Here is a 137,648-nt window from a genome sequence, read left to right on the forward strand (position 1 = left end):
GGGCAGCCGCTGACCCCGCAGGTGGTGGGTGCAGGCACAGGCGGGGGCGCGCAGGGCGGCAGGGGCAGCGTGACCCCGGGCGGGAAGGACACGGTGATCCGGTCCGCGGCGTTGCAGTAGCGAATCATGGGGCACGGGGCCTGCTTGGCCTTGCGCTCCCGCAGCGTCTTCACCTTGGCCTTGTTGGTCTTGGTGAGGCGCTCAATGGTCTGGTTCTTGTTCTCCTCCGCCTTCTTGGCCGCCTGCAGGCGCCGCTTGCGGGCTCGCTCCTCCCGCTTCACCAGCATCTCCTCCGTCATCTCCTTCGCCTTGTAGCCCATGGGCAGCTCCAGGAGCGGCTGGCTCTGCTGCTTGTGCAGGAGGGCTTTCTGCAGGGGGGCACAGAGCACGAGGGATGGTCAGACCCAATGCACAGGCTGAGGGAGGAGCTCCAGTCCCGCCCCAGCAGGGGGGAGATCGGCTGGCTCTGGGGAGTGTGCGTGTGTCAGGGCCTCCCTGTGCAGTGAAGGCAGGGAGCCCGGCAGGACACAGGGGCTCTGAAGCCCCATGCATGGGAGAGTTTTGGGTACAGGGGATTCTGTGCTACCCCGGCTCCTCTCTGCACCAAGCAGGCCGCTGCAGCCACAACCCCTGCACATCGCAGCCACCGCCCTACGCACGTGGGCCGCAGGCACCAGCCACCATCAGCCTTCCTAGGCCACATGGGAGGGAGGGACTGACCCACCCCTGCAGGGCTCCCAGCCCCCCCTCACCTGTCTGGCCGTGAGCAGCGACTCATCCACCTCCTTCTTGAGCTCGCCGTTGTCGTCCAGCTCGCCCTTCTCCAGCGCATCCAGCCAGCGCTCCTCCTCCTCGTCCTCGCGGGCGGGGAAGCAGCTCTCTGAGTCCAGGTCCGGCAGGGGCGATGGGTCCAGGTTACTGTCTTCATCTGCGCAGCCCCGGCAGGGAGACAGTGTGTTACCACCTCTCTTGGCCCCCTGGAACTCCCAGTGGCTGGCCTGCTCCCAAGGGACTGTTCTCTCCAGGGGCGGACACCCCAACAGACCCCAACTAGGACCTGGCTCCACACTTCCTCTGTCTCTCGCTCCCACCAGGGGAAACCCAGAGCACGGCAGAGCTCAGCCCTGGCTCCCCGGGCAGCACGCACAGCCTCACCAGCCAAGCCGGAACAGAGTCAAGGGAACAGCCTCCGGCCTTCTAGAGCCAGGCAGTTGGGGCAGCCCAGCCCGGGGGAGAACATGGGGTCCCCCAAAGCTGATTACAGCTATTTTGTTACTGCCTATGGGAGGGAAACGAGAGCACTTAGAGCTTGGCCGCGTGAATGTGGGATCGCCTGATACCTCCCTGCCCCAGGGGCCTCACCCCAGCCATGCGGCTGCCCTGGGGGCCCCTCCCAACCCTTATTCAGGGGCTGGGCTTCCTTGACTGCTGTTTGGGAACGCTGCGGAGCGAGGATCTCCCCCTTTAGCACTCACCCAGCCAGGCCCGATACTGCTCAATGGGGACCCCCTCCATGGGCTCGTCCTCGTCGTCCACGACCATCAGAGGGGAAGGCGAGCGCGGCACCTCGGGGATCACCGTGAAGGTCGGCACGCTGGAGAGAAAGCCCACAAACCCTGCGCATTAGGGTGCAGCAAAGCTTGCACGTCCACAGAGCCGCACTAGGACCCGTGGGTGTGCGTCTTCCGGCCCAACACCAGCATGGCCACTGTACAGCTCCAGGGCAGGGGGCCCATTGGTCTATTCTGGGGAGTGGGAGGCAGGGTGGGAACACAGGGCGAGGGGGGCCTGCTGATCCGATAGGGCCTGGAGGGAGAGACCAGACTGGTCTGATCCAGGCATGGATCCTGGCCATGGCCTCGCCAGTACGGCGACTCCTATTTTGAAATATAAGTCTTGGCCCCGAGAACGTCGCACCTCCCTCCCAGCGCCCCCGTCACCCAGAGCAGACGCTGGGGCCCCCCTTACCTCTTGGTGCCCAGAATCTGCCCCCCCAGCTTGATTTTGAGCTTGAGCTGGGGCTTGGGGAGCAAGGGGCTGGACTCCAGGGTCTCGGAGGAGAAGCTGGCGCCCACGTTTTCATGGTGATGCCTCTTCTTGTGCTTCTTCTTGTGCTTCTTGTGCTTCTTCTTGTGGGAGCCGTGCCCGCTGGACTCGTCCTGGTCCCCTGGGGACACGCGCAGACGCTCACGTCACCTCGCTGCCCACGGGCGGCACAGGGGCACCGGGCCTGGGGCATTCCCGGGGGCCGGGCACCAGGCTGAAGGGACGAGCTGCCCTGATTCCCCAGGGGAGGGGATGAGACCCAACAGCCCCCCCAGCTCCTATGCCCCCTGTCCCGCTCCCACCCCGGCTCTGCTTAGCCGGGGGCTGGGGCCCCAGGGCTGGGGAGCAAGTGCAGGCCATATATAACCCCCAGGGCCCGCCCCCCCAGCGGCCCCCCACAGCTCCCACCGCCCCCCCACCGGGCCCGGGACCCTTCCCCCCAGCGGCCCCCGCCCCCCGGCAGCTCCCGCCCCCCACCAGGCCCCCTCCCCTTCCCTTCCCCCCACCGCCCCACCCGGCAGCCCCCGCCCCCCAGCGGGTCCGGGCCCCCGCCCCTTCCCCCCAGCAGCCCCCCGTCAGCTCCCGCCCCCCCCCGCGACCCCTCCCCTTCCCGCCCCCCCCGGCCGGTCCCAGCGGCCCGAGACGTCCCTGGGAGGGGGGGGACCCCGGGCCCCAGGTGTCGGCAGCGGCCGGGGGGGGGGAGGGGGGCTGGGGACCGCGCTCGCTCCTCACCCGCCTCGGCCCCCTCCATCCTGCCGCCGGGGGCGCCCCCCCTCCGCCACGCCTTGCTCATCGGGCCCAGGCTCAGCTACGGGCCGGCAGCCCGGGGAGGGCTATTCCGGACGGACCCGTTCTCCGCTTCCGCCCCGCACGGCGCTCAGTCGCCGAACATTCCCCCGTGCCCAGCGGCCATCTTTGTTCGGGGCGCAGTCCGCTCCTAAATGGCTCCCTCTAGAAACACGCCTCTGGGCACTTTGTGACCGGGCTAGATTAAAGGTCCTACAGCCCCCAACCCCAGCCAGGCTCTGAGCCACTGGCAGCCGGTACAGAATTCCCCCTTCCACCCTGTCCCAGCCAGCAGGAGCCTCCCCCATCCCTGGCTTGACCCATTCCCGCTGGGACGGGCAGAGCCTGCTTCCAACACAGCCTGCTGCTGGCGCTACTCCAGGGCATGTGGGTTTGGTGCAAGGGGGCTGGGGGGCTGCCTCCTGCACGTGGGGAGCCACCGAGCTGGTGAAAGGGAGAAGGAGAGTCTGGATTGTCAGCTGTTCGGGGCAGACACCATCTTTATTTGTTCTACATTTGTACAGGGCCTGGCGCAAGGGAGTCCTGCTCCGTGATGGGGCCCACACGCCACTGCAGTGCAAATAACAGGTAATGCTAAAAGGGCACTGGACTGGGACAAGGGATCAGGTGGGATCCCCACCCTGGGACTTAGGAGTTCAATTCCTGGCTCTGTCCAAGACTCCCTGTGTGACCTCGGCCAAGTCCCTTAGACTCACGGTGCCCCAGTCCCCGCCTGCGGAAGGAGGGTAGCCCTGGCCTGGCTCCATGGCGAGGCGCGTACCATGCTGATAGGGCCTGGGGAAGTGCTTACATAGAGAGAAGGGCAGCAGAAAGCACAAGTCTCCCACCCCGCAGGCAGAGGCCCTAGGAATAGGGTGAGCAAAGAAGATTGTAGTGGGGGAGGAGGGGCATGGAGGGCAGCCAGTGCAGTGAGCACTTTCACTGGGGGAGACCCCGGGCGAGGGCCAGCAGCTTCTCCAGCATTGGAAGGAGCGGGGGCAACGCAACTGGGGTCCACGCACAGAAGCGTCTGATTTCACTGCCTTAAGCAGCTAGTGACATGAGGGGAAGGATGGTCCAGGGATTTGGGCATTAGCCTGTGGGGCCTGGGGTCAAGTTCCTGCTCTGCCCCCAACTCCCTGTGACTTTGGTACGTCCCTTGGTCTCCCTGGGGCTCAGTTCCTACCTGTAAATGCAGGGACTAGCCCTGCCTGCGTGTGCGTGAGGATGGATTTGCTAAGCTGCCGGTAATGGGAATGAGGGGCATTCATTCACCCTGCCCGTGAACCCAGGGGCTCCCTTGGCCACACGCTGTCCCCACATCTGCTTGGTGCAGTGTTGTCGGAACGGAGCTGGGCAAAGGGACCCGGCATTTCTGTGGGTGTTGACACTTTGGCCTTCCTGGGGCAATGCGTCTGCACTGGGGACCCGCCCTCACGTGCAAGGGTCAGTCTCCTGCCCCTTTGCTGCAGACTTGCTGCTGATCATTGGTCCTTTCCCCAGGCCTTGTATTGCCTGATTACATCCATCCCAGAGGGTCCAAAGTCTCCCCACGCACCCTCCTAGCTCCCTCCCTCGCCTCCCATTCAACACAGGCAAAGTCCCCAGCGCTCCCTCGGTGTGTCCCATGTGTGACGCTGCCAGGCCAGATGCCAAGTCTTGCCCAGGCTGCAGGCGTTAGCTAAGAACTGGCAGTATCATAGCCGGAGCCCAGACCAGGTCACCCGTATGTTAATCTTGCTCCAACCAGGTGTTAGTCTTCTAAGGATGTTGTCAGGACTGAGATCCCCACTTTGAACTTTAGGGTACAAATGTAGGGGCCTGCATAAAAAACTTCTAAGCTTAATTACCAGCTTAGCTCTGGTTCGGCTGCCACCATTTTCAATGGATTCCCTCCCTGGGAAACCTTGAAAAACCTTCACCAAATCCCTGGTGAAAACAAATCCAATCCCTTGGATTTAAAACAAGGGGAAATTAACCATTCCCCTCCTTCCTTCCACCAACTCCTGGTGAATCAAGATCCAAAACCCCTTTGGATCTAAAACAAGGAAAAAATCAATCAGGTTCTTAAAAAGAAGGTTTTTAATTAAAGAAAAAGGTAAAAATCATCTCTGTAAAATCAGTATGGAAATCAACCTTACAGGGTAATCAAACTTAAAGAGCTCAGAGGACTCCCCTCTAGTCTCAGGTTCAAAGTACAGCAAACAAAGAGAAACACTCTAGTAAAAGGTACATTTACAAGTTGAGAAAAACAAAGGAAAACTAACACGCCTTGCCTGGCTATTTACTTACAAGTTTGAAATAGGAGAGGCTTGTTTAGAAAGATGTGGAGAACCTGGATTGATGTCTGGTCCCTCTCAGTCCCCGAGAACGAACACACTCCCAAACAAAGAACACAAACAAAAGACTTCCCCCCCCCAAGATTTGAAAGTATCTTGTCCCCTTATTGGTCCTTTAGGTCAGATGCCAGCCAGGTTACCTGAGCTTCTTAACCCTTTACAGGGAAAAGGATTTTGGAGTCTCTGGCCAGGAGGGATTTATAGTACTGTACACAGGACAGCTATTACCCTTCCCTTTATATTTATGACACGCCCCCCAAATCACAGATAGTGTTGGATGTTCGGTTCCACACTGGCTGTGATTTTTCCCTGGAGTTCTAGGAGAAAACAGAGTTAATAAGACACATGTACCTTTAGACATACTACTGATTATATAAAAACTAACAATATGTTTTATTCCAAAAACAATTGTTAACCAGTTAACTCTGGGAAACTTTCCCGGGAGAGTGCATCAGCCACTTTGTTAGAAGCTCCCGAAATGTGTTGTATTTCAAAATCAAAATCTTGGAGAGCTAAACTCCACCGAAGAAGTTTTTTGTTATTTCCCTTGGCGGTATGAAGCCACTGTAGCGCAGCATGGTCTGTTTGTAGTTGGAAACGCCGTCCCCAAACATATGGGCGTAGCTTTTCCAGCGCGTACACAATGGCATAGCATTCCTTTTCGCTGATTGACCAATGGCTTTCCCTCTCAGACAGTTTCTTACTGAGAAATACGACAGGATGGAATTCTTGATCCGGTCCTTCCTGCATTAAAACTGCTCCCACGCCTCGCTCGGACGCATCTGTGGTTACTTGGAACGGTTTGTCAAAGTCTGGGGCCCTTAGCACAGGGTCAGACATGAGTGTTGCCTTAAGCTGGTTAAAGGCCTTTTGACACTCATTAGTCCACTGAACTGCATTTGGCTGTTTCTTTTTGGTTAGGTCTGTCAGCGGGGCGGCGATTTGGCTGTAGTGGGGTACAAATCGCCTATAATATCCAGCCAAGCCTAAGAAGGATTGGACCTGTTTCTTAGACTTTGGAACCGGCCACTTTTGGATAGCATCCACTTTGGCCTGTATGGGATTTATAGTTCCTTGACCCACCTGGTGCCCCAGGTAAGTCACTCTGTTTTGGCCTATTTGACACTTTTTAGCCTTAACAGTTAGTCCTGCCTGCTGGATGCGCTCGAAAACTTTTTTCAGGTGCTCCATGTGCTCTGCCCATGAATCAGAAAAAATGGCCACATCATCGAGGTAGGCAACTGCAGACTCTCCCAATCCCGCTAGGAGACCATCTACAAGTCTTTGGAAGGTGGCGGGTGCATTTCGCAACCCGAAAGGGAGTACATTGAATTCATACACCCCTGCCTGGGTGACGAAGGCTGACCTTTCCTTAGCGGGTTCATCTAGTGGTACTTGCCAGTACCCCTTGGTTAAGTCTAAAGTAGAGATGAATTGGGCATGTCCCAATTTCTCCAATAGCTCATCTGTGCGTGGCATTGGATAGTTGTCAGGACGAGTTACAGCATTTAGCTTACGGTAGTCCACGCAAAAGCGTATTTCCCCATCTGGTTTGGGAACTAGAACCACTGGAGATGCCCATGCACTCTTAGAGGGGCGGATTATACCCATCTGTAGCATGTCCTGGATCTCCCTTTGTATAGCAGTTTTGGCATGAGGTGACTCCCGGTAGGGTGGGGTTCTAATAGGGTGAGCATTACCTGTGTCAATGGAGTGGTATGCCCGTTCGGTCCATCCTGGAGTGGCTGAGAAAATTGGTGCAAAGCTTGTGCACAGCTCCTTGATCTGCTGTCGCTGCAGACGTCCAAGGGTCATGGAGAGGTTCACCTCTTCCACGCCACCATCCTTTTTTCCTTCGTAGTAGACACCTTCAGGCCACTCCGCGTCATCTGTTTCCTGGGCTGTAAACTGGCAAACGTTTAATTCTCTGGAATAAAAGGGCTTAAGAGAATTAACATGGTATACCTTAGGCTTTATGTTGGAGGTGGGGGAGGCTATGAGATAGTTAACAGCTCCTAGGCGCTCCTGGACCGTGAATGGTCCTTCCCACGACGCTTCCATTTTATGGGCCTGGATTGCCTTTAAGACCATGACTTGGTCTCCTACTTTGAAGGACCGTTCTCTGGAATGTTTATCATACCAGGCCTTTTGCTCTTCCTGAGCATCCTTTAGGTTTTCTTTAGCAAGGGCCAAAGAATGTCGGAGGGTGTTTTGTAGGTTGCTTACAAAGTCTAGAATGTTTGTTCCTGGAGAAGGCGTAAACCCCTCCCATTGCTGCTTCACCAACTGTAATGGCCCCTTAACCTCACGGCCATACACAAGTTCAAATGGTGAAAACCCTAAACTGGGATGTGGTACAGCCCTGTAGGCAAAAAGCAACTGCTGCAACACTAGGTCCCAATCATTGGAGTGTTCATTTACAAATTTACGTATCATGGCCCCCAAAGTTCCATTAAACCTCTCCACCAGGCCATTGGTTTCATGGTGGTAAGGGGTGGCAACCAAGTGATTCACCCCATGAGCTTCCCACAGGTTTTCCATGGTACCTGCCAGGAAGTTAGTTCCCGAATCTGTAAGGATGTCGGAGGGCCAACCTACCCTGGCAAAAATGTCTGTTAATGCCTGGCACACACTTTTAGCCCTGGTGTTGCTTAAGGGTACTGCTTCCGGCCATCGGGTAGCAAAATCCATGAAAGTCAGTACGTACTGCTTTCCTCTGGGTGTCTTCTTTGGGAAAGGACCCAGAATATCCACAGCTACGCGCTGAAATGGGACCTCAATTATGGGTAGTGGCTGGAGAGGGGCTTTAACCTGGTCTTGGGGTTTTCCCACTCGTTGGCACACCTCACAAGACCGGACATAATTAGCAACGTCCTTGCCCATTCCCTCCCAGTGGAAGGACTTCCCCAACCGGTCTTTGGTTCTGTTCACCCCAGAATGGCCACTGGGATGATCATGGGCTAAGCTCAAGAGCTTTACCCGATACTTAGTGGGAACTACCAACTGCCTTTGAGGATGCCAGTCTTCCTGGTGCCCACCAGAAAGAGTCTCCTTGTATAAAAGTCCTTGTTCTACAACAAACCGGGATCGGTTAGAAGAGCTGAGAGGCGGTGGGGTGCTCCGCGCCGCCGCCCAAGCTTTCTGAAGGCTGTCATCTGCTTCCTGCTCGGCCTGGAACTGTTCCCTTGATGCTGGAGACATCAGTTCCTCCTTGGACTGTGGACTGGGGCTTGGTCCCTCTGGAAGCGATGCAGGTGCTGGGGCTGTTTCCATTGACTGTGAACCGCTGTCCGCTGGTGCACTATGTGGTAACTCAGGCTCTGGCTGAGCCTCTTGGGTAGGGTTATCCGCTGCTTCTGCCAGTTCAGGCTCGCTGGTGCCCTCTGGCATTGGAGTTGTAGACGGGTTTGCAAGCGCTGGACTCAGGGCTGGCAATGGTTCTGGTGCTGGTTGCGTTGCCAGTTCCGGTTCTGGGACTGGCTTTGGCTGGGTCTCTGGGATTGGATCCACTACGGCTGTTGCAGTCGTTGGCAGAGGATCCAGTTCCACCACCTTTGTCTGGGTCTCCGGTAACACAGACGGGGCCCTGGTGGATGGCTCAGGAACAGGAATGGGGGTGAAAGCTTGCTTAGCCTGGCTGCGGGTGACTATTCCCACCCTCTTGGCTACCTTCACATGGTTGGCCAAATCTTCCCCCAGCAGCATGGGAATGGGATAATTGTCATAGACTGCAAAAGTCCACATTCCTGACCAGCCCTTGTACTGGACATGCAACGTGGCTGTAGGCAAGGTTACAGATTGTGACACGAAGGGTTGAATTGTCACTGTAGCCTCTGGGTTGATGAGTTTGGGGTCCACTAGGGATTGGTGGATAGTTGACACTTGAGCCCCAGTGTCCCTCCAAGCGGTAACCTTCTTTCCGCCCACTCTCAAGGTTTCCCTTCGCTCCGAGGGTATGAGAGAGGCATCTGGGTTTGGGGATCTTTGGTGTGATTGGGGTGTAATGAACTGTAATCGGTTGGGGTTCTTGGGGCAGTGAGCCTTTATATGTCCCAGTTCATTACATTTAAAACATCGCCCTGCTAAGGTATCACCGGGACGATGTTGGTTGGTGGAGACTGGTGTGATGGGGTGAGAAGGCGTCTGGGGTTTCCCTTGGGATGTGGGTGGGGCCTTGGGTTGTCCCCGGTGGTAAGGTTTTGTTTCGGCTTGCCCCTTCTGATATTCGCACCAACTACTACTAGTTTTTTTCTTTTCTGCCACCTCCACCCATTGGGCTCCAATCTCCCCCGCCTCAGTTACAGTTTTGGGCTTCCTATCTAGGATGTACCTTTCTATTTCCTCAGGAACACCCTCTAAAAACTGCTCCATTTTTACTAGGGAAAGTAGATCTTCCAGAGATTGAACATTTGCTCCTGATACCCAGGCATCACAATTTTTGTCAATGTGGTAGGCATGACGGGTAAATGACACATCCGGTTTCCACTTTAGGGCTCTGAACCGCCGACGGGCATGCTCGGGTGTTAGCCCCATTCTGAGTCTGGCCTTGTTTTTAAAAAGTTCATAACTGTTCATGTGTTCCTTAGGCATTTCAGCCGCCACCTCTGCTAAGGGTCCACTGAGCTGCGGCCTCAGCTCTACCATGTACTGGTCTGCAGTGATGCTGTATCCAAGGCAGGCCCTTTCAAAATTTTCTAAGAAGGCCTCAGTATCATCGCCTGCCTTGTAGGTGGGGAATCTTCTGGGATGGGAAGTGGTACCTGGAGGGGGGTTGTTAGCATTGGCTGGTGCATCCTGCTTAGCCTTTGCTACTTCCAGTTCATGCTTCCTTTCTTTTTCTCTCTCCTCCATCTCTTTTTCTTTCAGCTCCATCTCTTTTTCTTTTATCTTCATCTCTTTTTCTTTCAGCTCCATCTCTCTCTTGTGGGCCTCCTCTTTGGCTTTTTCTTCTCTTTCTCTCTGCTCTGTCTCGAGTTTTGTTAATTGAAGCAGTCTCTGATGTTTTCTTTCATTTTCTTCTGCTTCTAGTTTGGCCAGTTCTATTTTGTTAGCTACTTCTTTGGTAGTCATTTTCCTGTTTTCTTGTGCTGGGTAACCCCCTTTGCAGTTGACAAACTGGGAAGCTCTCAGCTCTGGCTGCTGCAGAGTTAACAGTAACTTTCTAACTAGCTACTCCCGAGGATGTAAAAAGAAAAAAAAAAAAAAAACAATTCAGCTTGTAAATACCTTTTACCAGTCATTTGCTAATTGAACCCTTCTCTTAACAAAGGACCTGTAAAAAAAACTTAACACCTCTGCCTTCAGGCAAGGAGAGATAAGATATGCGTCTATCTACTTCCAGCTCGGCTTTCCAAGCAGCTAGAAGGAAAAAAAAATCTCACTGGCTTTTGGGTTTAAAATGATCCCACCGCTATTCACCATGTCAGGACTGAGATCCCCACTTTGAACTTTAGGGTACAAATGTAGGGGCCTGCATAAAAAACTTCTAAGCTTAATTACCAGCTTAGCTCTGGTTCGGCTGCCACCATTTTCAATGGATTCCCTCCCTGGGAAACCTTGAAAAACCTTCACCAAATCCCTGGTGAAAACAAATCCAATCCCTTGGATTTAAAACAAGGGGAAATTAACCATTCCCCTCCTTCCTTCCACCAACTCCTGGTGAATCAAGATCCAAAACCCCTTTGGATCTAAAACAAGGAAAAAATCAATCAGGTTCTTAAAAAGAAGGTTTTTAATTAAAGAAAAAGGTAAAAATCATCTCTGTAAAATCAGTATGGAAATCAACCTTACAGGGTAATCAAACTTAAAGAGCTCAGAGGACTCCCCTCTAGTCTCAGGTTCAAAGTACAGCAAACAAAGATAAACACTCTAGTAAAAGGTACATTTACAAGTTGAGAAAAACAAAGGAAAACTAACACGCCTTGCCTGGCTATTTACTTACAAGTTTGAAATAGGAGAGGCTTGTTTAGAAAGATGTGGAGAACCTGGATTGATGTCTGGTCCCTCTCAGTCCCCGAGAACGAACACACTCCCAAACAAAGAACACAAACAAAAGACTTCCCCCCCCCCAAGATTTGAAAGTATCTTGTCCCCTTATTGGTCCTTTAGGTCAGATGCCAGCCAGGTTACCTGAGCTTCTTAACCCTTTACAGGGAAAAGGATTTTGGAGTCTCTGGCCAGGAGGGATTTATAGTACTGTACACAGGACAGCTATTACCCTTCCCTTTATATTTATGACAGATGTATTTTGTGTTTAGACTAGGAAATGCTTGCATGTTGCTGCCTGCGTTCATCTCACTTTGATATCTGGGTTCCAGGCTATAAGAAAACATGTAAGTTTTACTTGATAACTTTGAAAATGTTTGCTCTGAATTTGTGAACTCAGGCGTGGGAATCGGTTCCCCTCCCCACCACCCATCCAGAAGGCCTATCAAAATCAGATGGGGCATCAAGGAATATCCCAATACAAAGGATTGGTTAATAGCCCTATCTCACCTGGGAAATGCTACCTGCAAGGAAGCTCCACCCTCCTCTGGACTTGGAAGCTGAATGAAGGAAATAAAACAAAGTCACAGGACAATTTCCCATCTCTCCTGGCTGGGTCAGAGACTCTCAACTGAGACCCCCAGGGTTTACCCCTGGGTCTGCCCTGAAAGATACTTCGAACTGACAAATCACTACCACTTGGTCACTCTTCGGATTTAGATGGTAACTCATTTGTGTGCAGATGGTTGCTGGCTTTACCCTGTAAATAACGCACTCATTCCTTTTTCCTAGTTAATAAACCTTGAGATGGTTTATTACAGGATTGGCTACTGGCATTGTCTTCAGTGTAAGATCTAGGCCAGGTACTGGCTGATCTGGGGTACGTGACTGGTCTCGAGACTGGAATGTGGTGTGAGTTTTGGTGTAAGTGACCGTTTATCACTGAGTCCATTTGTCTGGGTGGCAGGACAGACTGGAGAGTCTGAGGGGACTGTCTGCAAAAAGAACAGGAGGACTGTCTGTGACTCCAGGGTAAGATTGTTATAATGCTCCAGGAATTCACATTTCACAAGCTTGGTGACACACACCAGCCTGGGGTATCTGCAGAGGCAGATTAAGCTTTTGTGGGGCCCTGGGCCACAGCAAGTGGGGGCCCCTCCCCAACCCCTTCCTCCTGCAGATCCGCCCTGCTCCCCCCGCTCCTGCTAGGGAAATGGGGTTGGGGCCTGGGGACTTTCCCTCTTGCCCCAACACTGCTCCCTGGCAGGAGCGCCAGGCGGGCGGAGTGGGTCAGGGCACAGGGGTGCCCATTTTTCCAGGGCTCCCCAATTGTCTGGGGCCCCTGGGCACAGGCCCCATTGGCTAATCTGCCACTGGGTGACTGCCCTGTTTCTCACGGTCTGCCCTGAAGTCGGTACTCACAGTCGTGAGCCGCTCCAGACGGCGGGACACCACGCAGGGGCTTTGGGACAGGGAACCTGGTGCTTGCTGGGCACAGCCCCACCAGCTGGATAGCACTAGGCGTGTTCCCAGTATTGCAGAAATGCCCACACGTACAATTGTGTTCATTTACAGGTGCTGCTGCTCAGGGGATTTTCCCTCAAGGCACTGAGATCGGACCCATTAGCCTCCAGGCCAGCCTCTGCCCCCCCACCTGCCAGGAATTCCCAGCCCTTCACTCTGATGGTGAAGATCTCCCAAATTAGGCACAATTCATTAACGGTGTAGGTGATTAACCACTCCAACAAATACCCAAGGGAGGTTGGGGATTCTCCATCTTTGGATGGCTTCAAAGCCAGACCGAATACCTGTCGCAGATCCTACTGCACCCCCAGCCTGGCCACCCACTAGGACTGCTGTGAGAGGACTCCAGATCTCTGTGCTCTGGACCCCCTGGGGGTGTTAATGGCATCCCGCCACTGCCCCAGTCTCAGGGTCCCTTGGCACGTTCTCTGGCCGGGTGCAGACCCTCTGAGTATCGAAACCTGCTGTGGAGCACTTCCGGTGCAGCCCCGAGTCCGACCCTTCAGACTCCCCAGTACTTAAACACACACTTCTGGTCAGTATCACTCTCAGGGGCAAGCAGTAGTTGTGAAGCAGGCAACACACACTCACACTTTGCACCATCTAACACATTTATTCTCTTTTATACGTAATCGTGTAAAGCACAGGAGAGCACAGATCCTACAAAGCAATAAACACTCAATGCATGTCCCTGCCTCAGTTTCCTCACCACTCCAGGGCATTCTCTGGGCTAGGGCATGAGACCCTTGGGTTGTCCGGAATCACTGGGGCCAGCTGGGCTCAAGAAAAGGTGCATGCCTCTGCTGCCCCAGGAAGCTGCTACTGCTGGGTGATCTCTCCCTCCTGGACTGAAGAAAAGGCCTCCCGGCATGTTCCTGACTCCCCTTGGTCACCTGGTCTCTTTTGTTCTCACCTGGTAAGTTTCCACTGCTCCTCCCTTCCCCCCTCCCTCCAGAGGAATCAACTGAACTAGTTTTTCTAAGGATGCCGCTGCTTTTGGGAATAACCCTTGTGAGGTCTAAGTGCCGTATTCACCTTGTTTCCCTTTGTGTCTGTCTGGGGCGTCCACGCGTCAGGCCCTGCTAGCGGTGGTGGAGCCACACACCGACCTTACTCCTGAGTCCTGACCCGGCAGGTTTTCGTCATACAGCTTCACACCTTGTCCGTCCTTAGCCAGGCCCTCACCGGGCCCTTCCGGAAGGTGCTTCAGTGCGGCCCAAGTTCCTGGGCTCCCTGCGAGGGCAGCTGGGGGACATGCCACACAGGAGGCCCGACGGTCCCCGAATCGCTCCGAGCGGCTGTGTCAGGCTGAGTCACAGCGACTCATGAGCAAACGGAGATCACAGGGCGAGCGGGAGCATTTTTCAATCAAACCAGCCCATGAGTCAAGAGACGACACAGACAGACAGACGGACGGGGCAGCGCAAGGCAAGGCGGCCGGGCACTGCTCTCAGCTAAGGCCTGTCACATTTTGTATGAGCACCAGGGCAAAGGCGAGTTGAATGGGGGGACTCGGAGGACAGAGCGCCCCTCTCTCACCTCACTCCCTGTAGCACAGCCCACCCCCCAGCACTGTGCTTGGGAGGGGAGAGCCCCCTACTGGACCCCCCACTCCACCTTGCCTGAAGCCCCTTGGATTTCCCCTGGAAGTCGCCCATCCAGGCACTGACCCAGCCTAGCTGGGGAGATCTGAGACGCTCACAGCCCAAGGCAGCCTGGCTGCTGATACAGCTCCGAAGCGAGCTGCTGTCTGTGTAATGGTGCAGCCTCGGCCTGCCCTGCCCTGCCCCTGCTTGTATGCAGGGGGTTGTGAAATGCAGGGGGTGGGAGCGGAGCAGTGTGTGTGTTTTCTGCTCCTCCCACCCCAGGATGTTGGATTTTCCCCTCCAGGCTGGTATCACATGGGGCCTGTTCAGGGAGAGGTTTTTCCCCATGTGGGTTTCACTGCTTTGTGGAGTTGCTGTGTGGCCCCATCCTGGAGCCGTGGGCAGGAGGCAAAGGAAGGGAATAGTCCCTGAGGCCGGAATTTCTAAAGATGCCCTAATTCACCATGTTCCTTCCTGTCCCTGGCAGAGCTAAGCTCATGCCTGGGAGCCCTGGCATGGCTGATCCTGACAATTGCTGCCCTGGAGCATCCAATCTTCTTGGAACCCCATTAAGCTCTTTGTTTCAGAGAGAGCCTGTGGCAGTGAGTTCCACATGTTAATGGGTAATCTCTGTGAGCTGCTGCAACCAACCATCATTCAGGAAGCTGCCCCCAGCAGGGGCCTCCCAGGCTTCCGGAGGGCTCAATCCTCCCCAACCCTGCCCCACTGCCATGACTGTTTCTGTTGCAGTGGGTGCTCGGGCCAGGGTCAGGCCGTGTTGTGCAGGGGGCTGCACAGACCCAGAGGCACAGTCCCTGCCCCAGAGAGCTCGCAGTCGAACTAGGGTAAAGGCCAGAAATGGATGGAGCAAAGGATGGCCGGGCGGGGGGCCCAGCTGCTCCTCTCCATGCAGGTCGGGGAGAGCCTGCCCAGGCTGGTGTGCTGCTCCAGGCCCCTCAGCCCCCAGAGAGGGAGGAAGTGCAGGGAGCTCAGAGAAGCGCCACCACACTGCTGAGGTTGGGTCACTGCCCGAGGACAGATTAAAGGAGCTAAATCCGTCTGGCTTGGCACAGAGGGGACATGATAAGAGTCAGCAAATATGTGAAGGGTGTGGGTGGAAATAGGAATTGTGGTGTGTGCCTGTCACGTGTGCAAACACGGGGTGTGTGCAAAGCTCTTTGTGTGAGTGTGCGTGTGCACGCAAGGGTGTTACACGTGGATATGTCCAAGCATGCGTCTGCACACACACACGGGGCGTGTCTGGCACCGCAGGGAGGAGGAGTGTGATGGGGGCCCCTACCGAGCAGCTCCAGCCATTTCAGGAGGGGGGACAGGGGCACAGCATTGTGAAGCCTTGGGCAGAGCCAACCCAGGAATCAGCCAGCACCTTTGGGGTCACAGTGTCTGAGCCAATTCCATACACGAGTGTGCAGGGGGACAGTCACCAACAGACACGCGCTGGTGTACACACATGCATGGGCGTGTGCAGGCATCCATCTACGTGCATAGGCTCGCATGTACACACGGGCCCACATCCTGGCGTGCCACCCCGCACTCACATGGGCACACACCCAGGTACCCGCCCAGGTACCCCTGGCACACACATGTACATCCCCCTCACAATGACACACTCACCCCCCATGCACTCACATGGGCACACACCTAGGGACATGCCCATGTACATCCCCTCACGATGACACACTCACCACCACCCCGACACGCTCCCATGTGCTGTCTCACACTGTCCCATTGTTCCCTCTGCAGGCCTGGCAGTGCCACGGGGCTCCTGCCAACTCTCTGTACGGGCTCCTCGGTGCCTGCTGCTGCCTAGCTCCGCAGGCCCCCGCCCTAGGGGATCCTGACCCAGATCCCCACCCTAGGGAACCAGCACCCCGGGGCCAGCCCACACCAGCTAGCTTCATGATTCTCTCTGTGCCCGCCCAGGGAGGCCCTGGATGGTTCTGTATAAAAGTAGCGTGCTCCTTACTGCCCACGTGTGTGGGGCTGCAGCGCTGCCCGCCCCCGCCAGGTGCCGCCCGGGCCCGGTTCGGTTCGGGGCTGCAGCGCTGCCCGCCCCCGCCAGGTGCCGCCCGGGGGCGGAGTTTGACTCGAAGTTTGGAGACTCCCCTTGGGAATCGGGAGCGGGACTGGGACTGAGCGCGCAGGTCTGGACCGGGGTACGGGGGCAGCGAGCTCGGAACCGAACCCGTGGGGACCGGGCCGGGGTGATCGGAACCGGGACCGCAGGCTCCCCGCCCCGCCGGGTTGCAGCCCGGACCACTGCGGCTCCGATCCCCCGTAGACGTTTGGATCGGGCCGGTCCCGGCTGCGCCAGGATGTTCTGCCGGAACCACCGGAGCCGAGTGACGGTGGCGCGGGGCTCAGCCCTGGAGATGGAGATCCGGAGGGGCCACTTCAGGCTCAGCCTCCTCGGGGACACCCCCCAGGTAGGAACCCCCCGCCCCCTGCAGCGCCCCCGCCCCCGGCCAGCCCCGAACCCCTGCTGCCGCCAAACACCCCGCGGCGGCCGGGGCCCCCCGCTTCCCCCTGCGCCTCGCCCGTCTCCGGCTCCTCCTCCTCCGGGTCTCCGCTCTCACCTGCGTCCGGGGCCCGCCCCCTGCCCCAGGTGCTGCCCCGGCCTGGGCGGCTCCCTGGGCTGGGCAGTGTTGGGCCCGGGAACTTTGAGTGACTCTCTGTGGGCTTTTGGGGCTCCCCGAACAGATGTTGTTACGGCCCCACAGCCCCCTAACGGGAGCATTGGGGTCAGTACTGCCAGGGGAGAGTGCCCCCTATGGAGCCCCCTGCCCCACAGCCCCCTAATGGGAGCATTGGGGTCAGCACTGCCAGGGGAGAGTGCGCCCTATGGAGCCTCCTGCCCTACAGCCCCCTAATGGGAGCATTGGGGTCAGCACTGCCAAGGGAGAGCGCCCCCTATGGAGCCTCCTGCCCTACAGCCCCCTAATGGGAGCATTGGAGTCAGCACTGTCGGGGGAGAATGCCCCCTATGGAGCCCCCTGCCCCACAGCCCCCTAATGGGAGCATTGGGGTCAGCACTGCCAGGGGAGAGTGCCCCCTATGGAGCCTCCTGCCCTACAGCCCCCTAATGGGAGCATTGGGGTCAGCACTGCCAAGGGAGAGCGCCCCCCTATGGAGCTTCCCATCCTTGCAGCACAGTCCTTCCCTGTGCTGGGTTGCAGGGGTCAGCCAGGTCTGTAGAGCACCGCTTAAAGTGGGGGGATCGAATCCCCCCACCTGACCCTCCTCTTTCCATCCGAGGCAGCCCTGGCCCAGGAGCCCCTAGCCCACCCTCTCCAGGGCTGAGCGAGTAGCCTGGCGCCTGGGGTCACAGCGTGTGGCGAGACTGTGAGGAGATGGCCCCCCTGCTGGCCCCCCATCCCTCAGCGCCTTGCTGGAGCATTGGGGTCAGCACTGAGGGGAGAGCAGAGCGCCCCCTCCGGAGCCCCCACCCTGCAGCACCCGGGGACTTCCAGGCCTTCCACCCGCTGGCCAAGCCAGACCCTGCTGAGATCATGTTCAGGCAGCTGCCGGCCACGGGACTGGAAAACTGGGTTTCTCGCTGACTTCAAGGCCATTTAACTTGTTCTAACTGGGCAACAAGCCAGCAGGGGATTGGCAGAGGACTGCCCCCCGGCAAGGGGTGTCACTGGCCTGGGGTCCCCGCTGGGGGGCTGCTGTGGTGGCAGTGCCCCCTGTCCGCAGCCGGGGGGAGTGGAAGGAGGTGGCTGCCTGTAGGGCAGGGTGCTGCCATTGCCCCTTCTCAGACAGTGAGGGGTGAAGCTGAGCGGCTGTTTGAGGGCTGCTAGGAGGGAGAGGGTGGAACTGGGAGTCAGGACTCCTGGGTTTTCCTCCTGGCTGTGTGACCCTGGGCGAGCCCCTTCTCTCTGCTGGAGCCAGGCCAGGCCTCCCGTCTCTCCCTGGGACTTGTGGGATTTCAAACCCGCCTCCTCCCTGCCGGGCCTGGTCAGTGACTCTGGGGGTGGGTGGGGGGCCAGGGTTCTTGGGGGCAGCTGGGGATGGCCTCTGGCTGGTGGGGTTCCCGGCCTGTTGGTGTTACACGGGGCACTCAGCGTGCCCAGCACCGGGGGCAAGATCTAGGACTGAAACCTGGGCCCCAGTGGGGGGCCCAGGCCTGGCTCTGCATCCCCCCCCCCACCAGCTCCCTGCATGGCAGCACAGGGCACTGCCCCCTGGGGCATGGGGCTCGCCTGCCCCACCCAGCACAACTCTCGGGGAAGCCAGGCCTGGACTGGCTGTGGCTGGGGGCGGCTCAGAGCTGAGTCTTGCCTGCGAGTCATGCTGAGAAATCCACCCCCACATGGCAGGCTCTGGTCCCGCAGGGAGACTCTGGCAATGCCCCTAGCCCGGGTTCCTGCCCTGCATCGTCTCTCCAGCGCCGCTGGTGGGCCCGCAGATGAGGAGTTCGTGCCCACCCTGTGCCCGGCTGCAGCGCGTCCTCGTTCCCTCTGAGTGTCGGCCGGCCCTGTGGGGTGCAGGGTCATCGGCAGAAGCGTTACAGCTGGGGGGGAGCCCTCTGCCCTCCTCCTTCCCATCCCTCTTAGGGAAAGTATGTGCCCCAGGAAGTGCCTGTGGGACCCCCACCGGCTCCTCTAGCTCCCAGCTGGGCCGTGGGCACCGAGCATCTGACTGTCTGCTCCCCGCACGCCAGGGCACTGCCTGCCTCTCCTTGAGGAGGGTCCAGGGGTGGCCAGGCTCTGTGCGCGGCAGAAGTAACGGGAATAAAAGGAAACAAGAAGACTTTTTATCAATACATTAGAAGCAAGAGGAAGACCAAAGACAGGGTAGGCCCACTGCTTAGTGAAGAGGGAGAAACAGTAACAGGAAACTTGGAAATGGCAGAGATGCTTAATGACTTCTTTGTTTCGGTCTTCACCGAGAAGTCTGAAGGAATGCCTAACATAGTGAATGCTAATGGGAAGGGGGTAGGTTTAGCGGATAAAATAAAAAAAAGAACAAGTTAAACATCACTTAGAAAAGTTAGATGCCTGCAAGTCACCCGGGCCTGATGAAATGCATCCTAGAATACTCAAGGAGCTAATAGAGGAGGTATCTGAGCCTCTAGCTATTATCTTTGGAAAGTCATGGGAGACGGGAGAGATTCCAGAAGACTGGAAAAGGGCAAATATAGTGCCCATCTATAAAAAGGGAAATAAAAACAACCCAGGTAACTACAGACCAGTTAGTTTAACTTCTGTGCCAGGGAAGATAATGGAGCAAGTAATTAAGGAAATCGTCTGCCAACACTTGGAAGGTGGTAAGGTGATAGGGAATAGCCAGCATGGATTTGTGAAGAACAAATCATGTCAAACCAATCTGATAGCTTTCTTTGATAGGATAACGAGCCTTGTGGATAAGGGTGAAGCGGTGGATGTGGTATACCTAGACTTTAGTAAGGCATTTGATACGGTCTCGCATGATATTCTTATCGATAAACTAGGCAAATACAAATTAGATGGGGCTACTATAAGGTGGGTGCATAACTGGCTGGATAACCGTACTCAGAGAGTTGTTATTAATGGTTCCCAATCCTGCTGGAAAGGCGTAACGAGTGGGGTTCCGCAGGGGTCTGTTTTGGGACCGGCTCTGTTCAATATCTTCATCAACGACTTAGATATTGGCATAGAAAGTACGCTTATTAAGTTTGCGGATGATACCAAACTGGGAGGGATTGCAACTACTTTGGAGGACAGGGTCATAATTCAAAATGATCTGGACAAATTGGAGAAATGGTCTGAGTTAAACAGGATGAAGTTTAACAAAGACAAATGCAAAGTGCTCCACTTAGGAAGGAAAAATCAATTTCACACATACAGAATGGGAAAAGACTGTCTAGGAAGGAGTACGGCAGAAAGGGATCTAGGGGTTATAGTGGACCACAAGCTAAATATGAGTCAACAGTGTGATGCTGTTGCAAAAAAAGCAAACATGATTCTGGGATGCATTAACAGGTGTGTTGTGAGCAAGACACGAGAAGTCATTCTTCCGCTCTACTCTGCTCTGGTTAGGCCTCAGCTGGAGTATTGTGTCCAGTTCTGGGCGCCGCATTTTAAAAAAGATGTGGAGAAACTGGAAAGGGTCCAAAGAAGAGCAACAAGAATGATTAAAGGTCTTGAGAACATGACCTATGAAGGAAGGCTGAAAGAATTGGGTTTGTTTAGTTTGGAAAAGAGAAGACTGAGAGGGGACATGATAGCAGTTTTCAGGTATATAAAAGGGTGTCATAAGGAGGAGGGAGAGAACTTGTTCACCTTAGCCTCTAAGGATAGAACCAGAAACAATGGGTTTAAACTGCAGCAAGGGAGGTTTAGATTGGACATTAGGAAAAAGTTCCTAACTGTCAGGGTGGTTAAACACTGGAACAAATTGCCTAGGGAGGTTGTGGAATCTCCGTCTCTGGAGATATTTAAGAGTAGGTTAGATAAATGTCTATTAGGGATGGTCTAGGCAGTATTTGGTCCTGCCATGCGGGCAGGGGACTGGACTCGATGACCTCTCGAGGTCCCTTCCAGTCCTAGAATCTATGAATCTATGAAGGGGCTGCTTACAGGGCCCACTCGTCGCCCAGCCCCGTCGGTGCTCGGGGATGGGAGCAGCCGTCTGCCAGCACGGGCAGCGAGGCCTGGTCCACCCTTAAGATGCTGCAGCGCGTCAGTGTGGCGCTGCCTGTGCTGTGGGGAAGGAGGGGCTCTCCTGTGGGCGCAGTTAATCCACCACTGGCCAAATTCTTCCATCCACCCAGGAGACTCAGGCTGGCCGAATTACACTGCTTGGGGATTTCCCCACCCCTCAGTGATGGAGTTAAACCGACCTAATTTCTTACTGTAGACTAGGCACTGAGTCACCTGCCCACTCCCTGCTCCCCTTGCAGAAGGGGCAGGAGAGAGACTAGGGACTTGCTGCATCCCCTGGGCCATGGTGCTGGGTCCCCAGACAGTCTAGCATGTGCCCAGCCCTGTGTGTGGAAAGGGTTAACTCAAGCTCCTCCTCCAGGGGAGCTGTACCTGGCAGCAGGTGGAACAAAGGCCCGATTCTCTCCTGGAGCTGGGAATTCCCGCCCTACTGCCTAGGGCAAAGCTGGGACTGGCACTTCTGACGGCTAATGCACCCCCTGGGTGACTAGATGTCCTGATTTTCATAGAATATCAGGATTGGAAGTGACCTCAGGCAGTATCTAGTCCAACCCCCTGCTCAAAGCAGGACCAATCCCCAGACAGATTTTTTTTTTTTTTTTTTTTTGCCCCAGATTCCTAAATGGCCTCCACAAGGATTGAACTTGCAACCCGGGGTTTAGCAGGCTAATGCTCAAACCATTGAGCTATCCCTCCCCCTTATAGGGACAGTTCTGATTTTTGGGTCTTATTCTTATATAGGCTCCTATTACCCCCCCCCCATCCCCATTTTTCACATTTGCTGTCTGGTCATCCTCCCCCCCCCCCCCCCCCCAGTCCCCCAGCTGCAGCCTTGCTCTCACCTGACCCCAGCAGTCCCCTGCTAATGTCACTACCCTTGCCTTGTTCCCTGCCAGCCAACCCTGGCCTGCCCCCAGTACCAGGGGGTACTTGACCCTGCACCCACCCCCTAAAAACACTTGTAGTATTTCCACAAACCAGAAAACAGCCCAGCCCAACACTCCCGCTCAGCCCACCCCATTGAGAAGTCATTAAATGTCCACGGTCAATCAGACAAACTGTATTTTGGGGGTAACACTAAATCAGGCCCCCCTCATACGAATGGCTATGCTGGATCAGACCAATGGTCAATCTAGCCCAGTATCCTGTCTATCGACAGTGGCCAATGCCAGGTGCCCCAGAGGGAATGAACAGAACAGGGAATCATCAAGTGATCCATCCCCTGTCGCCCATTCCCAGCTTCTGGCAAACAGAGGCTTGGGACACCATCCCTGCCCATCCTGGCTAGTAGCCATTGATGGACCTATCCTCCATGAACTTATCTAGTTCTTTTTTGAACCCTGTTATAGTCTTGGCCTTCACAACATCCTCTGGCAAGGAGTTCCACAGGTTGACTGTGCGTTATGTGAAGAAATACTTCCTTTTGTTTGTTTTAAACCTGCTGCCTATTAATTTCATTTGGTGACCCCTAGTTCTTGTGTTCTGACAAGGAATAAATAACACTTCCTTATTTACTTTCTCCACACCAATCATGATTTTATAGACCTCTATCATATTCCCCCATAGCCATCTCTTTTCCAAGCTGAAAAGTCCAAGTCTTATTAATCTCTCCTCTAATTGTTCCATACCCTTAATCATTTTTGTTGCCCTTTTTTGAACCTTTTCCAATTCCAATATATCTTTTTTTGAGATGGGGTGACCAGATCTGCACACAGTATTCAAGGTGTGGGTGTCCCATGGCTTTATATAGAGGCAATATGATATTTTCTGTCTTATTATGGATCCCTTTCTTAATTATTCCCAACATTCTGTTCGCTTTTTTGACTGCCGCTGTATATTGAGTGGATGTTTTCAGAGAACTCTCCACAATGACGCTAAGATTTCTTTCTTGGGTGGTAACAGCTATTTTAGACCCCATCATGTTATATGTATAGTTGGGATTATGTTTCCAATGTGCATTACTTTGCATTTATCGACATTGAATTTCATCTGCCATTTCATTGCCCAGTCACCCAGTTCTGAGAGATCTTTTTGTAGCTCTTCGCAGTCTGCCTGGGTCTTAACTATCTTGAGTAATTTTGTATCCTCGTCAAATTTTGCCACCTCACTGTTTACTCCTTTTTCCAGATCATTTATGAATATGTTGCATAGGACTGGTCATAGTACAGACGACTGGGGGACACCACTATTTACCTCTCTCCTGTCTGAAAACTGACCATTTATACCTATCCTTTGTTTTCTATCTTTTATCCAGTTACCAATCCATGAGAGCACCTTCCCTCTTATCCCACGGCAGCTTACTTTGCTTAAGAGCCTTTGGTGAGGGACCTTGTCTTTCTGAAAATCTAAGTACACTATATTCACTGGATCCCCCTTGTCCACATGCTTGTTGACCCCCTCAAAGAATTCTAGTAGATTGGTGAGGCATGATTGCCCTTTACCAAAACCATGTTGACTCTTCCCCAACAAATTACGTTCATCTATGTGTCTGACAATTTTGTTCTTTACTATAGTTTCAACCAGTTTGCTGGGTACTGAAGTCAGGTTTACTGGCCTGTAATAGCCGGGATCACCTCTGGAGCCCTTTTAAAAATTGGCGTCATATTAGCTATCCAGTCATTTGGTACAGAAGCTGATTTAAATGATAAGTTACAGATGACAGTTAGTAGTTCTGCAATTTCACATTTGAGTTTCTTCAGAACTCTTGGGTGATACCATCTGGTCCTGATGACTTATTACTGTTTAGTTTATCAATTTGTTTCAGGACCTCCTCCAATGACACCTCAATTTGGGACAGTTCCTCAGATTTGTCACCTAAAAAGAATGGCTCAGGTGTGGGAATCTCCCTCACATCCTCAGCCGTGAAGACCGATGCAAAGAATTCATTTAGTTTCTCTGCAATGGCCTTATCTTCCTTGAGTGCTCCTTTAGCATCTCTATCTCGTCCAGTGGCCCCACTGATTGTTTAACAGGCTTCCTGCTTCTGATGTACTTTAAAAAAAATGTTGCTATTACTTTTGGAGTCTTTGGCTAGCTGTTCTTCAAATTCTTTTTTGGCCTTTGTAATTGTATTTTTACACTTCATTTGCCAAAGTTTATGCTCCTTTCTATTTTCCTCACTAGGATTTAACTTCCACTTTTTAAAGGATGCCTTCTTGCCTCTCACTGCTTCTTCTACTTTGTTGTTTAGCCACAGTGGCTCTTTTGGCGCTCTCTGTGTTTTTTTTTTTAATTTGGGGGGATACATTTATGTTGAGCCACTATTATGGTGTCTTTAAAAAGTTTCCATGCAGCTTGCAGGGATTTCACTTTTGGCGCTGTACCTTTTCATTTCTGTTTAACTAACTTCCTCATTTTTGTGTAGTTCCCCTTTCTGAAATTAAAAGCTACCGTGTTGGGCTGTGTGACGAACTGGGCCTGTTCTCACTGTGGTCTGTGAATGCTGACAGGGGAGTGTGCTGGGATAGTCTGCATTGTAGGATGGGATCTGCCCGAGGGCGCATACCTGAGTGTGTAACATGAGAACCCAGGAAGGGGTTGAAGGCGAGGCGACTCCTTAGCCCGGGAAACTGAACAAAGGCTGTGGGAGGGGTCGCTGAAAGCAGAGGGCTGGAGGGAGGCTGGAGAGATGGCTGGGAGGCAGAGATGGCTCTGATCCCCCAAAGGGGGGTGGGCTGGCATGCCCTGGGACCCCAAGCTGGACCTAACTGAGGGGGGCCCTGTTGTCTGTGCCTGCAAGACCTGTCTTGGACTGTATTCCTGTCATCCAAATAAACCTTCTGCTTTACTGGCTGGCTGAGAGTCATGGTGAATCGCAGGAAGCCGGGGGTGCAGGGCCCTGAGTCCCCCAATACTCCGCGACAACTGGTGGCAGAGGTGGGATCTACTGCACCCCGTGGACGGCGCTTCCTGCAGTAAGTGACTGGGGAGCAGTAAAACGAAGGGGGATTGACGGGGACCAGGCCGGCTGAAGAGTGGGAGAGAGACGGTTATTACCCCTGGGAGTGTGTGACCAGCGAGAAGGACTTTTGCAGTAACAGGGTCCCCTGGGGGGATCGCAGCGAGTGGTCCCAGGGGCGGCGGAGTCTGCAGCTTGACCCTGGCAGAGAGGCGGTGACCTCGAGAAGGGCTGGCACACTAGGGGTCCCCCTGGGAACTGTGGGGAGCTGTGAGCACACAGGCCGGTGAGTGGCCAGCAGGAAGATGTATGCCAAGCGGCTTAAGAGCGACCTGGTGGAGCTGTGCAAGCAGAGGCGGCTGCGCATTGGGAGGCTCACCAAAGAACAGCTCATTGCCCAGCTGGAGGCGGAAGATCGCGCGAATGAACTGATCCCTGTGTCTCCGGGAAGCAGCCTGGCAAATGCAGCGCAGGCACCAGTGTCTGTCCCAGCTGGGAGTGGTCAGACGGCTGCTGAGGGCTTCCCGAGACCCCTCCTTCCTATGCCTAGGGGAAGGGTGGGGAGGAGCCCAGCAAATACCGAGGGCGCCGTGACCCCCCCGGCCAGCAGGGGACCCTCCCGGCGAAGCTCACCGGCCAGCAGAGGATCCTCCCGGCGACGTTCGGCATCCGTGGAGCGGAATTGGCTGGAATGGGAGAAAGAGCTAAAACTGAGAGAGCTGGAGGATCGTGAACGACAGAGACAGCATGAACGGGAGGAGAAAGAGAGACAGAGACAGGAGAATGAGAGACAGCGTCAGCATGACCTGGAACTGGCGAGATTGAAGGGCAGCGAACCCCCGGCTGCGGTGAGTGAGGGGGGACCCAGGACTGCACGGAGCTTTGATAAGTGCATCATGGCCCCATACAAGGAGGGGGAGGACATGGATGACTTCCTGGAGGCCTTTGAGACGGCCTGCGAGCTGCACCGGGTTGATCCCGTGGACAGACTCCGGGTCCTTACCCCCTTACTGGACCCCAAAGCCGTGGCATTGTACCGCCAACTGGAAGAGGCAGAGAAAGGGGACTACGAACTATTCAAAAAGGCCCTGCTACGAGAGTTTGGGCTGACTCCTGAGATGTACCGGGAAAGGTTCCGGAGTCAGGATAAAACCCCTGAGATCTCATATCTACAACTAGCCGCCCGCATGGAAGGATACGCCAGCAAGTGGGCTGATGGGGCCCAGACGAAGGAGGACCTGGTCAAACTGCTGGTACTGGAGCAACTGTATGAGCGGTGCCCATCTGACCTGGGGCTGTGGTTGGTGGACAGAAAGCCAGAGAACCCGCGACAGGCAGGCCGGCTGGCCGATGAGTTCGTAAAGAGCCGGTCAGGAGATAAAAGGGAGGAGTCCCAAAGGAGCAATCCCACCACAACGCAGAGAGAGAGTCACCATGGGACCTCCCCGTGGGAAAATACAGAAAAACCCCATCAGAGGGGAACATCCGGCATCAGGACCATCCGACCCACTCAAGGGGACCCATGGGACATGGGCTGCTACCACTGTGGCCAAAAGGGCCACATACGGGCCCAGTGCCCCAGGCTCAGGGACAGACTGAGCAGGCCGAACCCACAGAGGGTTGACTGGGTAGAGACCCAGCCCGGTGAGAGGCAGCATTCCCAGGGAAGGGGGGCTGGCAGGGTACCACCTGCTAAGGAGGGAGGAGAGCCCCAGGCTAGCTTCTCTGGGGGGCCAGATGCTCCGGATTCAAAGTTCTCCGTTTACAGGGTTGGCGCGGGGCTGTCCCTGCGGAGCGAGTGCCTTGTTCCCCTGGAGGTGGATGGGAAGGAAGTTTATGGTTACTGGGACACGGGCGCAGAGGTGACACTGGCCTGGCCCGAGGTGGTGGCCCCAGATCGGGTGGTGCCCAACACCTTCCTGACCCTGACCGGGGTGGGCGGGACCCCTTCAAGGTTCCCGTAGCGAGGGTACACCTGAAATGGGGGGCCAAGGAGGGCCCCAAGGACGTGGGAGTGCACCACCATTTGCCCACTGAGGTGTTGATGGGGGGGACCTAGAGGACTGGCCCAGCAGCCCCCAGACCGCCTTAGTTGTGACCCGCGGTCAGAGCCGGCGAGGGGCACTGCGCCCTGGCCTTGGGGGGGGTGCCTTGCCTGAGGCGCGGGACCCTAACCTGGTGGGGAGGGAACGCCCAGGGACGCGGCTCAGGGAGGCTGCAGCTTCGGACCCAGCGGGCGAGAAAGAGCAGGTGGCCATCCCCGTCCCAGCTGCTGAGTTCCAGGCCGAGTTACAGAGAGATCCCTCCTTGCGGAAGATAAGGGACCTGGCCGACCTCAATGCGGTACAGACCATGGGACGAGGTGGCCGGAAAGGATTCCTGTGGGAGAAGGGGTTCCTGTACCGAGAATGGGCTCCCCCAGGGAAAATGGAGTCGGGGGGATCAGGAGGCAGCTGGTGGTACCCCAGAAGTATCGCCGCCAGCTGCTGGGCCGGGCCCATGACATTCCCCTCTCAGGGCACCAGGGAACCTGGCGTACCCAGCAGAGGCTGCTACGGAGCTTTTACTGGCCTGGGGTCTTTGTTACTGTCCGACAGTACTGCAGATCCTGTGACCCCTGTCAGAGGGGGAGGAAGGCCTGGGACAAGGGGAAAACAGCTTTAGGACCCTTGCCCAGCATAGAGGAGCCTTTTCGGAGGGTGGCCAAGGTAAAAAGGGCGGCTCTAAACCAAGAGAGCCCAAAGCACAGACCTCCAGACTGGAGCGCTGGGAGAAGACCACAGCCCAGTTGGAGCCCCAGAGGTATGGGGGTGGGAAAAGGGCGCAGGCCGCATAAACCTTCCCACATGCGAACTTCGAATGCCATCAAGCACCCCCAACCTAAGGGGGAGCGTGAAACTGGAGGGGCCTGGTGTAATTCTCACCAAGGAATGGGAGGGATGCGGGGGCATCCATGGGAACGGGGGTAGGTTCGAACTTCCCCGAGTCACTGGCTAAAGTGACCCTGCTCAGTTCGGTCTCGAAGGGGGGAGAGATGTGAGGAACTGGGCCTGTTCTCACTGTGGTCTGTGAATGCTGACAGGGGAGTGTGCTGGGATAGTCTGCATTGTAGGATGGGATCTGCCCGAGGGCGCATACCTGAGTGTGTAACATGAGAACCCAGGAAGGGGTTGAAGGCGAGGCGACTCCTTAGCCCGGGAAACTGAACAAAGGCTGTGGGAGGGGTCGCTGAAAGCAGAGGGCTGGAGGCAGGCTGGAGGGAGGCTGGAGAGATGGCTGGGAGGCAGAGATGGCTCTGACCCCCCAAAGGGGGGTGGGCTGGCATGCCCTGGGACCCCAAGCTGGACCTAACTGAGGGGGGCCCTGTTGTCTGTGCCTGCAAGACCTGTCTTGGACTGTATTCCTGTCATCCAAATAAACCTGCTTTACTGGCTGGCTGAGAGTCATGGTGAATCGCAGGAAGCCGGGGGTGCAGGGCCCTGAGTCCCCCAATACTCCGTGACAGGCTGCTGTGGTGGCTTTCCTGCCACAAGGATGTTAAATTTAATAATATTATGGTCACTATTACCAAGTGGTCTAGCCGTATGGGGGGAGGGACAGCTCAGTGGTTTGAGCATTGACCTGCTAAACCCAGGGTTGTGAGTTCAATCCTTGAGGGGGGTACTTAGGGATCTGGGGCAAAATCAGTACTTGGTCCTGCTAGTGAAGGCAGGGGGCTGGACTCAATGACCTTTCAAGGTCCCTTCCAGTTCTATGAAATAGGTATATCTCCATATATTAAATTATTATTATTATTATATTCATCTCTTGGACCAGATCCTGTGCTCCACTTAGGACTAAATATATATATCTCCTCAATATATGTTCCACTCTATATGCATCCGAAGAAGTGGGCTGTAGTCCACGAAAGCTTATGCTCTAATAAATTTGTTAGTCTCTAAGGTGCCACAAGTACTCCTGTTCTGTCCTCTTGTGGGTTCCAGGACTGGCTGCTCCAAGAAGCAATCATTTAAGGTGTCAAGAAACTTTATCTCTGCATCCCGTCCTGAGGTGAAATGTACCCAGTCAATATGGGGATAGTTGAAATCCCCCATTATTATTGATTTTTTTTTTTTATTTTAATAGCCTTTCTAAGCTCTCTGAGCATTTGACAGTCATTATCACCATCCTGGTTAGGTGGTATATATCCCTACTGCTATATTATTATTATTCGAGCATGGAATTACTATCCATAGAGATTCTATGGTACAGTTTGGTTCATTTAAGGTTTTTACTTCATTTGATTCTACGCTTTCTTTCTGGTATAGTGCCCCCCCCCCACACACACACACACCAGCACGACCTGTTCTGTCCTTTCAATATATTTTGTCCCCTGGTATTACTGTGTCCATTGATTATCCTCATTCCACCAAGTTGCTGTGATGCCCGTTATATCAATATCCTCACTTAATACAAGGCACTCTAGTTCACCCCTCTTATTATTTAGACTCCTAGCATTGGTATATAAGCACTTTAAAAACTTGTCACTTTTTAGCTGTCTGCCATGACATGATGTAATTGAACGGGACTTTCTTTCATTTTTCATGCATCCGACGAAGTGGGCATTCACCCACGAAAGCTTAGGCTCCAATACATCTGTTAGTCTTAAAGGTACCACAGGACTCTCTATTGCTTTTTACAGACCCAGACTAACACGGCTCCCCCTTTGATACTTTCATTTGACTGTTTCTCATCAGATTCTACCCGTATTTTATCATCTTCCCTCCTCTCCTCCTTACTAGGACATAGAGAATCTCCATTAATAGATCTTCCCCAAGGAATGTCTCTGTCTGAACCACGTGCTCCTCCGCACCGGTCGGCTTTCCCCCCAGCCCTTAACGTTAAAAAGACCGTAGAGCAGTTTTTAAACTAAGTGCCTGCAATCTGGTTCCATTTTGGTTTAGGTGGAGCCCATCCTTCCTGTATAGGCTCCCCCTTTCCAAAAGTTTCCCCAGTTCCTAATAAATCTAAACCCCTCCTCCCTACACCATTGTCTCATCCATGCATTGAGACCCTGCAGTTCTGCCTGTCTAACTGGCCCTGCGCGTGGAACTGGAAGCATTTAAGAGAATGCTACCATGGAGGTCCTGGACATCAATCTCTTACCTAGCAGCCTAAAATTGGCCTCTAGGACCTCTCTCCTATCCTTCCCTATGTCATTGGTACCTACATGTACCTCGATCGTATCCCTCTGCTCTTGTTGGATGTTCTCCTTCCCTGAGACTTTCATCCTCCTCAACAGCACAGAGGCTGTCAGACCGGGGGTGGGACCATTCTACGGTGTCCCAGAAAGTCTCATCTATGTACCTCTCTGTCTCCCTTAGCTTCCCGTTTAGCCACTCTGGTCTCCAAAGTCCGTACGTGGTCTCTGAGGGCCAGGAGCTCCTTGCACCACACGCACACATACGCCACCCGCCCACAGGGCAGGTAATCTGACATGCTGCATTGGGTGCAATAAACTGGGTAGCCCCCACTGTGTTGCTGGACTTCTGCCTGCATTCTCTTTTCACTCCTGCACCTCGTTCCTTTGTTTTGTTTGTAGCGGGGTGTTTTTGGCTTTTAAGTTTAAAGACCAGTAAGTTGTACCTCGCCCCCACCCCCCCGCCACGCTGCTCCTCTTAACTCCTTTGCAAAACTCCCCGTTAGCTGCTCCTGTTCGCTAGCCTGCGAGCGGCTCGGGGCCCTAAGCAATTGCTTAGTGTGCTTACGCCTAGTGCCACCGCTGCCCGTCGGCTTGGCCCAGGCCCGGCCCAGCCCAGCCCCACTGGCTGTGTGTGTTCATAGAATCGTAGGACTGGCAGGGACCTGGAGAGGTCACTAAATCCAGTCTCATAGACTCATAGACTTTAAGCTCAGAAGGGACCATTATGATCATCTGGTCTGACCCCCTGCATGCTGCAGGCCACAAAACCGTCCCTACCCCTTCCCTGGACTCTGCCGTTGAAGTCGCCAAATCCTGTGGCTTAGTGACTTCAATTGGCAGAGAACCCTCCTGCTAGAGATCCCTGCCCCATGCTGCGGAGGAAGGCGAAAAACCTCCAGAGGCTCAGCCAGTCTACCCTGGAGGAAAATTCCTTCCCGACCCCAAATATGGCGATCAGGAAAACCCCGAGCATGTAGGCAAGAGTCTCCAGCCTAACCCTTGTTAGCCATTATACTGTTTGCCTACCATTGTTTGGTATTCCTCAGCTAATATGTTTTACCATTAAACCATTCCCTCCATAAACTTGTCTAACTTAATCTTAAAACCAGACAGGTCCCTCGCCCCCACCGTTTCAGGGACAGACAGGTCCCCCTGCCCTTATGGCAGAACTAATTAGTTAGACCATGGGGGAGGGATAGCTCAGTGGTTTGAGCATTGGCCTGCTAAACCCAGGGTTGTGAGTTCAATCCGGGGGGGGCACTGGGGGATCTGGGGCAAAAATCAGTACTTGGTTCTGCTAGTGAAGGCAGGGGGCTGGACTCAGTGAACTTTCAAGGTCCCTTCTGGTTCTAGGAGATAGGATATCTCAAATTATTATTATTATTCCTGAGAGGTGTTTGTCCAACTATCTCTTAAAAAAAATCCCCAATGATGGAGATTCCACAACCTCCCTAGGCAATTTATTCCAGTGTTTAACGTCTCTGACAGTTAGGAACTTTTTCCTAATGTCCAACCTAAATCTCCCTTGCTGCAATTTAAGCCCATTGCTTCTTGTCCTATCCTCAGAGGCTAATTGGAACAATTTTTTATGTACTTGAAAACTGTTATGTCCCTTCTCAGTCTTCTCTTCTCCAGACTGAAAACACTGGGTTTGTTCAATCTTCCCTCCTTGGTCATGTTCTCTAGACCTTTCATCATTTTTCTCACTCTTCTCTGGACTCCAATTTGTCCACATCTTTCCTGAAATGTGGTACCCAGAACTGGACACAATATTCCACCATACTCCTAATCAGGGAAAACCCCAGGGGAGAGGGTCAGTCGGACAAAATCAAAAGGGCTGTGCAACCTTCCCTCCATGTTCTGCCGGTGCCCCCAATCCCGACCCGCAGCCCCCTGCTAGCCCAGCCCTGGCTCCAGGCTGTTGGAGTTACAGCTGGTAGAAAATGGTCCTTCCAAATGTTTCCCCACAGGGATAGCTTTTCCCCAAAATCAACTGACCAATCCCACCCCCATGCCCATGTGCAGACATTCACCCACCTGCAGCTGCTCACGCATTGTCATTTTCCCCCCCCCCCAACTAAAAAGTGTTTGTTGGTTGAAATTTCTCACTGGAGAATGGGTTGCCGGCCAGCTGTAGTGTGTGTGCATGGCAGGGCACACACACTACACAGCACATCCTACCTCGAGGCTGCCTGTCCCCAGGCTGACTCGCGCAGAGCCAGGACGTGCTGTGGCTTCCCTCCCTGCCTTAGTTGCCAGCTCTGCGCAGGGGCTCCAGGATCGAATCCCCATGGGGCGCTGGGACATGCCTGCTAGTCCCACCCATCCCATCCCCAGGCACCTGTCCAGGTGTCTCTCCCTGGCTCCACCTTGTAGAGGGGAGGGTGGGTTTGAACACCCCCTGGTGTGCAGATCAGCATCAGTGCAGGTGAGAGCTCTTATGGCCACCCCAGGAGCTGCGGGATGGGACAGGTTTGGGGGTCATGCCCGTGACAGCCTTACCACCTCGGAGCGCCCCTCGTGGCAACACCCAGCATTGCAGCCAGTTTGCCTTGAGAGTGCCATGGGGGCTGGGGGCTCTCACCCCTCCAGGCTACCCAACCTCCAGGTTCAATGGTGAGGACTGGAAACTCTTCACCTCCCTGGGCTCAGGCCCTAACCCCGAGTCCCATCCCAGGCTCTGCAGGCCTCTCTCCCTGGAGTCTCCGTTCCTGCCAGGCCGTGGACCCTCAGGGCATCTTCCCTGGAGTCCTTAGTCTGGTTCTCTCCAGGCTGGTCCTTATCCCTGGTTTACTGTCCAGGCCATTGGGGTGGGGGAGGAGGGGAAGTGTTCGGCCTTCTCACTGGCCTCCTTCACCTCTGCTGCCTTCAGGACCTGTGCCAGGGGCAGGGAGAGGAATCGGCAAACTTCTTCTGTAGCACTCCTATCTTCTCTCTTGCCAGTTCTTCCCTCCCCAGCTGTTCATCCAAACCCTTTGCTCAGGTCCACGGACTGATGCTCCCTTAAAGGGCTCCATCACCCCCATCCCCCGTTGCTATCCCCAGGGGCAGGGCTGGGGGGAGATGATGCCCCTCCCCCCAGGAGACCAGTGGGCCGTGTTGCGTGTCTGGGGACTGGCTGTGCCTAGGTGGGTCTGGCATGGACCCAGAAGGCCTGCAAAGGGAGGGGTTAGAGGGCAGTTGGCCACAGTGGATTTTAAGGTAACCTGACAGTGGCATGGGGGGGCTGCATGCCGCGTGGTAGCCCCAGAGCCGTATGCGGGGCCGATGGGCTGGGGATTCCTGATGCCCCCTGCTCAGGGCCATGGGGACTCCTGGCAGGCTGCCCAGGGCTGGGCACACTCGGTCTGAGGCACCAGGAACCTGGGGCTGGCACTCAGTGCTTGGCTCCAGAGTCTGGGTGGGGCTCTCACTCCCGGACCCGCCTGGGGCATCATCTGCCTCCTTGGTGACTGGAGGGGTAGGATGAGGGCCTGGGGCGGGCACAAAGCCCAGGCACGGTGGAGTGGCCTGGCATGACGGTTCCTGCCTGGAGGGAGCTCTCATATCCCTGCTGGTCCCTGGGAGGCGCCATCCCCTACCCCTGCCTGGTGGCTCTGGGTCGCGCCATGGGGGTGCCCTTGGCGTGCTTGGAACCCGCAGCCCCCACAGCGGGTGGCACCTGATGCAGCTGGGACCCTGTTGCAGGGAGTCTCTGACAACTGCCCTGGCTCTGGGGGCAATTGGGGGCGGGGGCTTTGGTCAAACAAGACCTGTCCCATTTGGAGCCTGGTTAGAGCTGGCAGCGCCTGAGTGTTTAGGGTGGGGTGGGGTGGGGGGACATGGACGCTGTCTGGATGCCAAACACTCAGCGCCGTGTGAGCGCTGAACGTTCCTGGCGGGTGGGGGGGTGCCTTGTGTGGGCACCACGTGTCTTAGGAGGAGAGAGGGCAGGCTGGGCACAGAGTGTCATCTCGGGGTGGGGGGGGGGCTTCTGGGCACTGAGCCTTTTCTGGGGCACGGGGGCCATCGGGGGCCGAGCATTATTGGGGGGAGGGTTGGGGGCTGTCTGGGCGTTAAGCATTGTCTTGGGGTTTGGGGGGCTGTCTGGGGGCTGAGCGTTATTGGGGGGGCTGTCTGGGCACCCTGTCACGGTGGGGTGGGGGGCAGCGTCTGGGCACCGATGCGGGGGCCGTTCCCCTCTGTCCCGCCCAGGGAAGCGACAGGGTGTGGGCTGGGCTTCGTGGGCAGGTTGTAGGACGGGACCCGTCTCCTGGCCGATGGGCTCCCGGCCTGGCCCTCTGTGCTAGCCCGGGCCGGGGCTGGGTTCGCAGCCCCCTGGCGAAGGCAGGGCCTGGAGGGGGGTGCCAGGGCCGGGCATGGGCCGGTGGCGCCTGAACGCTTTGTAGCGGGGGGGGCTGAAAGCCCGAGGTGAGGCCGGGCGCAAAGCCCTGGGAGCGGGGCCGGTACACTGGCAGCCAGGCCCCCGGGGGCGCTGCACCCCCTGCACCCTATGGGCACCGTGGGCTGGGCACAGACCCCGCCCCGGCCGGGGACTCTCCCGGCCGGGCGCCGGGTCCCCGGGGCTCTCCCCTCCGCTCTGCCACGCAGTGGCCGCGTGGCGCCGGGCCGGGCCGCCCTGCACCAGAAGGGGGAGCCCCGGGCCGGGCCGAGCCGGGAGCCCCCTGCAGGGCCCGGGCGGGAACCAGGGGCCCCGGGCGCCCAGCCGCTCCCTGCCCATCCCCGTGGGCTCCGGCCGCCCGCTGGGGCGGTGCCGCGGGCCAGGCAGGGGCTGCGCGCGGGACCCCGGGGCGCCCAGCGGGGCCGGGCCAGAGGCCGGGGTGAGGGGCAGCTCCCGTGGCTGGAGCCGGCGCGGCTCTGGCCCGGCCCCGCGGCCCGGCGTGGAGGGGCCGCCCCTGTAACCCGAGCCGGGCGGGGCGGGGCGGGAGGGAGCCGGGCAGGGGCCGCCCGGCCGGGGCGCGGGCAGCGGGGAACCGGCGCCGGGAGGAGGCGAAGGTAACGGGGCGGGTGGAGCCGTGCGGGGCACGGAGAGGGGGTGCGCGGGGTGCTGTGGGGCCGAGCCCTGCCCTGTGCGCGGGGCTGTGGGGCTGCCCTGCGCCCTCCCCCGGCACTGGCATGGAAGTGGGGGGGCGCTGCCCTGAGCCCTGCTCCCCCCTCGGGCACTGGGCTGCGAGTGGGGGGCGCTGCCCTGAGGCCCCCCCCGGGCACTGGGCTGCGAGTGGGGGGCACTGCCCTGGCCCCTGCCCCCTCCCGGGCACTGGGCTGCGAGTGGGGGGCGCTGCCCTGGCCCCTGCCCCCTCCCGGGCACTGGGCTGCGAGTGGGGGGCGCTGCCCCCGGCCCCTGCCCCCTCCCGGGCACTGGGCTGCGAGTGGGGGGCGCTGCCCTGGCCCCTGCCCCCTCCCGGGCACTGGGCTGCGAGTGGGGGGCGCTGCCCTGGCCCCTGCCCGCCCCCGGCACTGGGCTGCGAGTGGGGGGCGCTGCCCTGAGGCCCCCCCCGGCACTGGGCTGCGAGTGGGGGGCGCTGCCCTGCCCCCCCCCGCCACTGGGCTGCGATCGGAGGGCGCTGCCCTGGCCCCTGCCCCCCCGGCACTGGGTTGAGAGTGGGGGGCGCTGCCCTGACCCCTGCCCCCTCCCGGCTCTGGGCTGCGAGTTGGGGGCGCTGCCCTGGCCCCTGCCCCCTCCCGGGCACTGGGTTGAGAGTGGGGGGCGCTGCCCTGGCCCCTGCCCCCTCCCGGGCACTGGGTTGAGAGTGGGGGGCGCTGCCCTGACCCCTGCCCCCCCGGGCACTGGGTTGAGAGTGGGGGGCGCTGCCCTGACCCCTGCCCCCCCGGGCACTGGGTTGAGAGTGGGGGGCGCTGCCCTGGCCCCTGCCCCCTCCCGGGCACTGGGCTGCGAGTGGGGGGTGCTGCCCTGAGGGGCCCCTCCCGGGCACTGGGCTGCGAGTGGGGGGCGCTGCCCTGAGGGGCCCCTCCCGGGCACTGGGCTGCGAGTGGGGGGCGCTGCCCTGGCCCCTGCCCCCTCCCGGGCACTGGGCTGCGAGTGGGGGGCGCTGCCCTGGCCCCTGCCCCCTCCCGGGCACTGGGCTGCGAGTGGGGGGCGCTGCCCTGGCCCCTGCCCCCTCCCGGGCACTGGGCTGCGAGTGGGGGGCGCTGCCCTGGCCCCTGCCCCCTCCCGGGCACTGGGCTGCGAGTGGGGGGCGCTGCCCTGGCCCCTGCCCCCTCCCGGGCACTGGGCTGCGAGTGGGGGGCGCTGCCCTGGCCCCTGCCCCCTCCCGGGCACTGGGCTGCGAGTGGGGGGCGCTGCCCTGGCCCCTGCACACTGGCTGCTTGTTCTGTGGGAGGAAAATGCGCAGTACTGGGGCTGGGATGAATGGGCCTTTTCTCTTCACAGCTGGGTCCGTGGCTGGTGGCTGGGAATCCGCTGACGAGACAGCCGGGGGCAGGGGAATGCGAGGAGGCAGCGAGCCTGCCCCACGTACCCGCCTGCTCCGGGTGAGATCGGGGAGCCCCGTCCTGTGGCGCTCAGACAGAGCAGAGCAGAGCTCGGGGCACCGCTCACAGGCACCTTGCACCTGACCCTCCAGGCTGGGTGGCCATGGGCATTGGCTGTGGCCTGGCGAGCCGGCACCTGTGCAGGGGCACTGGGACTGCCAGGGACTGGGCCGGGCCGGGGGTGTAGCCGGTTCCATGGACATGGCGGCGAGGGACAGGTTTGCAGAGATGCAGGACAGGCTTCGGATCCTAGAGGACCTCAACATGCTGTACATCCGGCAGATAGCACTCAGCCTGCAGGTACGGCTCCCGCGGTGCCCCTGCCAGGCGTCCGGCAGGGCCCAGCCTGTGCTGGGGGCGGCTCCTGCATCCCACCCTGGCACTCACCATGGCAGGGCGCGGGGGGTGCCCGTCCTGGGATCCCTGTGGCCCGTCGGTGCCAAGACCACATGGTTACCCCCACGGGTGTCCAGGGAGCCAGGCTGGCTTTGCTGAGCTCCAGTCCATGTTGGGCCTTATTGCAGGGGACGAGCGCGGGCAGACCCTGGGGCTTTGGGGCTGTCGGGCATTGAAGGGGCTGCTGGGACTTTGAAGTGCTTGGGGTGCTTGGCTGGTGGTGGCGCTGCTGGGGGCAGCATCCCGCCCCCCATGGCTGCAGGCAGCTGGTGCCTCGGGCTGGCGCTGGAGCAGAATGGTTGTGCTGAGGGATCCCAGTGAGGTGATTAACACTGGTCTGAGAGCCCGGACTCCTGGGTTCTGACACCCCCGACTCCCGCCACCCAGTCAGCGTGCAGCATGCATCTCCCTGTGGGCGGGGGCCCTGAGCTCAGGAATGCATGTGGCATCCTGGCTGGGGTGGAGTAGGCTGGCATGGCTCCAGGGCGCTGCGTGGGCTCCTGCATGTATCGGGCTCCGTGGGGCAGCGCGTGCAGTCTGGCTCTGGGGCAGCCTGGCAGGGACTCGCGTCAGTGCCTGTGTGCAGGGCTGGCGGGGCGCTCGTGTGCGGATGGTGCCTTGGAGGGGGGCCCGGTGCAGGGGATGGGCCCAGACTCTGACAGCAAAGACCAGGCTGGCAGCGTGTGCCCCTGGGCGAAGCATGTGCCCGAATGCGTCTGCTCCCGTGGGGAGACCCAGTGACCTGGTTGGTGCTGGCGGGAGCAGTGCATGCTGGGAGCTGTAGTCTGGCCCTTGTTACTCTAGCCCCGGGGAGCGCACAGAGCCAAGGGGGATGGTACCCGGGTTGTGTCTGGGCATCCGTTAGTGGGGCAGCGGCACGGAGCATGCGGGCAGGTCGGGGGCTGGCCCTCGCCCTCCAGACTGCCCGGAACCTGCTGCAGGCTTTGCTCACCAGTTTCCTGCTCTCGGGCAAACCCAGCCCCGGGATCATTTTCTGTTCCTGGCTCTGGGCGGGGAGTGGGGGCTGGTGGGTTGGAGCTGGGAGCCAGGACTCCTGGGTTCTCTCCCTGGCTCTGGGCGAGGAGTGGGGGCTGGTGGGTTGGAGCTGGGAGCCAGGACTCAGGGTTCATTTTCCAGATCTGCCATGACTCACTGTCACCTGGGGCTCGTCCTTTCCCCTCTGTGCCCGTTGCTGGGTGGGGGATGCTGGCAGCCAGGGGCTGGCGCTGTGGGGACTCTGCTCTCTCCCCCTGCGGGCTGGGGGAGGGGGTCCTGGCTGCGGGCTCTCCAAGCTGCTTTTAATCAGGCGCTGTCTGCTCCTGATTTCCACGTCGGCGGTCGGTCGTTGTGGCTGTGCCTGCGAAGGGGGCGGCTGCCGTGGGCGTGTGTGAGCCAGTGGGGTGCCCGGGGATCCAGGAGAGCGGGGGGGGGGGGGCCGAGCGGTGCCTGGGCAGTGGGGGTGCAGAGGAGGGAGGAGACGTGAGCCGGGTGCACTCAGGAGCTGGGGGCCTGGGGGAGTCCCCGTTGCAGGACAAGGAGCTGGGCCCCCACTCTGCCTGCAGGGGGTGCACCGCCTGAGCGCCAAGTGCCCCTGCCCCAAAGGTGTCTCCCAGGGCTGAGTCGCTCCCGGCCAGGTGCTGCTCCCCCGCCCCGGGGCTGGGTCTCCCCCCTCCCCGGTGCAACAGAGTAGTGTAATGATTCCTGTGAGCCAGAGCCCCCTAATCCGAGACCCCTCCCCGTTAGCCTCTGCTTCCCCAGCCCCCTCGACATCCAGGCCCCTCTCCCCGGCTGTGCCGCTCTGCTCCTCCCAGCTCTGCAGGGAGCTCTGGGTATAGGCCCCTCCTGCCCTGCTCTTTGGCCTCCCCCCTCTGTGCACGCCTCCTCACCCGGTCCTGGGCTCTCCATCCGCTCTGCTCTTCCCTTCCTGGGGCGCTGGGGATCCCCAGGACAGGGGCGTAGAGTAGGGAGCCCCTCCCTGGCCAGCAGCCAGGGGCTGGGTGTTACCTCCTGTGTCCCTGCCTTTGGGGAGCCCCACGGTGCCCTTGGCCAGGCACTCACTCCAGGCCTGTGATTTGGTGTCCGTGTCCTGCCAAGGGAGGGGTCGGTTCTGAGTCAGGATCCAGACAGGGGAGATTTGAACCTGTGACCATCCAGCGCTGCAGGGGGATGGGGAGAGCCCCCTCTGCTGAGCTGAGCTGAGCTGTCCTGCTGGGGAGGGGGTGGAATTGGTGAGACTCTGGGCAGGGGGAAACCCAGTGTCTGTCCAGCTCTACCCGCCCCCCCGCGGGATTTACTGAGCAATCCTATTAGCAAATCGGCTGTTAATCACCTCTAGGTCCCAGGCAGCATGAGACCAAACACAACTGGCTTAGCCAGCGCCAAGGGGTGGGGACCATGCCCCCCATAGCTGGGGGAGACCCACCCCTGCCCTGCCCTCCAGTACCCCTCCCCACCGTCACCTGGCAATCCCTCCTGGAGTAGGGCCAGACTGTCCCGCCCGCCCTGCCCTGCCTCTCGGGGTGGGGGGGATCCGTTCCCCGGACACCCTGTGTTTGTCTTGGGGCCCCACCTCCAAGGCGAGCCCATCCGGTGGGTGCTCCCTGTGACCAGGGCGGGGGTGGGGAGTGCCTCCTGCCAGGGGTCCCTCTGCCCACGCCCCTTGGGGTGCCTCAGCCCCCCCATCACTTTCTCCCGAGCTGGGGGTGGGAGGCAGCTGCTCCCCCTCTTGGCTTCACCCTGGTGGCTGCAGCTGTGCCCCCCCCCACCTGGGAAAGGAGGCAGCTGTCCATCCCCCTCGCCAGTGCAGCTGTCTGCCCCCCCCATGCTATTTATAGCCAGCTGGTGATGTCACCGTTTCCTCCGTGCTCTCCATGGTGTGAATTGCTGGAGCTGCAGGCTCAGCCTTGGAGCTGCCAGGAAACAGCTCCTGCTGCTCCCCCTTCCCCTGCCGGCTCCCCGGCCCCCTCCCTCCCCTGCGCCCAGCGCCGGCTCCGCAGGGAGCTTGGCATCGCACTGCTCAGCTCTCCCTAGCCCTTCGTCAGCCGCCAGGCCAGCGCTGCACAGCTCCCGGAGCCGTGCGCAGGCTGGGGGCGATGGGCCGGGGCGCTAGCATGCTGGGGGCACGCGGCTAGGAGGGGGAGCCCGCAGGCGCTGGGAGCTCCCAGCATGGACATCTGCAGGATCGGCAAAGTGAGTGCCAGGGAGACCTGGGGGCGCCCGCGGAGACGCTGCAGGGCGGGAGCTGGGCTGATGGGCTCGGGGGGCAGGCTGAGGGGGATGAGAGAGCCAGACCAGGTTGGCGAGGGGATGGGGCAAGGCCAAGGAGACACGGGACACAGGCACAAACCCACCTACAGGCTCCATGGGGCGGGGGTGGGGGATGCTGCTCTGCCCCCAGTCACGCTGCAGGCCTGAAGGAGTTTCTGCCAGGCCCTGCCCCTGCCCCTGCCCCTGCCCCCGTGTGGAGGGCTCAGCACCTCAAGGGTGGGGAGCAGATCTGCCCTGGCTGGGGCTGGATCCCAGGGCCTGTTCCTGACGTGGGACCATCCCTGCATCTCCTCCAGGGGCCTGCTCAGCCTGTGCCCATCCCTGGCTGTCTGGGAATCACCCCTGGCTGGAGGCCGGGCACCTCGCTGGGCTGGGCCCTGGGCAGGGGCGGGGCTGGGCATCTCCCCAGGCCAGGGCTGGAGCAGGCACCTCCCCGGGCCCACCCCTGGCGTGTGGTGAGAGTTGGCACACCTAGCAACAGGGCGGTGCCCGCGGGCAGGGAGGGGGCCTGTCTTGCCTGCTGGCAGGCTGGGCTCCTTTCTCCTAGCATCTGGCGCGCTGCTGCTGTAAGTGAGGGCTCGGTGCCTGGAGTGCTGCATGGTGATGTGCACGTGTGTTTCACGGGCCTGTGCCCTGCCCCGGCCCCTCAGCTTGGCCAGCCTGAGGCGGGTGGGCGCGAGTCTCTTGTCCAGCAGGAGCAAATGAGGGGCAGCGTTGCCCTGCGGGGGATTGCAGCTGTGCCCTGTGCAGCAGGGAGGAGGCTCGTGCCAATGTGCAGCCCCCTCAGGGCAGGCACCAGGTCCGGGGGCGACAGGGCTCCAGGCTGGGGCAGATTTTCTCCTCCCTTCTTCGACAGAGATGGGGGGGACTTAAATCTAGGAGATTAAATTCCTCATCCCCCCCATCGAAAACTGTGAGAGTTTTCCCATGGCCTCCACTCTATCCAGCACTGCGCCCCATAGGGAAGCTGGGCGGTCACGGAAAGGTTTGATACTGGAAGTGCTCACACGGGTGCAGAGTGAACACCCTGGGGAGGGGAATGGGGCAGCTCGGGCAGACGTCGCTGCATCGTGCTGTGCTGGGCGTGTCTGGGCTGGTTTCTCAGGGCAGCGCACCCTCTGGGGAGCGATTGTGCAGCCGTTCTCTGCAGGCCTGGCTCATGGGGTGCACTGGGGGGCGTGTCCGTCTGGGGCTCCCCGGGGCGGGTCCTGTCCCGTCCCGTGAGATTGCAGGTGTGGGCAGGGTCTGGTTGCCTGCCTGGCACAGGGCAAGGTCTGGGCCATGTCGCTTCCAGGGACAAGCGGGCGTCTGCCAGGCCCCACCTGGGGCCGTAGGGCCATGGGGGCTGTGCAGGTGACTCCCCCATTGCCACGTCTGGGGGCTGGGCGGGGCACGTGCAGGAATATCAGCCCAGTGGGCTCTCCTAGTCTCGCCCCTGTGATGGGACCAATGCCCGGCCCCGCTCTGTGCGGCCGGGGCCCTGCCCCGCTGTAGTGCCCCCGGGGTCAGGTCATGAGGCGACCGCTGCTGCAGGCCTGCGCCCCCAGTTCGGGAAGGAGGTTGAGCCATTGGGGAGGGGTCAGAGAAGAGCCCCGGGAATGCCTGTAGGGTTAGACACCTGCCGGATAGAGAGAGACTCCGGGAGCTCAGTGGAGTTGGCGTCACGGAGAGCAGGCTCAGGTACCGATCTGTAGGTACCTGCCTGGGGACACATCTCAGCAGAGGAGGGTCGAACACGGTGCAATGGCTGGGAGTTGAAGCCAGACAAATTCAGCCTGGCAAGAAGGAGTCCATGTGCAATGAGCCCTTGTTCCTGTATCCCCAGGGGTCTGGGGGAGTCTCCATCCCAGGCCATTTCTCTGTCCAGACCGGCCGATTTTCTAAGCGCTCTGCTGCAAAGCTGAATGGGGGCAGGTCTCAGGCCTGGGCTGTCTGTGGGGTCAGACTGGTGAGCACGAGGGTCCCTCCTGGCCTTGGAAACTGTGTCACGGACTCACAGGTTGTGCCCACTCTTGGCCCCGTGCAGTCCGTGGGGGGAACCCCCTTCAGTGCGACAGCCCTTCTCGGGGGTCCATTCTCTCTCGGGGTCAGGCCCCTCCACCTCCTGGAGCCGCATCTCTCTGAGCCTTAGCACGTCTGTCTCTGCCGTGGGCCCCCTCAGGGAGTCCCCTCGCTCTGGACCCCCGGGGCCTCCACTCCCAGAGGGAATAATATCCCCCCGCCCCCCCCAACCCTGTTCTCTAGCCCGGAGCAACTCTCAGCCAGCGTAACACAGGAGGGTTTATTGAGAGTTGAACACAGCACAGGAAACTCTCAGGGCCTCAGGCCTGGCCTCCCTCAGCCCAGCACATCCCAGTTTCCCTGCATCCAGGTGGGCTCTGCCTGCTCCCCCTCTCCAGCCCAGAGCCCCCCTGCTCTCAGCTGGGCATCTGAGATCCCTGGCCCCAAGCCCCACCTCTGTCCATTGTCTTCTCTCCAGGGAAACAGGGTCATAAACCAGGTCGCCTGGGCCTTCTCTGGCCAGAACAGCCTGGTCAGGTCACTGGGGTCCTCTCTTTGCAGCCCATTGTCCTCCCACTGGCCAGAACCAGCTGGGCCTCCGGGTCGCCAGGTCACCAGTCGCTGGGGTCTCCATTCTCCAGGCCATTGGCTGGGGTCCCGAGTTCCCTCGCTGGTCCTCTGTAACCACAAACTCCCTCTCCCCTCCCTTGTTAAACCAGTAACACCCGGGGACACTGAGTCCCACCCGCTCTGCATGCAAACCATTGGAAAACCAAGAAAATCTCCCACTTTGTCACACTATGCCACCGGGTGCTGCTCAGCTCTGGCCCTGCCATGCGCCTAGGCCAGATCCCTACCAGGTAACGAGTCCCAGCGTCGCCCCCTTGGGCCGCTCCTCAGCCCGGCCCTGGGCTCAGCAGTCCTTGGGTTGGGTTTCTACCAGTGTTTTCCCCAGGAATTGAAATTTGGCGGGGGGAGATCAGGGCCAATGAGAGGTGAGACCGTGAGGGTGAAGGTCGGCTGTATGGCACCATAGTAAAAACTGAAATGTTTCATGACCATTTTAGTAGATTTAAGTCATGTTTTAAAATCATCACACAAATTAAAGTTGGCTACTCAAGCCTTCTAGGAAGCACTACGTCTACATCCTTCTTGGTTTCTTGTTATAATTTTGCACAACTCTGTTAATGAACTTCTTGAATGCAACGCGTTCATCTTCAGTGGCTTCTCGTGTGTCCGGTACTTCCATTCCTTCAATTGATATGCTCATTAGTTCAGTCACATGATCAGGCAGAAGGCGACTTCTTTCAGAACACAAACTTCTATTCAGTGATGAAAAAGAACGCTCAACTGTAGCTGTCATGACTGGGAGTAGCAAGAGATGAATTCTTACTTCTTTCATCCCAGGAAACAGAGCACAGAGATCGGGTCGAGCCACTAGTGATGATAAAAAAGAAGTTGAAGTCAAATCTTCATTCATTCGTCATATGATATTCCACTCTGTGTTCAAATTCTCTATTCTGTCCTGAGCACATGGCAGCCCCATTGCTGGAAGTGCCGCACTCCACTCAACTGTCGGTGTTTTATAGGACAGGGATCTGTAAAAGCTATGTAGAGGTTGAGTAGAATCTAGAAGTCGCTGTTGTAGATTTTTTAAGAATCAAGTCTGTGTACTTTTTCAGTTGTCTTAACAAACACTTCTTGTCCTCTTCACTTAAGGATTCAATATAAATGCCTTCATTAGTCAACTTTGGGACTGAAATCTTTGCTTCTTCCAGTACTTTTTCAATGAATAGCTCTCTGATCCAAATGTAGCTTCTATTGCTGGACAAAGATCTACTACTGTTGTAGCAGATGCCTGGATGGCCTTGTTTAATGACCCACATGGTTTCAATAGTAGACTTCATAGAATATCCAGGTTGGACGGGACCTCAGGAGGTCATCTAGTCCAACCCCCTGCTCAAAGCAGGACCAATCCCCAGACAGGTTTTTGCCCCAGATCCCTAAGTAGCCCCCTCAAGGATTGAGCTCACAACCCCGGGTTTAGCCGGCCAATGCTCACACCACTGAGCTATCCCTCCCCCCCTTACAAGAGAGAGAATGGCAATAGTCTTCTCTGAACGTAGTAGCAAAAGTAATCCGCCAGCCTCACTCCTTCGATCCGTCCCATCTTGGTAGATACTTTCCAAAGCCAGTACTAATGGCTAGAGTAATTTTAAGACAACAGCCAAGGATCACTCATGAGAAAGCCAGAGGGTTTTCCTAGGTTGGATTAATTTGAACTTCAGTCCCAGTGTATCTTCTATATTTTCCAAGATACTCAGTCTTTTTGGACTCTTGCTGAAAAAAGAATATAATGAAGACATTAAGTTTATAGCTTTTTTAATGTCTTTTGAAGAGTCTGCAGCTCGTACTAGCGCTAGTTGGAGTAGATGGCCTCTGCAGTGCGTATAGGAGAGATTAGGGTTACGCTTTTCTCTGAGCAAAGCTTGTACTCCACCATGTCTTCCAGAGAAGTTTGCAGCTCCATCAAATGCACAAGCAGCCATCTGTTTGGGGTCCAATTGACAAGCATTTAACTCTTCTAAGATGTGGGTTGTCACAGATGCAGCCGATGTGTCTTCTATAACTTGAACATCTAGAAATGCATCTACTGGACTACCACTGACATCAAGAAAATGTACACGTCTTAATACTTGATGCCCATTTGCATCGGTGCATTCATGTATGCGAATTTTTTGAATGTGGTGAGAGAGTTCTTCACTTTTTCAACTGTTGAGTCTTTCACTGTTGCACCACATGCTTCTAGCCAGTCAGTTGAGTTTCTTGCAGAAAGATATGTGTGTATATATATATCTCCTCAATATATGTTCCATTCTATATGCATCCGAAGAAGTGGGCTGTAGTCCACGAAAGCTTATGCTCTAATAAATTTGTTAGTCTCTAAGGTGCCACAAGTACTCCTGTTCTTCTTTTTGCAGAAAGATAGTGAGCATTTGCTGGTCTTGTTCGGAACCAGTGTTCAACTTCAAGATGAACAAGTGACAATGCACTTAACATTGGCCTCCAGTTTGTAGTGTGTGGTATCTCTTGCTTAAATGGAAAGTAGGATGCCACAGCCATGTTTGTTCACATGAACTGTGTTGTGTTTCCAGCATTCTTAACAGCCTCATTAACACTCACTGGTGTTGTCCTTGGTCAGTGGAGACTCGGAGTTCAGAGGTGCTTTCACATGAGTTCACCTCCCAGGTGGGGGGCAAGAAGGCACCTTGCTTGTTCCTCCAGCTGCTCACTGTTTGCTCTGGCCACTGTTGTTTGTTGTGCCACCGTTCACTCCATCGCTCTGTTGTCAATGGCCCTGCGCCATCACCTTCTGCTGCCACCTGCCACTGTGACCTCTGCGAGTTGGTCTCTTGAGGTTCCACCAGCTCTCAGTGATTTCAGCTGAGCTCTCAGGGGGGGAACCTCACCGCTAGTGCAGTCTGGGCCGTCTCTGCCACAGGAACACTGTCCCACAGCAGGACTAAGCACTTAGACCTGATTATCAGAGATTTCAGCTGTAACAAAACAAAAGACGATCTGTGGAGTCTAATCAGCTCTGTCTTTAAACAGTGGAGAGGGGCAGGTCCCCAGCCTCTCTCTTGATGCCCTCAATCAGCACAGGCTAAGTACAGTTCTACTGCCCTTTACTCATACTATAAGAACAACACTTCATTACCCCCCAGATGAATGTAAACACAATCTGGTCCTGAAGACTTTTCCCCCGGCCCCAGCCCATCACTAGCGGTCAGGGAGCGCTCATTTAGACTTCGCTTACAAATCATCGTTTGAAATGATCAGGTTGGCCAACATCACCGGAATGAATGCCCCGACATTGTCATCCAAACAGCAGCCGTAGAAGGAAGCGAGTCTGGGTTCAAACTTTTCAAATCTGTGACACTTCTTCAGATCCGCGTATTTTATCATACCCTGTATATCATAGAATCATAGATTATAGGACTGGAAGGGACCTCGAGAGGTCATCGAGTCCAGTCCCCTGCCCGCATGGCAGGACCAAATACTGTCTAGACCATCCCTGATAGACATTTATCTAACCTACTCTTAAATATCTCCAGAGACGGAGATTCCACAACCTCCCTAGGCAATTTGTTCCAGTGTTTAACCACCCTGACAGTTAGGAACTTTTTCCTAATGTCCAACCTAGACCTCCCTTGCTGCAGTTTAAACCCATTGTTTCTGGTTCTATCCTTAGAGGCTAAGGTGAACAAGTTCTCTCCCTCCTCCTCATGACACCCTTTTAGATACCTGAAAACTGCTATCATGTCCCCTCTCAGTCTTCTCTTCTCCAAACTAAACAAACCCAGTTCTTTCAGCCTTCCTTCATAGGTCATGTTCTCAAGACCTTTAATCATTCTTGTTGCTCTTCTTTGGACCCTTTCCAATTTCTCCACATCTTTTTTTAAAATGCGGCGCCCAGAACTGGACACAATACTCCAGCTGAGGCCTAACCAGAGCAGAGTAGAGCGGAAGAATGACTTCTAGTGTCTTGCTCACAACACACCTGTTAATGCATCCCAGAATCATGTTTGCTTTTTTTGCAACAGCATCACACTGTTGACTCATATTTAGCTTGTGGTCCACTATAACCCCTAGATCCCTTTCTGCCGTACTCCTTCCTAGACAGTCTTTTCCCATTCTGTATGTGTGAAATTGATTTTTCCTTCCCAAGTGGAGCACTTTGCATTTGTCTTTGTTAAACTTCATCCTGTTTAACTCAGACCATTTCTCCAATTTGTCCAGATCATTTTGAATTATGACCCTGTCCTCCAAAGTAGTTGCAATCCCTCCCAGTTTGGTATCATCCGCAAACTTAATAAGCGTACTTTCTATGCCAATATCTAAGTCGTTGATGAAGATATTGAACAGAGCCGGTCCCAAAACAGACCCCTGCGGAACCCCACTCGTCACGCCTTTCCAGCAGGATTGGGAACCATTAATAACAACTCTCTGAGTACGGTTATCCAGCCAGTTATGCACCCACCTTATAGTAGCCCCATCTAATTTGTATTTGCCTAGTTTATCGATAAGAATATCATGCGAGACCGTATCAAATGCCTTACTAAAGTCTAGGTATACCACATCCACCACTTCACCCTTATCCACAAGGCTCGTTATCCTATCAAAGAAAGCTATCAGATTGGTTTGACATGATTTGTTCTTCACAAATCCATGCTGGCTGTTCCCTATCACCTTACCACCTTCCAAGTGTTTGCAGATGATTTCCTTAATTACTTGCTCCATTATCTTCCCTGGCACAGAAGTTAAACTAACCGGTCTGTAGTTACCTGGGTTGTTTTTATTTCCCTTTTTATAGATGGGCACTATATTTGCCCTTTTCCAGTCTTCTGGAATCTCTCCCGTCTCCCATGACTTTCCAAAGATAATAGCTAGAGGCTCAGATACCTCCTCTATTAGCTCCTTGAGTATTCTAGGATGCATTTCATCAGGCCCGGGTGACTTGCAGGCATCTAACTTTTCTAAGTGATTTTTAACTTGTTCTTTTTTTATTTTATCCGCTAAACCTACCCCCTTCCCATTAGCATTCACTATGTGTTAGGCATTGCTTCAGACTTCTCGGTAAAGACCGAAACAAAGAAGTCATTAAGCATCTCTGCCATTTCCAAGTTTCCTGTTACTGTTTCTCCCTCTTCACTAAGCAGTGGGCCTACCCTGTCTTTGGTCTTCCTCTTGCTTCTAATGTATTGATAAAAAGTCTTCTTGTTTCCTTTTATTCCCGTAGCTAGTTTGAGCTCATTTTGTGCCTTTGCCTTTCTAATCTTGCCCCTGCATTCCTGTGTTGTTTGCCTATATTCATCCTTTGTAATCTGTCCTAGTTTCCATTTTTTATATGACTCCTTTTTATTTTTTAGATCGTGCAAGATCTCGTGGTTAAGCCAAGGTGGTCTTTTGCCACATTTTCTATCTTTCCTAACCAGCGGAATAGCTTGCTTTTGGGCCCTGAATAGTGTCCCTTTGAATATGCTTTTAAAGTGTGTATTAATGTTTCATTTTCAATTCAAATGTCCAAACAATCACTACATTGGCAACACTGCATGTAACTAGTTCACAAACTGGGGCTGGAGAAATTCAGGGGGGTGTGGGGAAATCCCTGGTTTCTACGCCCCCCTTATGCTGGGGGGGGCCCAGGCCCACCCCCTGCTCCGGGTTTGGCCCAGGCAGCCTGGGCTCAGCAACCAAGGCGCCGCTTCCCACCTCCCAGCCCTTGTGCTGGTTCCCAGGAGCCTGTATCTTCCCCCGGGACCTGCCAGCTCCGCCCTCGGACGCTGGGCCCTGCCCCTTCCCTGTGGCTGCCTTCAGGCTGCCTTCCCTGGGATCTCCCTGCCTCCTCTCCAATGGGAGTTTAGCTGCTACCTGGCCAGCGGGCCTGGGAGAAAGGGTGGATTCCTTCCTGACCCCAGGGCCCTCCCCTGGTGCCCTGGAGCCTGGGTGTGGATTCCCCCTTGCTCTGACATGGCTGCAGCTCCAGACCCTCTGTGCCCTCCCCACACCTGCCCCTGTGACTGCGGTGCCCTAGGCTGGCTCCCTGGGTGGCCAGGGACCTGTTGTGTGCCCGGGTGGCCTGGGGCTGGGCCTGTCGCTCAGCTCCTCATGGAGCAGCAGCTGGTGGGGGCCAGGGGGCACTGTACAGCTGTCTCTATGTGGGCAGGGTCTGTGCCCTCCTGAGTCCCCCAAGGCGCCCCGTTGTGCCAGCCATGCCCCTGTCTCCGTGCACAGCCCCTCCTTGAGCTGCTCTGCCACGGGGCACCTCTGGCTGACGTCCCACCCCAAGCCCCCCGCACACCCCACAGCAGGGCCTGGGCTTTGTCCTGGCCCTTCGGCGGGGTGACCCGTACCCCTCGGGGCTTGCAGCTCCCCAGGGCTGGGTGTCCCAGCCCCTCCCATGGGGGATACCACCCCAGCTGGGGGGTTCTGGGATTTAGCCCCAGGCACCCCCAGAATTCTCCCTATCCTTTGTGGGGCTGGCCCCCCAGGTGCTGCATGGCCCAGCTCTGCATGTTTACTCCCCTAAATGCTTCTCCCCAACCCCTTCCCCTCCCCATGGTGCCCATAGCTGCCCTACCCCTCCCTTGGCCACTCATGCCCCAAACCCCCGATGCCTACAGCCCTAGTGCCCCTGCCCCCAGTGCCCACTGACCCCATTAGCCCTGGCCCCGCCCCGGGGCCCACAGCCCCACTGGGCCCACCCCACAGTACTCCCAGGCTCCCTGGCCCTGCCCCACCTCTCCCGGTGCCCCCAGCCCCATTGGCTAGTGTCCCCAGCCCCACTGACCCCTCCCTACCTCCACTGGTGTCCCCAGCCCCACTGACCCCTCTCGTCTCCCCAGGACACGGACATCCAGAAGAAGATTGACCATGAACTCCGGATGCGCGAAGGTGCCTGCAAGCTGCTGGCAGCCTGCACACAGCGGGAGCAGGCCCTGGAGGCAACCAAGAGCCTTCTGGTCTGCAACAGCCGCATCATGGCCTACATGTCCGAGCTGCAGCGCATGAAGGAGGCGCAGGTGGCGCAGAGGACGGCCCGGCGGTGAGGACCCCGTGACCAGGCAGAGGGACCTGGGGCTGGGGGAGCTGGGATGCGGGAGTGGGGCAGACATGCAGCACCGGATGCTGGTCACAGCTCTGTGTTTCCCCTTCAGCCCCTCGGACGCTGGCCCCATGGACGATCGCTTACCCTGCAGGGGGAAGGTCTGCGTGTCAGGTAAGGGGGTGGGCTGTGCCCACAGCTGGGGGGCGGGGGCAGCAGGTCTGCAAGGAAGAGAGACCAAACTTCCTCATAGAGTGATTAGTGCCAGAGCTGGGGAGGTGCCGGGTCCCGGAGCTCCGCTGGGGGCCCCGACCTGGGACATCTGCTGGGGACCACTGGGCCTGTGGGACTGTGCAGTTCGAGGCTGCGGCTGAGCCCGGCGGTGAGGGCGTCCTGGTCCAATCTCGCCATGGCCGGCCGCCCGCTCTCTGCCCGCCCCACGGCCGCCCCCCGGCCCTGCAGACAGGCGCCCGCTCTCTGCCCGCCCCACGGCCCTGCAGACGGGCGCCCGCTCTCTGCCCGCCCCACGGCCCTGCAGACGGGTGCCCGCTCTCTGCCTGCCCCATGGCCGTGTCATAGAATCATAGAACCATAGAATCTCAGGGTTGGAAGAGACCTCAGGAGGTATCTAGTCCAACCCCCTGCTCAAAGCAGGACCAACCCAACTAAATCATTCCAGCCAGGGCTCTGTCAAGCCGGGCCTTAAAAACCTCTAAGGAAGGAGATTCCACCACCTCCCTAGGTAACGCATTCCAGTGCTTCACCACCCTCCTAGTGAAATAGTGTTTCCTAATATCCAACCTGGATGTCCCCCACTGCAACTTGAGACCATTGCTCCTTGTTCTGTCATCTGCCACCACTGAGAACAGCCGAGCTCCATCCTCTTTGGAACCCCCTTTCAGGTAGTTGAAAGCAGCTATCAAATCCCCCCTCATTCTTCTCTTCTGGAGACTAAACAATCCCAGTTCCCTCAGCCTCTCCTCATAAGTCATGTGCCCCAGCCCCCTAATCATTTTTGTTGCCCTCCGCTGGACTCTTTCCAATTTTTCCTCATCCTTCTTGTAGTGTGGGGACCAAAACTGGACACAGTACTCCAGATGAGGCCTCACCAATGTCGAATAGAGGGGAACGATCACGTCCCTCGATCTGCTGGCAATGGCCGTACTTATACAGCCCAAAATGCCGTTAGCCTTCTTGTTGACTCATATCCAGCTTCTCGTCCACTGTAACCCCTAGGTCCTTTTCTGCAGAACTGCTGCCTAGCCATTCGGTCCCTAGTCTGTAGCAGTGCATGGGATTCTTCCGTCCTAAGTGCTGGACTCTGCACTTGTCCTTGTTGAACCTCATCAGGTTTCTTTTGACCCAATCCTCTAATTTGTCTAGGTCCCTCTGTATCCTGTCCCTACCCTCCAGCGTATCTACCACTCCTCCCAGTTTAGTGTCATCTGCAAACTTTTAAAGATGGGCACTACATTAGCCTTTTTCCAGTCATCCGGGACCTCCCCCGATCGCCATGAGTTTTCAAAGATAATGGCCAATGGCTCTGCAATCACATCCACCAACTCCTTTAGCACCCTCGGATGCAGCGCATCCGGCCCCATGGACTTGTGCACGTCCAGTTTTTCTAAATAGTCCCGAATCACTTCTTTCTCCACACAGGGCTGGTCACCTTCTCCCCATGCTGTACTGCCCAGTGCAGCAATCTGGGAGCTGACCTTGTGCGTGAAGACAGAGGCAAAAAAATCATTGAGTACATTAGCTTTTTCCACATCCTCGGTCACTAGGTTGCCTCCCTCATTCAGTAAGGGGCCCACACTTTCCTTGATTTTCTTCTTGTTGCTAACATACCTGAAGAAACCCTTCTTGTTACTCTTAACATCTCTTGCTAGCTGCAACTCCAAGTGTGATTTGGCCTTCCTGATTTCACTCCTGCATGCCTGAGCAATATTTATATACTCCTCCCTGGTCATTTGTCCAATCTTCCACTTCTTGTAAGCTGCTTTTTTGCTTTTAAGATCAGCAAGGATTTCACTGTTAAGCCAAGCTGGTCGCCTGCCATATTTACTATTCTTTCTACACATTGGGATGGTTTTTTCCTGCAACCTCAATAAGGATTCTTTAAAATACAGCCAGCTCTCCTGGACCCCTTTGCCCTTCATGTTATTCTCCCAGGGGATCCTGCCCATCTGTTACCTGAGGGAGTCAAAGTCTGCTTTTCTGAAGTCCAGGGTCCGTATTCTGCTGCTCTCCTTTCTTCCTTGTGTCAGGATCCTGAACTCGACCATCTCATGGTCACTGCCTCCCAGGTTCCCATCCACTTTTGCTTCCCCTACTAATTCTTCCCTGTTTGTGAGCAGCAGGTCAAGAAAAGCTCTGCCCCTAGTTGGTTCCTCCAGCACTTGCACCAGGAAATTGTCCCCTACACTTTCCAAAAACGTCCCGGCCCTGCAGACCGGCGCCCGCGCTCTCTGCCTGCCCCGGCCCTGCAGACCGGCGCCTGCTCTCTGCCTGCCCCACGGCTGCGTCACGGCCCTGCAGACCAGTGCCTGCTCTCTGCCTGCCCCACGGCCCTGCAGACTGGTGCCCACTCTCTGCCTGCCCCACGGCTGTGTCCCAGCCCTGCAGACCGGCGCCCGCTCTCTGCCTGCCCCACGGCCCTGCAGACCGGCGCCCGCTCTCTGCCTGCCCCGGCCCTGCAGACCGGCGCCTGCTCTCTGCCTGCCCCATGGCTGCGTCCCGGCCCTGCAGACCAGTGCCTGCTCTCTGCCTGCCCCACGGCCCTGCAGACCGGCGCCCACTCTCTGCCTGCCCCACGGCCACGTCCCAGCCCTGCAGACCGGCGCCCACTCTCTGCCTGCCCCACGGCCACATCCCAGCCCTGCAGACCGGCGCCCGCTCTCTGCCTGCCCCACGGCCACGTCCCAGCCCTGCAGACCGGCGCCCACTCTCTGCCTGCCCCACGGCCCTGCAGACCGGCGCCCGCTCTCTGCCTGCCCCGGCCCTGCAGACCGGCGCCCGCTCTCTGCCTGCCCTCATCAGTTTGCTCATCCCTGCTCTAGGGTGCTTGCTCACCTTGGGTGCCAGCTTGCCTGGGAGACCGGGAGAGGGGCACCCAGCTACGGTGGGTTGCAATGTCAGTTCCAGCCCAGCTGGGAGAGCCGGGCAAGGTGACTTCCAAGCAGGCAGCATCTCTGGGGGGCGTTTAGCTTTGGTCTGGAGAGCAGCAGAGGACAGGGAAGGAGGAGGAAGCTGCTGAGAGTCAGGGGTGGGGGGAGCTGCCCCCTAGGTCAGCCTGGGGGTGGGGGTCACTCAGAGGCCCAGCGAATCTGTATTGTGATTCAGACCTGCCCTGTGCCCCCCAGCACCCACCCCATGCGCACTCTGTGCCTCTTCCCCCCCATTGGTTGCCGCCCCCAGCTGTCTGGCATCTCTCCTCCCTCCCCAGATCTCCGGATCCCCTTGATGTGGAAGGACACGGAGTATTTCAAAAACAAGGGAGGTGAGTGTGAGGGGTGGGGCTGGGCCCTGGCGGAGGGCTCGGCAGGGGGGTGGGGTTCTCTCTGACGCTGGCATGTTCCCTCCTGCCCAGACCTGCACCGCTGTGCCGTGTTCTGCCTGCTGCAGCTCGGCGTGGAGATCTATGACACCGAGATGGTGCTGGTGGACCGGACGCTCACCGACATCTGCTTCGAAAACGGGGTCCTCTTGTGAGTAACCGGCCCCAGGGCCTCCCTGTGCAGCTGCTACCCCTCCCCAGGGGGGATGGTCCCCCCCCCACCCCACATCTTACAGAGCACCCTGCTGGGAGGGGTCGGGATAGCCAGGAGCTCCCCCCCCACAGCCAGGGACCCTGCCCCACTCCCCACAGCGCCCCCTGCCGGGAGAGGTGGGACTGGAGTAAGTGGGAGCTCCCCCCCACCAGCGATCCTGCCCCACTCCCCACAGCGCCCCCTGCTGGGAGAGATGGGACTGGAGTAAGTGGGAGCTCCCCCCCACAGCCAGGGACCCTGCCCCACTCCCCACAGCGCCCCCTGCCGGGAGAGATGGGACTGGAGTAAGTGGGAGTTCCCCCCCACCAGCGATCCTGCCCCACTCCCCACAGCGCCCCCTGCCGGGAGAGGCCGGAGTGGACTGGCCTGGCGCTCCCCCGCGATAGCCGGGCTGTGATGGCTCTCTCCCCGGCAGCACGGAGGCGGGCCCGGACTTCGAGCTGAAGGTGGAGCTGTACAGCGCGGGGTTGGAGGAGGACTCTGCGCTCGGTAGCACCCCGAAGAAGCTGGCCAGCAAACTGAGCAGCTCGCTGGGACGCTCCTCCGGGAAGCGGCTGCGCGCGGCGTTGGACGGGGCCCCGGGGAGCCCCGTGAGTAATGGGGGGAGCAGCCCCCTCCTGCTGCCGGCCCCCAGCGTGGTGTGAGTACCCGTCGCCCTTGCATTGCTGTGCGCCCCGGGGCCCGCTGGACCCTAACTCTCTCTCCCCCCTTTCAGGGGCCCCAAGTACCACCTGCTGGCCCACACCGTGCTCTCCCTGGCCGAGGTTCAGGACAGCTTCCGCACCCACGACTTGGCCATCACCAGCAATGGTAAGGGGCAGGGATGGGGGGAGGAGCAGGGAGGCCGGGCATGGGGTTGGCAGGGCTGGTGATACCTGCAGAGAGTTCTGCTGTCCGCTTGGCCCCCGCTGCACCCAGAGACCCCTGCGTAACCCCGGTGACGCCCCGTCTCTCCCCCTCAGAGGAGAGTTCCTTCTGGCTGCCCCTGTATGGCAGCATGTGCTGTCGCCTGGCTGCCCAGCCCTACTGCATGGCCCAGCAGATGATGTGCGGCTTCTTGAAATTGCAGGTAAGTTTGCATCCCAGCTTGGAGAGGCTGTGCTGGGGAGGGCATGGGACACGGGGCCTCTCTTCACTGGGGGTGTCAAGCCTGATCTGGCTCCCAGGTGGGGACTGGGTGGCTTGGGGGGTGAGGAATGGGACATGGGGCCTTTCTTCGCTGGAGGCCGCCGGGCCTGATCTGGCTCCTGGCCGGGACGGGCTGGCTCAGAGAATGGGACACGGGGTCTCTCCCCTCTGAGTTCCCCATTCCAGCCTCATGTTACCCAGGGCCCTTGTGGATTGTCCCATCACTTGGATCTGTACGTCCAGCCTGGGGTCTGTTTCTCCCGGCTCTCCAGCCAGCCCAGCGGCCCTGGCTGGGGCTCACGCGGGATCGGCTGGTGCCTTGGAAGCTCGGCGTTTCTGAGGAGACCAGAGCTCGTTCCCGGCCCTGGGGGCCTGAGTTTGCTGGGTCTCAGCGCAGTCTCTGGTGCGAAGGTCTCCGGGGCCACGTGGGCAGTGACGGTGCAGGGAGCCAGCCCAGCGTGAGGCAGGCTGGGAGCCGGCAGGCTGGGCCCTGCCCACTGAGACGGGACGTGTGTGGGGGGTGAGCCCGTTTCCCCCTTGGGGGCGCGTCCCCTGCCCGGCAGTAACCCGGGCCTGGCCTGTCGGCTGCAGCAGCAGGTGGGCGAGCAGCAGAGCTGGGCGCGGCTGTTCTGCGTGCTGCGGGGCTCCAACCTCCTCTGCTACCGCCGGCCCCAGGACGCCGAGGCCCCGGTGGAGCCGGCGCTCACCATCGCCATCAACAAGGTGAGTGGAGGGGGCGGGGGCAGCAGGGCCGCTGGGCACTGAGGGTGGATCGGGGCAGGGCTGGTTCCTACAGCCTCTCTGCAGCCTGTCCCCGGTCCCAGCCCCTTCCTGCAGAGCCTGGCACCCTTGCTGGGGGGCTGGGTACAGTGCTGCCCTTCGGGGTCCCAGCCTCACTCCATGGCCTGGCGCCCGGCAACTGGGGGCTCCTGCCCTGGGCTGCTTCTTAGATGGCCGGGGTTGGATTCCCTGCTGGGCTGGGCTCAGTGGGGGAGCTGTCGGGCCTGGGGCTGGGCTGTGTTGGGGCGGGGGGAAGCTGGGGGCTGGGCTGAGGGGTCTCTGGGGGGGGAGGAAGGGGGCTGGGTTCTGGGCTGAGGGTCTCTGTGGGGGGAGGAAGGGGGCTGGGCTCCAGGCTGGGGGAGTCTCTGGGGGGGGGAGGGGGCTGGGCTCTGGGCTGAGGGTCTCTGTGGGGGGAGGAAGGGGGCTGGGCTCCGGGCTGAGGGTCTCTGTGGGGGGAGGAAGGGGGCTGGGCTCCGGGCTGAGGGGTCTCTGTGTGCGGAGGTGTCAGGGCTGGGGCTGGGCTGTGTTGGGGCGGGGGGAAGCTGGGGGCTGGGCTAAGGGTCTCTGTGGGGGGGGGGGAAGGGGGCTGGGCTCCGGGCTGAGGGTCTCTGTGGGGGGAGGAAGGGGGCTGGGCTCCGGGCTGAGGGGTCTCTGTGTGCGGAGGTGTCAGGGCTGGGGCTGGGCTGTGTTGGGACGGGGGGAAGCTGGGGGCTGGGCTAAGGGTCTCTGTGGGGGGGGAAGGGGGCTGGGCTCCGGGCTGAGGGTCTGTGCTGTGGCAGGAGACGCGGATCCGGGCCACGGAGAAGGACCCCAGGAATAAGTCGCAGAGCATGTCGGTGACCAACCGCTATGGGGGCGAGGAGGTGACGCACACGCTGCTGGCGGAGAGCCGGCTCGACACGCAGCGCTGGATGGAGGCCTTCTGGCAGCACTTCTACGACTTGAGTGAGGGCACAGCTAGAGCCTGGGGGGAGTGGGCTGGGGGGGCACAGCCTGAGGCCGGGGGGGCACAGGTAGAGGCTCGGGGGAGCGGGCTGGGGGGGCACAGCCTGAGGCCGGGGGGGCACAGCTGGAGCCTGGGGGGAGCGGGCTGGGGGGGCACAGCCTGAGGCCGGGGGGCACAGCTAGAGCCTGGGGGGAGCGGGCTGGGGGGGCATAGCCTGAGGCCAGGGGGTGCACAGCTGGAGCCTGGGGGGAGCGGGCTGGGGGGCACAGCCTGAGGCTGGGGGGGAGCTGGCTGGGGGGGGCACAGCCTGAGGCCGGGGGGGCACAGCTAGAGCCTGGGGGGAGCGGGCTGGGGGGCACAGCCTGAGGCTGGGGGGGCACTCCGGGCCTGGCAATAGGGCCCAGTGGGAGCCCAGGCCCACGGGGGGCAGAGCCAGGCCGACGCAGAGTGGGCTGGGGGCCCTGGGCAGCGCAGCGAGTGGGGCTAGGAGCTGTGCTCTGGACTCAAACACTGATCCTGTGCGCTCAGGCCATGCCATAGCCGGGGCGGGCAGCTGGGCCTGCCGGAGTGCCCGGGTGCAGCTCCCAGCGCGTCTGTGTGTGGCTAAAGGGCACCAGGGGGCTGCCCCAGAAGCCAGGGCAGAGGGGGGGATGAGGCACCAAGTGCAGCTGGTGTCAATACACAAAGCAGCCACATGGGGGCAGTGCACGTCCATCCTTCCCGGCTGGCATGTCCAGGGCACAGACGCCCCGGGCCTGGCCCCCCGGCTGCTTGGGGGGCTGTGGAGTGACCCTGCCCCTCCCCTCCCTGCAGGCCAGTGGAAGCAGTGCTGCGACGAGCTCATGAAGATCGAGGTGCCGTCCCCACGCAAGCCCCCAGCCCTGCTGGCCAAGCAGGGCTCCCTGTACCACGAGATGGGTAAGGGGCTCCCCCTGGTCCCTGTCCTGGGGATGGGCGCGGAGGGCCCAGCATTGGGGGCAGGCTGTCTCTGGCACGGGGGAGACTGGGTGTGGGCCTGGGCACAGGGTCTGTGCACTCTCAGTCTGTCTTGGCTTCCTGTCTGCAGGGCCCTTGCCCGCTCTCTGCTAACCCAGCTGCTGGGGGGGTGATTCCCCCCCACTCGCTGCCCCTGTCTGACTCACACCCCTGGGTGTATGTTTCTGTAACCACTCCCCTTTCTCTCCCCTCCTGGCGCTGCCCTCCCTCCCCTTCTTTTGCCTCTGTCCCTCCCCCGGCTGCCCCCGGGCACCAGCTCTGCCTGGCCCTGCGGTGCCGCCCGCGGCCTGCGAGGGGCTCCTGCTCCAGGATAACGCCGTCTCCGCTGAGATTCGGGCGCTTCTCTCCTCCTATTACAGTGACAGGTGATGTACGGGCGGGGGGCGCATGGAGCTGGCCTGGCACAGGCAGGCCCAGACCCCACCAGGGCCCTTGCTCCAAGTGGCCTTTATCTGCAGTACCCCCCCTCTGCAAACACAGGACCAAATTGGCCCCCCCACATGCCTGTCGCCCCAGGGACCCCCCCCAGTCTCCCGGGGCAGTGACCAGCCAGGGTCACGTCTAGGGAGCAGGGCAGGAGCGCTGTCGGGCGGGGGGGGCCTCTGGGCTACTGCAGCCCCAGCATCTCCCAGCAGGGGGTGCTGGGGGGGGGAGTGGGGCAGGAGCACTGGCTGTGGGGGGGGGCAGGAGCACTGGCTGTGGGGGGAGCTCTCCACTACTGCAGCCCCAGCATCTCCCAGCAGGGGGCACTGTGGGGGGGAGTGGGGCAGGAGCCCTGGCTGTGGGGGGAGCTCTTGGCTACTCCAGTCCAGGCCTTCCCCAGCTGGTGGCGCTGTGGGGAGCGGGGCAGGGGTGAGCTGGTGGTTCTGGGAGACGTTTCTCCTGACCCCCACCTCCTTGCCCCATAGCTATTGAACCTGTGGACGACATTGAGGCCGTGACGGACATCCTGGCGCGGCGGGTGACGGCCCTGGAGCTGCGGCCGGACCTGGGCTGCCCCCCATGGCTGTCTCTCTTCGAGGGGCCCCTGCTCAGCACCTCCCATGCCAGCATCACTTCTGACACCGCCAGCGCCAGCCCCTCTCGCTCACGCCAGTCGTGGGGCCGGCCCCGCACGCTCTCCCTGGACGCCAGGCTCAGCACACTCAAGGGGCGTGCTGGGAAGGGCCCCGCCACCGCCCTGCGCCCGCTGGCCGGCCCCCCCCACTCCAGCTCCTCCAGCAGCGGCAGCACCACCCCCGAATCGGAGCGCCAGGGCCGCCGCCCCACCCGCTCCCCCCTGGATCCCCGCAGCTGTCTGCAGTCCCAGGTCTGAGCAGCACGGGGCGCCGGCGCCTGCACCCTGACCAGGACAGGAGGTGACGGGAGAGATGCCCTGGGCAGGGGCCCCCTCATGGCCCAGCCAGCCCCACGGCCCCCCTGCTCAGGCAGCAGCCTTGGCTGGGTCGCGGTGTCAGTTCTCCGTCCTGAGCAGCGGCACCTCCCCACCCCGTCCTCCCGCTGAGCCCCCGGCGCGGGGACCTCGCTCATGCAGGGCCAAGGGACCCCACCGGGGCCTGGCTTGTGGGGAGAGCACAGCAGGGCCCGTGCCCCTTGTTCCCACCCGAGCTCCCTGGCATCCGCAGGGGAGGGCTGTTAGGAACAACCGTCCCTGCCCCCAGCCTGGGGCACGGGGTCCATTCGCTCCCCCAGCTGGGCTGAGCCCTGGGCCGAGGGGCTGAGCTCACCCCCTCCCCCAGGCTCCGCTGAGCAGAGCGGGAGCTGCCCCCGGCCCCAGCCAGACGCACGGGGCAGCCTGTGGGCTGGGGAGGGGGGGCTGAGCTGTCCTCAGCCTGGCTTCAGAGCAAAGGCTGAACGCGGGGGGGCTTCGGGACAAAAAACTGGAATGAGGTTGGCCCAAGTGACGGGGAGGGGCCTATGGATTCCCTAATTCCAGCTCTAACGGCTTCTTCTCACTAACCAGCCCCTGGAATTTGCTCCATGCCCCCCCCCTTGCAGCTGCAGCCCCCCTCCCCCCCCCCCAAACAGACCAGCTCCTCTGCAGAGGTGTGCATAGCCCCTCCCCCCATGGGGCTGGCTCGCTGGGGGAGGGAACCGAGGCTGGAGCCACCTCATTAATATGCATTAAAATGTATTTAATGTTCCCAGACTCTGATTTGGAGAATGGTGATGGGCGGGGGGCTGGAGTGGGGCAGGACCGGCCCTGCTGCGGGGACCAGATGTCCTGATTTTATAGGGACAGTCCCACTACTTGGGGCTTTGTCTTGCATAGGTGCTTATTACCCCCCACCCCCGTCCCGCTTTGTCACCCTTGCTGGCTGGTCCCCCTAGGCCCTGCCGGGCCGGGCCCAGCAGCCATCCCCCACCCCATGAGCTCGGGCCCTGCAAGCAGCTGTGATGTCACAAGCAGCGCGTGGCCCATGGGATCTGGTGCTGCTTGGAGCTGCCCTCCCTGGGTCTGGCGAGCTGGGGGAGGGACGCAGCTCAGCCCCCCATCATGGGGGAGCCCTTCCCCCAAGCAGGTCCGGGGGCTGGGCTACTCTCTGCTGTTGAGGGTGGGGCACTCAGCACCCCGCAGCCTCCAGCCACCAATCCGGGTACTGCCCTGGCGAGAATGGACGTGTGGGGGGGCTGCTGGGGGCTCAGGGGCAAGTGGTGTCCCCAGCAGGAGGGCTGGGCCATGCCCACTCTGCCCCCCGTGACTTGCTGATGAGCCAGCGTGGCTCAGTGACCTTGGGCCCCATGGTGGGGATGAGGCCAGGCACCCCAGCCCCACGGGCAGGGCGAGGGGCAGAGAAGCCAGACTCGCAGCCAGTTCCCACAGCTCCTTTATTAGGCCTTGGAGGCCACCGCCCAGGTTGCAGGGTAACATGGTGGGTTGGGGGCTCACCCAGCGAGCAGAGACCGGGGCGCTGGGGGTTCAGAGTGCAGGGGTTGGGCCCACAGGCACCTCCAGAGTGTGTGTGGGGGGAATTGCTGGTTCTTAGAAGGGCCCGGGGGGGGCAATCTGAGCAGCCCCCCGGTGAGTCGCAGTCATACAGCCGAGCCCACGCTGGGGTCCGGCAGCCCCTGCTGTCTATGCAGTGTGGGGGGAGGGGCCCTCGACGGCCTCCCCCCCCTCCAGTGCCGCCTGCTTGGTGCCGCCTTGCAGAGAGACCCAGGCTGTCCCCCCTGCGGAGAGACAAGCACCTCAGCTTACAGGAGTCACTGCTGGGGAGTCGCCCCCCTTCCCCCCCTCCCACCCCCCCGGTAGGGCATCCCGTCCAGGCCGCCCCTTCCCCCACCAACCCCGTTTCCAGGGAATCCCAGCCAGGGCAGCCCCATCCCCGCTCCCTGGGGGAGGCCCAAAGTGGGGGTGGCACAGGGCAGCCGCGGTACCTGCTGGGGGATCCCACGCCGCTTGCAGCTGGACCTTGGCACTGCCGCTCAGGGCGTCCTGCGGGACAAGAGGGGCACTGAGGGGGGGCAGGGTGCTCCCACTGGCCCCCCCTGGGGCAGATACTCTGGCCTCCAGGGCCTGAGCAGCCTGGGGCAGGTCGGGGGGGGGAGGCTGCAATGGGGCCACCTGCCCATGGGGGCCTGCAGAGGGAGCCTGAGCTGATGCCACATGGGAACTACCGCCATGGGCCTCAATCGGAGCCGGTTCTCCCCCCGCCCGATCCAGCCACTCCTCTGCCCTGGGGCAGATCAGAGCCAGTGCCCCCTAGAGGGGAAAGACCCTATGTCCCATTCCCCACCCCCCTCGGGCAGAGTGGAGTTGACTCCTCTTGGAGGGGATGGACCCCGTGTCCTGAACTTGCCAGCCCCTGACATTAAAGTTCCTTATAGGTTTTGGCTCCGTTACCTTCTCTCCTGGCTTCGGCTCCGGCTCCAGCTCCCTGAGCTCCGGCCACCTCCTGACCTCCTGCCCTGCTATGCCGTTGTGTCCTGACTCTGGGAGGAGCTCGGCCAGGCTGGCCTCTGGCGCCAGGAGGGGCCCGTGGGAGGGCTCCAGCGGTGCCTCTCCACCTACAGGGAGACGGGTGAGGGCTGAGCGCCTGGCACTCACTCTGCGGGATGCCAAACTGGCTGCTGGGCTCCATCAGGCACCACGCTCTGCCAGCCAGGCTGATGGCAATAATCCCGCCGCCTCTCCCCAGAGCAGAACGCCCCCGAGTGACAGCCCAGCCAAGCAGCATTGCATGGTCCCCTCCCTGGGGGTTTGCTGCTGGGGGGCCGTGCCGAGCAGTGGGGACAGAGCCCCCAAGGGGTTTCCTGCTGGGGGCTGTGCCGAGGGGGGGGACAGACCCGCTGGGAGGTTTCCTGCTGGGGGCTGTGATGGGGGGACAGACCTGCTGGGGGCCGTGCCAAGGGGGGGACAGACCCACTGGGAGGTTTCCTGCCGGGGGTTGGGTGGACAGACCCGCTGGGAGGTTTCCTGCTGGGGGCCCTACTGGGGGGGGCAGACCTGCTGGGAGGTTGTGCTGGAGGGTGGGGGGGGCAGACCCGCCAGCCCAGGTGACCCCAGTGCTGGCTCAGTCTGGCAGCTCCCTGTGTGTGCGACGGCACCGTTCTGCCCCGAACACCCACCTGCCATGGGGTCCTCGCCTGGCCTGGGGGCTGCAGCCGTGGAGGGGCCGGGATGCCAGGGCCACAGGGGCGCGGACTGAGGCAGAGGTTCCAGGGAGCAGGACCCTGCGCTGGAGAGAACTGGGCAGCTTTGAGCCGGCTCCCCCCCAGCCAGTGATGGGTTAGTGGGGTCAGCAAGGGCCCCAATCGGCACATCTGGGACACTGCCATGGGGCCCCTCAGAGGGCACCAGCTCTGCCAGCAGGGAGCTCTCAGAGGGGCCCTGGAGTGATCTGGGAGCCATGCAAGGGGCATCCTCCTCCGTCAGCAGAAATGTAGCTGGAGGCTGGCTCAGAGACACTGGAGCAGGGGGTAGAGAGAGAAGAGGTGAAGAGTCAGCTCGTGGGGGGCTGGCAGGGGGTGGAGACCCGGCTCTGGGAGGGGGTGGGGGGCTGGCAGGGGCTGGAGACCCGGCTCTGGGAGGGCTGGCAGGGGATGGAGACCCGGCTCTGGGTGGGCTGGCAGGGGGTGGAGACCCAGCTCTGGGAGGGCTGGCAGGGGATGGAGACCCGGCTCTGGGTGGGCTGGCAGGGGATGGAGATCTGGCTCTGGGAGGGGGTGGGGGGCTGGCAGGGGGTGGAGTCCCGGCTCTGGGAGGGGGTGGGGGGCTGGCAGGGGGTGGAGACCCAGCTCTGGGAGGGCTGGCAGGGGATGGAGATCTGGCTCTGGGAGGGGGTGGGGGGCTGGCAGGGGGTGGAGACCCAGCTTTGGGAGGGCTGACAGGGGATGGAGATCTGGCTCTGGGAGGGGGTGGGGGGCTGGCAGGGGGTGGAGACCCAGCTCTGGGAGGGCTGACAGGGGATGGAGATCTGGCTCTGGGAGGGGGTGGGGGGCTGGCAGGGGGTGGAGACCCAGCTCTGGCATGGTGAGCAGGGGCTGGAGACCTGGGTTCAGCCAGGCTGATGAGAGGCAGAGTCATGGTTCCATCTGGGCTGATGTGGAACAAATCTTTGGTCCTGGGATGAATAGCTGGGGGCAGGGGCCCTGTCCCGTGCGGGCTGGTGGGGGATGAGGGTTTGGCCCCGTGCAGGCTGGTGGGGGGCAGGGGTTTGGCCCCAGGCGGGCTGATGGGGGGCAGGGGCCCTGTCCGGCATGGGCTGGTGGGGGATGGGGGTTTGGCCCCAGGCGGACTGATGGGGGGCAGGGGCCCTGTCCCACGCGGGCTGGTGGGAGACAGGGGTTTGGCCCCGGGCAGGCTGGTGGGGGACAGGGGTGTGGGTCTGCGTGGACTGGTGGGAAGGGCAGTCCTGCTGGAGCTGGACTCAGAGGGGCGAGGGCTGGAGGGGGCCGGGAGGAAGTCCCCTGGCGAAGCGGGGGGCTCTGGCCGGCGGAAGATGTAGGCAGACTCCGTCAGGCTGCGCTGGTAACGCAGGTAGGGCCTGTGGGGTGCTCCTGGGGGGAAAGCACAGAGGACACTGTCAGTCAGTAGCTGCTTCCGCTGCCCCTCCCGCACCATCACCCACCACTGCCATGCAGCCACCTCTGGGGGCAACACGGCAGCTGCTTAACCCATAGGCCCCTAATAGCTCCCTCATGCCCCCAGCAAATGGCAGGCTCGGGTTGCAGGCGGCAGCACCAGCCTGATTGAGGGCTCCCAGCCAGGCAGCATTTTGGGACAGGAAGTGAAGCCGAATCCCGCGCCGGGGCTGACACTCACCTGGCCTGACCCCCAGGGGCGAGGGGGGCGACTGGGCACCCGAAGTGGAACTGGAGCGTTCCCGCTGCCTGAAGAACTCCCGGGGGTTCTGTGAGCGCTGGGAGACCAGCGTGGCCGCCTCCTGCAACGCACAGAGAGTGAGGGGGGCCCCGAGGGGCCGGGCAGGGGACTCTGCATCCCAGCCTGAGTGGAGAGGAGGCTAGGATGGGCCTGGCCCAGCAGGGGGCATCCTGGCCAGGCGGGGGGCAGGAGGCTAGGACAGGCCCGGATGGGCAGGGGGCAGGAGGCTAGGATGGGCCTGGCCCACCAGGGGGCATCCTGGCCGGGCGGGGGGCAGGAGGCTAGGACAGGCCCGGATGGGCGGGGGGCAGGAAGCTAGGATGGGCCTGGCCCAGCAGGGGGCATCCTGGCCAGGCGGGGGGGCAGGAGGCTAGGATGGGCCCAGCAGGGGGGCGTCCCAGCTGGGCGGGGGGCAGGAGGCTAGGACGGGCCCGGACGGGCGGGGGACAGGAGGCTAGGACGGGCCCAGCCCAGCAGGGGGCGTCCTGGCCGGGCAGGGGGGCAGTGGGTAGGAGGCTAGGGCCCGGCCCAGCAGGGGGCGTCCCGGCCGGGCGGGGGGCAGGAGGCTAGGACGGGCCCAGCCCAGCAGGGGGCAGGAGGCTAGGACGGGCCTGGCCCAGCAGAGGGCGTCCCGGCCGGGCGGGGGACAGGAGGCTAGGACGGGCCCGGCCCAGCGGGGGGCGTCCCGGCCGGGCGGGGGGCAGGAGGCTAGGACGGGCCCGGCCCAGCAGAGGGCGTCCCGGCCGGGCGGGGGGCAGGAGGCTAGGACGGGCCCGGCCCAGCAGGGGGTGCTCTCTCTAGGCTCCCCCCACTTACCACGGCCTTCTCGATGGACTCGCTGCGCCGGAACCGGTCCCGCATGGCCTCCTCGTGCTCCCGCTGCTGCTGCTCCTGGGCCGGGATGGAGGAGAGACCCTCAGAGAGCCGGGGCAGCTCGAAGGGGCTGGGCCCCCATGCCCTCTCCCCCCAAGCTCCTTGCCCGCTGCCTGCCTTGGTTCATGCTCCTTCCTGGGGGCCGGATCCCCCCGTCCTGCCGGCTCCCAGCCGCAAGACGCACTGTGCCACCTCCTGCGCCTCCGTACTCAGCCTGTGCCCACCCCGGCTCCGGCGCTGCCCCCAGCCCCTCTCAGCGTCTGCCTGGCAGCCCCCAGCCCTTCTGTGGGAGGAGGCTCCCCTGCTCGGCCCCAGCCCAGTGCTGGCTGCCGGCTCCCTGACGTAGGGGCAGGACGGGTGCTGCTTCCACTCACCCATCGGGCTTTCTCCTTCCTCCGCTCCTCGGCCTCCAGCCGGGCCTGCTCCTTCCTGCAGAGAGAGCCAGGGACCCCGGGTCAGCCTAGGAGCTCGTGAGCCCCGGCTGGGCCCAGGTGCAGGGCTCCCAGGCAGGTCTGTGGGAGGGGGTGGGGGCGCCAGGCCTGGCAGCCCCATGGCACAGGCTGGGGGACTCACCTCTGCTCCTCGATCAGCCTCTCTTTCTCCTTGAACTTGCGCTCTCGCTCAGCCGCCTCTCTCTTCTCCTCCTCCATGCGCTCACGTTCCCAGCGCTTGCGCTCCTCCAGCAGCCGCCGGCGCTCCTCCTCCTTCCGCTGCTCCTCTTCCCTCTGGGCACAGCACAGGGCGCTGGGGACCCCAAACAGCCTCCAGCACCGAGGCCAGGTGCAGAGCTCCCCCCAACACCCTGGCCTGGCCCAGCCCCCCTGCCCAGACACTGCCCCCCCTTCTGCGTTTCCAACCAGCCCTGCTCCCAAAGCAGGGGCCCGAGGCGTCTCCCCAAGGGCAGTACTGCGGGGACGCACCAGGGGGCAGCATATACAGCAGCTTCATGGGGCCACATTCCCCCAGAGAACCTGCCTGAGACCCCCCTTCACTGGAACCTTTGGGGGACTCAGGGGGGCAGGCAGGATCGGAGCCCAGAACCCCGCAGGGATCAGGCTGAGGCTGGGAACCCAGAGCCTGGCCCCGGGAGCAAGGAGCACAGATGGATTCCTCCAGAGGCTCTCGAACCGTGGTGGTGGTGGTGGTGGTCCGCGAGCGCCATTCAGGTGGTCCGCGGAGAGTTCCCTCTAAGGTGCGTGCCTGGGCGGCTGCACATGAGAGAATTAAGGGCCACCCACCACATGTAAGGTGAGGTGGTGGCCTTGGGGGGAAAGGGGGTAGCTGGTAGGGGGCAGTGGGGTGAGGTGGGGGAAATAGGAGGTAGGTAGGGGGAATTTGGGACGTGCAGGGCTGCGGCGGCCAGAGAAAGAACCCCCTCCTTCCCAGCCCAGTTCGGGGGGTGCCACGGCGGGGGAGAGAGGGAGAGACCCCCCCTCCTTCCCAGCCCAGCTCGGGGGTTGCCGAGACTACGGATATTAAGATATGAGTTGTGGGCTTTTATTTGCAGAACAAAAAAAGTTAATTATTATTAAGTTTTTTTTAATATAGCACTTTTATCCAAAGCGCTTTACAATAGTTAGCTAACGGTACAAACGACATTTGGAAAGATCATTAAATGACCCGCCAAGACCCTCAGCGATTTTCAAGTGATCCGTGAAAAACAAAGTTTGAGAACCACTGGACCACTCATTCAGCATTCCCGCAGCTCCTGATAAAACCTCCCCTGGCTGCTCCAGGGGCGCTGTGGGGAGCGGGGCAGGAGCCCTGGCTGTGGGGGGAGCGCCGGGCTAGTCCAGCAGGGGGCGCTGTGGGGAGCGGGGCAGGAGCCCTGGCTGTGGGGGATCGCCGGGCTAGTCCAGCAGGGGGCGCTTTGGGGAGCGGGGCAGGAGCCCTGGCTGTGGGGGGAGCGCCGGGCTAGTCCAGCAGGGGGCGCTGTGGGGAGTGGGGCAGGAGCCCTGGCTGTGGGGGGAGCGCCGGGCTAGTCCAGCAGGGGGCGCTGTGGGGAGTGGGGCAGGAGCCCTGGCTGTGGGGGGAGCGCCGGGCTAGTCCAGCAGGGGGTGCTGTGGGGAGCGGGGCAGGAGCCCTGGCTGTGGGGGGAGCGCCGGGCTAGTCCAGCAGGGGGCGCTGTGGGGAGCGGGGCAGGAGCCCTGGCTGTGGGGGCAGTTTCCGGCTGCAGAGGTGTGGGGCAGGGCCTGGGGTAGGGTCTCTTGGGACTGCGCTGTCTGCTCACCTCGGCCTGCGCCCAGAACGAATCCCGTTTGGTCCTGCGGATTTCCAGGGCGGGGTTCGTTTTCCTGTAGTTGGTGCCCTGCGGGGAGAGGCAAAAATGGGTCCAAGGGGGGCTCAGAGCAGCCCCCTCCCAGGGACATCTCCATCCCTGTGCTGGGCCATGGCAGCTCAGTGAGGGGGAGGGTCCCAGGGCCCTGCAGGTGGCGTCACCCCCCCACCTTGCCCCGGCCGGGTTCCCGTCTGCAGGGAGCAAGCGCCAACACAGCCCGGGGAAACCCCAACAGCCCCTCCCCGCATGCACCCCACAGCATCTGTCCGTCTGGCCCCAATCCCTGCACTTTCCCTCATCCCCTGCCCCCCGCTTGCCCCCCCACTCACCACCAGTTCCTCAGAGCCGCTGGCTGGTGCTCGCCTGGAGGCGCTGCCCCCTGCTGGCGCAAGCCGGGACAGCACGCGGTGCAGCCCCTCCTGCGTCACCTCCTCGGGGCGGCGGGCACTCAGCACCAGGCTGGCCTCCTGCACGAGGGAGGGGAGGACAGAGTCAGCCTCTGCTCACCCAAGCCTGGGATACGGGGAGCCCCCCAAGGGGAACCCAGCACACAGCCTGGGAGAGGGGAAGGCGGCTCTCCCGGCCCAGGCCCTGGATGCAGCCTGCTCCATGCCCAGCTCCGGCCCGTGCCCCCCAGCGGGGCGGGCCGCTGGCTGGCTGGTTTGCAGCCTGTCTCTGGCCGATTCCTGCCCATCCCCCCAGCCCTGGCTCCATTCCCGGCTATTTATAGGTTCTTGGGCTCCAGATGGTTGAGACCGTTTCCCCCTGGCTGCCGGGGCCAGGCCGTGCAGGGGGCTGGGTGCCTGGGCTGGGGGAGGATGGGACAGACAGGGCCACTCACTGGGGGGGGGGGGGGCACCCATGCACCCTGCTAAGGCTCCAGCGCTGGGAACGGGAGAGACACAAACAACAGATGGGGCGAAGGGGGTTGGAGAGGGGTCCCAGCTGCTCCCCCACCCCCTTCCTGCCCGGGGAAAGCCCCCCAGCTCGGGAGCCAGGCCAGGGCCAGGGGGATTCGCAGCGGAGGCTGGGAACGGCAGCGCTGGGAATGTGCTGAGCAAAGCGTCCAAAGGCCAGGGCTGCCCAGGGCAGGGAGTGAATCTGACGGAAACGAAGCCAAACACCAGGGACGTGGCTGGGAGAGTGGGGGGGGGGAGCAGCGGGACAGCCACACCCCGGAGCTGAAAGAGAAAGAGGCTGGACACACCCCACCCCCATAGCGCCCCCAACTGGGAGAGGCTGGAGCTGGAGTGGCCAGGAGGGCCCCCCCCCCCCAGCCAGCGCTCCTGCACCGCTCCCCACAGCGCTCCCTGCTGGGACAGGCTGGGACTGGAGTAGCCCAGAGCTCCCCCCAGCCAGCTCCTGCCCTGCCCCCCACAGCGCCCCTTTCAGACAGTCTCTGTGACCCCAGGCTCTCAATGCCCAAAGTTCCCTGTGGTGACCCCGCCAGGCAGCTCACCTTGAAGAAGGCCTTGATGGCAGGCAGATGCCCCGCACAGGTCTGTCTGTAGGACTCCGGCACCTTCTCCCCCACCTGGGCACCAAGCAGACATCAGCTTAGCCGGGCAGCCAGTGCCAGCGCAGGGCCCCAGACCAGGCCAGCTCACTCCACCCCCTGCCTCCATGGCTGGCTGCCGTGCGCTCCCCCTGCAGCCCCCGGAGAAGGGGCCCCCCAGGAGAGACCTGGCTCCCCCTCCTCTCTGTGGATACAGAATTTCACTGAGCTCGGCAGGCGGTCCCTGCATTCATCGCCAGGGCTGGGGCTCCCCTGCGGGGCGTTGTCTGTTCCCTTCCTCAGTTTCCCTCCATCCCCTCAGTTGTCCAAGCGCCCATTTTCCCCCTGTCCCCCTGCAGACCCGTACATCCCCTTGGTTGTCACTCGGTCCCCTTAATCTAGGCCCCAACTGAGCCCACCCCCGCTCTGAGCACCCTGCAGCGTGCGATTGTCTCCGGGGTGCTGCCTGGAGCCGGAGAGCTCAGGGTCTGTCTGGACCAAGAGGGATGCCCCCTGCTCCGGATGGCGGGGCCCTGCTGCCCAGAACCACAGCCCCTGGGACGGTATCGATTCGCTGGGGGGCTCCCCCAGGCAGGAGATTCGCCGCCCGACTCTGCTCAGACAGCCCCAGGGCTGGGGATGGGGGAACTGGCAGCCGGCCCCAATGAGCCAGAGCTCTCGGAACTGGGGAGTCAGGTGTCAGGGGCAAGAAAGCACCCCAATCTGCTGAGAGCCAAAGCTGCAGTAGGGGGAGCTCCCCGCACAGCCAGGGCTCCCGCCCCACTCCCCACAGCTGGGAGAGGCCGGGGCTGGAGTAGTGGAAGTGGGGGTGCTCAGTGCTTGCTGGCCCTCCAGGGGGGCTGCAGCTGCGTTGTGCAGAGCGGAGAACGGCCTGCGCCCCGGGCGGGGGCCATGTCAGGAACTCGAGTGCAGCCTGTGCCAAGGCACGTGGGGCACACGTAGCTCCCTGCACCTGGGGCTGCACACACGGGGGGTGGAGCTGCACACACCCAGAAGCCTGCAGGGGGGGTCCACAGCCCAGACGAACCCCCCCCCTCCCGTCGGATGCCAGGGGGCTGGGGGAGACAAGGAGCAGCTTACGGCCCCATATGTGACCCCCCTGCTGCCCCCGAACCCCTCCTGCTACCTGCCCATCCACTGAGTGCCCCCACCCTGCGCCCCCCCAACCCACGCCCCCCTCGCCCCGCCCCAGTGAGCGGGAACGAGAAGCAGTTGTGGCTGCTGGGCCATGCCAGCGAGTGAGTCAGCGGGTGGGGAGGCCCCACGGCACTTGGTGAGGAGCCTGGGACCAGGCCGCACCAGCCATCTGTGATCCCCAGACAGGCACCAGCCCCCCAACCAGGGACCCAGCCCCCCAACCAGCCCCGGAACCCCCAACTAGGGACCCAGCCCCCCAACCAGCCCCGGAACCCTGAACCAGGGACCCAGCCCCCCAACCAGGACCCAGCCCCCCAACCAGCCCCGGAACCCCCAACCAGGGACCCAGCCCCCCAAACCAGGGACCCTGCCCCCCAACCAGGACCCAGCCCCCCAACCAGCCCCGGAACCCCCAACCAGGGACCCAGCCCCCCAAACCAGGGACCCAGCCCCCCAACCAGCCCCGGAACCCCCAACTAGGGACCCAGCCCCCCAACCAGGGACCCAGCCCCCCAACCAGCCCCGGAACCCTGAACCAGGGACCCAGCCCCCCAACCAGCCCCAGCCCCCCAAACCAGGGACCCAGCCCCCCAACCAGCCCCAGAACCCCCAACCAGGGATCCAGAAAAATTCAGGTGGGTGCTCATGGCATTAAGGGCGCTATAAGCACCCCCAGTAAGTCTGACCCCCGGCAGAGGGCAAAGGGACCCTCCAGGCCCACCCTGCCTGCAGGTGCAGGGCTTGCCGCCTCGCCGCGACTCTCACCCAGTTGATGAGGATGATGCGGGGCTGCCCGGAGCTCGGGTCCTGGACGCGGCAGAGGCCGTACATGACGCTGCTACTGGAGAACTTCCCGGCCAGCTCGTCTACCCCGCCGGCTGCAATAAGACGGGGGGTTGGGGAGGGATCAGCAGGGCCCAGACACCCACAGTGCTCCAGGGGACACTGGGGCAGACCCCCACTGCTGGCTGCCCCCACTCCCTGTCTGGGGGAGGGGCACTGGGGCAGCTTCCCTACGCATCCTTACCCCCACCCCCCACACAGGGGGCAGCTCCTTAGCCTGCCCCATGGAGAGAGGCCAGGGTGGTAGGAGAGATCAGGGAACGGCAGCTGGGTTAGCTGCAGAGAGGTGCTGGGTGCGCTGTGCTGCAGGGAGCGGGTCATGGATCAGCAGGGGGCGCTCTCCCCGGCAGTCGGTGCTGCACTAGGGGGCACTGGGCCACAGGGAGCAGGGCGGGGGGCAGCAGGGGGCGCTCTCCCCGGCAGTCGGTGCTGCACTAGGGGGCACTGGGCTGCAGGGAACAGGGCGGGGGGCAGCAGGGGGCGCTCTCCCCGGCAGTCGGTGCTGCACTAGGGGGCGCTGTGCCGCAGGGAGCAGGGCGGGGGGCAGCAGGGGGCGCTCTCCCCGGCAGTCGATGCTGCACTAGGGGGCACTGGGCCGCAGGGAGCAAGGCGGGGGGCAGCAGGGGGCGCTCTCCCCGGCTGTTGATGCTGCACTAGGGAGCACTGTGCCACAGGGAGCAGGGCGGGGGGCAGCAGGGGGCGCTCTCCCCGGCAGTCGGTGCTGCACTAGGGGGCGCTGTGCCGCAGGGAGCAGGGCGGGGGGCAGCAGGGGGCGCTCTCCCCGGCAGTCGATGCTGCACTAGGGGGCACTGTACTGCAGGGAGCAGGGCGGGGGGCAGCAGGGGGCGCTCTCCCCGGCTGTTGATGCTGCACTAGGGAGCACTGTGCCACAGGGAGCAGGGCGGGGGGCAGCAGGGGGCGCTCTCCCCGGCAGTCGGTGCTGCCCTAGAGGGTGCTGTGCCGCAGGGAGCGGGCAGGGGCTCTCCCCTGGCAGTCAGGGCTGGCCCCATTTGGCCCCAGGGGGCACTGTGCTGAGGTGAGCTGTGACAGCGAGGCCGAGTTCTGTGATTATTGACGAATCTCTCCTGCGTCTGGGTGCAGTCCCGGCCTGGGGGCGCCGGCAGGTCTCTCCAGCCCCTCGACAGTCTCAGCGAGAGGCCGGCCCATGCTGCCGGGGGGCGTTAGAGCGCTGCCAGGGGACAGCTCCTTAGCTGTGGCAGCGGCTGTGGATTCCTGCGGGGCAGGCGGCTGGCAGAGGGGCTGTGGATCCAGCGCCCCGGCACCTCTTACCTCCCGAGTCCAGGAGTTTCAGCTCATTGTGCTTCCCATACGCAAAGATGGCCCTGGAGTGGGGCAGAAAGGGAGGTCAGATGGGGGGAGGGGGATATTGGGGCAACCAATCTTCTCCCCACCACCCCCAGCTCAAACACCTGTTCCCCCAGCCCAGCAACCCCCTCCACAGGCACCAGCCCCTTATACTGACAGCCCGAGCCCTGGGATTGGACCCAGAGTCTGGCAGGACAGGGACAGTGACCCCAGGCCCGTGACAGGCTCCCTTTAGGGCACTTCTGCAGAAAAGGACCTAGGGGTCACCGTGGACGAGAAGCTGGATATGAGTCAACAGTGTGCTCTTGTTGCCAAGAAGGCTAACGGCATTTTGGGCTGTATAAGTAGGAGCATTGCCAGCAGATCGAGGGACGTGATCGTTCCCCTCTATTCGACATTGGTGAGGCCTCATCTGGAATATTATGTCCAGTTTTGGGCCCCACACTACAAGAAGGATGTGGAAAAATTGGAAAGAGTCCAGCGGAGGGCAACAAAAATTATTAGGGGTCTGGAGCACATGACTTATGAGGAGAGGCTGAGGGAACTGGGATTGTTTAGTCTGCAGAAGAGAAGAGTGAGGGGGGATTTGATAGCAGCCTTCAACTACCTGAAGGGGGGTTCCAAAGAGGATGGAGCTCGGCTGTTCTCAGTGGTGGCAGATGACAGAACAAGGAGCAATGGTCTCAAGTTGCAGTGGGGGAGGTCCAGGTTGGTTATTAGAAAACACTATTTCACTAGGAGGGTGGTGAAGCACTGGAATGGTTACCTAGGGAGGTGGTGGAGTCTCCATCCTTAGCGGTTTTTAAGGTCAGGCTTGACAAAGCCCTGGCTGGGATGATTTACTTGGGGATTGGTCCTGCTTTGAGCAGGGGGTTGGACTAGATACCTCCTGAGGTCCCTTCCAACCCTGATATTCTGTGATTCTATGATCCAAGCCCGCTCCTTAGCCTCCTGCCATGCCCAAGGCCCTGGCTGTCAGCTGGTAACCCCACAGCACCCCCAGTCCAGCTCTGCCCTACAGGAGCTGCATGGGGCGTCTGTGTTCCATACAGCCAGGGTTCTGCCATGCAGTGGCACACGACCAGCGCCATGCAGGGGGGGTGTATGGGACGGGGCGGATCTGACACACAGCGGCACACGGCCAGCGCCACGCAGGGGGTGTATGGGACGGGGCGGATCTGACACGCAGCGGCACACGGCCAGCGCCACAAAGGGGGTGTATGGGACGGGGAGGATCTGACACGCAGCGGCACACGGCCAGCGCCACGCAGGGGGGTGTATGGGACGGGGCGGATCTGACACGCAGCGGCACACGACCAGCGCCACGCAGGGGGGTGTATGGGACGGGGCGGATCTGACACGCAGCGGCACACGACCAGCGCCACGCAGGGGGTGTATGGGACGGGGCGGATCTGACACGCAGCGGCACACGGCCAGCGCCACGCAGGGGGTGTATGGGACGGGGCGGATCTGACACGCAGCGGCACACGGCCAGCGCCACAAAGGGGGTGTATGGGACGGGGAGGATCTGACACGCAGCGGCACACGACCAGCGCCACGCAGGGGGTGTATGGGACGGGGCGGATCTGACACGCAGCGGCACACGACCAGCGCCACGCAGGGGGTGTATGGGACGGGGCGGATCTGACACGCAGCGGCACACGGCCAGCGCCACGCAGGGGGTGTATGGGACAGGGCGGATCTGACACGCAGCGGCACACGGCCAGCGCCACGCAGGGGGGGTGTATGGGACGGGGCGGATCTGACACGCAGCGGCACACGGCCAGCGCCACAAAGGGGGTGTATGGGACGGGGCGGATCTGACACGCAGCGGCACACGGCCAGCACCACGCAGGGGGTGTATGGGACGGGGCGGATCTGACACGCAGCGGCACACGGCCAGCGCCACGCAGGGGGTGTATGGGACGGGGCGGATCTGACACGCAGCGGCACACGGCCAGCGCCACGCAGGGGGTGTATGGGACGGGGCGGATCTGACACGCAGCGGCACACGGCCAGCGCCACGCAGGGGGTGTATGGGACGGGGCGGATCTGACACGCAGCGGCACACGGCCAGCGCCACGCAGGGGGTGTATGGGACGGGGCGGATCTGACACGCAGCGGCACACGGCCAGCGCCACGCAGGGGGTGTATGGGACGGGGCGGATCTGACACGCAGCGGCACACGGCCAGTGCCACGCAGGGGGTGTATGGGACGGGGCGGATCTGACACGCAGCGGCACACGGCCAGCGCCCCGCAGATCTATTGCAATACAAAGAGTCCGAAGGGGGCTCAGGCAGGGCTACACGCTCCCCTCCCATCTCCTGTCCAGGGCTCTGGGGCAGATCCATCTCCCTGCTGTCTCCCTCCACCATATCCCGCCCTGCCTCGCTCCTCTGCATTCCCCCCCCCGCCCGCTGCAGCTGTCCCTTAGCCCAGCCGGGTGGGGTGGGGTGGGGGGTGCCTGCCCTCGGTTACCCGGCGTAGGCCAGTCACTGAACTGCCACGGGCAGAGCCCTCTCGACGCCCGGTGCCAGCCCCTCCCCTGCACTGGCTGCTCCATCCCCAGCTGCTGGGGTCAAACTGCAAAGGTCTCCTGCGCCCCAAGTGCCCCGCCCCTGCACACCCCCTCCCCCCCGCTCCGTGCCAGGACGGCCCCAGAGGAAGTGGCTTTCCTGCAGGAAGTCAGGCTGTTGAGACGCTGAGATAGGACAGAGGTTGGGGGGCGGGGGGCCAGGACCCAGCCTGGGCACCTGCTCTGCAGCCAAGGACAGCAGGGTCCTCTCCTACCCTGGTGACTTGGGCTCCATCACGGTACGTGCCACCTGCTCGGGGGCCAGTGGGACAGGAAAGCACCAGCCCCTGCCCCACACACTTCACCCCCTAGTCCCCCAGCTTCAGCTGCCCTGCCCCTGCCAGGAGAGCCCCAGGACACCTGCAGGCCCGGCCCCTCCTCCGGTCAGCCCCTCCCTCATCCCGCCTCTCCTCCAGTTAGCCGGTCAGCCCCTCCCGGATCCCGGACCCGGCCTCTCCTCCGCTCAGCCCCCCCCCGGCTCAGTGCATGCAGCCGGCAGCATCCGCTCCAGGACAATGGGGCTACAGGATCCGGCACAATGGCAGGACGACCCCCCGGGACCCCCTGCCTGGCTCAGCGCAAAGGGGTGCACATGGCCCACAAACATCCCCCAATGGGCAGCACTCCCACACTGATCCCCACCCCATCTCCCTGCTGACACAGCCAGCTCCTGCCCCACCCCCACAGCGCCCCCTGCTGGGAGAGGCTGGGCTGGAGCAGCCGGGAGCTCCCCCCATACCCAGCACTCCTGCCCCGCCCCCCACAGCGCCCCCTGCTGGGAGAGGTCTGGCTGGAGCAGCCGGGAGCGCCCCCCCATACCCAGCACTCCTGCCCTGCCCCCACAGCGCCCCCTGCTGGGAGAGACCGGGCTGCAGCAGCCGGGAGCTCCCCTCATACCCAGCACTCCTGCCCCGCCCCCCACAGCACCCCCTGCTGGGAGAGGCTGGAGCTCCCCCCATACCCAGCACTCCTGCCCCGCCCCCCATAGCGCCCCCTGCTGGGAGAGGTCTGGCTGGAGTAGCCGGGAGCACCCCCCCATACCCAGCACTCCTGCCCTGCCCCCACAGCGCCCCCTGCTGGGAGAGGCTGGGCTGGAGCAGCCGGGAGCTCCCCCCATACCCAGCACTCCTGCCCTGCCCCCACAGCGCCCCCTGCTGGGAGAGGTCTGGCTGGAGCAGCCGGGAGCTCCCCTCATATCCAGCACTCCTGCCCTGCCCCCCACAGCGCCCCCTGCTGGGAGACGTCTGGCTGGAGCAGCCGGGAGCGCCCCCCCATACCCAGCACTCCTGCCCTGCCCCCACAGCGCCCCCTGCTGGGAGAGGCTGGGCTGGAGTAGCCGGGAGCTCCCCTCATACCCAGCACTCCTGCCCTGCCCCCCACAGCGCCCCCTGCTGGGAGAGGCTGGGCTGGAGTAGCCGGGAGCACCCCCCCATACCCAGCACTCCTGCCCCGCCCCCCACAGCGCCCCCTGCGAGGAGAGACTGGGGCTGGAGCAGCTGGGAGCGCCCCCCCGCATACCCAGCACTCCTGCCCCGCCCCCCACAGCGCCCCCTGCTGGGAGAGGCCGGGTTGCAGCAGCTGGGAGCGCCCCTCAGCTCTCTGGCCCTGTTCCCTACGATGCTGCCACGCCAAGACACGACATATTCAATTAATTTGCTCAGCTTCCGCTGTGGTGCATCTGAAGCGATCCTGAGGCCCAGCAAGGGGGACTCATGTGGGGGGGAATCACGTACAGAAGCTGCCCTAGAGGCCAGTCCCCCTGTGCCGTGCCGGGACCCATCACGGTCCCTTTCGGTGTCTCTGGGCCAAGCCAGCCAGGCTGGGGCCTGGAGCCCGGCTGGGGCTAGACCAGAGAGACGCTGGCTCGGATCCTGGCTAATTGAATCCCTCTCTCGAGGGAGGCTGTCTCCCCAAGCCTTCCCCGACCCGCCTGCGCACCCCCCAGCTCCCTTTGTCTCTGCGCGGCTCCAATTACCCGTACACGTGACAACACACTCCGCTCTGAGCACACGCCGCTGCGGCGCTCCAGGAACACGCGTGTGGCTCTGCGTGTTCATTTGAACACAGGCAGGCCTGGCACCCCAGAGACCTACAGGGGAGAGATCCTGCTCTGGTGAAAATCTGGAGCTGCTCTGGCTTCCCACAGCACGGCTGGGCCCCGCGCTGGGCATGGCTCACACAGACCCAGGCGCCTTGTTGCCCGGACGGGTGCCAGCCCCAGGGGAGGGCGTTGCACTGACAGTAAGAACGCCCCGGTGCCAGGGTGTAGGTGGCATCCCGCAGACCTAGCGGCGTCCAGGCAAACAGGCCTGAGCAGGAGCTGCTCCTGCCCTCGGGCAGACGTGCCAGCTTCCTTGGCATGGCTCCCACTGCCAGAGTCTGGGTGAGGGGCAGAGCAGTGCTGCCTATGCGCCTGGGGGGCAGGGGCAGGGGCAGGGGCAGGGAAGGTGGCTAAGACAGGAGATATGGTGATGGGGACTCAGCCACTTCCCCTGCTGCCCCCTCTCCCCCCCCCGGCTCCTGCCTGCCACTTCCCCTTGCATTCCCACCTGGCTCGCGCCCAGCGTCCCCACAGGGTGACGTCACCGCTCAGTTGCGCCCAAAGAGAAGCAGCCCAAGCCACAGAGCTGCATGTGGTTTCTGGAGGAAGCCCTGTTCCCGTCCCAGCACCGTGGGGAGGGAGGAGGGGCGCTGGGGGCACAAGACTGGAGGGAGCCTGTCCTGCAGAGCCAAGCCTGGGCCCAGCGTCAAAGGGCAAACCAGTGGGCTTGGGGGGCTTTCCTGCTGCCTTGTGCCGGGGACAGAGAGCCTGGCCTGGGAGGGTGAGTTAATAGGGGGGCTTCCTTCCTGTCTTTGGGGCTTGTCTCCCCTGGAGAGCGTGGGGGCGCCGGGACGGCTGCTTGCCCCTAACGTCTATTTAACTCGTTGGAGGCCAGGCCCTTAGCCCCAGGGCCGCCCGTCCGCGAGGGAGCGAGATTGGGCATCGTGCTCCAGGCAGAAAACAGCATCACAACTCCCCGCACACTGGGTCTAACACCCCCCACATGCTCCAGGCAGAGACCACGTCTCCATGGGGCCAGAGGGGGCACCCCAGGACCGTGCGATGGCCCCCGAGTCCTGGCTCAATCCTTACCCGGATAACTCGCTCAGCTCCCCTGAATCCCTCTGCTGGGATGCCCCCCCAGTCCCTGCCCTGTGGCGCTACTGGGCGCTTTGGGATCCTGCTGGGACAGGCCGGGGCTGGTGTAGCCGGGAACTCCCCCCAGCCAGCGCTCCTGCCCCACCCCCCCACAGCGCCCCCTGCTGGGAGGGGGCAGAACTGTTGCTGTAGGAGGTCCATTCTCCTGTCCCTATGGCCTTCCCCAGAGCCGCTCCCTGGATTAGCAGAGCTCAGCAGCCCAGCTCCTGTCCTGCGAGTGGGTTAAGCGGCTTGAAAAACAAGTCCAAAATCCACGGTCATTTCATAACCAGGGTCCTCCCATCTTCCCCTCCCCCGCTCACTAGCCCCCCCGAAACCCCAGCCGGTCACTCCGCAGAACTGCAACCTCGACATTTTCCACTTGCCGAAATCCCACTGTCCTGGGGAAGGGGAAATCGGTGCTGGGGGGGGGTGACTCCCTGTGGGAGGGCAGAGGCAGCTGGGAGGGGCGGGTTCAAGGCAGCCCAGCCTGGCAGCGCCTTGCTAGAGGTGTGGGTTCAAACAGGAATTGTTCGCTGGCAGTGAGACAGCTGCTGCTTTCCCCAACACCCCGCGGTCCAGCGAGCTTCCCAAGAGCGGGGGCTGGGAGGCAGGACTCCTGGGTTCCATTCCCAGCTCTGTGGGGAGAGGAGTCCAGTGGTGGGGGGGATTGAGAGGAAGGACACCTGGGTTCTGGCTCTGACACTAACTTGCTGTGTGACCCTGGGTAAGGCACTTGCCTGCTCCGTGCCTCGGTTTCCCCAGCTCCTGCTGCCTGTCGTGTGGGAACAGCGCACAGAATGCAGGCCCAGCGGCTCTGGGACTCCCTGGAGAAGAGCCAGGACCCCGCAGGCCTGGGCTCACGGCAGTGCCAGTGACACCAACTTTGCCTTGAGGTTCCTGGTCTCGCAACCCCACGGGGGGGGGTGGGGGGGAGGACACCGCTAGTTCAGCGCGGAGCAAAGGGCTCCAGGAAAGTCTGTTCCGTCTCCCAAACCTTATCAGACACCTGGACCACTGCCCCCCCCCCCCACAGTGCCTCACCCCCTTCTCTACCACTGTACAGGCTCCCGCCCCACTGCACAGCCCCCCACCCCATGGCACAGCCCCCGCCCCCCTGCACAGCCCCCCACCCCCACCCTTCTCTGCCACTGCCCATCCCATAGCCCTCCCACAGTGCCCCACCCCCCTCTCTGCCACTGTACAGACCCCCGCCCCACTGCGCCCCCCTGCACAGCACCTCACGGCACAGCCCCCCACCCTTCTCTGCCACTGCCCATCCCATAGCCCCCCCACAGTGCCCCACCCCCTTATCTGCCACTGTACAGACCCCCGCCCCTCTGCGCCCCCCTGCACAGCCCCCCACCCCATGGCCCCCCTGCACAGCCCCACCCTTCTCTGCCACTGCCCCATCCCATCGCCCCCGGCCCGGCCCGGCCCGGCCCGGCGCTCACCAGTCGGCGGAGAGACGCCGGCTCCCGATGTCCTCCCTGGCGGCCAGCAGCGCCAGGCGGTGCGTGTCCAGGTCCAGGCGGCTCATGGCTCAGCCCCGCTCCCCGCTCGCTCTGCCGGGCCGGAAAGTTCCCGGCGAGGGAGCCCCGCGCCCGCCCCGCCTTGCCCGGCCCCGGTCCCAGCCCCAGCCCGCCGGGGAGGGAGGGACCCGGAGCCCTGCCCAGCTCCGGGAGGGCGGGCGGGAGGGAGAGGCCGGGCCGGGAGGCGCAAGGGTCGGGATGGGGCTGGGCGCGGAGAGGCGCCCCCGGGGGCAAGGGGGAGGCGCCGGAACAGACTGAGGGGCCCCGTGGGGGCAGCACCCCGGCCCCACAGCCTGGCCGGGGGGGCTGGGAGCCTTAGCCAGGGGCTGGGAGCCGGGACTCCTGGGTTCTCGCCCCGGCTTTGGGACGGGGGGAGGGGGGGAGGCTGGTGGGTTAGAGCAGGGGGGCTGGATGCCAGGACTCCTGGGTTCTCTCCCAGGCTCTGGGAGGGGAGTGGGGGCTAGTGGTTAGAGCGGGGGGTCTGGGAGCCAGGACTCCTGGGTTCTACCCTCAGCTCTTGGAGGGGTGTGGGGGCTAGTGGTTAGAGCGGGGGGGCTAGGTGCCAGGACTCCTGAATTCTGTTCGTGATGCAGTGTGATGCCTTAGAGTGAGTCCCCCCCCCTTTGTGCCTCAGTTTCCCCCTCTGCCCAGTGGGGATTCTGATCCATGCGCTCCTGTGAGACTCAGTCAGTTGGGGCTTGTCCACCCAATGGAGTTAGTTCAGAATAGCTGGTGCACTTTAAATTCACACTCTACTTAATCCAAACAAACTCTGAAGTGTAGACAAGTCCTTAATACCCATGTAGAGCTTGGAGCTGCCCAGCACAGGGGGCAGTCATCACCCAGCGTGTCCGTCTCTCTGTCTGATCCCACTGTGGCGAGCCCCCATTTGTCTCCAGCTGAAAATCTGTGGCACAACCTGTTTATGTAGGGCCTGCAGTAACACCCAGGTGCTGCTGAAGTGGCCAGCAGGAGGCGCACCAGCGCTTGGGGCTGCCGGGGCACTAGCTCGGACGCCCGGGGCTGTGGCCCCCAAGAGGGGAATGGGGGGCAGTGTGCGTGCAGGAGAACGTCTCTGGGGTTAGGGAGGATGAGTGCGACGTCCCCAGGCTGTAGGGGAGTGTGCTCCCTGGTGGGGCGGCCAATGGGCCCATGACACATGGAGCCGCACGGGGGCGCTGATGGTGCCTGTTGCACTGCTCGGGCCCTGTCCCCCGGGAGCTGTCACTGTCCCTGGCAATGGGGCCCGGGGAGGCAGCTCCCCGACAGCTCCATCTCCCATCCTGGGAGCCCCCCCCCACCCCCCCGTTTTGGAATCTGGCGTTTGCGCAGCCCTTGGCCCCTGGGCAGCTGGCAGAGGCCGCAGCAGCGAGCGGCCCGTTCCCTTATTTGGTCAATGAAACCACCAACCAAAACCCCAAAGCCCCAGGAAAATATTCACAGAGCCAGGACTGGCCAGCTGGAAAAATGCAGGGGCAGCGCCCTCTGCACACAGCTCCCAGCAGCTGGGACGAGACCCACCCGGGCACCCAGGGGGAGTGGCTGGGGCTGGCCCTCGCCCTCCCACCCCCAACAAACGGCCCTGCTCCATCTCAGCAGAGCCTGGCCCAGCTCCTCCCACGCTTGTCTGTACAGCCTGGCATCCCACCCCCAGCCCAGGCCCGGCCCCATGGCTCCATCTAGCTCAGTCATCCCCTCCCCAACCTGGGCCAGACCCGGGGGCCCATCTAGCCCCGTATCCTGCTTCCTTCGAAGGCTCCCTCCCCTGCCACTGGCCAGTTGCCCAGGGCTGATCTCGGTGGGCGGGCAGGCCGTCCCCAGCATCCGCTCTCAGGCCCCTGCTGGGCGGGTGTCATGGGTGTCTCCAGCATGCTGTCCGACTGGCCTGTTCCCACGCACACCCCACTCCACTGTGTCAGGAGCCCACTGCCTCTTGGGGGGCTGGACCCAGCCGGGGTAGGGGAAACAAGAGGACACAGATCCTTGGCACCCACACCCTCCCCCCAAGTGCCCACAGATGACCCTGCATGGTTCCATATACACATCATCCTGTATCCCTGCACACAACGCCCCCATCCCACAGACCCAGCCCCCATCTCAGCACACAGCCCCCAGCCTCCAGACCCAGCTCCCATCTCAGCACACAGCCCCCCAGCCCCCAGACCCAGCCCGATCTCTCATCCAGCACACAGGCTCCAGACCCATCCCCCATCTCAGCACACAGCCCCCCAGACCCCATCTCAGCACACAGCCCCCATCACCCAGTCCCAGCCCCCATCTCAGCACACAGCCCCCCTGTGACGAACTGGGACTGTTCTTGCTGGGGTGTGGGAATGCTGACAGGGGAGTGTGACTAGGATGGTCTGCATCGGAGGATGGGAGTCGGCCCGAGGGAACATACCTGAGCTTGTAACATGAGAACCCAGGAGGGGGTTGGAGGTCAGGTGACTCCGGGGCCCGGGAAACTGAACAAAGGCTGTGGGAGGGGTCGCGGAAAGCAGAGTGCTGGAAGCAGGCTGGAGAGATGGCTGGGAGGCAGAGATTGCTCTGACCTCCCAAGGGGGGCTGGGATGCCCTGGGACCCCAAGCTGGACCTAACTGGGGGGGGCCCTGTTGTCTGTGCCTGCAAGACCTGTCTTGGACTGTATTCCTGTCATCCAAATAAACCTTCTGCTTTACTGGCTGGCTGAGAGTCATGGTGAATCGCAGGAGGCCGGGGGTGCAGGGCCCTGAGTCCCCCAATACTCCGTGACATCCCCATCCCCACAGCCTGATCCCCCATCTCAGCATACAGCCCCCAGTCCCATCCCCCATCTCAGCACACAGCCCCCATCCCCCAGACCCATCTCAGCACACAGCCCCCCAGCCCGATCCCCCATCTCAGCACACAGCCCCCATCCCCCAGACCCATCTCAGCACACAGCCCCCCAGACCCATCCCCCATCTCAGCACACAGCCCCCCAGACCCAGCCCCCATCACAGCACACAGCCCCCATCACCCAGTCCCAGCCCCCATCTCAGCACACAGCCCCCATCCCCACAGCCTGATCCCCCATCTCAGCACACAGTCCCCAGCCCCCAGTCCCATCCCCCATCTCAGCACACAGCCCCCAGCCCCCAGACCCATCTCAGCACACAGCCCCCCAACTCCTATGCAGCTCTCATCTGAGTACCCCAAACTCCATGCACTCATTCCCCCTCCTCCGAGCACCCAGCCCCCTGCACCCCCGGCTCCTCCTATCATCAGGCAGGGGCCCCAATTCTGACACTAGTCCTTTAGTTTCATACATTTCCCTTTGACGCCACCTTGTGGGCACAGCCTGCCTGCCTCCCGCGGGCCAAACTGCAGTCTGCCCCTGGGGGTAGGGGGCTCCTGGGCGCTGGGCTGGGGGGCTAGCATGCCCGGGGGGGTGGGGTGGAGGACAGGTGTCTTGTTCCAGTGAGTCCCACCAAACCCCCTGCACCCCCAGGCCTCCTCCTCTGAGCACCCAGCACCCTGAACCCCCTGCACCCCCAGGCCTCCTCCTCCGAGCATCCCTCAACCCCCTGCACCCCCTGCACCCCCAGGCCTCCTCCTCTGAGCACCCTGCACCCCTGCACCCCACACCTCCTCCTCCGAGCACCCTGCACCCCTGAACCCCCACACATCCTCCTCCGAGCACCCTGCACCCCTGAACCCCCTGCACCCCCACACCTCCTCCTCTGAGCACCCAGCACCCCTGAACCCCACACATCCTCCTCTGAGCACCCTGCACCCCTAGACCCCCAGCACCCCCAGGCCTCCTCCTCTGAGCACCCTGCACCCCTGAACCCCCTGCACCCCCAGGCCTCCTCCTCCGAGCACCCCTCAACCCCCTGCACCCCACACCTCCTCCTCCGAGCACCCTGCACCCCTGAACCCCCACACCTCCTCCTCCGAGCACCCTGCACCCCTAGACCCCCAGCACCCCACACCTCCTCCTCTGAGCACCCTGCACCCCTGAACCCCCTGCACCCCCAGGCCTCCTCCTCTGAGCACCCTGCACCCCTAAATCCTCTGCACCCCCAGGCCTTCTCCTCCAAGCACCCTGCACCCCTAGACCCCCTGCACCCCCAGGCCTCCTCCTCCGAGCACCCCTGAACCCCCTGCACCCCACACATCCTCCTCTGAGCACCCTGCACCCCTGAACCCCCTGCACCCCACACATCCTCCTCTGAGCACCCTGCACCCCTGAACCCCCTGCACCCCCAGGCCTCCTCCTCTGAGCACCCAGCACCCCGAACCCCCTGCACCCCCAGGCCTCCTCCTTTGAGCACCCCTCAACCCCCTGCACCCCACACCTCCTCCTCCGAGCATCCTGCACCCCTGAACCCCCACACATCCTCCTCCGAGCACCCTGCACCCCTAGACCCCCAGCACCCCAGACCTACTCCTCCAAGCACCCTGCACCCCTGAACCCCCTGCACCCCCAGGCCTCCTCCTCTGAGCACCCTGCACCCCTGAACCCCCTGCACCCCCAGGCCTCCTCCTCTGAGCACCCTGCACCCCTGAACCCCCTGCACCCCCAGGCCTCCTCCTCTGAGCACCCAGCACCCCTCAACCCCCTGCACCCCCACACATCCTCCTCCAAGCACCCTGCACCCCTAGACCCCCAGCACCCCCAGGCCTCCTCCTCTGAGCACCCTGCACCCCTGAACCCCCACACCTCCTCCTCCGAGCACCCTGCACCCCTGAACCCCCACACCTCCTCCTCCGAGCACCCTGCACCCCTAGACCCCCAGCACCCCATGCCTCCTCCTCTGAGCACCCAGCACCCCGAACCCCCTGCACCCCCAGGCCTCCTCCTCTGAGCACCCCTCAACCCCCTGCACCCCCACACATCCTCCTCCAAGCACCCTGCACCCCTAGACCCCCAGCACCCCCAGGCCTCCTCCTCTGAGCACCCTGCACCCCTGAACCCCCACACCTCCTCCTCCGAGCACCCTGCACCCCTAGACCCCCAGCACCCCATGCCTCCTCCTCCGAGCACCCTGCACCCCTGAACCCCCTGCACCCCCAGGCCTCCTCCTCCAAGCACCCTGCACCCCTAAATCCTCTGCACCCCCAGGCCTACTCCTCCAAGCACCCTGCACCCCTAGACCCCCAGCACCCCATGCCTCCTCCTCTGAGCACCCAGCACCCCGAACCCCCTGCACCCCAGAACTCCTCCTTTGAGCACCCAGCACCCCGAACCCCCTGCACCCCCAGACCTCCTCCTTTGAGCACCCAGCACCCCGAACCCCCTGCACCCCCAGGCCTCCTTCTTTGAGCACCCCTCAACCCCCTGCACCCCCACACATTCTCCTCCAAGCACCCTGCACCCCTGAACCCCCTGCACCCCCAGGCCTCCTCCTCCAAGCACCCTGCATCCCTAAACCCCCTGCACCCCCAGGCCTTCTCCTCTGAGCACCCAGCACCCCGAAACCCCTGCACCCCCAGGCCTCCTTCTTTGAGCACCCCTCAACCCCCTGCACCCCCACACATCCTCCTCCAAGCACCCTGCACCCCTAAACCCCCTGCACCCCCAGGCCTCCTCCTCTGAGCACCCTGCACCCCTGAACCCCCTGCACCCTCAGGTCTCCTCCTCCAAGCACCCTGCACCCCTGAACCCCCAGGCCTCTTCCTCCGTGCACCCTTCACCCCTAAACCCCCAGCACCCCTTGCCTCCTCCTCCAAGCACCCTGCACCCCCATGCATGCTGCCTCCTCTGAGCACCCTGCACCCCCACGCCTCCTCCTCTGAGCTCCCCAGCTCATGACTGCTGGTGAGGATGGGGCAGGGAGGAGGGTGCTGTCCCTACTGCTCAGCTGGGTGGAGGGGAGCTCAGTGCGGCCCCAGGGCAGTGATCCAGGGCAGGCCCCTCAGTGATCCCAGCGTGCAGGTGCCTCCTGGCCGGGGTGGGGGGGATAGTAACCCAGATCAGGGGGGAGGGACGCTAGTCCCTGCATACCTATGGCCTGGGGGAGCAGGGCCTCCAATGACTGGGGGCAGGTCCCTGCCCCCACTCACCCAGGGATATGCCCCAAGGATCCTAGGACAGGCTTTGCTGGGTCAGTGAGAGCTCATGGCCAGACGGGTCGGTCGCTGTTCCAGTCTGACCTGCTGCACAGCACTGCCCAGAGCACGGCCCCTGTCCCCCGGGGAGCCCGATAGCTGGTGTTGGAGAAGTCGGCTCAGGCCACATGGTTACGCTTGATCCGGACCGAAACCCACCCGACCTGCGCCCCTGGGACTGGCTCCTACCTGACCTGACCCAAACCCAACGCTTGTATTGGCTCCCATCGGCTCTGGGTTGGGTTATTGTGTTGGGCTCAAGGGCGTCAGAGAGGCAGCCAGCTGGACTTGGAGACGACAAGGGATGGAGACTTGCCCACTGCCCTCCCGGCTGATCCCCGGCCGTGTGAAAAGCCTGTGACTTCCTTCCAGCTGGAATGTGTCTGGGTTCATCGTGTGCTGCCTCTCTCCCCTAGACTCCAGAGCCCATCAGCCCCGGGGGATTTTCTCCCCAGGCAGGTACTTACCGAGGTGATCACGTCGCCCCTCTGCTAAACTAACCAGGTCACCTTCCGCCTCTCACCATCACACATTTTCTCCAGCCCTTGAATCCTTCGCTGGCTCCTTTCTGCCCCTCGACAATTTCCCCAAATCTTTAAAACCCAGAACTGGATGCAGTATCCAGCATCGGTCTCCCCTCTGCCGTATGCCTCTCCCTGCCCCTGCCCCTGCTACCTCCCAGCAGCGCCCTGGGGGCTCATGTTCAGATGCGTGTCCACTACGAGCCCGAGCTCTTTGTCAGAGTCACTGCGGTCCAGGATACAGCCTCGATTCTGTCGCTCTGGCCTGCAGGCCTTGGTCCCCCAGCACCGAATGGCTGGAAATCGAGCCCAGGCCCCTGGCTGTGGCAGGACCAAGTAAATCCAGAGGACCCCTGATGGGGGTTTGTCCCACCCGTTGTTAAAAACCTCCAATGATGGAATTCCACAAGCTCCTCTGGACGCCTGATCCGAGCTTAGCACCCCTGAGAGTTCAGACGTTTTTCCCGTTCTCTAACCTGACTCTCCCTGTACTGCAAACGAACTCGATTACTTCTTGTCCGACCCTCGGTGGACCTGGGGAACAATTGGTCACTGTCCGCTTTATAACAATCTGAGGCCTGTGATCAGGTCCCCCTCAGCCTTCTCTTCTCTAGGCCAAACATGCCCAATGCTTTCTACCTGTCCGCACGGGTCAGGCTTTCTCACCCGTTTCCCATTTCTCTTGCTCTCCTCTGGACTCCCTTCAGTTTGTCCACCACTTTCCCGAAGTGCAGTGCCCAGCACTGGACACAGGCCTCCAGCTGAGGCCTCCCCAGAGCCGAGCAGAGCCGGACAATGACCTCCGGTTAAAACACCCCAGAAAGCGCTGCAGCACATTATCAGCGCGTATTCGATCTGTGATGCACTAGACCCCCCAGCTCCTTTCCCGCAGCGCTACCGCCTGGCCAGGGAGTCCCCCACTTGTAGCTGTGCCTTTGATTTGTCCTTCCGAAGTGCAGTAGTTTGCACATGTTTTTATTGAATTTCATCCTGTTCTTTTCAGGCCAATTCTCCAATTTATCGAGATCATTTGATGTAGAACTTCGCATTTGGACGCATTAAACCCGTTTGTTGGAATGGGCCCCGCGTACCAAGTGATCCAAGTCACTGTTCCTCGGTCCTCAGCTTTATTTACCACCAATCTTGTGTCATCTGCACATTGGATCAGCCGGGATTCCAGATTGACTTCCAGATCAATGACGAACATGGTGACTAGAGCCTGGCCGGGTCCTGATGACTGTGGACCCCCTAAATATGCCCCTGTAGCGGGGTGGACACCCGCTCCTGCCCTGAGGGGTTGGAAAAGCCCTGCAGAGGGCTGGGGCAGGGCAAGGTAAAACCCTGGCTGATTGGGGGAAGTGGCTGCAGCTGGACCACACCCTAATCAGGCTTCAGCTGGCCTATATAAGAGGCTAGGAGCCAAGAGCTCAGTAGAGTCTCTCTCTGCCTTCAGAGGGAGAAGGGCCTGGCTGTAGGGAACTAGACACAGTGTACCTGAGTGGAGCAGGGCTGGGGAAAGGCTGAGGAGCTCCAGCCTGGATAGCCCCAGGCTGCGGCCTGGTAATAGGCCAAGGGGTACTGGGGGGTGCAGAGGGCAGCCCAGGGCTAGGCCAAGGCAGCAGGCCCAACCCAACCTTGCCGATGATGAGTGGCCTATACTGCAGTCTGCCCCAGGGAGTGGGGGCTAGTTGGTGACTGGCAGTGGCCTTATCGTGAGGTGGGGTTAGTGGGTGAGGGCTCCCCTGGGAGGGGAGACCTAGTGTGTGTGTGGGTACTGCCAGGGGGCAGCACCCAGAGCAAGGGGCACTGGGGTCCTGGGAGGGACACAGGTGCCAGAAGAGGACAAGGCGGATCACTGGCCTGCAGAGGGCGCTCTAGGGGCTGGTGAACTAATTCCCTGGACGACCAGCAGGAGGCGCTGCAGGGGTGAGTCCGGGTTGTCTTACAGCCCCCATTCAGTGGTGATCACCCACTGTTTTCTGAGGTCTGTCAGTTATCCAGTTCTTAATCCATTCAGCTTGTGCTCTGCTGATGCTGTGTAATCAGAATGTTTTGCGGCATTAAGTCAAATGACTTACAAAAGTCTCTCTGTTTCATGCGTGCGGTTACCTCTAGCAGCCCATCTTGTGATGTCATCGAAGAATGAGTTCACGTTTGCTTGACAAACCCTGTTTTCCATAAAACCACATCATCTGCCATCAGTAACATTCCCACGCTTTTATTCTTTGTCGTTTGACTCCCATATCGGCTTGCCCACGATTGACGCCAGGCTAACCAGGGACCCAGGACAGCCCAGGGTCCGGGAAGTGTGACAGAGTGGTAGCCCCATGCCAGCCTTCTGGGATTTCCCCAGGAGTCCAAGGTCGATTTCAACTCAACCTCAGCAGGCCAACTCTTTCAGGACTTGTGCCAGATATCTGGGCCTGCTGGTTTGAAAATGTTTATCCCCCTGGTAGATGTTGTTTGACATCCTCTTTGGTTAATAATGGCCTGGAACGTATTTCATCATCCTCATGTGACGCGACTACTTCTTCCTGCTCCTTTCCCGATATCAAAAATAAATAGCTATGAAACACTTCTGCTTTTTCTGCATCGTTGTAACAATTTTACCCTCTCCATCCATGAATCCATAGACTCATCGCTTCCCAGGCCAGCAGGGACCATGGTGACCATCTAGTCTGACCTCCTGCATGGCCCAGGCCAGAGACCGGCCCCACATCATCCCCAGAGCAGAGCTTCGAGCAAAACGTCCAGTCTTGACTGAGAAATTGCCAGGAACGGAGAATCCCCCAGGACCCTGGGTGACCTGTTCCAACAGTTAATTCCCCTCCCCTCCCGGTTAAACATTTACCCCTTATTGCCGGGCTGAATTGGTCTAGCTTCAACTGCCAGCCCTTGAATCCGGTTAGACCTTTCTCGGCTAGATTGAAGAGCCCATTATTAAATGTTTCTTCCCCATGTACGTACACCACTACCCCGTTATAACGCGACCCGATAGAACACGCATTCGGATATAAGCGGCAAAGCAGTGCTCCGGGGGGCGGGGCTGCACACTCCGGCGGATCAAAGCAAGTTCGATATAACGCGGTTTCACCTATAACGCGGTAAGATTTTTTGGCTCCTGAGGTCAGTGTTATATCGGGGGAGCGGTGTACTTTCACACTGGGATCAGTTCAGGTGTTAACCTTTGTTCAGCTAAATAGATCGAGCTTCTTGAGTCTATCACTTATAAGGCAGGTTTTCTAATCCTACCCTGCTAGCCAGTCCCCCACCCTATCACCCAGCCAGCCCGCCCCATGCCCCACCAGCCAATCCGCCCGCTCCATACCCTGCCAGCCAGCCCCCCACCCTATCACCCAGCCAGCCCGCCCCATGCCCCACCAGCCAATCCGCCCGCTCCATACCCTGCCAGCCAGCCCCCCACCCTATCACCCAGCCAGCCCGCCCCATGCCCCACCAGCCAATCCGCCCGCTCCATACCCTGCCAGCCAGCCCCCCACCCTATCACCCAGCCAGCCTGCCCTATGCCCCACCAGCCAATCCGCCCACTCCATACCCTGCCAGCCAGCCCCCCACCCTATCACCCAGCCCGCCCGCCCGCTCCATACCCTGCTAGCCAGTCCCCCACCCTATCACCCAGCCAGCCCGCCCCATGCCCCACCAGCCAGCCCGCCCGCCCGCTCCATACCCTGCCAGCCCATCCCTCCATACCCTGCCAGCCAGCCCTATGCCCCACCAGCCAGCCCGCCCGCTCCATACCCTGCCAGCCAGCCCCATACCTCACCAACCAGCCAGCCCGCCCGCTCCATACCCTGCCAGCCAGCCCGCCCGCTCCATACCCTGTACCCCACCAGCCAACCTGCCCCATACCCCATCAGCCAGCCACGTATGCTGCCTGCCCGCCAGCCAGCCAGCCCCATACCCCACTGGCTGGCTAGAACACAGTCCAACAGGGACTGCCCCAGACTAGGGCTCATAGCGTTGACCCATCCACGGTCCCATTTCACACCCTGCAGGAACAAGTGGGCCAAGTGGGCCTGGAGTAACCAGCCCACCAGGCTCATGGCTGTGGACTCATTCCCCGGCGAGGAGAGACAGCCCCCGGCACAGAGCATGCCTGCCCCCCCCCCCCCTCTGGCCTTACATCTGCAGCGCTGCCAAGTGGCCCACCCTGCGGGGTTAGCGCCTGGCACGCGATCCCCTCTCGCTCCATTAGCACGCACCACAAAGGGGGGATTAGTCACTTAGTCCACTCCAGTGCCCCGGCCTCCTGCATGCTCCAGCACTCCCCAGCTCTGTCCCGGCCCCTCCCCAACAGCCTCAGAACAGACCGCAGCGCCCCTCCCCCAGTCTCTAGCCATCACCCTAGTAAACCACACCACCCCCAGACCCTCTCTGCCCCCTGCCACAGAGACAGTGGTAGGAGCACAGACCACAGCCGGCACTACGGCAGAGGGACGAGATGGATTTCCAAGAGCCAGCAGCTACCGCTCTCAAAATACTGTCAGTCTATTAGAAGAAGGAAGGCCATGAAAGAACGGCTGGGGCCAAAGGGAGCAGTTAAGGAAGAGAAGGACATTGCAGAGGGCGTTGGGCAGTTTCCTGCCCCAGCCTGGCTCGTCCCTGGTAACCATGCTGAGGGGATCTCGGAGATGGAGGGTCAGAAGAAGAGGTGCTGGAGCAAACTGAGGGTGTGAAAGGCAGTGAGCTCCTGGACCCAGCTGCTCATTAAACACAGTTGCTCCTCCAGAGGCTCGGCGGCAGAACACGTTTTCAAAAGGCGCTAGGGTTGTCCCAAGGAATGACAGACCCGCCGCTGGGGCATTTTTTTTTTTTTTAATTTTATTTTTTTTTTTTGCCACCAGGGGCTGCTAACAGGGAGTTTCGCAAGGGAGTTCTCCAGGTGAAGGAGGAGCAATACAGCACCCTTTTGGGCTGACAGGGGGCTGCAGATGGGAGTTTGACAGAGGGAGGCTTACGATGGTTAGGAAGACCCGCAACACCCGTGCCAGCACTGCTACTGTCTCCTCCACCTGTGCCTGTAGCCAGACAGAGCGCCTGAGCATGGATGCCTCTACCCAGATCCTGGTGTGGTTTTGCAAAGACTGTAACTTGCAATTTCCACTTACTGATATCCAGGCTGGGGGGACCATCCAATGTGAGAGGTGCCTGCTGGTGGAATCTCTCAGGCAGCAGGTGGGAGAGCTACAGGAGGAGGTGGCTAGGTTGAGGAGCATCCGAATCCACGAGCAATTCCTCGACAGTGTCCATGTGGAGACAGCTGAGGTAGCTGTCCCAGTACACAGGACTGCTGATACACCACTGGTGGAGGAGGAGATGGCTCAGGGTGGACGCTGGCAGCTGGTTACTTCTGGCAGCGGGCAGTGCTCCACCCCTGCTCCGAACCCTCCTGCCGTGGTTATAGGTAACCGTTATGCTCTTCTTGATACAGGAAAGAAGGAATCACTCCCTACAGTAAAGGAGGAGAAGCCTCGTACCCCTAAGGCTGGAGAGTCTGCTGCCACCACTGCGAATAGGAAATGTAGGGTAGTGGTGGTCGGAGACTCTCTGCTGAGGGGGACGGAGGCACCCATCTGTCGCCCTGACATTTCATCTCGGGAGGTATGCTGCCTGCCGGGGGCCCGTATCCGAGACGTTACGGAGGCATTGTCGAGGATTATCCGGCCCTCTGACTACTACCCCATGCTACTCATCCATGTGGGCACAAATGATACTGCGGGGTGTGACACTGAGCGGATCAAGAGTGACTACAGGGCTCTGGGAGCACGGGTGAAGGAGTTTGGAGCGCAGGTGGTATTCTCTTCGATTCTTCCTGTCAAAGGTAGGGGCCCGGGCAGAGACAGATGCATCATGGAGGTGAATGCCTGGCTGCGAAGATGGTGTCGCCAGGAGGGCTTTGGCTTCCTAGACCACGGGATGCTATTCGAGGAAGGACTGCTAGGCAGAGATGGCGTTCACCTTTCGAGGAGAGGAAAGACCCTATTCGGACACAGACTGGCTAACCTAGTGAGGAGGGCTTTAAACTAGGTTCGACGGGGACAGGTGAGCAAAGCCCACAGGTAAGTGGGGAACATGGAGATCGGGGAGATGGGTCGGAAACGAGAGGGAGTGTGGGCTATATTGGCAGAGAGAAAGGAGAGTCAGGACAAAACTGGGAGGAAAGATCAAACCAGTATCTTAGATGCCTATATACAAATGCGAGAAGTATGGGGAATAAGCAGGAAGAACTGGAAGTGCTAATAAATAAATACAACTATGACATTGTTGGCATCACTGAAACTTGGTGGGATAATACACATGATTGGAATGTTGGTGTGGATGGGTACAGCTTGCCCAGGAAGGATAGACAGGGGAAAAAGGGAGGAGGTGTTGCCTTATATATTAAAAATGTACACACTTGGACTGAGGTAGAGATGGACATAGGAGACGGAAGTGTTGAGAGTCTCTGGGTTAGGCTAAAAGGGGCAAAAAACAAGGGAGATGTCATGCTAGCAGTCTACTACAGGCCACCTAACCAGGTGGAAGAGGTGGATGAGGCTTTTTTCAAGCAACTAACAAAATCATCCAAAGCCCAAGATTTGGTGGTGATGGGGGACTTCAACTATCCGGATATATGTTGGGAAAATAACACAGCGGGGCACAGACTATCCAACAAATTCTTGGACTGCATTGGAGACAACTTTTTATTTCAGAAGGTTGAAAAAGCTACTAGGGGGGAAGCTGTTCTAGACTTGATTTTAACAAATAGGGAGGAACTCGTTGAGAATGTGAAAGTAGAAGGCAGCCTGGGTGAAAGTGATCATGAAATCATAGAGTTTGCAATTCTAAGGAAGGGTAGAAGGGAGAACAGCAAAATAGAGACAATGGATTTCAGGAAGGCAGATTTTGGGAAGCTCCGAGAGCTGATAGGTAAGGTCCCATGGGAATCAAGACTGAGGGGAAAAACAACTGAGGAGAGTTGGCAGTTTTTCAAAGGGACACTATTAAGGGCCCAAAAGCAAGCTATTCCGCTGGTTAGGAAAGATAGAAAATGTGGCAAAAGACCACCTTGGCTTAACCACGAGATCTTGCACGATCTAAAAAATAAAAAGGAGCCATATAAAAAATGGAAACTAGGACAGATTACAAAGGATGAATATAGGCAAACAACACAGGAATGCAGGGGCAAGATTAGAAAGGCAAAGGCACAAAATGAGCTCAAACTAGCTACGGGAATAAAAGGAAACAAGAAGACTTTTTATCAATACATTAGAAGCAAGAGGAAGACCAAAGACAGGGTAGGCCCACTGCTTAGTGAAGAGGGAGAAACAGTAACAGGAAACTTGGAAATGGCAGAGATGCTTAATGACTTCTTTGTTTCGGTCTTCACCGAGAAGTCTGAGGGAATACCTAACATAGTGAATACTAATGGGAAGGGGGTAGGTTTAGCGGATAAAATAAAAAAAGAACAAGTTAAAAATCACTTAGAAAAGTTAGATGCCTGCAAGTCACCCGGGCCTGATGAAATGCATCCTAGAATACTCAAGGAGCTAATAGAGGAGGTATCTGAGCCTCTAGCTATTATCTTTGGAAAGTCATGGGAGACGGGAGAGATTCCAGAAGACTGGAAAAGGGCAAATATACTGCCCATCTATAAAAAGGGAAATAAAAACAACCCAGGAAACTACAGACCAGTTAGTTTAACTTCTGTGCCAGGGAAGATAATGGAGCGAGTAATTAAGGAAATCATCTGCCAACACTTGGAAGGTGGTAAGGTGATAGGGAACAGCCAGCATGGATTTGTGAAGAACAAATCATGTCAAACCAATCTGATAGCTTTCTTTGATAGGATAACGAGCCTTGTGGATAAGGGTGAAGTGGTGGATGTGGTATACCTAGACTTTAGTAAGGCATTTGATACGGTCTCGCATGATATTCTTATCGATAAACTAGGCAAATACAATTTAGATGGGGCTACTATAAGGTGGGTGCATAACTGTCTGGATAACTGTACTCAGAGAGTTGTTATTAATGGTTCCCAATCCTGCTGGAAAGGCATAACAAGTGGGGTATCGCAGGGGTCTGTTTTGGGACCGGCGCTGTTCAATATCTTCATCAACGACTTAGATATTGGCATAGAAAGTACGCTTATTAAGTTTGCGGATGATACCAAACTGGGAGAGATTGCAACTGCTTTGGAGGACAGGGTCATAATTCAAAATGATCTGGACAAATTGGAGAAATGGTCTGAGTTAAACAGGATGAAGTTTAACAAAGACAAATGCAAAGTGCTCCACTTAGGAAGGAACAATCAGTTTCACACATACAGAATGGGAAAAGACTGTCTAGGTAGGAGTACGGCAGAAAGGGATCTAGGGGTTATAGTGGACCACAAGCTAAATATGAGTCAACAGTGTGATGCTGTTGCAAAAAAAGCAAACATGATTCTGGGATGTTGTGACAATGCGGTTCTGGTGGAACCCATCTGAGAGTGCCAACTCAGGACAGATTGCTCAAACAGGGCAGTTACAGCCCAAGGCTGGGGTTTTTCCACCTCTAAGGCAAACCAAACCAGCCAGACTAGGAGGACTTCGGTCTCACCCCCTGGCTAACCGCAAGTCTCACAAGCAATCTCCTTAGACACTCCAGTTTCCCAGTATTACCACCAGTGCCACTCGTTATGGGGACAAATGGTTATGAAAACCAATACCCCAGTAAAAGAAAAAGGTTCTCCTGATCCCAAAGGACCAAGCCCCAGACCCAGGTCAATATACAAATCAGATCTTATCCACAAATCACGCTGTTGCCAATCCTTTAGAATCTAGAATCTAAAGGTTTATTCATAAAAGGAAAATGATAGAGATGAGAGTTAGAATTGGTTAAATGGAATCAATTACATACAGTAATGGCAAAGTTCTTGGTTCAGGCTTGCAGCAGCGATGGAATAAACTGCAGGTTCAAATCAAGTCTCTGGAACATCCCCCGCTGGGATGGGTCCTCAGTCCTTTGTTCAAAGCTTCAGCTTGTAGCAAAGTCCCTCCAGAGGTAAGAAGCAGGATTGAAGACCAGATGGAGATGAGGCATCAGCCTTATATAGTCTTTTCCAGGTGTAAGAACACCTTTGTTCTTACTGTGGAAAGTTACAGCAAAATGGAGTCTGGAGTCACATGGGCCAGTCCCTGCATACTTTGCTGAGTTACAAGGCGTATCTGCCTTCTCTCAATGGGTCCATTGTATAGCTGATGGTCCTTTAATGGGCCATCAAGCAGGCTAGGCAGAGCTAACACCATGTTGTCTGGGATGTCACCCAGCAGCATAGCCTAAGTTTGAAATACAGACAGTATAGAGCCAATATTCCTAACTTCAACTACAAAATTGATACACACATATAGACAGCATAATTATAACCAGTAAACCATAACCTTGTCTTAGACACCCTGTTTGATCCCCTTTACACAAGATCTGGGTGCCACTACAGGACCTTGGTTGCAACAATGATCTATATGGTCCCAGAGTATATCAATAACGTCACAGATGTATTAACAGGTGTGTTGTGAGCAAGACACGAGAAGTCATTCTTCCGCTCTACTCTGCTCTGGTTAGGCCTCAGCTGGAGTATTGTGTCCAGTTCTGGGCGCCGCATTTTAAAAAAGATGTGGAGAAATTGGAAAGGGTCCAAAGAAGAGCAACAAGAATGATTAAAGGTCTTGAGAACATGACCTATGAAGGAAGGCTGAAAGAATTGGGTTTGTTTAGTTTGGAAAAGAGAAGACTGAGAGGGGACATGATAGCAGTTTACAGGTATCTAAAAGGGTGTCATAAGGAGGAGGGAGAGAACTTGTTCACCTTAGCCTCTAAGGATAGAACCAGAAACAATGGGTTTAAACTGCAGCAAGGGAGGTCTAGGTTGGACATTAGGAAAAAGTTCCTAACTGTCAGGGTGGTTAAACACTGGAACAAATTGCCTAGGGAGGTTGTGGAATCTCCGTCTCTGGAGATATTTAAGAGTAGGTTAGATAAATGTCTATTAGGGATGGTCTAGACAGTATTTGGTCCTGCCATGCGGGCAGGGGACTGGACTCGATGACCTCTCGAGGTCCCTTCCAGTCCTATAATCTATGAATCTATAATTAGATATCGAGTAACAAATCACCTGGAAATCATGATCTGATGGGGTCGAACCAGCAGGGAATCGTGGCTTGGACCTGGGTGAATGTGTCTGCAAAGGAGCGGCTGGAGGCGACCAGCTGACAGAGTTTAGTCAGACTTTCAATCCTGGGCAAGACACTGCTGAGTCACCAGGGGGTGAGGGGCAAAGTATTGCCCGGGATCAAACCCTGCAGAGGAGACAGGGAATGGCGCGTAGGAGTCAGTGGACAGCTTCCATCCCGGGGAAGGGTCGCAGGGGGAGCCACGAGGCTCTGGATAGAGCCCAGGTTCTTTAATACCTTTATTAATTATCTGGAACGGGGGGGTGAGAAGGGAGGTGGGAAAATGTGCAATGGAGACAGTTATTTAGGTTAGTCGGGACCAGAGACGATTGTGACCTGCCTGAGCCGGGGGTGGGCACCAGGCTGGCAGATGAAATTCAAGGTGGACAATTGCAAAGTAATGCACATGGGAGGAAACAAGTTCAGCTCCCCGGGCACCTGACAAGGGACTGGAATAACTGGATCAAGCCAAGAAATTCATCACCGTGGGCAGCTAAATGAGACCTTGAGCCAACGTGCCGCTGTGGGCAAGAAGCAGACTAATTGCTTGGCTGCATGGGGAGGATGCTACTGCGAATATTCAAACACTGCTCTATAAACAGGCCGGGTGGCCCGTCCAGATGCTGTGCGCAGTGCTGGGAGCCCCTCCTCCACCCCCCCAGGACAGTCCGATTCGTGGATCCCAAGGCCAGAAGGGACCATTGTGATAGAATATAGAATATCAGAGTTGGAAGGGACCTCAAGAGGTCATCTAGTCCAACCCCCTGCTCAAAGCAGGACCAATTCCCAGCTAAATCATCCCAGCCAGGGCTTTGTCAAGCCGGGCCTTAAAAACCTCCAAGGAAGGAGACTCCACCACCTCCCTAGGTAACGCATTCCAGTGTTTCACCACCCTCCTAGTGAAATAGTTTTTCCTGATATCCAACCTGGACCTCCCCCACTGCAACTTGAGACCATTGCTCCTTGTTCTGTCATCTGCCACCACTGAGAACAGCCGAGCTCCATCCTCTTTGGAACCCCCCTTCAGGTAGTTGAAGGCTGCTATCAAATCCCCCCTCATTCTTCTCTTCTGGAGACTAAACAATCCCAGTTCTCTCAGCCTCTCCTCATAAGTCATGTGCTCCAGACCCCTAATCATTTTTGTTGCCCTCCGCTGGACTCTTTCCAATTTTTCCACATCCTTCTTGTAGTGTGGGGACCAAAACTGGACACAGTATTCCAGATGAGGCCTCACCAATGTCGAATAAAGGGGAACGATCACGTTCCTCGATCTGCTGGCAATGCCCCTACTTATACAGCCCAAAATGCCGTTAGCCTTCTTGGCAACAAGAGCACACTGTTGACTCATATCCAGCTTCTCGTCCACTGTGACCCCTAGGTCCTTTTCAGCAGAACTGCTACCTAGCCATTCGGTCCCTAGTCTGTAGCAGTGCATGGGATTCTTCCGTCCTAAGTGCAGGACTCTGCACTTGTCCTTGTTGAACCTCATCAGGTTTTTTTCTGCCCAATCCTCTAATTTGTCTAGGTCCCTCTGTATCCGATCCCTACCCTCTAGTGTATCTACCACGCCTCCTAGTTTAGTGTCATCTGCAAACTTGCTGAGAGTGCAGTCCACACCATCCTCCAGATCATTAATAAAGATATTAAACAAAACCGGCCCCAGGACCGACCCTTGGGGCACTCCACTTGAAACCGGCTGCCAACTAGACATGGAGCCATTGATCACTACCCGTTGAGCCCGATGATCTAGCCAGCTTTCTATCCACCTTACAGTCCATTCATCCAGCCCATACTTCTTTAACTTGGTGGCAAGAATACTGTGGGAGACAGTATCAAAAGCTTTGCTAAAGTCAAGAAATAACACATCCACTGCTTTCCCCTCATCCACAGAGCCAGTTATCTCATCATAGAAGGCAATTAGGTTAGTCAGGCACGACTTCCCCTTCGTGAATCCATGCTGACTGTTCCTGATCACTTTCCTCTCCTCTAAATGTTTCATAATTGATTCCTTGAGGACCTGCTCCATGATTTTTCCAGGTACTGAGGTGAGGCTGACTGGCCTGTAGTTCCCCGGATCCTCCTTCTTCCCTTTTTTAAAGATGGGCACTACATTAGCCTTTTTCCAGTCATCTGGGACCTCCCCCGATCGCCATGAGTTTTCAAAAATAATGGCTAATGGCTCTGCAATCTCACCCGCCAACTCCTTTAGCACCCTCGGATGCAGCGCATCCGGCCCCATGGACTTGTGCACGTCCAGTTTTTCTAAATAGTCCCGAACCACTTCTTTCTCCACAGAGGGCTGGTCACCTTCTCCCCATGCTGTACTGCCCAGTGCAGCAATCTGGGAGCTGACCTTGTGCGTGAAGACAGAGGCAAAAAAATCATTGAGTACATTAGCTTTTTCCACATCCTCGGTCACTAGGTTGCCTCCCTCATTCAGTAAGGGGCCCACACTTTCCTTGATTTTCTTCTTGTTGCTAACATACCTGAAGAAACCCTTCTTGTTACTCTTAACATCTCTTGTTAACTGCAACTCCAAGTGTGATTTGGCCTTCCTGATTTCACTCCTGCACGCCTGAGCAATATTTTTATACTCCTCCCTGGTCATTTGTCCAATCTTCCACTCCTTATAAGCCTCTTTTTTGCGTTTAAGATCAGCAAGGATTTCACTGTTTAGCCAAGCTGGTCGCCTGCCATATTTACTATTCTTTCTACACATCGGGATGGTTTGTTCCTGCAACCTCAATAAGGATTCTTTAAAATACAGCCAGCTCTCCTGGACCCCTTTGCCCTTCATGTTATTCTCCCAGGGGATCCTGCCCATCTGTTCCCTGAGGGAGTCAAAGTCTGCTTTTCTGAAGTCCAGGGTCCGTATTCTGCTGCTCTCCTTTCTTCCTTGTGTCAGGATCCTGAACTCGACCATCTCATGGTCACTGCCTCCCAGGTTCCCATCCACTTTTGCTTCCCCTACTAGTTCTTCCCTGTTTGTGAGCAGCAGGTCAAGAAAAGCTTTGCCCCTAGTTGGTTCCTCCAGCACTTGCACCAGGAAATTGTCCCCTACACTTTCCAAAAATTTCCTGGATTGCCTGTGCACCGCTGTATTGCTCTCCCAGCAGATATCAGGGTGATTAAAGTCTCCCATGAGAACCAGGGCCTGTGATCTAGCAACTTCTGCTAGTTGCCAGAAGAAAGCCTCGTCCACCTCATCCCCCTGGTCTGGTGGTCTATAGCAGACTCCAACCACGACATCACCCTTGTTGCTCACACTTCTCAACTTTATCCAGAGACTCTCAGGTTTTTCTGCAGTTTCATACCGGAGCTCTGAGCAGTCATACTCCTCTCTTACATACAACGCAACTCCCCCACCTTTTCTGCCCGGCCTGTCCTTCCTGAACAGTTTATATCCATCCATGACCGTACTCCAGTCATGTGAGTTATCCCACCAAGTCTCTGTTATTCCAATCACATCATAGTTCCCTGACTGTGCCAGGACTTCCAGTTCTCCCTGCTTGTTTCCCAGGCTTCTTGCATTTGTGTATAGGCACTTAAGATAACTCAACGATCGTCCCTCTTTCTCAGCATGAGACAGGAGTCCTCCCCTGTTGCGCTCTCCTGCTTGTGCTTCCTCCCAGGATCCCATTTCCCCACTTACCTCAGGGCTTTGGTCTCCTTCCCCCGGTGAACCTAGTTTAAAGCCCTCCTCACTAGGTTAGCCAGCCTGCTGGCGAAGATGCTCTTCCCTCTCTTCGTTAGGTGGAGCCCGTCTCTGCCTAGCACTCCTTCTTCTTGGAACACCATCCCATGGTCGAAGAATCCAAAGCCTTCTCTCCGACACCACCTGCGTAGCCATTCGTTGACTTCCACGATTCGACGGTCTCTACCCCGGCCTTTTCCTTGCACAGGGAGGATGGACGAGAACACCACTTGCGCCTCAAACTCCTTTATCCTTCTTCCCAGAGCCACGTAGTCTGCAGTGATCCGCTCAAGGTCATTCTTGGCAGTATCATTGGTGCCCACGTGGAGAAGCAGGAAGGGGTAGCGATCCGAGGGCTTGATGAGTCTCGGCAGTCTCTCCGTCACATCGTGTATCCTAGCTCCTGGCAAGCAGCAGACCTCTCGGTTTTCCCGGTCAGGGCGGCAGATAGATGACTCAGTCCCCCTGAGGAGGGAGTCCCCGACCACCACCACCCTCCTCCTCCTCTTGGGAGTGGTGGTCGTGGAACCCCCATCCCTAGGACAGTGCATCTTTTGCCTTCCAATCGGTGGAGTCTCCTTCTGCTCCCTTCCCTCAGATGGGCCATCTAGTCCACTCTCCGCATTAGCACCTGTAGAGAGAACATGGAAACGATTCCTCACCTGTATCTCCATTGCTGGTGCATGGACGCTCCTCTTTCTTCTTCTGGAGGTCACATGCTGCCAAACCTCCTCACAATCCTTCTGTCCCTGCTGCGCCTGCTCTGAATCTTCAGAACATTGTGGCCGTAGAAGCATCTCCTGACGTCTGTCCAGGAAATCTTCATTTTCCCTTATGCAACGCAGAGTTGATACTTGTTTCTCCAGCCCTCGAACCTTCTCCTCCAATATGGAGACCAGCTTGCACTTTGTACAGACAAAGTCGCTTCTGTCCTGTGGAAGAAAGACAAACATGGCACAACCTGTGCAGGTTACAACAGCTGATCGCTCACCTTCCATATCTCCGTCCTCTTAAGAGCTTCCTCAACTGTTGCAGGAACTACTCAGAGAAACCTGCAGATGAAAGCCTCAGTGCGCTCTCCCCACGCGAACTCCCAGGCAAACTCCCGCTGTTAGGCTCAGCTGGTTCGCTGCTGACTGCCCTTATATACCAGTCAGGCCCACTCAAGGCCCAGCTGGAACAAAGCACAAAGTGATCACCTGGTCTGACCTCCTGTACAGCCAATCTGGATTTCAGAATGACGCGTGATTGCGAATCCACCACGACCCTGGGTAAATTGTTCCAACAGTTAATTACCCTGCCTGTTGCACCTTATTTCCAGTCCAAATTTGTCTCGCTTCAGCTTCCAGCCCTGGGATCTTGTTACACCTTTCTCTGGAAGGCTGACGAGCCCTCACCTGTCAAATTTCTGTTCCCCACGTACAGACAAGGTGGGGCAGGTAAGATCTTCTATTGCACCAACTTCTGTTGGGGAGAGAGACGAGCGCTTCTCCACGTGTAGGTACTTACAGACGGGGATCAAGTCACCCTGTAGCCTGCTCTTTGTTCAGCTAAACCAGTGATTTCAAACGTTTCTCCTGGTGACCCCTTTCACCCAGCAAGCCTCTGAGTGTGACCCCCTCTAATATATTTAACACCATTATAAATGTTGGAGGCAAAGCAGGGTTTGAGGTGGAGGCTGACAGCTCGCGACCCCCCATGTAATAACCTAACGACCCCCTGAGGGGTCCGGACCCCCAGTTTGAGAACCCCTGAGCTAAACAGACTGAGTTCCTTGAGTCTCTCACTAGAAGGCAGGTTTTTGGAATAGAAACATTTAAACATTGAATCATTCCCGTGGCTCTTTGACCCCTCTCCAATTTATCAACCCCCTTCCTGAATTGTGAACACCAGACCTGGGCACCGCATCCCAGCTGCAACCACCCCAGTGCCGGATACTGAGGGAAAATCACCTCTCCACTGCGCCTCGAGATTCCCCTGTTTACACACCTCCCAGGATCGCATTCGCCCACGGGGAGCTCATGTTCACCTGATTATCCACCCCCAGCCCCAAATCTCTTTCAGCGTCGCTGCTGCCCAGGACAGTCTCCCTCCTGCATTCTCTGTTCCTAGGTGTAGACATTTACATTTAATTGTATTAAAACATATTGTTTGCTTGCACCCAGTTTATCAAGGAATCCAGATCGCTCAGTATCACAGATCTGTGTGCGTCGTTATTTACCGCTCCCCCAATCATTGTGTCACCTGCAAACTCTGTCAGTGAGGAGTTTGTGTTGATAACACAGGTAAATGGCACAGGGCCGAGAACCGATCACTGGGGCCCCCCACTGGAAACAGCCCTGCTTGGTGAGGATTCCCCAGTTACACCGAGAGGGGGTCGGGGGGGTTGATATGGATGAATTGGTGCCTGGAGAAACTCCCCCATGAGCGAGCACTGACCAGGCCGGGATTGCTGCTGGGCAGAGGAGACCAATGAGGTGGGCCAGGCTGAGGCTATAAAACAGTGACTGGGCTGGAGAAGGGGGAGTGGAGCTCCTGTTCTCCCCACCTCACAGCACACTGGAACTGGTCAGAGGAAATTCAAACTGATCACAGGAAATACTTCCCCAGGCAGCATGTGATTAGCCTGTGGAACTCTCTGCCACAGGAAGGCGTCGGCACCAGCGAGGTTCCGCAAGGGGGGGGGACATGTCTCCGGACAGCATGAATAGCTAGTTAGAGCTGTTGGCGCTGACAGATTCTGGCAGGAATACAGCCCCTTCTGCTGCAGGGCTTGGCCATCTCTCACGCTCAGAGGCCGGGGTGGACCTAATGTGAATGCAGCTTGTCCTACACCTGCTACTGCACGGTTCTTACATCACCTGGTGCTGGCCCCTGCCAGAGACAGGGCACTGGGCTAGATGGGCCTTGGGGCTGATCCTGTCTGGTGATGCTGTGCCTGCCCTGCCGTTCTGTGAGGTTGTGTACCTTGGGGGAACACCCTGCACCCCCATGTTCGATTGTGGGGTGTCCAGTGCAAAGTTTGTCATGGCGGGTGTCTTCGGAAGGCTCGTGATGCACTGAGCACTGTTGTTACAGTAATGTTATGGGTTTTATTTCATGTTTATAGTTGTGAGGCTGAAAATGTGTCCTCACGGCTTAAAACAAGCCCAGGCAAAACTCTCCAGGAGCAGAGGGGCAGTTCACACCTCATCAGGGCATGTATGGGACAAACCCAGCCCAGCCTCACAGGAACAAAGGACACAGCCAGGGGGGAGGTGTTCGCTGCCCCCCCCCCTCAGCTCAGCCTGGGGGAGACATTCCCTGGCCCAGGCCGCCCCCCCCCCTCAGCTCAGCCTGGGGGAGTTCCTGTCAGGTTGGCCCACCCTTGCCTTTGGACACCCCCCTGAAATCACGACTTCCCTGACTATTGCTCCCTGTGTACGAGCCCGTGTCTCCATGGAGACGTGAAAGCTGGTGACCACACAACACGCCTAGGCCACCACATCCCCCTCCCCTCGGTGCCCCCCACTGCCTTCCCTCCTGCCCCACCGGCAGCTCCCCTCGCTCGCCCTGCGGGCCTCAAGGGAGCCCACCGGCAGCTTGGCCTTGGGAGCAGGGCCCAGGACCAGGGTGGGGGGCACGCCACGGGCTGGGTCTCTCAGGGGCCTCCAGCTGCGAGGCAGACGGGCCTGGGCGGACTGGGAGCTGGAGCGGCTGAATGATTTACGCATGGGAGGGGCAGGCAGACGAGCTCAGCGCGGGGACGGGGCCTGACTGGCATGTTAATGGGGAGACAAAGGAACGACCCAGGGGCGGGGGGCTCCGCAGTAACCCCCCCTTCTCTGAGCCTGCCAGGAGCAGACGCAAACAAGGCGTCTGTGCAGGGCAGAGGCAGGAAACGGCGCAGACGGGGCGGGGGCCAGCAGTCGCAGAACTCCAGCTCAGCCAGCGCGCACTCAGCCCCGAGCCGGGCGCGACAGGGACCCAGGCCCCGCGGGATGCGAGACCCCAACGGGCCCTGGCTCCCCCTGGGCTGTGTGTGGGGGGGCTGCCGGGCATTTCTGCTGCAACACAGCGTGGGGGGCCGAGGGAGGACATAGTGCAACGGGATCCAGCCACCTACAGCGTCCCAGCTGGCGCTGCGCCCTGGCAGCCGGACCAGACCCTGCACCACCTCCTCTAGGGGCCCACAGCCCTGCCCGGGGCTACAGGGAATCGCCACGCACTGCCAGCAGGATAGGGCCTATGTCACACACCTGGGCAGCCAGCAGAGGGCAGCGGTGGCATGTGCACCCCCAGGCAGGCGGCAGGGGGCACAGAGCTGTCTGAGAGATAGGCAGTGTGACGAACTGGGCCTGTTCTCACTGTGGTCTGTGAATGCTGACAGGGGAGTGTGACTAGGATGGTCTGCATTGCAGGATGGGATCTGCCCGAGGGCGCATACCTGAGTGTGTAACATGAGAACCCAGGAAGGGGTTGAAGGCGAGGCGACTCCTTAGCCCGGGAAACTGAACAAAGGCTGGGGGAGGGGTCGCTGAAGGGAGAGTGCTGGAAGCAGGCAGGGAGAGAGGGCTGGGGGGCAGAGATGGCTCTGACCTCCCAAGGGGGGCTGGGCTGGGATGCCCGGGGACCCCAAGATGGACCTAACTGAGGGGGTCCCTGTTGTCTGTGCCTGCAAGACCTGTCTTGGACTGTATTCCTGTCATCCAAATAAACCTTCTGCTTTACTGGCTGGCTGAGAGTCATGGTGAATCGCAGGAAGCCGGGGGTGCAGGGCCCTGAGTTCCCCAAGACTCCGTGACAACTGGTGGCAGCGGTGGGATCTACTGCACCCCGTGGACGGCGCTTCCTGCAGTAAGTGACTGGGGAGCAGTAAAACGAAGGGGGATTGACGGGGACCAGGCGTGCTGAAGAGTGAGAGAGAGACGGTTATTACCCCTGGGAGTGTGTGACCAGCGAGAAGGACTTTTGCAGTAACAGGGTCCCCCGGGGGGATCGCAGCGAGTGGTCCCAGGGGCGGAGGAGTCTGCAGCTCGACCCTGGCAGAGAGGTGGTGACCTCGAGAAGGGCTGGCACACTAGGGGGCCCCCTGGGAACTGTGGGGAGCTGTGAGCACACAGGCCGGTGAGTGGCCAGCAGGAAGATGTATGCCAAGCGGCTTAAGAGCGACCTGGTGGAGCTGTGCAAGCAGAGGCGGCTGCGCATTGGGAGGCTCACCAAAGAACAGCTCATTGCCCAGCTGGAGGCGGAAGATCGCGCGAATGAACTGATCCCTGTGTCTCAGGGAAGCAGCCTGGCAAATGCAGCGCAGGCACCAGTGTCTGTCCCAGCTGGGAGTGGTCAGCCGGCTGCTGAGGGCTTCCCGAGACCCCTCCTTCCTATGCCTAGGGGAAGGGTGGGGAGGAGCCCAGCAAATACCGAAGGCGCCGTGAACCCCCCGGCCAGCAGGGGGTCCCCCCGGCGAAGCCCACCGGCCAGCAGAGGATCCTCCCGGCGACGTTCGGCATCCGGGGAGCGGAATTGGCTGGAATGGGAGAAAGAGCTAAAACTGAGAGAGCTGGAGGATCGCGAACAACAGAGACAGCATGAAGAGAGACAGCGTCAGCATGAACGGGAGGAGAAAGAGAGACAGCATCAGCGTGAACGGGAGGAGAAAGAGAGACAGCATCAGCGTGAAGAGAGACAGCGTCAGCATGAACGGGAGGAGAAAGAGAGACAGCATCAGCGTGAACGGGAGGAGAATGAGAGACAGCGTCAGCATGAAGAGAGACAGAGACAGGAGAATGAGAGACAGCGTCAGCATGACCTGGAACTGGCGAGACTGAGGGGCAGCGAACCCCCAGCTGCGGTGAGTGAGGGGGGACCCAGGACTGCACGGAGCTTTGATAAGTGCATCATGGCCCCATACAAGGAGGGGGAGGACATGGATGACTTCCTGGAGGCCTTTGAGACGGCCTGCGAGCTGCACCAGGTTGATCCCGCGGACAGACTCCGGGTCCTTACCCCCTTACTGGACCCCAAAGCCGTGGCATTGTACCGCCAACTGGAAGAGGCAGAGAAAGGGGACTACGAGCTATTCAAAAAGGCCCTGCTACGAGAGTTTGGGCTGACTCCTGAGATGTACCGGGAAAGGTTCCGGAATCAGGATAAAACCCCTGAGATCTCATATCTGCAACTAGCCGCCCGCATGGAAGGATACGCCAGCAAGTGGGCTGATGGGGCCCAGACGAAGGAGGACCTGGTCAAACTGCTGGTACTGGAGCAACTGTATGAGCGGTGCCCATCTGACCTGAGGCTGTGGTTGGTGGACAGAAAGCCAGAGAACCCGCGACAGGCAGGCCGGCTGGCCGATGAGTTCGTAAAGAGCCGGTCAGGAGATAAAAGGGAGGAGTCCCAAAGGAGCAATCCCACCACAACGCAGAGAGAGAGTCACCATGGGACCTCCCCGTGGGAAAATACAGAAAAACCCCATCAGAGGGGAACATCCGGCATCAGGACCATCCGACCCACTCAAGGGGACCCATGGGACATGGGCTGCTACCACTGTGGCAAAAAGGGCCACATACGGGCCCAGTGCCCCAGGCTCAGGGACAGACTGAGCAGGCCGAACCCACAGAGGGTTGACTGGGTAGAGACCCAGCCCGGCGAGAGGCAGCATTCCCAGGGAAGGGGGGCTGGCAGAGTACCACCTGCTAAGGAGGGAGGAGAGCCCCAGGCTAGCTTCTCTGGGGGGCCAGATGCTCCGGATTCAAAGTTCTCCGTTTACAGGGTTGGCGCGGGGCTGTCCCTGCGGAGCGAGTGCCTTGTTCCCCTGGAGGTGGAGGGAAAGAAAGTTTATGGTTACTGGGACACGGGCGCAGAGGTGACACTGGCCCGGCCCGAGGTGGTGGCCCCAGATCGGGTGGTGCCCAACACCTTCCTGACCCTGACCGGGGTGGGCGGGACCCCATTCAAGGTTCCCGTAGCGAGGGTACACCTGAAATGGGGGGCCAAGGAGGGCCCCAAGGACGTGGGAGTGCACCACCATTTGCCCACCGAGGTGTTGATGGGGGGGGACCTAGAGGACTGGCCAAGCAGCCCCCAGACCGCCTTAGTTGTGACCCGCGGTCAGAGCCGGCGAGGGGCACTGCCCCCTGGCCTTGGGGGGGGTGCTTTGCCTGAGGCGCGGGACCCTAACCTGGTGGGGAGGGAACGCCCAGGGACACGGCTCAGGGAGGCTGCAGCTTCGGACCCAGCGGGCGAGAAAGAGCAGGTGGCCATCCCTGTCCCAGCTGCTGAGTTCCAGGCCGAGTTGCAGAGAGATCCCTCCTTGCGGAAGATAAGGGACCTGGCCGACCTCAATGCGGTACAGACCATGGGACGAGGTGGCCGGAAAAGGTTCCTGTGGGAGAAGGGGTTCCTGTACCGAGAATGGGCTCCCCCAGGGAAAATGGAGTCAGGGGGGATCAGGAGGCAGCTGGTGGTACCCCAGAAGTATCGCCGCCAGCTGCTGTGCCGGGCCCATGACATTCCCCTCGCAGGGCACCAGGGAACCTGGCGTACCCAGCAGAGGCTGCTACGGAGCTTTTACTGGCCTGGGGTCTTTGTTACTGTCCGACAGTACTGCGGATCCTGTGACCCCTGTCAGAGGGGGAGGAAGGCCTGGGACAAGGGGAAAACAGCTTTAGGACCCTTGCCCAGCATAGAGGAGCCTTTCCAGAGGGTGGCCAAGGTTAAAAGGGCGGCTCTAAACCAAGAGAGCCCAAAGCACAGACCTCCAGACTGGAGCGCTGGGAGAAGACCCCAGCCCAGTTGGAACCCCAGAGGTATGGGGGTGGGAAAAGGGCGTAGGCCGCATAAACCTTCCCACATGCGAACTGCGAGTGCCATCAAGCACCCCCGACCTAAGGGGGGGCGTGAAACTGGAGGGGCCTGGTGTAATTCTCACCAAGGAATGGGAGGGATGCGGGGGCATCCATGGGAACGGGGGTAGGTTCGAACTTCCCCGGGTCACTGGCTAAAGTGACCCTGCTCAGTTCGGTCTCGAAGGGGGGAGAGATGTGACGAACTGGGCCTGTTCTCACTGTGGTCTGTGAATGCTGACAGGGGAGTGTGACTAGGATGGTCTGCATTGCAGGATGGGATCTGCCCGAGGGCGCATACCTGAGTGTGTAACATGAGAACCCAGGAAGGGGTTGAAGGGGAGGCGACTCCTTAGCCCGGGAAACTGAACAAAGGCTGTGGGAGGGGTCGCTAAAGGCAGAGTGCTGGAAGCAGGCAGGGAGAGAGGGCTGGGGGGCAGAGATGGCTCTGACCTCCCAAGGGGGGCTGGGCTGGGATGCCCGGGGACCCCAAGATGGACCTAACTGAGGGGGTCCCTGTTGTCTGTGCCTGCAAGACCTGTCTTGGACTGTATTCCTGTCATCCAAATAAACCTTCTGCTTTACTGGCTGGCTGAGAGTCATGGTGAATCGCAGGAAGCCGGGGGTGCAGGGCCCTGAGTTCCCCAAGACTCCGTGACAGGCAGCCCTCGTCTCACTGCGCTGCCTTTGCTGGCACCCCACTTTCCACATGGGGCGCAAAGCTCCCCTGTGACACGGGGACACCTCAGGGTCCCCCTTGCCCGGAGGGGAAACAGCCCAGAGCCTGGCTGAGCTCACATGAGACAGGAGCACAGCAGGGAATGAGAACCCAGGAGTCCTGACTCCCAGTCCCCCCTCCCCAGCCCAGGAGTGGGGACTCCCAGCCTTGCTGTACCCAGGCTCCCCTCCCAGATTGTCACGGGGCTTGATGCTGCGCCCAGCACTCGGGGACAGCCAGTGACAGCTGCGAGGGGCGAGCGTAGGGCCACTGGGCCAGCGAGGGGCTGGGACAAGGCCCCGCCCTGTCTGGGGTTCAAGATGCCTGCTCTGGTGGGAGGGCAGGCCATGCAGCGTGGGGCTGGGAACACGAGGGGCAGCTGGGAAGGAGAGAGGGATGGGGCGAGAGCTGAAATTTGCTGAATAAAGAATCCCGCTTAACTGTCCTCTGCTGCTAAGTTGAGCCCAGCCTGGAAGCGAGGGGCTGGGCTCTGGGCTGGGCCCCGGGTGTGGATGCTGGATAGGGTTGCCAACCCTCCCGGTTTCACCGGGAGTCCCCCGGAATCAGGCCTTATCTCCCAGCGGCTATTGAAGCCAAACGGGGAGATTTTAGGTGCTAAAAGTCTGGTGGCGCAGTTAGGCTAAGGCAAGTTCCCTCCCTGCCCTGGCCCCGCGCTGCAACCGGAAGCAGCCGGCGACCCTGCGGCCACACACTGTCCCTGTCCTGAGCACCTACTCCACAGCTCCCATTGGCCAGGAACTGCGGCCAATGGGAGCTGTGGAGTTGGCGCTCAGGGCATGGGCAGCGCGCAGAAACCAACTGCCCCGCCCTGCAGGGACATGCTGGCCGTTTCTGGGAGTGGCGCAGGGCCAGGGCAGGCCGGGAGCCTGCCTTAACCCCAGTGCGCCGCCGACCAGGAGCCACCCCAGGTAAGCACCTCCCGGCCCGAATTCACACCCCCTCCTGCACCCCAAACTCCCTCCCAGAGCTTGCACCCCAACCCCTTGCCCCAGGTTCAGCCTGGAGACCCTCCCACACTCCAAACCCCTTGGCTCCAGCCTGGTGAAAGTGAGTGAGCCTGGGGGAGAGTGAGCGACAGAGGGAGGGGAATGGAGTGATGTGGGGGGGCCTTGGGGCAGGGGCGTGGGCAGGGGTGGGGCAAGGGTGTTTGGGGTTGTGTGATTAGACAGTTGGCAACCCTAATGCTGGGCCGGGCCCCGGGTGTGTATGCTGGGCTTGGGGCTAATTCACATATCCCAAGGCTAGACGGGAGTAGGGTTGCCAGGCATCCAGTTTTCGACTGGAACGCCCAGTCAAAAAGGGACCCTGGCAGCTTGGGTCAGCAACGCCGACTGGGCCGTTAAAAGTCCCGTTGGTGGCGCAGTAGGTCCCGGGCTAAGGGAGGCTCCGCACGCTGGCCCCACCCCGAGAGCCGGCTCCGCAACTCCTATTGGCTGGGAACCGTGACCAGTGGGAGCTGCGGGGATAGCACCTGCAGGCACGAGGGCAGAGCGTGGAGCCTCCCTGGCCGCCCATGAGTCTAGGGGCTGCAGGGACCTGCCGACCGCTTCCCGGGAGCTGCAGAAAGCGACACCGGGACCCTGCACCCCATCCTGCACCCCAACCCCCTGCTCCAGCCCGGAGTCCCCTCCCACACCCAAACTCCCTTGCACCCCCCAACACTCCAGCCCAAGCCCCTCCTTCACCCCAAAACCCTGATCCCCGGCCCCACCCCAGAGCCTGCACCCCCAGCTGGAGTCCTCACCCCCCGCTGCACCCCAATCACCTTCCCCAGCCCAGAGCCCTCTCCCGCACCCCAAACCCCTCATCCCTGACCCCATCCCAGATTCTGCACCCCTAGCTGGAGCCCTCACCCCCCTCCCACACCTCAACCCCCTGCCCCAGCTCGGTGAAAGTGAGTGAGGGTGGGCGAGAGCGAGCGACGGAGGGAGGGGGGATGGAGCAAGCTGGGGCGGGGCCTCAGGGGAAGAGGCGGGGCCTCAGGAAAGGTTGGGGTAGGGGGTTCGGTTTTGTGCGATTAGACAGTTGACAACCCTAGAAGGGAACATGGTGAACATCTAGTCTGACCTGGCTAACACAGGCCACGGGCTCCTGCGTGAGCTATAGCCGATCTCTTAGATGAACAGCCAGTCTTGATTTCAAACTAAGCAGGGACAGCGAATCCCCCACATCCATTGGTGAATTGTCCCATGGTTCATTCCCCTACACTTTACTTCCAGTCTGCCTTTGTCTAGTGTCAACATCCAGCCTTTGGATAACATTCAACCTTCCTCTGCAAGACGGAAGAGCCCTCCACTATCACATTTCTGTTCCCCAGGTAGGTACTTACAGACTGGGATCAAGTCACCCCTGAACCTTCTTCTTAACCAAACAGCCTGAGCTCCCTGCATCTGTCAGTACACAGCAGGTTTTCCAATCCTGTGATCATTCTCCTGGCTCTGTCTGACCCCTCTCCAATTTATCAACATTCTTCTTGAATTGTGGGCACCAGACCTGGATGCTGTATTCCAGCCGTGCTCGCACCAGCACCAAATACCAAGGTAATATCGTTATCCTAATAACATCCCTACGGCAGAGTGCAAGGGGCTGTCTGGTATCCAGCAGTGAGTCAGTGTACCCCAACTCACTAGTGTTATAATCTGTATCCAAAAGGTGTCATAGAAGATCACAGAATATCAGGGTTGGAAGGGACCTCAGGAGGTCATCTAGTCCAACCCCCTGCTCAAAGCACGACCAATTCCCAACTGTATCATCCCAGCTAGGGCTTGGTCAAGCTGAGCCTTAAAAACCTCTTAAGGAAGGAGATTCCACCACCTCCCTAGGGAACCCATTCCAGTGCTTCACCACCCTCCTAGTGAAATAGTGTTTCCTAATATCCAACCTAAACCTCCCCCACTGCAACTTGAGACCATTACTCCTTGTTCTGTCATCTGCCACCACTGAGAACAGCCGAGCTCCATCCTCTTTGGAACCCCCCTTCAGGTAGTTGAAGGCTGCTATCAAATCCCCCCTCACTCGTCTCTTCTGCAGACTAAACAATCCCAGTTCCCTCAGCCTCTCCTCGTAAGTCATGTGCTCCAGACCCATAATCATTTTTGTTGCCCTCTGCTGGACTCTCTCCAGTTTGTCCACATCCTTTCTGTAGTGGGGGGACAAAACCTAGACGCAATACTCCAGATGTGGCCTCACCAGTGCTGAATAGAGGGGAATAATCAAGTCCCTCGATCTGCTGGCAGTGCCCCTACTTATACAGCCCAAAATGCCATTAGCCTTCTTGGCAACAAGGACACACTGTTGACTCATATTCAGCTTCCCGTCCACTGTAACCCCTAGGTCCTTTTCTGCAGAACTGCTACCTAGCCATTCGGTCCCTAGTCTGTAGCAGTGCATGGGATTCTTTCTTCCTAAATGCAGGAATCTGCACTTGTCCTTGTTGAACCTCATCAGATTTCTTTTGGCCCAATTCTCCAATTTGTCTAGGTCCCTCTGTATCCGATCCCTACCCTCCAGTGTATCTACCACTCCTCCCAGTTTAGTTTCATCTGCAAACTTGCTGAGAGTGCAGTCCACACCATCCTCCAGATCATTAATAAAGATATTAAACAAAACCGGCCCCAGGACCGACCCTTGGGGCACTCCGCTTGAAACCGGCTGCCAACTAGACATGGAGCCGTTGATCACTAGCCGTTGAGCCTGACGATCTAGCCAGCTTTCTATCCACCTTTAGTCCATTCATCCAGCCCATACTTCTCTAACTTGCTGGCAAGAATACTGTGGGAGACCGTATCAGAAGCTTTGCTAAAGTCAAGATATATCACATTGTAGTGGGGTGGTTACCCCGCTCCTGCCCTGAAGGGTTTAAAACAGCCCTGGGGGAGGGTTGTGGCTGGGAGCTGCTAAGCTGGGCTGATTGGGAAGCAGCTGCAGCTGGGCCACACCACAATCAGGCCTCAGCTGGCCCTATATAAAAAGGCTGTGAGCCAAAGGCCAAGAGTCTCTCTCTGCCTTCAGAGGGAGAAGGGCCTGGCTGTAGGGAGCGAGACACAGTGTACCTGAGTGGAGGAGGGCTGGGGAGTTCTAGCCTGGATAGCCCCAGGCTGCGGCCTAGTAGGAGGCCAAGGGGTACTGGGGGTTGCAGAGGGCAGCCCAGGGCTAGGCCAAGGCAGCAGGTCCAAACCCAACCTTCCCTGTGATGAGTGGCCTATACTGCAGTCTGCCCCAGGGAGCGGGGGCTAGTTGGTGACTGGCAGTGGCCTTATTCTGAGGTGAGGTAGGGCTAGCGGGTGGGGGTTCCCCGGGGAGGGGAGACCCTAGGACTGAGGGGTGTACTGCCAGGGGGCAGCACCCCAGATAAAAGGGTCTGGGAGGGACACGGAGGACAGGCGGATCACTGGCCTGCAGAGGGCGCTCCGGAGCTGGAAGAGCTAGTTCCCAGAAGTAACCAGCAGGAGGCGCCGCGGGGGTGAGTCTGCCCCTCTACACGCATCCACTGCTTCCCCATATCCACAGAGCCAGTTATCTCCTCCGAGAAGGCAATGGGGTTGGTCAGGCCTGACTTGCCCTGCGTGAATCCACGTTGACTGTGTCGTGGGATATGCCATCAGAGAGCTAGTAACTCACTGATCAGTAACATGCTCGTGCGATGATGTACATAAAGGATCATGCAAATGTGCTGAAATGATAACGAAACTGTGTTTAAAGCAGGCAGGTCAGGGGCCGCCGACAAACCGGTTGTCTCCAGACAAGAGAAAAAGACCTGGCCAGCCCCTCAAACCAGGGGTGGCCCAAATCCCTGGGATATTCATTTGTAAGGGAGGCTGCAGGAAGAAATCGTTTGCATTGTGAAAATCACCAGCAGGGAGAAAACTGCTACCCCACCCAGCCTGGCGTCCACACCCAGCCGGGAAAAGGAACTGTACGTGAGGATTCATTTCAGAGAGACCTTTCAAAGGTTTACTGGACTATGAAGAGGGGGAGCGAACTGCTAAGTTATCCTTCCTTCACTTCACCCCGGGAGACAAGGAAAAGCAGCGCCCTCGCCTTGCACTCTGGGGGCAGCCTGGCCAAGAGCTAGTCAGCCATTGCTGGGAAAGGAAGAACTGGAGCCGGGACACTGGATGGGGAGGGCTCTCAGTTACTACAGGATTCTTGCCCAGGTGTCTGGCTGGTGGGTCTTGCCCGCATGCTCAGGGTCTAACTGGTCGCCGTAGTTGGGGTCGGGACAGAATTTCCCCCCAGGTCAGATTGGCAGAGACTTGGGGGGGGGTTCACCTTCCTCCTGTAGCATGGGGCACGGGTCACTTGCAGGTTTAAATGGAGGATTCTCTGTAACTCGGTCTTTAACTCATGATTTGAGGACTTCAGTGACTCAGCCGGAGCTTAGGGGTCTGTTACAGGAGTGTGTGTGTGTGGGGGCAGGTTTGGGCTGGCAGAGCCCTGAGGAGTTTGCCTTCGCACCAGGGAGTCCTCCCACAGCACAGGTGCAGCAAAGCTCTCACTGGCTGAGGCTGAGGGATAGCAGGGGATCTCCCAGCTCTGGGATTCCCCAGCAGCAGTCACACATCTAACCTCCCTACTCCTACAGAAGATCCCTGTTCATACAGCCCTTTTGGCCACCGCATCACACTGTGAACTCATGTTCAGCTGATTATCCATAAGGCCATGAGTTTGTCACAGAAGTCACGGATTCCATGACTTTCCGGGACCTCTGTGACTTCTGCAGCAGCCACTGTGGGTGGCCCAGGAGCTGCCCAAGATGCTCGGGCAACCCCTGGGCCAGCTGCACCGGCCACTGCTGGGGCAGTCTCGGGCTGCCATGTCCCCCAACTCCCCAGCAGCAGCGGGGTTCTCTGGCCACCATGCCCCCGCCAGCAGCAGCGGGGGATCCTGGGCTGCTGCCCCCCCCAGCACCAGCAGGGGTCCTGGGCTGCATGCTGCCCCCACCCCACCCCAGAACACCCGCGGCATCCCCAGGCTGCCCCTTGCCCGAGAGCACTCGGGGGTATATAGTACAAGTCATGGATAGGTCACGGGCCATGAATTTTTGTTTACTGCCCATGACCTGTGCATGACTTTTACTAAAAATACCCATGATTAAAATGTAGCCTTAATCATCCACCACAACCCCCAAGTCTTTCAGTCATTGCTTCCCAGGCTAGAACCCCGTAAGCACGGCTATATTCGCTGTTCCTACATTTAGTTGTATTAAAACACCTATTAGGCTTTATTGTTTGCTTGTGTCTGGTTTACGAGGCAATCCAGATGGCTCTGTATCAGTGACCTGCCCTCTTCACTCCCCCAATTTTTGTGTTCTATGCAAATTTTACCAGCAATGATTTTATGTTTTCTTCCAGGTTGTTAAGAAAAATGTTGAAAAGCATCGGGCCAAGAACCGATTCCGGTGGGAGCTCCCTGGAAACACCCGTTCGATGATCATTCCCCATTTACTGTCACACTTGGCACCTCTCCGCTAGCCAGCTTTTAATCTAGCTCATGTGTGCCATCTGAACTCAGTATCTTGTTAGTTTATTAATAAAAATGTTGTGTGAAACTCCTAACAGAACTCTACATATTACATCACCCTTTAGCAACCAAATCTATAATCTCATCAAAGAGAGAGATCAAATTCGTTTTGACAGGATCTATTTTCCATAAACCCATGTGGATTGGTATTACTTATATTACCCTCCTTCAATTCTTTATTAATCGAATCCCATATCAGCCACTCCATTGTCTTGCTCAGGATAGATGTCAGACTGACAGGCCTATAATTACCCAGATCATTCCATTGACCCTTTTAAAATATTGGTACAACATTACCTGTCTTCCAGTACTTCCCCAGTGTTCCACGACATATTGAAAACCAGTATTAATGGGCCAGCCAGCTCTTTTAAAACTCTTGGATGCAAGTTATCCAGACCTGCTGATTTAACAATATCCAACTTTAGTAGCTGCGGTTTAACATCCTCCTGAGATACGAGTAGAATGGAAAGTGTGCAAACTGGGCAGGAGCCCCCGAGTGTGTACGCTGGGTGGTGGCTTGAGTGAGTTCACATGGAAGTGTGAATGTGTCCACACGTGTGTGTGAGCACATTTTCACATTTCTCTCTGGTGCAGGCTCCTCTGTGCCCCACCGTGACCTGAAGCCCTGTTCCCCAGGCTCTGCTGGCCGGCTGCTCCACAACAACCGTCACGGTGCAAGGGGGCCCTGGGTCTTGGCTCCCAGCTCACTGCCCGCTTACGGCAGCATGCGCTGGGGGAGCAGCGCATTCCAGCTCCCCTGTTCTATGCCTTTGCTGGGTCACTCCCCTTCAGCACAGAGCTGGCTCATTGATCGGCATTGATCCCAGCCTCTAGAGCGCACCCAACTCAGCCTGTGCAATCCCGCCTGGCCACCACCCAGAGGGGACAGCCAGGGGCTCCCGCAGGACACGGTCACCTTCACCCCAGAGCTTCCCCGGCCAAGAGTAAGGTGCCAGGAGGGGGCACAGCACCCATAGACCAGCTCTACCAGCCAGGGTGGGACTCTGGATCGACTGCCCGCTCAGCTGGGCCAGGCCAGGTGGGTACACAGAGGGCGGCCTTCAGGGAAAAGCCAAGTGGTGCAGGGTGACGGGCAGACGCGCTGCGGCGATCGGAGTCGCCGTGTGCCACCCATCCTCAGGTGCACTGCAGGGCGCCTGGAGCAGGAGGAAGAGGTTGCACGTGCCCTGCTGCCCATCCACACACAGGGGTCAGACCCTGCCCTGAGCTGACCATGGCACATTAGGGGTGTGTGTGGGGGGGGGGATTCGGCCCGGAGTGTCTCTGCCAGGCCCCAGCATCACCCACTGAGATGGGGGAGGGGACAGATCTGGAGATGGCTTGTCCCAGGGCAGGGATGGCCGCTTCCCTTAGACAGAGGGAACCCCGTGCCCTGGGGGGAACAGGTGGGCTGGACTCTGGGACTCTGCTTCCTCCAGGCTTCTGCTTCCCACCCCCTTTCTCCCCTCCCCAGCCAGCCAGGGGGAAGCACCTGCCTAGGCCCAGCCTAGCTATCCGATTCTGCCAAAGGCTGCAAGGCTCATGGCGTGGGGACACTGCAGAGCACGCAGCTGGCTGGGGGAGCCGGCCCCAGCGTCGGCTTCCTATGAGCCACATCCTAAACCTGCCCAGCAGGTTCCCCCATCACACCCCCTGCGGAGATGGGGGATCCCAATCCCATCATTCCCTTACCTGGCAGGTCCCCCAGTATCCTGCCGCCTGGCCATTATTAAAGGGCTGCCCCTTACCATGAAGGACAAGCATCAGTGGGGATCTCAGGACAGCTCCACTGAGGGGCAGCCAGGGCCTGGGACCCACTGGGAGAGCAGAGGCCGGCTAGCCAGGACAGCCAGGTGCAGCAGCGCAGGGGTGGGCAAACTTTTTGGCCTGATGGCCACATCGGAGTATGGAAATTGTATGGCGGGCCATGAATGCTCACGAAATTGGGGTTGGGGTGAGGGAGGGGGTGAGGGCTCTGGCTGGGGGTGCGGGCTCTGGGCTGGAGCCAGAAATTAGGAGTTCAGGGTGCGGGAGGGGGCTCTGGGCTGGGACAGGGGGTTGGGGCATGGGGGGGTATGAGGGCTCTGGCTGGAGGTGCAGGCTCTGGGGTGGGGCCGGGATGAGGAGTTTGGGGTACAAGAGGGGGCTCCAGGCTGGGATCAAGGGGTTCAGAGGGCAGGCGGGGGATAAGGGCTATGGCAGGGGATTGGGGGGGGCTCAGGGGTGCAGGCTCTGGGCAGCACTTACCTCAAGCAGCTCCCGGAAGCACGCTCACCCTCCAGCTCCTACGTGGAGGCGCGGCCAGGCGGCTCTGCGCATTGCCCCATCCGCAGGTGCTGCCCCCGCAGCTCCCATTGGCCAGGAACCACGGCCAATGGGAGCTGGGGGGGGGGGGCGCCTGCGGACCGGGCAGAGCCTCCTGCCCACACCTCCGCTTACTACGTAGGAGCCAGAAGGGGGTTATGCCGACTGCTTCCCGGGAGCCGTGTGGGGCAGGGGCTGGAGCTCCGGATTAAAAGGTCTGAGGGGCCGGATGTGGCCCGCGGGCTGTAGTTTGCCCACCCCTGCATCCGCGTTAAGAGCCAGCAACTAGCGACCTGAGCCAGCCCAGACAGGGAGCCACAGACCCCTTCGTCTGCTCTGCAAAGCAGCCTCAGAGCTCCACATACAGCCCCCAGGCCCGGCCGGCCCCTCGCCTGATCTCGGGGGAGCCAGAACGGCTACGGTGGGGCTGGGGCCCCACGGCACAGACAGGCCCCCCCAGAGAGGAGGCCTGAGAGAAAGGTCCCCAGCCCAATGGGGAGATGCAGAGTTGTGGCTGCAGGCTCCCAGGGAAGATTAAAGTCTAAGCCGAACCCTGCAGCATCCTCCCCCCTCCCCCCTGCTTAGGAACTGGCGTGTTGTCCCCCCCCCCACCGCGCACCGCCCCACTGAGTGCGGCATCTCTTGGGTGGAGTTCACCTTCCTTCTCCACCCCACGTCTCCCTATGCAATTGCTACAGGCCTTGGACCCTCTAACAGAGAATGGGGCCACCCAGAATGCCTCCCCTCCACCTGGGGTGACCAGACAGCAAGTGTGGAAAATCGGGATGGGGATGGGGGGTAATAGGAGCCCATATAAGAAAAAGACCCAAAATTGGGACTGTCCCTATAAAATCGGGACATCTGGTCACACCACCCCCCCCGCCCAAGCTTCCTGCAGAGATCCTGTCTCGGGCGTGGGGGGACTTGGTGCACTGGGTCCCTGAGCTCGCAGTGTTCTAGTGCGGAGCTGCCCCTCCTTTGCTGGGGCCCTTGTCTCCCCCCCTCGCCCCGGCGGTTTGGCTCAGTGGGCAGCCTGTGTGGCCGGGGCCCCACGGCAGCAGCACAGCGAGTGACCATGACCGCTCGTGGCTCGGTTCGGCTGCAGCCAGGTGCCTGGTGGGTTCCGCAGTTCCCTTGGCTGATCCCCCGTGGGCCCATTGTGCCGGATTAGGGGCAGGGTGGGGCCCGTGTGCTGAGCTGGCGGCTGTAGCCATTGTCCCAGACGGGCCGCGTTTCTGCCGACACAGTGAGATCCACAAGGTTCTGCTTCATCAGCAGCAGCCGCTCCCTGACCCCAGGGTGCCGGGGCGGTAAGGGGGGGTTATTGTCCTGGGCGGGGAGGGGGAGCTGGGCACACGGCCGTTCCAGCTCGGAAATGGGTTCCGTGTTCCTCGTCTCTCGGGGACTCCCGAGTAAACGTGCTCTGTGTCCTGCGCCCCATGGTCTGCCAGCCAAGCCTCTTCCCACTGGGGCTCTGAGGGTGGGGGGCTGCATGGCTGGTGCACAATGGAGGCTGGGGGAGGCTAAGCCTGGGGTGGGGGCAGTGGGGTACTATCGCACAGGGGCAAAGCCGGGGGGAAGGGGCAGAATGGGGCGGGGCTTTGCATGGAACGGGGTGGGGCCAGGGGAAGGGGCAAAGTAGTGTGGGGGCCGTGGGTGGAAGGGGTAGAACTAGGGAGGGGTTCCGGGCTCTGGCCAGGGTGCTGGTGCTGAGAGCTGGACCCGGGTTGGGGCCACATGGGGGGCTGAGAGCAGGGGCGGGGCCTCAGCCTAAAGAGGCAGGATCGGGGTCTAGCCTCCCTAAGGGGACGCTTCACCCGCCACCCATGGGGGGCTGATGCCTTTCCCAGGGCTGCCTTGGCTTCTGCAGGGCCCGCAGGACAAAAATCTGTCCTGGTGTATTAAGGTCGCCAGAGGCGCGTGGGCCCCTGCAGACCAGGAAGGGCCATTTCTAGAAATACTCGCCAGGGAAATGTCCTGTGACTTCCCAAGGTCAGTAGCAGAACCAGAGCCCTGACTCACAGCCCCCGCCTCTAACCATTAGGCTCTCTGCTCCCCCTGGCAGCAGGAATAGAGACCAGGAGTCCTGACTCCCAGCCCCCTGCTCTAACCACTCCACCTCACTCCTCCCACACGGCTGGCAAAAACAGCCCGGAGCCCTGACTCCTCTGCTGTGACCACTTGGCTACACTCCCTTCAATAGCTCACCTGGCTCCCTAAGGGGTCAGTCAGATCAGCAATGCTCAGCACAATGTGGGGAATGGGCTTGGGGCTTCCCATTGGCCTGTGCTTGTGGCCAGATTCCCCGGCCAGCGGGCACAGGGGGTTAATCACACCTGCTGGCCAGTGACTCTGCCTGGCCCTGGTGGCCCTAGACCCTGGGGGTGGGTAGAAGGAGGTCCCAGCGGTGTCCCCACTGGGGCTGGGTCAATTCCCAGTCACAGCGACAGGGCCATTAACATCAGCAGCGTAGGTCGCGTCCTGCGGAGTGCGTGTGCCAGGCAGCCGGGCGCTGAGTGAACCCCGCCCCAAAGCACTGCTCAGGTGAGGGTCAGACTGGGGTGCTGCCAGGTGGGTCCAGCACTCTGCCCTGGGGTGAGGTGGTGGGTGGGGGCAGATCACACAGGGACAGGGACAGGGACAGGGCTGCCATTCATGACACCACGAGGCAGGCCAGGGTCAGAGGACCGCACAGGAGAATGCAGCCCGTTCTGCTCTCTGAGAGGGGATGCTGGGCTCCCGCACCAGCCATGGCCCTTGCCCCCCACAGCGTCCAGGTGACCTGCGGCTGCAGGACTGGGAACACCTCCCCCTGCCCCGGCCTTTGTCCTGCTGATCCACAGGCAGACCAGGACGCTGGCCTTGAACTTCTGATGCTGCCTCTTCCAAAGCAGCCGTGGATGGGCAGGGCCGGCTCCAGGGTTTTGGCCGCCCCAAGCGGCGCAAAAAAAACCAACCCGCGATCGCGATCTGCGGCAGCAATTCGGCGGGAGGTCCTTCGCTCCCAGGCGGAGTGAGGGACTGTCCGCTGAATTGCCGCCGAATAGCTGGACCTGCCGCCCCTCTCTGGAGTGGCCGCCCCAAGCACCTGCTTGTCAGGCTGGTGCCTGGAGCCGGCCCTGTGGATGGGAAAGGAGCTCCCCAGGAAAGCCCCATCTGCTCCCTGCCAATCATCCCTCCCCAGGATTGGCAACACCAGCCTCTCGGCTGGAGCAAACAACGGGGCACCTTGTACCTGCCCCACCAGAGGCCCAAGTGCTGACAGAGCAAGTACTCCAGTAACGGTGCTGGCACTAGGAGTAACAACAGTGTGGGCCCGAGAGTACTATTCCATAGTGGTGGGGGGCATCAGGCAACGAGGATACTGTGGCAAGGGTGGTGGTGCTGGAGGGTATTGGGGTGATGATGATAGTTCCAGGTGCTGGACACTGGGGGTGTACTGGGGTGGAAGTATTGGGGCCAGATGCTGGGGGGTATTGGGGTGGGAGCAGGGGGGCCAGATGCTGGGGGGCACTGGGTGGGAGCAGGGGGGTTGGATTGGGGGGGTACTGGGGTGGGAGCAGGGGGGCTGGACTCTGGAGGGGGTACTGGGGTGGGAGCAGGGGGGTTGGATGGGGGGGTACTGGGGTGGGAGCAGGGGGGCTGGACTCTGGAGGGGGTACTGGGGTGGGAGCAGGGGGGTTGGATGGGGGGGTACTGGGGTGGGAGCAGGGGGGCTGGACTCTGGAGGGGGTACTGGGGTGGGAGCAGGGGGGTTGGATTGGGGGGGTACTGGGGTGGGAGCAGGGGGGCTGGACTCTGGAGGGGGTACTGGGGTGGGAGCAGGGGGGTTGGATGGGGGGGTACTGGGGTGGGAGCAGGGGGGCTGGACTCTGGAGGGGGTACTGGGGTGGGAGCAGGGGGGTTGGATTGGGGGGGTACTGGGGTGGGAGCAGGGGGGCTGGACTCTGGAGGGGGTACTGGGGTGGGAGCAGGGGGGCTGGATTCGGGGGGCACTAGGCTGCAATCAGCATGGGGGAGGTGGTGCTGGTTCTGCAGGCAGGTGCTGGGGGGTGGATGGGGGCAGCGCTGGGGGCCGCGGTGGGGCCGGGGTGTTGCCCCTTTAAGAGGCGGTCCGGCCCCCCGGGCGGGGCGGCCCCAGTGGGCGGGGGCGAGGCTCTGCCGTGTCACGTGGGCGGCCGGCTCCCGCGCGTCTCCTTTGTTCGGAGGCCGGGCGGGGCGCGCGGCGGGGGCGGGGCCGGGGGCGGGGCCTGGCCGCTGATTGGCGGCGGGCGGGGGATAACGGGCCGCGCGGGGGCGGGGCAGGGAGCGGCCCGGCCGGGGCGCGATGGGCCGGAGGCGGCGGCGGCCGCCGCGCTGGACACGGGCGCGCCCGGAGGCTGAGCCGGCGCCGTGAGCGGCCCGCGCCGCCCCGGGACCCCCAGGCAGGTGAGGGGCGCGGCGCCGGGCCGGGCGCGGGGACCCGGGGGGGCTGGCGGGAGCCCCGGACCCCCCCCGGGCATGGACCCCCCCGAGCCCCTCCCGAGCCCGGTCCCTTCTCCCCCGGGCTGCGCTCCCCGAGCCCCGTCCCCCCGGGTCCGGGAGCCCCGGGCATGGACCCCCCCGGGCATGGACCCCCCCGAGCCCGGTCCCTTCTCCCCCGGGCTGCGCTCCCCGAGCCCCGTCCCCCCGGGTCCGGGAGCTCCGGGCATGGACTCCCCCCAGGGCATGGACCCCCGGAGCCTGCCGCGCCCCCCCAGCCCCCTCCCTCCGTGCTGCGCCTCCCCTTAGCCCCCTACCCCCGGGCATGGACCCCCCCCGAGCCCCTCCCGAGCCCGGTCCCTTCTCCCCCGGGCATGGACCCCTCCCCCCGGGCTGCGCTCCCCGATCCCCGTCCCCCCCGTCCGGGAGCTCCGGGCATGGACCCCCCCCGGGCATGGACCCCCGGAGCCTGCCGCGCCCCCCAGAGCCCGGTCCCCTCCCCCTGGGCTGCGCCCCTGAGTCTGTCACCTCCTGCGGTCATGGACACCCCGGCCCAGAGCCCGTCCCCTCCCTGGGAGCTCCAGGCATGGACCCCCGGGCCTCTCCCCATGTGCTGCGCCCCCCACCCCTGGGCCGGGAGCTCTGGGCATGGACCCCCGGGCCTCTCCCCATGTGCTGCGCCCCCCACCCCTGGGCCGGGAGCTCTGGGCATGGACTCCCCGGAGCCTTTCCCCCGGCCGTGCCCCGGGAGCTCCAGCTGGCTCCTAGCCTGCTGCTTTGGGGGACCAGCGAGCAATTGTAACAAATCGGGGCACTTTTTCTCTGGGGGGGGTGTAATAGTTCCCTTTCTCGGACAAAGCCCCTAATACCGGGTGTCGGGTCACCCTGCCGAGTGGGGGGAGTCCGGCCCATCCCCCGATGAGGGTGGTCCCCTGAGCGCCTGGGTCCCAGCGGAGCTCTGGGGCTGCGAGCTCCTTTCCAGTAGCTGCCACCTCTATTGGTGGCAGCCTACGGCTGGGGCGCTGAGCTGGGAGACACGAGCCCCCAGCCGGGGCCATGCCCCTCCTGGTGCCCCATACCCTGTGCAATGACTCCCTTGCCCGCTGTTCCCGCCCAGCTGTGCCCTGATGGATATTGATCTGGACTATGAGAGACCCAATGTTGAGACCATTAAGTGTGTGGTTGTCGGGGATAACGCCGTGGGCAAGACACGCCTCATCTGTGCCAGGGCCTGCAATGCCACCCTCACCCAGTACCAACTGCTGGCCACCCACGTGCCGACCGTCTGGGCCATCGACCAGTACCGCGTGTGCCAGGAGGTGAGAGCAGGGATGGGCACCTGCCATGGGCGAGACCCCTCGCCGAAGGCCCCTGGGTGGCACCATGGGTAGCACAGGGCCCCGTGAGGCGTGAGCCTGAGGGGGGGAGCTGAGGTGGGCTGTGGTAGAGGGGGCAGCTGGCTGGGGGAGGGGGACCCACCTGAGCTGTCCCGCTGTGCTTTCCCTGGGCAGGTGCTGGAGCGCTCCCGGGACGTGGTGGACGAAGTCAGCGTCTCTCTGCGGCTCTGGGACACCTTCGGGGACCACCACAAGGACAGGCGCTTTGCCTATGGCAGGTGAGAGCCTGGCGGCTGTGGGGGGGTCCCTGCTCCTGGCTATCCCCCCTCAGCCTGGCTCCTGGGGGCACTGTATGTGGCGCTGCAGCGTCCCCACCGGCCTCCAGCCCAGGGCCATGCTGCCTGCGCCCCTGGCCTCACCCCAGTTCTGTTGGGCCTCCCACACCTCCCCTGGTCCTGGAAGGTGGAGGGGCCCTGAGGCTTCCACCCCTCTGCGCCCTGGTGGGGGGAGCGTTGCTGAACGGGGGAGTGACTCCCCCACTGCTAACAAGCTCAGTGCCTGAGGCTCCCATGCCCCAACTGCTGGGGGGGGCGCTGACCTGCTGCTCAACTCTGCCTGGAGCTGGGCACGTGATTCTTCTCCTCTCTGCTCTCCTCCCCTCCCCCTTCTCTCTTTGGCGGGGGCTCTCCTTCCCTTGGAAGCTGCTCAGACAGCTGAAACCCTCGGGGGAGGGGACTGGCCCCCAGTGGGGGGGGTGAGGGGTGTCTGGTTTCAGCACCCCCGGGGAGGTGGCAGTCTCGGGTAACTGCAGTGGGGGGGAGGGCGGCTGGGGCAAGGGGGTCTCCTGGGGACATCTGGCCGGACAAGCCCCTTTGGGGAACACACCTGGCCCATGTCCCCAAGTCCCTGTAGGCTGCACAGGGCTCTCCAGCGTGTGGCTTTATGAGCACGTGTGCCCAATGCATGCGGTGGGGGGCCTGGTTGCTGAAAGCGGGGGGGCTGCCAGCTCACCCACCATGCTGATCCCGGTCTCCCTCGTGCCTAGGTGTCTGAGTCGGGACCGTTGTGCTGGGTGCTATACGAACACAACGGACAGGCCCTGCCCCAAGGGGCCAGCAGTCCCATTCTAGTCCCCTTGGGGCCAAGCCCCCCTACTCCCGCCCCAGGGCCCGGGTCCCAAGGGAGGCTGGCTAGAGCTGTCCTGGCTAGTTTGAAATGCACAGGGGATGAGGCGATTCCCTGGCCTGTTCTGCTGCCCTGCCAGGCACCAACAGGCCCCCCGGCCCCTCTCTGGGGACGATTCCCGGCTCGCTCTAGCCTGGTTCCGCACCCTCCTGGGCTGAGGCAGACAGGCCTGGTCCCTTCACTCCCCCCAGGCCCCCTGCGTTCCTACGGCTGCTTGGAGCGCTCTCCCCTCTGGTGGCGAGGGGCTGGGCTCCACCATGGCTCAGGCCCTGTCTCTGGAGATGCTGTGCTCATTGCAGGGTTTCTGGTGTGTGGTTTGCCCCGCGGAGGCTCGGCACGGGCCTGGCCAGGCTGGGTAGCAACTCTGCGGCCAGCTTGCTGGCTTGGCCCCTCGCTGTGTCGTGGGGTGGGGGTGGGGTCTGCCCCCTCCCTGCCAGGCACCGCTCCTGCCTTGGCCGGGTTCCTGTGGCGGCGGGCAGGCGGGAGCCACTTGGTCTGTGATGTGGGCCTCAGTCCAAGGGTGCGTCCCGGTCACGTCTCAGGGAGGCACCACTAAAATAAACAGGGCCGCCCAGGAGTGGCTCAGGCTGCTCCCTGCCTCATGACACGGGCCCTCGGGCAGAAGGGCTCCCACGGCGTCCTGCATTGCATTCCAGGTGTGCCACCTACCCCGCCCAGGTGGGAGCCTGTCTCTGCCCACAGCCAGGGCACCCCCAGCCAAATCCCAGTGACGCTTCGGAGACAGGGCTCCTGCTGGCTGGGGAGCATGGCAATGTACCTGTATGTGGTGTCCGCTCGTGGGCATGAGAGGTGGTCCCGCAGGAACTGACCCCTCCGATTCCTATCCAAGCACTTCCCAGGAAGTGTTGCCTAGCACTGAAATGCAGCCACCTCTGGTGTGGAGCGTGGCAGCTGTCTAACAGCTGCGCAGGAAGGAGACTCTCCCAGCTAGCTGAAGCAGCAGGGGAAGTTCAGGGGAGTAAATGGCTAGTAGTGAGCAGAGCAGAGGGGCTGGGACCCTGGACTCGCTGTGATCCTGGGCGAGCTGGTGCCAGCTCTTCCCTATGCCTCAGGGGAGTGCAACCCCCAGAGCCGTGAACGCGGAGTACTGGGCACCTTACGACCTCTGCATGGGACGGCATCTCCAGCCGCACAGTGCCCCTTGCACTTCAGAGGGGTGAGCACCCCATGAGCCCCCCACCTGCCACAGCTGGGTTTTCCCCCCTCCAGGTGCTGGCCTGGCCTGGCTCTGCTTAGCCTCTCGCATGGGCTGGGGGGCAGTCTAGGGATGGTCCCAGGCCCCATCCCCTCGCTCGGAAGGCAGCTGTAGTGGTGCCTGTGTTGTGGAACTGCTGCCCATGTGCCTTCACCCTTCCTGCCCTGTGGCACTCTGCTCCGGGGGTGTCTGCCAGCAGGGCCTGGCCCCGCTGCTGAGCATCCCTCCCTATGCACAGCCTGGGGCGGGCAGCGTGTGCGGCAGGCCTGGAGCCTGGGCCACGTGCTCTGGGCTGGTTCGGGGACCGAGCACCCCTTGGGGAGAGGCCCATTCACAAGTGGCTGCTGGAACCCAGCCAGAGGCAGCCGCCTGCCCCAGTGCTAATGGTGGGGAATCCCCTCCCCTCCCACTGCTGCTCAGGGGCTGGCAGTGTGAGCTGCCATCTCCTGCTGAGCTGTGTTGCTGGGGCTGCCCTCGTCCCCGGACTGCTGCAGAAACCTTTGTGCCTAGAGATTCGGGTTACAGGAGCCAGATGCCCCCATCCCATGGCTTCTTGGCAGACGTGCCCAGCGGCCAGGAGATTGGGGGCCTTGTGAAGTGCTCCTGCTATAGCACTGGGGGCTCCAGAAGTCTGATGGGGCAGGATTGGGCCCTTGAGTCTGTCCCCCAAGGATCTGCCTGCTCCTTGGCTGGGGGCAGGTGGGCACGGGGGGCCCCTGAGCTCTAGGGCTCTGTTAGCACCTGGGCAGCTCTGCTGGGGGAGCCTGGCCACTAGATCCCTTGGGGGCAGTGCAGAGGGTGATGTAGGCTGGGGGTCAGTCTGAGCTGGGGGCTTGCTGTGCTGCTCTGTGCCCGAAGGCAGCAGCTTCCTTGGGTGGGACCAACAGGTCTGGTACTCCCCCTGTCTCTCCCCCTCCTGCCTGCAGGTCAGATGTGGTGGTTCTCTGCTTCTCCCTGGCGAACCCCAACTCCCTGCGCCATGTGAAGACCATGTGGTACCCGGAGATCAAGCACTTCTGCCCACGGACACCCATCGTGCTGGTAGGATGCCAGCTGGACCTGCGCTATGCTGACCTGGAGGCAGTCAACCGTGCCCGGCGCCCGCTGGCCAAGTAAGGGTGTGCCCGCGCGCCCCCCACCACTTGGGGCCCCAAGGACTGAATGCCAGATGCAGGCAGCTTCGGAGCTGAGGCTGCTTGCAGCCCCCCCCAGCACCCCTGAATGCCAGCTGCCTGTCCCTGGGGCTGCCGGCGGGGAGGAGGGCATTGCCTACCTGTAGGCTCTGAGTGGGAGCAGGGTGTCTGAGACCCATGCCTTGCCCAGCAGATCATTGGCATCTCCCTGTCTCACTCGGGGCTCTCACCAGCACTTTCTGCCCGCTCCTTGGTGTGTGCCCAGCCTAGGTGGGCAGAGTGGCTCCCTCCAGCCCTGGCACTGTCTTCTAGCCAGGGACTCCCTGCTGACCTGGCTCCTCTCCCTTGCCAGGCCCATCAGACCCACGGACATCCTGCCGCCTGAGCGGGGCCACGAGGTGGCCAAGGAGCTGGGGGTGCCGTACTACGAGACCAGCGTGGTGGCACAATTCGGCGTCAAGGATGTCTTTGACAACGCCATCCGTGCCGCCCTCATCTCCCGCCGCCACCTGCAGTTCTGGAAATCCCACCTGAAGAAGATGCAGAGGCCCTTGCTGCAGGCACCCTTCCTGCCTCCCAAGCCACCCCCACCTGTCATCCACATCCCGGAGCCCCCCACCAGCGGTGGCCAGGGCCCTGCTGCCCTCTTCTGCACCCCCCTCTGTGCTGATGTGGTCTTCCAGCTGCAGGGGGGGCACCGTGTCTTCGCCCATCGCGTCTACCTGGCCACGTCCTGCTCCAAGTTCTACGACCTCTTCACCCTGGCGGGGTCGGCGAGCCACGCTGGGGAGCCCTGTGGCGTGGTGCGGTGGGCGGCCAAGGAGCCAGCTGCCAGGACTAAGAGCCTGGAGATGGAGAAGGGCCTCCTAGGTGATGGGGCCCAGGCCCCTCTCAGGACTTCGCAGAGTGACGATCCCCTGCGGCTCGTGGAGGGTGAGGGCCAGCAGCTCCCAGGGGCCGGGGGCCAGGAGCTGTCGGGCTGGGGACGGGGCTTTGTCAGCATGCAGCTGGAGTTGGTTCAGGACCCCGTGACCCAGCGGGAGAAGCAGATGACGGTGGTGTACATGGACTACCTGGTCCAGCCGGGGCCCTTCCAGGCGGTGCTGGAGTACCTGTACACGGGCCACCTGGACCAGGGCCGCGCAGACCTCATGCAGGTGGCCACCATCGCCGAGCTGCTGGAGGTCTTCGACCTGCGCATGATGGTGGCCAACGTGCTGAACAAGGAGAGTTTCATGAACCAAGAGATCACCAAAGCCTTCCATGTGCGCCGTGCCAACCGCATCAAGGAGTGCCTGGGCAAGGGCGTCTTTGCGGGTATGGGCGGGGCCTGGAGCCTCTTCTAGCATCCAGGTGCTGTAGAAAGTGGGGTTGGGGCTCAATAGGGGGTGCTCACCCCCCGGGGTGCTGTGCTGCAGGGAGCAGGGCAGGGGGTTCAGTAGGGGGCGCTCTCCCCTGAGTTCTTCTGGCCCCTGTGCAGTGCTCCTGGATGCAGTTTAGAATTATCAGTATCCTGGGGTACCCGGCCCAATCCTCTGGGGTGAGCCCTGGGGCCCTGGTGGGTCCCCAGCTGGGTGATTCTGGTCTGCTGCCCCCTGCAGTTTCTGGTGGGTGTGGCATTCTTCCCATGCCAGATGGCCTGGTTGTGTGGTGCTGCTCAGCAGTGGCGTGTCGTTCCCCAGAGTGGCCGCAGTCATGTGGCAAGGGCGGTGCCCTCTGTCCTAGGCGCCCTTTGCCCAGCATGGAGGGGCAGGGCTGGGGCCAGGCCATGCTAACTCCCTGCCCGCTCTGCTCTCCTAGACGTTGTGTTCCTGGTGGATGATGGGTCGGTGCCGGCCCACAAGCCACTGCTCATCGCAGGCTGTGATTGGATGGTGGCCATGTTCTGCGGCAACTTCCGGGAGAGCTACGCCACGGAGGTAAGGGGGGGGCGGGGTGCTGCTGCGCTGGGTAGGCTTGGGGTAATGTGGAGGGAGGGTAAGGGGCAGATGAGGGATCCCTGGGAGTGGGGGATTGTGGTAGTAAAGGGCAGGGCTGGGGGGTGGGGCTCCCCAAGATCCAAGGGGGGAGCAGGGTAGGGGAGAGGTTTTCCCTCCCCCAGCTGGTGAGGGGGTTGGGACTAGTGGGAAGAACTGGGCAGAGCTCTGGAGAGGGGCTGCTCCCAACTCAGCCTGCTGGTGAAGCTGCTGCTGCCTTCTCCCTCCTCCGCCCTGGCCCAGGGTGCCCCCCCACGCCTCCTGGGGGCCAGAGCCCTTGGGCAGCTGTCCCTTAGCGTGAATAGCAGCTGGACGGGAGGGGGCATGTGATCTGAAGGTTCCCTTCCCCTGCCAACGGAGCAGGGCGGCTGCAGCATGTCGTCGGAGATAAATTGGGAATCTCAAAAATAAAAAGGTCATGGGGAGGCGGGGGGATCATGTGGCAGGGTGCGGGTGCCAGGGCTGGGGCCAGGGCCAGACCCCTGCACACGGCCACCACCTCCTCTCACTGCTCCCTCCTGATCCAGCCTGCTCCTAGCCCCTCTCGGGAGAGGCCCAGGGCACGCTTGGGGGTGATCCCCAGGCTCTGAACCCATCCCCCGTCCTGGCCCAGGCTTGGCTGCCCCACGAGCTGTGATTTCCCGGTAGACTATTCGCTGGCTCCGCTGGTTTTACCATTGGGTTTGGGGGATTACGACCGACTTGTTCCCAGCAGACAGGCCTGCGAATGGGGGAATAGCCGTGAGCATCAGCAGAGCTGCGAGTGGGCTGGGCTAGCCGGGGGCAGTGGGGGTGCAGGGGGACACCTGTCCCATCTGCCCGTTCCTGAAGGAGAGAGGTTGCTCAGGGGGAGGGGTTGTTGGGGGGTGAGTCCCTTAGGTTCCCCTTGTCACGCCCAGGTCTCCCTGCCTGGCACCAAGTGCGCCTGCCTGCGCGCCGTCCTGGAGTTCCTCTACACTGGCCACTTCAGCCCCACGCCCGACCTGGACGCCATGGAACTCCTGATCCTCACCAACCGCCTGTGTCTGCCGCGGCTGCAGGCGCTCACAGGTGAGGTTCGGCTCAGCGCGGTGCCCGGCTGGCCTTTCCCAGCTGCTGGGTTGCAGGCTCCTCCGAGCGCTGCTGATAAGATAACGAGGCTGACGAGTGTGGCGGGTTGATGTGTCCCTGGAGCGTCCGTAACACGCAGCTGTTATGTAAGGGCCCCAGGAGCAGTGCTCGACCCTTCGTGCAGGCAGAGCCTGGGTTCTGGCCGCCAGGCCCAGCACGAGCCATGGGGCAGCTGCTTCCCCACGCTCTGCCCAGCGAGGCCATTGGTCCTGCTACAGACCAGACGGTTCTCGTGGGAGGCTTGTCCCTGCCGGTGCTGAGACCGAACCGCACATGGCATTGGACTGGGGACGCCGGAACGAGGAACACCCTGCTCTGCCCGTGCAGGGGGGGGTCCTGGGGGGCAGAAGCACCAGAACAGCTGGTATTGTGGGAGTGCAGGAGGCCCTGCTCCCCCCCCCCATGTGTGCAGGGCTCGGCCTGGGACCCTGCAGCCCCCGCACTGAGCTCACCACCCCTCGTCTCTGCCCTCCCAGAGCAGCACGCCGCGGATGAGCTGCTCCGAGCCTACGTGCAGCAGGTGGAGATCGACGAGCAGGTGATCATCTACCTGGAGATGACTCAGGTACGGGAGGGTGGGGCGGGACAGGGCTCAGGGTGTCTGAGCTGTGGTACCAGTGGTGCCAGTGAGACCGTGAGCGGCTGTCCTGGGTCAGAGTGATGGTCCAGCTGGCCAGTAGCCAGTCTCCAATGGTCACCAGTGCCAGATGCTTCTGCCAGCTGGTGGTTTTGGGGCATCTGGAGCATGGGGCTGCATCCCTGCCCGCTGTCTGCCTCTGTGCTCCGAGGGGAGGCTGGTGGAGCCTACAGCTCCCAGCATGCCGTGCTCCCTCCAGGTCTGCTGTGACTGCTGCCCAGTGCCCTCATCCCCTGCCTGGCTGCACTGCATGCTGGGACGTGGAGCCCCATGGCCTCTGCCCCAGGGCCCCCGGCATGTTACCAGCCTGGCCCTTGGCTTGGTGCCCAGAGCTGCAGCCAGGAGGCTGCTGCAGAGCAGGGGCCTTGGGGGGTCACTGGGGACTGAGCCCAGAGCCTGCAGGACGCGGGTGTCAGCCTGCTGCTCTCTTGCAGTTCCACAACGCCCAGCAGCTGGCAGCATGGTGCCTGCACTACATCTGCACCAACTACAACAGCGTCTGCCGCCGCTTCCCCAGGGAGATGAAGTACATGGCACCAGGTACAGGCTGGGGGGTGGGTGACAGCCCAGGGGGTGCCATGGGGAAGAGGCCAGGGGCTCGGGCTCCCTCTCGCTGCCTGCAGGGTGCAGGCTGGCATGGCAGGAGTGCCCGCTTCCCTGCTCCTGAGCCGAGCCCCCCTGGTTTCCCAGCCTGGCACCGCACTCTGAGGGGAGGGGGTTCCCCCCCACCCCCTCCCAGCCTGGCTGTTCCTCCTTCCCCGGGTGGCCTGAATGAAAGTCATGAGGGAACTGGGCTTATTTAGTCTGCAGAAGAGAAGAGTGAGGGGGGATTTGATAGCTGCTTTCAACTACCTGAAAGGGGGTTCCAAAGAGGATGGATCTAGACTGTTCTCAGTGGTACCAGATGACAGAACAAGGAGTAATGGTCTCAAGTTGCAGTGTGGGAGGTTTAGGTTGGATATTAGGAAACACTATTTCACTAGGAGGGTGGTGAAGCACTGGAATGCGTTACCTAGGGAGGTGGTGGAATCTCCTTCCTTAGAGGTTGTTAAGGTCAGGCTTGACAAAGCCCTGGCTGGGATGATTTAGTGGGGGGTTGGTCCTGCTTTGAGCAGGGGGTTGGACTAGATACCTCCTGAGGTCCCTTCCAACTCTGAGATTCTATGATGCCACCGAATGGAAGGCGAGCGTGGCATCTCAGCTGGCCAATAGGAGCTGAAAGGTGCCAGCCTCTTCTGGCTTGGGAGGGAAAGGGAGCTAAAACTGCAGGGGAAAGAATTTCCCCCCAACTCCCAGAGGGCCCCTCCTTGTGCCTCTGGTACCAGCCAGAGCCCCAGCTCCAAGCAGCCCCCCATTCTCCCTGGTTCTCAAGGAGGTCTTGTCTTCAAGATCCTGCTCCCTATGCCACATTTTGACCCCCCAGTTCCCTGTGCTCCTCAGCTGTCAGGGGCTCCCCCTCATTCTTGCTCATCTCAAAGGGAAGTGTCAGTGCAGGGGGTTGGGGATATTTCGGGAACGAACCTTCCACCATCACCACCCACTCTAGCTATCTCCAGTGTGCTGGAGTGTTTGCATTTTAACCCCCCTGCCAAACAACCCACCTTCCCTGGCACTGGGGAGAGGCACTTGAATATTGCAGGTGTTCAGTACTGGGGTGTGGGGGGAGAGCTGCCTTTCTGGAGCCCTATGTCACTGCTCCCCACCTCCAGTGAGGCTCTGTCTGTGCTCCTCTGGGTCCCTCCCCCTTTCTGGGGCTCTGTCACCAGGCTCCTTTTCTGTCACTGCACCCCCCCCCCCCGGGGGGAAGCCCAGAGGCAGCGGGGACTGGCCACCCAGGGTGCTGTTTTCCCACAGGCTGGCCCTGGGGCAGCCTTCCCCGGCCCAGGGCGGGAGCTCGGGGGTTGCGAGTAGCTCCCTTGGCGGGAGGCAGCACTTGGCCCGTTGCTGTGGGTTCCCTGCCTGGGGCTGGCTGCTCTGGTCTGGTGCAGTTGTCTTGGGACCCCCTGTGGACGGGTGCTGGCTGCTGTGCAGTGAGATGGGGGCCCCGGCCCCCTGCCCAGCTGGGTGGGTTGGGGCTGACCCCCTCCCGCCCCACAGAGAACAAGGCGCACTTCGAGAAGCACCGCTGGCCGCCCGTCTGGTACCTGAAGGAGGAGGATCTGTACCTGCGCTCGAAGAGGGAGCGAGACCTGGAGGAGCAGCTGCTGCGGAAGCAGCACACCCGCAGCAAGTGGTGCTTCTGGCGCCCCTCGCCCCACGTCTCCTGAGCCCTGCCTGTGCCTTGCCGGGCGGGGACACCTGTGCAGATGAGCCGGGCTGGGAGCTGGGTCCCCGTCATTCCCACCTCCATGGGCACTGCAGCTGTCCCCCTGCCCCCAGAGCCGTGGCTCTGGCATGTTTACAGGCTGCCCCGGCCACTGCCGTCCTTAGCTTCCCTCTGTGCCTCTGCTGCAGCTGGGCAGTGCATTGCTCCCCCTTGCCCTGCGGGGGTGGGCATGGGCCCCAAGCCCAGCAGAGCTGTGGGGATCCCTCTGATCTAGCAGTATGGGGGCGGAGCGCATGACTTTGCTGTGCTGTGTGGGGGAGGGCACCCCTGGGTGGGGGTTGGGTCACAGCTGTGCTGGGGAGGCTGTCCTTACCCTCCTCCCCTGATGGTGGGGATGCTGACAGGGGCCTCAGAGCAGCACTCCGCCCCCCGCAGGGTTGGGCCTGCACCTCTTCTCCCTGTTCCCGGTTCCCCCTAGGCCTGAGGGTGGCAGAGCTGTGCAGGGGGTTGGATCAGTGAGCTGGAGGGGGGGAGCTGGGGGTGAGGAGTTCTCCTTGCCCCTGGGACACTAACAGAGTAGTGAGGGGGGTGGCTGTGCTGGGGGCAGAGATGTGGGCTGGAGCTGGAGGTGGGGGGAGTATGAGCTCTGGGGCAGGGGGTGTGCATGTGGGAGCTGGGTTTGGGCGGGAGATTTGTGTGTTTTTCGGTAGTTGTAGGAGCTGCTCCCTTTACCCCTTTGTGCTTTGCCTGCTCTGGGGATGGGGGCAGCCTGGAGCCCCCAACCGCCCCCTGTGCTCCTCTGTGCCTTTGACACTACAAGCCTCTTCCCCAGCTCGCCCTGTCTGGTGAGAGGGGCTGGGTCCCTGGGCTATGGCCCCCTCCCCCTTTTTATACACCTTGGTGCATTAAGGGAACTGCCCCGTGCTGGCGGGGCCGCGCGTGCCACCTGCACAATGGTTTTTACACTTTTCTATGGACCCTGGCTCCTGCCAGGCCTCCCGGAGCACTGTTCCCACGCTGAGCCGTCCCCTCACTCCAACTAAAGGGCTGTTTGTATCCACCTTTCTAACCACTGTGAGCTGCCCTGGTCTTTTTACACCTTGCAGTATTGGACTGTTTTAACCTTTTAATAAAACCTTTTGTAATGTGCCTGGGGCTGCCTCTCTTGGGGGGGCCAGGGGAGAGCATGGCCTGTGCTGCTCGGGGAAATCGCCTCGGCTTAACTGCGCCGCTCAGAGTAGGGCCCGAGAACAGGCTGGAGGCCCCATGGAGCCAGGGCCCTGCAGACACAGGGCTGCAGGTGGTGGAGCGCCTCCCTGGTGGAAGAGCTCAGGGCTGGGTGGGAGGGGCTCTGGGGGGTGGCTTAGCTCAGGCAAGGGGCTGGTTTGTGCCCTCTAGGCCTTCTGCACGAATGCCCTTGACTCAACCCCCCAAGGGCTCTCATGAGCACTCAAGAAGTAGGTGCTGCTAGGAGGGGAGACCTCTCCAAGGGACCCCTTAGAGTGTCTGGGCCCTGGGCTGCAGGGCTGAGCTAGGGGAGGGCATTGACCCCACTGCTGAAGTGAGTGGCTGGGGCCAGGACCCTCCGGCTGGGTGCTGGTCTCTTCCCTAAAGAGCTGAGGGGCTAAGGGCTTGTCTACCCTATGCTGGGGCTGTGGGCTGAGGCGTGGCCTGGGAGCCCCACTGCTTACCCCAACCCTGCCAGTGTGAGACTGGCTGGAGGTGAGGGGGGAATGGGTGGAGTTAACACGGGTGGGGGGGAGCCTAGGGCTGGGGTGGCAGGGGGTGTGTGTGTGGGGGGAAGAGAGAGCCCAGTGCAGGGGGGGCACTGGTGGGAGGGGGTGAGAGCCCAGGGCTGGGGGGCAGCCAAAAATTGTTTTGCTTGTGGTGGCAACATACCTAGAACCAGCCCTGATTCTGTGGCCACAAGGGCCCCCTCTGCTCAGCTAGTCTGACTGAAACAGAGGCTACAGACCTGCCTCACCATAATTCCTGAAGCAGCTCTAATAAATAAATAAAACTTGATGGAGAAATTCTGTCTTCTGGAACTGGAAGGGAAAGGTCATCAAGTCCAGCCCCCTGCCTTCACTAGCAGGACCAAGTACTGATTTTGCCCCAGATCCCTAAGTGGCCCCCTCAAGGATTGAACTCACAACCCTGGGTTTACCAGGCCAATGCTCAAACCACTGAGCTATCCCTCCCCCCCAGTCTTGCTTTGAGAAGTGCTGGTGCTGGCGAACGCACCGTGACCTGGGGTAAGTTGTTCTACTAGTTAATTACACTTGTTAAATTTATGCCTTATTTCCAGTCTGAATTTGACTTCAACTGCTAGCCACTGGCTCGTGTTCGACTTTCCTCGGGTAGCCTAACGGGCCTCTTCTCCTGCCGGGCTCTGCGCTGGTGTGACGGTGCATTGTCCCTGCGGCTCCCAGTCATGGCAGTACGGTAGCACTGCCTCCCTGAAGCCCACCGCTCCGCTTACCGCGCTTGCAGCTGCCCAAGCTGCTGGAACGTGCTGTGCTCCTTTCTCCGAATGGTGGGTCCTACCCCAGCAGCGGCTGCAGCCCAACAGAACGGTGGCCGGCCCTGTGCGACTGACTGAAGTTCCTGCGCAGAGCTGGGCCAGGGACCTGTGTCAGGGATGGCTGGGTGTGGGAGTGGGGGCCTCATCCACAGCTGGGTAAGGGGAAGTGCTCATACCAAAGCCTCCAGCCCCAATGCGGGGAAGCGGCTCAGCCTGGGGTGGGTGCTATAGGCTGCAGCTCCTGCATGGGCCTGAAACCAGCTGCCCTGTGCCTGCCCCTCCAGGGGTAGGGGGAGCAGCAGCCAGGGCCACGCTGTGGCTGGAGTCCGGGCCTGGGCCTGATTCCCCACGCAGGGTTGGCCCCTTGCCTCCCTGCGCCCAGGCTGTGCTCACAGGCCCATGGCAGGAGGCTGCAGCCGTTGCTCACCCTGCGCCAGGCTCCCGCCTGCTGGCACCCAGCCTGGCGGTTCCCGCCCCACTGTGGCTGATGTACAGGGCCGTGGGGCTGGGCAGCACGATGCTCTCTGGGGCCCAGAGTAGAGCCAGCTGGGCCATGGGTACTCCGAGCAGCTGATCGCTGGCAGCTTCCCCCTCAGGGCCAGAGCCGAGCAGCTGGTCTGCCCCTTGCTGCCAGGCCTGGCCCCGGGCCCCCAGGGGGCGGTGCCTGCACGCGGCAGTGGGGCAGGAAGTCGCAGCCAGGTGCTGATTGTGGGGGGAGGGGAGGCAGGTGCTGCTGCCGGCTTGGGCCCGGCTCAGGGAGGGGGCACCGAGGGGGCTTCTCTTCAGCTCCATGGGCCCGGGCCATGCCACAGGCCCCCCGTCCCCCAGACCCTTGCGGCCAGGGGCTCAGGAGCTGCCCCCCAGCAGTGCTGCAGCCCTGGGCCGTGGCTCAGCAGGAGACACCCCCCCGTTCACACATAGCATGGAACCGGACTCGCACTGCGTCTGCCCGGGGCAGCCCCGCAGTGCCCGGGAGCCAGGACTGGGCCGGGCCGCCCTGAGGATTCAGGGGGCCTGGAGCAAAGCAATTTCAGGGGCCCCTTCCATAAAAAAAGTTGCAATACCATAGAATGCTATATTCTCATGGGGGTGTGACGTTATTGATATAATCTGGGACCATATAGATCATTGTTGCAACCAAGGTCTGGTAGTGGCACCCAGATCTTGTATAAAGGGGGTCAAATGGGGTGTCTAAGACACGGTTATGGTTTACTGGTTATAATTATGCTGTCTATATGTATGTATCAGTTTTGTAGTTGAAGTTAGGAATATTGGCTCTATACTGTCTGTATGGCAAACTTAGGCTATGCTGCTGGGTGACATCCCAGACAACATGGTGTTAGCTCTGCCTAGCCTGCTTGATGGCCCATTAAGGACCATCAGCTATACAATGGACCCATTGAGAGAAGGCAGATACGCCTTGTACCTCAGCACAGTATGCAGGGACTGGCCCATGTGACTCCAGACTCCATCTTGCTGTAATTTTCCACAGTAAGAACAAAGGTGTTCTTACACCTGGAAAAGACTATATAAGGCTGATGCCTCATCTCCGTCTGGTCTTCAATCCTGCTTCTTACCTCTGGAGGGACTTTGCTACAAGCTGAAGCTTTGAACAAAGGACTGAGGACCCATCCCAGCGGGGGATGTTCCAGAGACTTGATTTGAACCTGCAGTTTATTCCATCGCTGCTGCAAGCCTGAACCAAGAACTTTGCCATTACTGTATGTAATTGATTCCATTTAACCAATTCTAACTCTCATCTCTATCTTTTTCCTTTTATGAATAAACCTTTAGATTTTAGATTCTAAAGGATTGGCAACAGCGTGATTTGTGGATAAGATCTGATTTGTATATTGACCTGGGTCTGGGGCTTGGTCCTTTGGGATCGGGAGAACCTTTTTCTTTTACTGGGGTATTGGTATTCATAACCATTTGTCCCCATAACGAGTGGCACTGGTGGTAATACTGGGAAACTGGGGTGTCTAAGGAGATTGCTTGTGAGACTTGCGGTTAGCCAGGGGGTGAGACCGAAGTCCTCCTAGTCTGGCTGGTTTGGTTTGCCTTAGAGGTGGAAAAAACCCCAGCCTTGGGCTGTAACTGCCCTGTTTGAGCAATTTGTCCTGAGTTGGCACTCTCAGTTGGGTTCCACCAGAACCGCATTGTCACAGTGGCGTAGTCGTGCTTGGATCCACAGAACCAGGTCAATTAAGCTTTGGGTCAGAACCCCACGCTGTCCAAATTTGAGTTTTGGGATTGAGAGTTTTGTTGGTTAAAGAACTGCTGCAATGGCTGAGCAAAGAGCATATGAGGGACTTGGCAAAAAAGCCCTGGAAAATTTGTGTTCAGAAAAGAGGATAAGCTTTAGAAAGAAAGCTACAAATCAAGAACTGAGAAACCTGTTAATAGCCAGTGATCAGGGGGCAAGAGCACAGCCCGTACCTGAGGCTGCAGAAGAGGCAGAAAAAATTAGAATGCAAAGGGTGACAAGTAAACTGCAATTTGAGCATGAACAGAAGCTAGCAGATCTTCGATTGCTGGAGAAGCAAAAAATAGCAGAATTAGAAAGAGAGAGAGAGAAGGAGGCTGCTGAGAGAGAGAAGGAGGCTGCTGAGAGAGAGAAAGAAGCCGATCAAAGAAAGAAGGAGGCTGATGAGAGAGAAGAGAGAGCTCGTAAGGGACGTCTAGAGCTGCTCGCTGCTGAGCAGGAGACTCACAGGATGGAACAGGAGACGGCCAGACTTCAGCTCCAAGTAATGGAAGAGCGGAGAAAGTCATCCCCACCTGGTACTCCACCTCCCCCCCGCCATGAGAAAAACTGGGAAAGGATGTGTCCCATTTACAATGATACTGAGGATATAGAGGAGTTTTTGTCTACCTTTGAACGCCTCTGCAATCTGTACCAGATCCCCGAGGGTCAGCGAATGCCTGTCCTGCTG

At 60.1% G+C, this 137,648-nt stretch overlaps 4 protein-coding genes across 12 annotated transcripts in view; 2 read left to right on the plus strand and 2 right to left on the minus strand.

Moving 5' to 3' along the window:
* INO80B (INO80 complex subunit B) overlaps positions 1 to 2,887 on the minus strand; it is a 3,844-nt gene extending 957 nt beyond the window's left edge. Inside the window, exons 1-5 of the mRNA XM_054028897.1 lie at positions 2,779 to 2,887; positions 1,969 to 2,167; positions 1,476 to 1,594; positions 753 to 928; positions 1 to 368 (exon numbers count right to left, since the gene is read on the minus strand). The exon at positions 1 to 368 is cut by the window's left edge and continues 957 nt beyond it. Coding sequence (XP_053884872.1) covers positions 1 to 368; positions 753 to 928; positions 1,476 to 1,594; positions 1,969 to 2,167; positions 2,779 to 2,839 — 923 coding nt within the window. The 5' untranslated portion in view covers positions 2,840 to 2,887. The remainder of the gene's footprint in view (positions 369 to 752; positions 929 to 1,475; positions 1,595 to 1,968; positions 2,168 to 2,778) is intronic.
* Positions 2,888 to 16,376: 13,489 nt separating this feature from the next.
* RTKN (rhotekin) lies at positions 16,377 to 59,539 on the plus strand. Of its 9 annotated transcripts, none has more exons than XM_054028894.1 (13): positions 16,382 to 16,713; positions 49,577 to 49,776; positions 49,889 to 49,950; positions 53,222 to 53,275; positions 53,366 to 53,483; positions 53,962 to 54,186; positions 54,262 to 54,356; positions 54,509 to 54,615; positions 55,266 to 55,397; positions 56,234 to 56,399; positions 57,214 to 57,318; positions 57,653 to 57,761; positions 58,305 to 58,393. In XM_054028894.1, the coding sequence occupies exons 1-13, from the start codon at positions 16,603 to 16,605 to the stop codon at positions 58,309 to 58,311; spliced, it is 1,491 nt and encodes a 496-aa protein (XP_053884869.1). In that variant the 5' UTR covers positions 16,382 to 16,602; the 3' UTR covers positions 58,312 to 58,393. The 9 variants fall into 9 exon arrangements, with proteins under 9 accessions (XP_053884870.1, XP_053884869.1, XP_053884862.1 ...); XM_054028890.1 differs by lacking the exon at positions 57,653 to 57,761 and adding an exon at positions 36,406 to 36,806 and having other exon boundaries at positions 16,657 to 16,713; positions 58,305 to 59,539; XM_054028891.1 differs by lacking the exons at positions 16,382 to 16,713; positions 57,653 to 57,761 and adding exons at positions 34,407 to 34,424; positions 36,406 to 36,806 and having other exon boundaries at positions 58,305 to 59,539.
* A 667-nt stretch (positions 59,540 to 60,206) lies between these two features.
* LOC128837630 (basic proline-rich protein-like) lies at positions 60,207 to 79,150 on the minus strand. The gene is made up of 14 exons (XM_054028883.1): positions 78,903 to 79,150; positions 71,659 to 71,711; positions 70,291 to 70,403; positions 68,332 to 68,406; positions 67,202 to 67,339; positions 66,825 to 66,902; positions 65,168 to 65,319; positions 64,969 to 65,023; positions 64,538 to 64,612; positions 63,662 to 63,782; positions 61,966 to 63,396; positions 61,241 to 61,404; positions 60,775 to 60,832; positions 60,207 to 60,567 (listed from the first exon to the last, which is right to left on the minus strand). The coding sequence occupies exons 1-14, from the start codon at positions 78,986 to 78,988 to the stop codon at positions 60,473 to 60,475; spliced, it is 2,694 nt and encodes an 897-aa protein (XP_053884858.1). The 5' UTR covers positions 78,989 to 79,150; the 3' UTR covers positions 60,207 to 60,472.
* Positions 79,151 to 121,193: 42,043 nt separating this feature from the next.
* On the plus strand, positions 121,194 to 132,282 carry LOC128838049 (rho-related BTB domain-containing protein 2-like). Its single transcript, XM_054029827.1, has 10 exons — positions 121,194 to 121,295; positions 122,446 to 122,647; positions 122,840 to 122,943; positions 125,993 to 126,178; positions 126,552 to 127,516; positions 128,000 to 128,118; positions 129,075 to 129,225; positions 129,762 to 129,850; positions 130,357 to 130,462; positions 132,020 to 132,282. The coding sequence occupies exons 2-10, from the start codon at positions 122,456 to 122,458 to the stop codon at positions 132,187 to 132,189; spliced, it is 2,082 nt and encodes a 693-aa protein (XP_053885802.1). The 5' UTR covers positions 121,194 to 121,295; positions 122,446 to 122,455; the 3' UTR covers positions 132,190 to 132,282.
* The last annotated feature ends 5,366 nt before the right edge of the window (positions 132,283 to 137,648 follow it).

The sequence above is a fragment of the Malaclemys terrapin genome, chromosome 5, assembly GCF_027887155.1.
Source record: "Malaclemys terrapin pileata isolate rMalTer1 chromosome 5, rMalTer1.hap1, whole genome shotgun sequence".
NCBI classification, from domain to species: domain Eukaryota; kingdom Metazoa; phylum Chordata; order Testudines; family Emydidae; genus Malaclemys; species Malaclemys terrapin.

Bases quoted from the DNA above. Each gene is read 5' to 3' on its own strand.
- LOC128838049 (XM_054029827.1), top strand. From the start codon at position 122,456: ATGGATATTGATCTGGACTATGAGAGACCCAATGTTGAGACCATTAAG. The intron at 126,179-126,551 runs GTAAGGGTGTGC...CTCCCTTGCCAG, and splicing joins GCCCGGCGCCCGCTGGCCAA to GCCCATCAGACCCACGGACA. The intron at 130,463-132,019 runs GTACAGGCTGGG...CCCGCCCCACAG, and splicing joins GATGAAGTACATGGCACCAG to AGAACAAGGCGCACTTCGAG.
- RTKN (XM_054028887.1), top strand. From the start codon at position 16,603: ATGTTCTGCCGGAACCACCGGAGCCGAGTGACGGTGGCGCGGGGCTCA. The intron at 49,951-53,221 runs GTAAGGGGGTGG...CTCCCTCCCCAG, and splicing joins GGGGAAGGTCTGCGTGTCAG to ATCTCCGGATCCCCTTGATG. The intron at 54,187-54,261 runs GTGAGTACCCGT...CCCCCCTTTCAG, and splicing joins CTGCCGGCCCCCAGCGTGGT to GGGCCCCAAGTACCACCTGC.
- LOC128837630 (XM_054028883.1), bottom strand. From the start codon at position 78,988: ATGAGCCGCCTGGACCTGGACACGCACCGCCTGGCGCTGCTGGCCGCC. The intron at 68,407-70,290 runs GTGAGAGTCGCG...CTTGGTGCCCAG, and splicing joins GCATCATCCTCATCAACTGG to GTGGGGGAGAAGGTGCCGGA. The intron at 65,320-66,824 runs GTGAGCAGACAG...TGCTGTGCCCAG, and splicing joins CGTTCTGGGCGCAGGCCGAG to AGGGAAGAGGAGCAGCGGAA.